General features: G+C 30.6%; 2 protein-coding genes and 1 long non-coding RNA gene across 9 annotated transcripts; 1 reads left to right on the top strand and 2 right to left on the bottom strand.

Moving 5' to 3' along the window:
- Nucleotides 1-46,893: 46,893 nt before the first annotated feature.
- On the bottom strand, nucleotides 46,894-51,243 carry LOC147815935 (uncharacterized). The gene is made up of 3 exons (XR_015431466.1): nucleotides 50,392-51,243; nucleotides 47,808-47,957; nucleotides 46,894-47,017 (listed from the first exon to the last, which is right to left on the bottom strand). It is a non-coding gene; the product is annotated as an uncharacterized LOC147815935 (long non-coding RNA).
- Nucleotides 51,244-52,616: 1,373 nt separating this feature from the next.
- Nucleotides 52,617-93,289, top strand: Ars2 (arsenic resistance protein 2). 7 transcript variants are annotated; one of them, XM_087157807.1, is made up of 19 exons: nucleotides 52,617-52,815; nucleotides 55,252-55,378; nucleotides 58,031-58,147; nucleotides 59,621-59,758; nucleotides 60,628-60,801; nucleotides 66,142-66,311; nucleotides 67,660-67,765; nucleotides 68,186-68,222; nucleotides 69,281-69,389; nucleotides 73,051-73,260; nucleotides 74,699-74,826; nucleotides 76,857-76,997; nucleotides 77,135-77,329; nucleotides 82,206-82,370; nucleotides 84,703-85,119; nucleotides 86,175-86,373; nucleotides 88,542-88,611; nucleotides 91,813-91,865; nucleotides 93,122-93,289. In XM_087157807.1, the coding sequence occupies exons 2-18, from the start codon at nucleotides 55,257-55,259 to the stop codon at nucleotides 91,838-91,840; spliced, it is 2,526 nt and encodes an 841-aa protein (XP_087013933.1). In that variant the 5' UTR covers nucleotides 52,617-52,815; nucleotides 55,252-55,256; the 3' UTR covers nucleotides 91,841-91,865; nucleotides 93,122-93,289. The 7 variants fall into 7 exon arrangements, with proteins under 7 accessions (XP_087013933.1, XP_087013934.1, XP_087013931.1 ...); XM_087157808.1 differs by lacking the exon at nucleotides 93,122-93,289 and adding an exon at nucleotides 92,157-92,323; XM_087157805.1 differs by lacking the exon at nucleotides 91,813-91,865.
- A 9,280-nt stretch (nucleotides 93,290-102,569) lies between these two features.
- On the bottom strand, nucleotides 102,570-131,340 carry LOC107452906 (uncharacterized). The gene is made up of 5 exons (XM_016069531.4): nucleotides 130,002-131,340; nucleotides 107,869-108,595; nucleotides 106,797-107,017; nucleotides 105,482-105,964; nucleotides 102,570-103,817 (listed from the first exon to the last, which is right to left on the bottom strand). Exons 1-5 carry the CDS (start codon nucleotides 130,254-130,256, stop codon nucleotides 102,768-102,770), a joined length of 2,736 nt encoding a protein of 911 aa, XP_015925017.3. The 5' UTR covers nucleotides 130,257-131,340; the 3' UTR covers nucleotides 102,570-102,767.
- Nucleotides 131,341-144,179: the final 12,839 nt, after the last annotated feature.

The raw sequence follows: 144,179 nt of genomic DNA, 5'->3' as shown, positions 1-144,179 counted from the left end.
AAAAATTCCCTTTGGTACGATTGTTTAGCATATAAAAGTCTTATTTCTGGCAGAGTTTGAAAATTGTAAGTTAATATTAAAGGGAGTTACAAGAGAATAGTGTGCGTAGCTCCGGAGTCGAAATTTATCCGTTTTTCAGCTATTATTCCCTCTTTCCCAAAGAAAAATAATTATTTTTTATATATATCACACTTTATTCACGTTGAAATATCGAAAAATAAATTTTGAAAAATAAAATAAACTAAATAGAAAAAAAAGAAAAAAATTTAATGCGTCACTAGGACCGAACCCCTGACCACCGAGTCTACAAACTTCTTTACCCATATCGCTTACATCCACACCACGACTCACACGTTGCTTCCACGAATATATAGCTTAAAGAACTTCCTTCCGGTTAATTAACAAAATCTATTTTGGAACTTTTTGTGCCCCCTAATTAGTGTATAAAAATTCCCTTTGGTACGATTGTTTTGCATATAAAAGTCTTATTTCTGGCAGAGTTTGAAAATTATAAGTTAATATTAAAGGGAGTTACGGACTGAGTCGTGTGCGTAGCTCCGGAGTCGAAATTTATCCGTTTTTCAGCTATTATTCCCTCTCTCCCAAAGAAAAATAATTATTTTTATATATATCACACTTTATTCACGTTGAAATATCGAAAAATAAATTTTGAAAAATAAAATAAACTAAATAGAAAAAAAAGAAAAAAATTTAATGCGTCACTAGGACCGAACCCCTGACCACTGAGTCTACAAACTTCTTTACCTATATCGCTTACTTCCACACCAAGACTCACACGTTGCTTCCACGAATATATAGCTTAAAGACCTTCCTTCCGGTTAATTAACAAAATCTATTTTGCACTTTTTGTGCCCCCTAATTAGTGTATAAAAATAACCTTTGGTACGATTGTTTAGCATATAAAAGTCTTATTTATGGCAGAGTTTGAAAATTATAAGTTAATATTAAAGGGAGTTACAAGAGAATAGTGTGCGTAGCTCCGGAGTCGAAATTTATCCGTTTTTCAGCTATTATTCCCTCTTTCCCAAAGAAAAATAATTATTTTTTATATATATCACACTTTATTCACGTTGAAATATCGAAAAATAAATTTTGAAAAATAAAATAAACTAAATAGAAAAAAAAGAAAAAAATTTAATGCGTCACTAGGACCGAACCCCTGACCACCGAGTCTACAAACTTCTTTACCCATATCGCTTACATCCACACCACGACTCACACGTTGCTTCCACGAATATATAGCTTAAAGAACTTCCTTCCGGTTAATTAACAAAATCAATTTTGGAACTTTTTGTGCCCCCTAATTAGTGTATAAAAATTCCCTTTGGTACGATTGTTTTGCATATAAAAGTCTTATTTCTGGCAGAGTTTGAAAATTATAAGTTAATATTAAAGGGAGTTACGGACTGAGTCGTGTGCGTAGCTCCGGAGTCGAAATTTATCCGTTTTGCAGCTATTATTCCCTCTTTCCCAAAGAAAAGTAATTATTTTTATATATATCACACTTTATTCACGTTGAAATATCGAAAAATAAATTTTGAAAAATAAAATAAACTAAATAGAAAAAAAAGAAAAAAAACTTAATGCGTCACTCGAACCGAACCCCTGACCACCGAGTCTACACACTTCTTTACCCATATCGCTTACATCCACACCACGACTCACACGTTGCTTCCACGAATCTATAGCTTAAAGAACTTCCTTCCGGTTAATTAACAAAATCTATTTTGGCACTTTATGTGCCCCCTAATTAGTGTATAAAAATTCCCTTTGGTACGATTGTTTAGCATATAAAAGTCTTATTTCAGGCAGAGTTAGAAAATTATAAGTTAATATTAAAGGGAGGTACAAGAGAGTAGTGTGCGTAGCTCCGGAGTCGAAATTTATCCGTTTTTCAGCTATTATTCCCTCTTTCCCAAAGGAAAATAATTATTTTTATATATATCACACTTTATTCACGTTGAAATATCGAAAAATAAATTTTGAAAAATAAAATAAACTAAATAGAAAAAAAAGAAAAAAATTTAATGCGTCACTAGGACCGAACCCCTGACCACCGAGTCTACAAACTTCTTCACCCATATCGCTTACATCCACACCACGACTCACACGTTGCTTCCACGAATATATAGCTTAAAGAACTTCCTTCCGGTTAATTAACAAAATCTATTTTGGCACTTTATGTGCCCCCTAATTAGTGTATAAAAATTCCCTTTGGAACGATTGTTTAGCATATAAAAGTCTTATTTCTGGCAGAGTTTGAAAATTATAAGTTAATATTAAAGGGAGTTACGGACTGAGTCGTGTGCGTAGCTCCGGAGTCGAAATTTATCCGTTTTTCAGCTATTATTCCATCTCTCCCAAAGAAAAATAATTATTTTTATATATATCACACTTTATTCACGTTGAAATATCGAAAAATAAATTTTGAAAAATAAAATAAACTAAATAGAAAAAAAAGAAAAACATTTAATGCGTCACTAGGACCGAACCCCTGACCACTGAGTCTACAAACTTCTTTACCTATATCGCTTACATCCACACCAAGACTCACACGTTGCTTCCACGAATCTATAGCTTAAAGAACTTCCTTCCGGTTAATTAACAAAATCTATTTTGGCACTTTATGTGCCCCCTAATTAGTGTATAAAAATTCCCTTTGGTACGATTGTTTAGCATATAAAAGTCTTATTTCTGGCAGAGTTTGAAAATTATAAGTTAATATTAAAGGGAGTTACGAGTGAGTCGTGTGCGTAGCTCCGGAGTCGAAATTTATCCGATTTTCAGCTATTATTCCCTCTTTCCCAAAGAAAAATAATTATTTTTATATATATCACACTTTATTCACGTTGAAATATCGAAAAATAAATTTTGAAAAATAAAATAAACTAAATAGAAAAAAAAGAAAAAAATTTAATGCGTCACTAGGACCGAACCCCTGACCACCGAGTCTACAAACTTCTTTACCCATATCGCTTACATCCACACCACGACTCACACGTTGCTTCCACGAATATATAGCTTAAAGAACTTCCTTCCGGTTAATTAACAAAATCAATTTTGGAACTTTTTGTGCCCCCTAATTAGTGTATAAAAATTCCCTTTGGTACGACTGTTTTGCATATAAAAGTCTTATTTCTGGCAGAGTTTGAAAATTATAAGTTAATATTAAAGGGAGTTACGGACTGAGTCGTGTGCGTAGCTCCGGAGTCGAAATTTATCCGTTTTGCAGCTATTATTCCCTCTTTCCCAAAGAAAAGTAATTATTTTTATATATATCACACTTTATTCACGTTGAAATATCGAAAAATAAATTTTGAAAAATAAAATAAACTAAATAGAAAAAAAAGAAAAAAAACTTAATGCGTCACTCGAACCGAACCCCTGACCACCGAGTCTACACACTTCTTTACCCATATCGCTTACATCCACACCACGACTCACACGTTGCTTCCACGAATCTATAGCTTAAAGAACTTCCTTCCGGTTAATTAACAAAATCTATTTTGGCACTTTATGTGCCCCCTAATTAGTGTATAAAAATTCCCTTTGGTACGATTGTTTAGCATATAAAAGTCTTATTTCAGGCAGAGTTAGAAAATTATAAGTTAATATTAAAGGGAGGTACAAGAGAGTAGTGTGCGTAGCTCCGGAGTCGAAATTTATCCGTTTTTCAGCTATTATTCCCTCTTTCCCAAAGGAAAATAATTATTTTTATATATATCACACTTTATTCACGTTGAAATATCGAAAAATAAATTTTGAAAAATAAAATAAACTAAATAGAAAAAAAAGAAAAAAATTTAATGCGTCACTAGGACCGAACCCCTGACCACCGAGTCTACAAACTTCTTTACCCACATCGCTTACATCCACACCACGACTCACACGTTGCTTCCACGAATATATAGCTTAAAGAACTTCCTTCCGGTTAATTAACAAAATCTATTTTGGCACTTTATGTGCCCCCTAATTAGTGTATAAAAATTCCCTTTGGAACGATTGTTTAGCATATAAAAGTCTTATTTCTGGCAGAGTTTGAAAATTATAAGTTAATATTAAAGGGAGTTACGGACTGAGTCGTGTGCGTAGCTCCGGAGTCGAAATTTATCCGTTTTTCAGCTATTATTCCCTCTCTTCCAAAGAAAAATAATTATTTTTATATATATCACACTTTATTCACGTTGAAATATCGAAAAATAAATTTTGAAAAATAAAATAAACTAAATAGAAAAAAAAGAAAAAAATTTAATGCGTCACTAGGACCGAACCCCTGACCACTGAGTCTACAAACTTCTTTACCTATATCGCTTACATCCACACCAAGACTCACACGTTGCTTCCACGAATATATAGCTTAAAGACCTTCCTTCCGGTTAATTAACAAAATCTATTTTGCACTTTTTGTGCCCCCTAATTAGTGTATAAAAATTCCCTTTGGTACGATTGTTTAGCATATAAAAGTCTTATTTATGGCAGAGTTTGAAAATTATAAGTTAATATTAAAGGGAGTTACAAGAGAATAGTGTGCGTAGCTCCGGAGTCGAAATTTATCCGTTTTTCAGCTATTATTCCCTCTTTCCCAAAGAAAAATAATTATTTTTTATATATATCACACTTTATTCACGTTGAAATATCGAAAAATAAATTTTGAAAAATAAAATAAACTAAATAGAAAAAAAAGAAAAAAATTTAATGCGTCACTAGGACCGAACCCCTGACCACCGAGTCTACAAACTTCTTTACCCATATCGCTTACATCCACACCACGACTCACACGTTGCTTCGACGAATATATAGCTTAAAGAACTTCCTTCCGGTTAATTAACAAAATCACTTTTGGAACTTTTTGTGCCCCCTAATTAGTGTATAAAAATTCCCTTTGGTACGACTGTTTTGCATATAAAAGTCTTATTTCTGGCAGAGTTTGAAAATTATAAGTTAATATTAAAGGGAGTTACGGACTGAGTCGTGTGCGTAGCTCCGGAGTCGAAATTTATCCGTTTTGCAGCTATTATTCCCTCTTTCCCAAAGAAAAGTAATTATTTTTATATATATCACACTTTATTCACGTTGAAATATCGAAAAATAAATTTTGAAAAATAAAATAAACTAAATAGAAAAAAAAGAAAAAAACTTAATGCGTCACTCGAACCGAACCCCTGACCACCGAGTCTACAAACTTCTTTACCTATATCGCTTACATCCACACCAAGACTCACACGTTGCTTCCACGAATATATAGCTTAAAGACCTTCCTTCCGGTTAATTAACAAAATCTATTTTGCACTTTTTGTGCCCCCTAATTAGTGTATAAAAATTCCCTTTGGTACGATTGTTTAGCATATAAAAGTCTTATTTCTGGCAGAGTTTGAAAATTGTAAGTTAATATTAAAGGGAGTTACAAGAGAATAGTGTGCGTAGCTCCGGAGTCGAAATTTATCCGTTTTTCAGCTATTATTCCCTCTTTCCCAAAGAAAAATAATTATTTTTTATATATATCACACTTTATTCACGTTGAAATATCGAAAAATAAATTTTGAAAAATAAAATAAACTAAATAGAAAAAAAAGAAAAAAATTTAATGCGTCACTAGGACCGAACCCCTGACCACCGAGTCTACAAACTTCTTTACCCATATCGCTTACATCCACACCACGACTCACACGTTGCTTCCACGAATATATAGCTTAAAGAACTTCCTTCCGGTTAATTAACAAAATCTATTTTGGAACTTTTTGTGCCCCCTAATTAGTGTATAAAAATTCCCTTTGGTACGATTGTTTTGCATATAAAAGTCTTATTTCTGGCAGAGTTTGAAAATTATAAGTTAATATTAAAGGGAGTTACGGACTGAGTCGTGTGCGTAGCTCCGGAGTCGAAATTTATCCGTTTTTCAGCTATTATTCCCTCTCTCCCAAAGAAAAATAATTATTTTTATATATATCACACTTTATTCACGTTGAAATATCGAAAAATAAATTTTGAAAAATAAAATAAACTAAATAGAAAAAAAAGAAAAAAATTTAATGCGTCACTAGGACCGAACCCCTGACCACTGAGTCTACAAACTTCTTTACCTATATCGCTTACTTCCACACCAAGACTCACACGTTGCTTCCACGAATATATAGCTTAAAGACCTTCCTTCCGGTTAATTAACAAAATCTATTTTGCACTTTTTGTGCCCCCTAATTAGTGTATAAAAATTCCCTTTGGTACGATTGTTTAGCATATAAAAGTCTTATTTATGGCAGAGTTTGAAAATTATAAGTTAATATTAAAGGGAGTTACAAGAGAATAGTGTGCGTAGCTCCGGAGTCGAAATTTATCCGTTTTTCAGCTATTATTCCCTCTTTCCCAAAGAAAAATAATTATTTTTTATATATATCACACTTTATTCACGTTGAAATATCGAAAAATAAATTTTGAAAAATAAAATAAACTAAATAGAAAAAAAAGAAAAAAATTTAATGCGTCACTAGGACCGAACCCCTGACCACCGAGTCTACAAACTTCTTTACCCATATCGCTTACATCCACACCACGACTCACACGTTGCTTCCACGAATATATAGCTTAAAGAACTTCCTTCCGGTTAATTAACAAAATCAATTTTGGAACTTTTTGTGCCCCCTAATTAGTGTATAAAAATTCCCTTTGGTACGATTGTTTTGCATATAAAAGTCTTATTTCTGGCAGAGTTTGAAAATTATAAGTTAATATTAAAGGGAGTTACGGACTGAGTCGTGTGCGTAGCTCCGGAGTCGAAATTTATCCGTTTTGCAGCTATTATTCCCTCTTTCCCAAAGAAAAGTAATTATTTTTATATATATCACACTTTATTCACGTTGAAATATCGAAAAATAAATTTTGAAAAATAAAATAAACTAAATAGAAAAAAAAGAAAAAAAACTTAATGCGTCACTCGAACCGAACCCCTGACCACCGAGTCTACACACTTCTTTACCCATATCGCTTACATCCACACCACGACTCACACGTTGCTTCCACGAATCTATAGCTTAAAGAACTTCCTTCCGGTTAATTAACAAAATCTATTTTGGCACTTTATGTGCCCCCTAATTAGTGTATAAAAATTCCCTTTGGTACGATTGTTTAGCATATAAAAGTCTTATTTCAGGCAGAGTTAGAAAATTATAAGTTAATATTAAAGGGAGGTACAAGAGAGTAGTGTGCGTAGCTCCGGAGTCGAAATTTATCCGTTTTTCAGCTATTATTCCCTCTTTCCCAAAGGAAAATAATTATTTTTATATATTTCACACTTTATTCACGTTGAAATATCGAAAAATAAATTTTGAAAAATAAAATAAACTAAATAGAAAAAAAAGAAAAAAATTTAATGCGTCACTAGGACCGAACCCCTGACCACCGAGTCTACAAACTTCTTCACCCATATCGCTTACATCCACACCACGACTCACACGTTGCTTCCACGAATATATAGCTTAAAGAACTTCCTTCCGGTTAAATAACAAAATCTATTTTGGCACTTTATGTGCCCCCTAATTAGTGTATAAAAATTCCCTTTGGAACGATTGTTTAGCATATAAAAGTCTTATTTCTGGCAGAGTTTGAAAATTATAAGTTAATATTAAAGGGAGTTACGGACTGAGTCGTGTGCGTAGCTCCGGAGTCGAAATTTATCCGTTTTTCAGCTATTATTCCATCTCTCCCAAAGAAAAATAATTATTTTTATATATATCACACTATATTCACGTTGAAATATCGAAAAATAAATTTTGAAAAATAAAATAAACTAAATAGAAAAAAAAGAAAAACATTTAATGCGTCACTAGGACCGAACCCCTGACCACTGAGTCTACAAACTTCTTTACCTATATCGCTTACATCCACACCAAGACTCACACGTTGCTTCTACGAATCTATAGCTTAAAGAACTTCCTTCCGGTTAATTAACAAAATCTATTTTGGCACTTTATGTGCCCCCTAATTAGTGTATAAAAATTCCCTTTGGTACGATTGTTTAGCATATAAAAGTCTTATTTCTGGCAGAGTTTGAAAATTATAAGTTAATATTAAAGGGAGTTACGAGTGAGTCGTGTGCGTAGCTCCGGAGTCGAAATTTATCCGATTTTCAGCTATTATTCCCTCTTTCCCAAAGAAAAATAATTATTTTTATATATATCACACTTTATTCACGTTGAAATATCGAAAAATAAATTTTGAAAAATAAAATAAACTAAATAGAAAAAAAAGAAAAAAATTTAATGCGTCACTAGGACCGAACCCCTGACCACCGAGTCTACAAACTTCTTTACCCATATCGCTTACATCCACACCACGACTCACACGTTGCTTCCACGAATATATAGCTTAAAGAACTTCCTTCCGGTTAATTAACAAAATCAATTTTGGAACTTTTTGTGCCCCCTAATTAGTGTATAAAAATTCCCTTTGGTACGACTGTTTTGCATATAAAAGTCTTATTTCTGGCAGAGTTTGAAAATTATAAGTTAATATTAAAGGGAGTTACGGACTGAGTCGTGTGCGTAGCTCCGGAGTCGAAATTTATCCGTTTTGCAGCTATTATTCCCTCTTTCCCAAAGAAAAGTAATTATTTTTATATATATCACACTTTATTCACGTTGAAATATCGAAAAATAAATTTTGAAAAATAAAATAAACTAAATAGAAAAAAAAGAAAAAAAACTTAATGCGTCACTCGAACCGAACCCCTGACCACCGAGTCTACACACTTCTTTACCCATATCGCTTACATCCACACCACGACTCACACGTTGCTTCCACGAATCTATAGCTTAAAGAACTTCCTTCCGGTTAATTAACAAAATCTATTTTGGCACTTTATGTGCCCCCTAATTAGTGTATAAAAATTCCCTTTGGTACGATTGTTTAGCATATAAAAGTCTTATTTCAGGCAGAGTTAGAAAATTATAAGTTAATATTAAAGGGAGGTACAAGAGAGTAGTGTGCGTAGCTCCGGAGTCGAAATTTATCCGTTTTTCAGCTATTATTCCCTCTTTCCCAAAGGAAAATAAATATTTTTATATATATCACACTTTATTCACGTTGAAATATCGAAAAATAAATTTTGAAAAATAAAATAAACTAAATAGAAAAAAAAGAAAAAAATTTAATGCGTCACTAGGACCGAACCCCTGACCACCGAGTCTACAAACTTCTTTACCCATATCGCTTACATCCACACCACGACTCACACGTTGCTTCCACGAATATATAGCTTAAAGAACTTCCTTCCGGTTAATTAACAAAATCTATTTTGGCACTTTATGTGCCCCCTAATTAGTGTATAAAAATTCCCTTTGGAACGATTGTTTAGCATATAAAAGTCTTATTTCTGGCAGAGTTTGAAAATTATAAGTTAATATTAAAGGGAGTTACGGACTGAGTCGTGTGCGTAGCTCCGGAGTCGAAATTTATCCGTTTTTCAGCTATTATTCCATCTCTCCCAAAGAAAAATAATTATTTTTATATATATCACACTTTATTCACGTTGAAATATCGAAAAATAAATTTTGAAAAATAAAATAAACTAAATAGAAAAAAAAGAAAAACATTTAATGCGTCACTAGGACCGAACCCCTGACCACTGAGTCTACAAACTTCTTTACCTATATCGCTTACATCCACACCAAGACTCACACGTTGCTTCCACGAATCTATAGCTTAAAGAACTTCCTTCCGGTTAATTAACAAAATCTATTTTGGCACTTTATGTGCCCCCTAATTAGTGTATAAAAATTCCCTTTGGTACGATTGTTTAGCATATAAAAGTCTTATTTCTGGCAGAGTTTGAAAATTATAAGTTAATATTAAAGGGAGTTACGAGTGAGTCGTGTGCGTAGCTCCGGAGTCGAAATTTATCCGATTTTCAGCTATTATTCCCTCTTTCCCAAAGAAAAATAATTATTTTTATATATATCACACTTTATTCACGTTGAAATATCGAAAAATAAACTTCGAAAAATAAAATAAACTAAATAGAAAAAAAGAAAAAAATTTAATGCGTCACTAGGACCGAAGCCCTGACCACCGAGTCTACAAACTTCTTTACCCATATCGCTTACATCCACACCACGACTCACACGTTGCTTCCACGAATATATAGCTTAAAGAACTTCCTTCCGGTTAATTAACAAAATCTATTTTGGCACTTTTTGTGCCCCCTAATTAGTGTATAAAAATTCCCTTTGGTACGATTGTTTTGCATATAAAAGTCTTATTTCTGGCAGAGTTAGAAAATTATAAGTTATATTAAAGGGAGTTACGGACTGAGTCGTGTGCGTAGCTCCGGAGTCGGAATTTATCCGTTTTGCAGCTATTATTCCCTCTTTCCCAAAGAAAAATAATTATTTTTATATATATCACACTTTATTCACGTTGAAATATCGAAAAATAAACTTTGAAAAATAAAATAAACTAAATAGAAAAAAAAGAAAAAAACTTAATTCGTCACTCGAACCGAACCCCTAACCACCGAGTCTACAAACTTCTTTACCCATATCGCTTACATCCACACCACGACTCACACGTTGCTTCCACGAATATATAGCTTAAATAACTTCCTTCCGGTTAATTAACAAAATCTATTTTGGCACTTTATGTGCCCCCTAATTAGTGTATAAAAATTCCCTTTGGTACGATTGTTTAGCATATAAAAGTCTTATTTCTGGCAGAGTTTGAAAATTATAAGTTAATATTAAAGGGAGTTACAAGAGAGTAGTGTGCGTAGCTCCGGTGTCGAAATTGATCCGTTTTTCAGCTATTATTCCCTCTTTCCCAAAGAAAAATAATTATTTTTATATATATCTCACTTTATTCACGTTGAAATATCGAAAAATTAATTTTGAAAAATAAAATAAACTAAATAGAAAAAAAAGAAAAAAATTTAATGCGTCACTAGGACCGAACCCCTGACCACCGAGTCTACAAACTTCTTTACCCATATCGCTTACATCCACACCACGACTCACACGTTGCTTCCACGAATATATAGCTTAAAGAACTTCCTTCCGGTTAATTAACAAAATCTATTTTGGCACTTTTTGTGCCCCCTAATTAGTGTATAAAAATTCCCTTTGGTACGATTGTTTTGCATATAAAAGTCTTATTTCTGGCAGAGTTTTAAAATTTTAAGTTAATATTAAAGGGAGTTACGGACTGAGTCGTGTGCGTAGTTCCGGAGTCGAAATTTATCCGTTTTTCAGCTATTATTCCCTCTATCCCAAAGAAAAAAAAATTATTTTTATATATATCACACTTTATTCACGTTGAAATATCGAAAAATAAAATAAACTAAATAGAAAAAAAATAAAAAAACTTAATGCGTCACTCGGACCGAACCCCTGACCACCGAGTCTACAAACTTCTTTACCCATATCGCTTACATCCACACCACGACTCACACGTTGCTTCCACGAATATATAGCTTAAAGAACTTCCTTCCGGTTAATTAACAAAATCTATTCTGGCACTTTATGTGCCCCCTAATTAGTGTATAAAAATTCCCTTTGGTACGATTGTTTAGCATATAAAAGTCTTATTTCAGGCAGAGTTTGAAAATTATAAGTTAATATTAAAGGGAGTTACAAGAGAGTAGTGTGCGTAGCTCCGGAGTCGAAATTTATCCGTTTTTCAGCTATTATTCCCTCTTTCCCAAAGAAAAATAATTATTTTTATATATATCACACTTTATTCACGTTGAAATATCGAAAAATAAATTTTGAAAAATAAAATAAACTAAATAGAAAAAAAAGAAAAAAATTTAATGCGTCACTAGGACCAAACCCCTGACCACCGAGTCTACTAACTTCTTTACCCATATCGCTTACATCCACACCACGACTCACAAGTTGCTTCCACGAATATATGGCTTAAAGAACTTCCGTCCGGTTAATTAACAAAATCTATTTTGGCACTTTTTGTGCCCCCTAATTAGTGTATAAAAATTCCCTTTGGTACGATTGTTTAGCATATAAAAGTCTTATTTCTGGCAGAGTTTGAAAATTATAAGTTAATATTAAAGGGAGTTACAAGAGAGTAGTGTGCGTAGCTCCGGAGTCGAAATTTATCCGTTTTTCAGCTATTATTCCCTCTTTCCCAAAGAAAAATAATTATTTTTATATATATCACACTTTATTCACGTTGAAATATCGAAAAATAAATTTTGAAAAATAAAATAAACTAAAAAGAAAAAATTTAATGCGTGACTAGGACCGAACCCCTGACCACCGAGTCTACAAACTTCTTTGCCCATATCGCTCACATCCACACCACGACTCACACGTTGCTTCCACGAATCTATAGCTTAAAGAACTTCCTTCCGGTTAATTTACAAAATCTATTTTGGCACTTTATGTGCCCCCTAATTAGTGTATAAAAATTCCCTTTGGTACGATTGTTTAGCATATAAAAGTCTTATTTCTGGCAGAGTTTGAAAATTATAAGTTAATATTAAAGGGAGTTACAAGAGAGTAGTGTGCGTAGCTCCGGAGTCGAAATTTATCCGTTTTTCAGCTTTTATTCCCTCTTTCCCAAAGAAAAATAATTATTTTTATATATATCACACTTTATTCACGTTGAAATATCGCAAAATAAATTTTGAAAAATAAAATAAACTAAATAGAAAAAAAAGAAAAAAATTTAATGCGTCTCTCGGACCGAACCCCTGACCACCGAGTCTACAAACTTCTTTACCCATATCGCTTACATCCACACCACGACTCACACGTTGCTTCCACGAATGCTTAAAGACCTTCCTTCCGGTTAATTAGCAAAATCCATTTTGGCACTTTTTCTGCCCCCTAATTAGTGTATAAAAATTCCCTTTGGTATGATTGTTTAGCATATAAAAGTCTTATTTCTGGCAGAGTTTGAAAATTATAAGTTAATATTAAAGGGAGTTACAAGAGAGTAGTGTGCGTAGCTCCGGAGTCGAAATTTATCCGTTTTTCAGCTATTATTCCCTCTCTCCAAAAGAAAAATAATTATTTTTATATATATCACACTTTATTCACGTTGAAATATCGAAAAATAAATTTTGAAAAATAAAATAAACTACATAGAAAAAAAAGAAAAAAAATGCAATGCGTGACTAGGACCGAACCCCTGACCACCAAGTCTACAAACTTCTTTACCCATATCGCTTACATCCACACCACGACTCACACGTTGCATCCACGAATATATAGCTTAAAGAACTTCCTTCCAGTTAATTAACAAAATCTATTTTGGCACTTTATGTGCCCCCTAATTAGTGTATGAAAATTCCCTTTGGTACGATTGTTTAGCATATAAAAGTCTTATTTCTGGCAGAGTTTGAAAATTATAAGTTAATATTAAAGGGAGTTACGGACTGAGTCGTGTGCGTAGCTCCGGAGTCGAAATTTATCCGTTTTGCAGCTATTATTCCCTCTTTCCCAAAGAAAAATAATTATTTTTATATATATCACACTTTATTCACGTTGAAATATCGAAAAATAAATTTTGAAAAATAAAATAAACTAAATGGAAAAAAAAGAAAAAATTTAATGCGTGACTAGGACCGAACCCCTGACCACCGAGTCTACATACTTCTTTACCCATATCGCTTACATCCACACCACGACTCACACGTTGCTTCCACGAATATATACCTTAAAGACCTTCCTTCCGGTTAATTAACAAAATCTATTTTGGCACTTTATGTGCCCCCTAATTAGTGTATAAAAATTCCCTTAGGTACGATTGTTTAGCATATAAAAGTCTTATTTCTGGCAGAGTTTGAAAATTATAAGTTAATATTAAAGGGAGTTACGAGTGAGACGTGTGCGAAGCTCCGGAGTCGAAATTTATCCGTTTTTCAGCTATTATTCCCTCTTTCCCAAAGAAAAATAATTATTTTTATATATATCACACTTTATTCCCGTTGAAATATCGAAAAATAAATTTTGAAAAATAAAATAAACTAAATAGAAAAAAAAGAAAAAATTTAATGCGTGACTAGGACCGAACCCCTGACCACCGAGTCTACAAACTTCTTTGCCCATATCGCTCACATCCACACCACGACTCACACGTTGCTTCCACGAATCTATAGCTTAAAGAACTTCCTTCCGGTTAATTTACAAAATCTATTTTGGCACTTTATGTGCCCCCTAATTAGTGTATAAAAATTCCCTTTGGTACGATTGTTTAGCATATAAAAGTCTTATTTCTGGCAGAGTTTGAAAATTATAAGTTAATATTAAAGGGAGTTACAAGAGAGTAGTGTGCGTAGCTCCGGAGTCGAAATTTATCCGTTTTTCAGCTTTTATTCCCTCTTTCCCAAAGAAAAATAATTATTTTTATATATATCACACTTTATTCACGTTGAAATATCGAAAAATAAATTTTGAAAAATAAAATAAACTAAATAGAAAAAAAAGAAAAAAATTTAATGCGTCTCTCGGACCGAACCCCTGACCACCGAGTCTACAAACTTCTTTACCCATATCGCTTACATCCACACCACGACTCACACGTTGCTTCCACGAATATATACCTTAAAGACCTTCCTTCCGGTTAATTAACAAAATCCATTTTGGCACTTTTTCTGCCCCCTAATTAGTGTATAAAAATTCCCTTTGGTACGATTGTTTAGCATATAAAAGTCTTATTTCTGGCAGAGTTTGAAAATTATAAGTTAATATTAAAGGGAGTTACAAGAGAGTAGTGTGCGTAGCTCCGGAGTCGAAATTTATCCGTTTTTCAGCTTTTATTCCCTCTTTCCCAAAGAAAAATAATTATTTTTATATATATCACACTTTATTCACGTTGAAATATCGAAAAATAAATTTTGAAAAATAAAATAAACTAAATAGAAAAAAAAGAAAAAAATTTAATGCGTCTCTCGGACCGAACCCCTGACCACCGAGTCTACAAACTTCTTTACCCATATCGCTTACATCCACACCACGACTCACACGTTGCTTCCACGAATATATACCTTAAAGACCTTCCTTCCGGTTAATTAACAAAATCCATTTTGGCACTTTTTCTGCCCCCTAATTAGTGTATAAAAATTCCCTTTGGTACGATTGTTTAGCATATAAAAGTCTTATTTCTGGCAGAGTTTGAAAATTATAAGTTAATATTAAAGGGAGTTACAAGAGAGTAGTGTGCGTAGCTCCGGAGTCGAAATTTATCCGTTTTTCAGCTTTTATTCCCTCTTTCCCAAAGAAAAATAATTATTTTTATATATATCACACTTTATTCACGTTGAAATATCGAAAAATAAATTTTGAAAAATAAAATAAACTAAATAGAAAAAAAAGAAAAAAATTTAATGCGTCTCTCGGACCGAACCCCTGACCACCGAGTCTACAAACTTCTTTACCCATATCGCTTACATCCACACCACGACTCACGTTGCTTACACGAATATATACCTTAAAGACCTTCCTTCCGGTTAATTAACAAAATCCATTTTGGCACTTTTTCTGCCCCCTAATTAGTGTATAAAAATTCCCTTTGGTACGATTGTTTAGCATATAAAAGTCTTATTTCTGGCAGAGTTTGAAAATTATAAGTTAATATTAAAGGGAGTTACGGACTGAGTCGTGTGCGTAGCTCCGGAGACGAAATTTATCCGTTTTTCAGCTATTATTCCCTCTCTCCAAAAGAAAAATAATTATTTTTATATATATCACACTTTATTCACGTTGAAATATCGAAAAATAAATTTTGAAAAATAAAATAAACTACATAGAAAAAAAAGAAAAAAAATGCAATGCGTGACTAGGACCGAACCCCTGACCACCAAGTCTACAAACTTCTTTACCCATATCGCTTACATCCACACCACGACTCACACGTTGCTTCCACGAATATATAGCTTAAAGAACTTCCTTCCAGTTAATTAACAAAATCTATTTTGGCACTTTATGTGCCCCCTAATTAGTGTATGAAAATTCCCTTTGGTACGATTGTTTAGCATATAAAAGTCTTATTTCTGGCAGAGTTTGAAAATTATAAGTTAATATTAAAGGGAGTTACGGACTGAGTCGTGTGCGTAGCTCCGGAGTCGAAATTTATCCGTTTTGCAGCTATTATTCCCTCTTTCCCAAAGAAAAATAATTATTTTTATGTATATCACACTTTATTCACGTTGAAATATCGAAAAATAAATTTTGAAAAATAAAATAAACTAAATGGAAAAAAAAGAAAAAATTTAATGCGTGACTAGGACCGAACCCCTGACCACCGAGTCTACAAACTTCTTTACCCATATCGCTTACATCCACACCACGACTCACACGTTGCTTCCACGAATCTATAGCTTAAAGAACTTCCTTCCGGTTAATTAACAAAATCTATTTTGGCACTTTATGTGCCCCCTAATTAGTGTATAAAAATTCCCTTTGGTACGATTGTTTAGCATATAAAAGTCTTATTTCTGGCAGAGTTTGAAAATTATAAGTTAATATTAAAGTGAGTTACGGACTGAGTCGTGTGCGTAGCACCGGAGTCGAAATTTATCCGTTTTTCAGCTATTATTCCCTCTTTCCCAAAGAAAAATGATTATTTTTATATATATCACACTTTATTCACGTTGAAATATCGAAAAATAAATTTTGTAAAATAAAATAAACTAAATAGAAAAAGAAAGAAAAAAATTTAATGCGTGACTAGGACCGAACCCCTGAACACCGAGTCTACAAACTTCTTTACACATATCGCTTACATCCACACCACGACTCACACGTTGCTTCCACGAATATATAGCTTAAAGAACTTCCTTCCGCTTAATTAACAAAATCTATTTCGGCACTTTATGTGCCCCCTAATTAGTGTATAAAAATTCCCTTTGGTACGATTGTTTAGTATATAAAAGTCTTATTTCTGGCAGAGTTTGAAAATTATAAGTTAATATTAAAGGGAGTTACGAGTGAGTCGTGTGCGTAGCTCCGGAGTCGAAATTTATCCGATTTTCAGCTATTATTCCCTCTTTCCCAAAGAAAAATAATTATTTTTATATATATCACACTTTATTCACGTTGAAATATCGAAAAATAAATTTTGAAAAATAAAATAAACTAAATAGAAAAAAAAGAAAAAAATTTAATGCGTGACTAGGACCGAACCCCTGACCACCGAGTCTACAAACTTCTTTACCCATATCGCTTACATCCACACCACGACTCACAGGTTGCCTCCACGAATATATAGCTTAAAGAACTTCCTTCCGGTTAATTAACAAAATCTATTTTGGCAATTTATGTGCCCCCTAAATAGTGTATAAAAATTCCCTTTGGTACGATTGTTTAGCATATAAAAGTCTTACTTCTGGCAGAGTTTGAAAATTATAAGTTAATATTAAAGGGAGTTACGAGTGAGTCGTGTGCGTAGCTCCGGAGTCGAAATTTATCCGTTTTTCAGCTATTATTCCCTCTTTCCCAAAGAAAAATAATTATATTTATATATATCACACTTTATTCACGTTGAAATATCGAAAAATAAATTTTGAAAAATAAAATAAACTAAATAGAAAAAAAAGAAAAAAATTTAATGCTTCACTAGGAACGAACCCCTGACCACCGAGTCTACAAACTTCTTTACCCATATCGCTTACATCCACACCTCGACTCACTCGTTGCTTCCACGAATATATAGCTTAAAGAACTTCCTTCCGGTTAATTAACAAAATCTATTTTGGCACTTTATGTGCCCCCTAATTAGTGTATAAAAATTCCCTTTGGTACGATTGTTTAGCATATAAAAGTCTTATTTCTGGCAGAGTTTGAAAATTATAAGTTAATATTAAAGGGAGTTACGGACTGAGTCGTGTGCGTAGCTCCGGAGTCGAAATTTATCCGTTTTTCAGCTATTATTCCCTCTCTCCAAAAGAAAAATAATTATTTTTATATATATCACACTTTATTCACGTTGAAATATCGAAAAATAAATTTTGAAAAATAAAATAAACTACATAGAAAAAAAAGAAAAAAAATGCAATGCGTGACTAGGACCGAACCCCTGACCACCAAGTCTACAAACTTCTTTACCCATATCGCTTACATCCACACCACGACTCACACGTTGCATCCACGAATATATAGCTTAAAGAACTTCTTTCCAGTTAATTAACAAAATCTATTTTGGCACTTTATGTGCCCCCTAATTAGTGTATGAAAATTCCCTTTGGTACGATTGTTTAGCATATAAAAGTCTTATTTCTGGCAGAGTTTGAAAATTATAAGTTAATATTAAAGGGAGTTACGGACTGAGTCGTGTGCGTAGCTCCGGAGTCGAAATTTATCCGTTTTGCAGCTATTATTCCCTCTTTCCCAAAGAAAAATAATTATTTTTATGTATATCACACTTTATTCACGTTGAAATATCGAAAAATAAATTTTGAAAAATAAAATAAACTAAATGGAAAAAAAAGAAAAAATTTAATGCGTGACTAGGACCGAACCCCTGACCACCGAGTTTACATACTTCTTTACCCATATCGCTTACATCCACACCACGACTCACACGTTGCTTCCACGAATATATACCTTAAAGACCTTCCTTCCGGTTAATTAACAAAATCTATTTTGGCACTTTATGTGCCCCCTAATTAGTGTATAAAAATTCCCTTTGGTACGATTGTTTAGCATATAAAAGTCTTATTTCTGGCAGAGTTTGAAAATTATAAGTTAATATTAAAGGGAGTTACAAGAGAGTAGTGTGCGTAGCTCCGGAGTCGAAATTTATCCGTTTTTCAGCTTTTATTCCCTCTTTCCCAAAGAAAAATAATTATTTTTATATATATCACACTTTATTCACGTTGAAATATCGAAAAATAAATTTTGAAAAATAAAATAAACTAAATAGAAAAAAAAGAAAAAAATTTAATGCGTCTCTCGGACCGAACCCCTGACCACCGAGTCTACAAACTTCTTTACCCATATCGCTTACATCCACACCACGACTCACACGTTGCTTCCACGAATATATACCTTAAAGACCTTCCTTCCGGTTAATTAACAAAATCCATTTTGGCACTTTTTCTGCCCCCTAATTAGTGTATAAAAATTCCCTTTGGTACGATTGTTTAGCATATAAAAGTCTTATTTCTGGCAGAGTTTGAAAATTATAAGTTAATATTAAAGGGAGTTACAAGAGAGTAGTGTGCGTAGCTCCGGAGTCGAAATTTATCCGTTTTTCAGCTTTTATTCCCTCTTTCCCAAAGAAAAATAATTATTTTTATATATATCACACTTTATTCACGTTGAAATATCGAAAAATAAATTTTGAAAAATAAAATAAACTAAATAGAAAAAAAAGAAAAAAATTTAATGCGTCTCTCGGACCGAACCCCTGACCACCGAGTCTACAAACTTCTTTACCCATATCGCTTACATCCACACCACGACTCACACGTTGCTTCCACGAATATATACCTTAAAGACCTTCCTTCCGGTTAATTAACAAAATCCATTTTGGCACTTTTTCTGCCCCCTAATTAGTGTATAAAAATTCCCTTTGGTACGATTGTTTAGCATATAAAAGTCTTATTTCTGGCAGAGTTTGAAAATTATAAGTTAATATTAAAGGGAGTTACAAGAGAGTAGTGTGCGTAGCTCCGGAGTCGAAATTTATCCGTTTTTCAGCTTTTATTCCCTCTTTCCCAAAGAAAAATAATTATTTTTATATATATCACACTTTATTCACGTTGAAATATCGAAAAATAAATTTTGAAAAATAAAATAAACTAAATAGAAAAAAAAGAAAAAAATTTAATGCGTCTCTCGGACCGAACCCCTGACCACCGAGTCTACAAACTTCTTTACCCATATCGCTTACATCCACACCACGACTCACACGTTGCTTCCACGAATATATACCTTAAAGACCTTCCTTCCGGTTAATTAACAAAATCCATTTTGGCACTTTTTCTGCCCCCTAATTAGTGTATAAAAATTCCCTTTGGTACGATTGTTTAGCATATAAAAGTCTTATTTCTGGCAGAGTTTGAAAATTATAAGTTAATATTAAAGGGAGTTACGGACTGAGTCGTGTGCGTAGCTCCGGAGACGAAATTTATCCGTTTTTCAGCTATTATTCCCTCTCTCCAAAAGAAAAATAATTATTTTTATATATATCACACTTTATTCACGTTGAAATATCGAAAAATAAATTTTGAAAAATAAAATAAACTACATAGAAAAAAAAGAAAAAAAATGCAATGCGTGACTAGGACCGAACCCCTGACCACCAAGTCTACAAACTTCTTTACCCATATCGCTTACATCCACACCACGACTCACACGTTGCTTCCACGAATATATAGCTTAAAGAACTTCCTTCCAGTTAATTAACAAAATCTATTTTGGCACTTTATGTGCCCCCTAATTAGTGTATGAAAATTCCCTTTGGTACGATTGTTTAGCATATAAAAGTCTTATTTCTGGCAGAGTTTGAAAATTATAAGTTAATATTAAAGGGAGTTACGGACTGAGTCGTGTGCGTAGCTCCGGAGTCGAAATTTATCCGTTTTGCAGCTATTATTCCCTCTTTCCCAAAGAAAAATAATTATTTTTATGTATATCACACTTTATTCACGTTGAAATATCGAAAAATAAATTTTGAAAAATAAAATAAACTAAATGGAAAAAAAAGAAAAAATTTAATGCGTGACTAGGACCGAACCCCTGACCACCGAGTCTACAAACTTCTTTACCCATATCGCTTACATCCACACCACGACTCACACGTTGCTTCCACGAATCTATAGCTTAAAGAACTTCCTTCCGGTTAATTAACAAAATCTATTTTGGCACTTTATGTGCCCCCTAATTAGTGTATAAAAATTCCCTTTGGTACGATTGTTTAGCATATAAAAGTCTTATTTCTGGCAGAGTTTGAAAATTATAAGTTAATATTAAAGTGAGTTACGGACTGAGTCGTGTGCGTAGCACCGGAGTCGAAATTTATCCGTTTTTCAGCTATTATTCCCTCTTTCCCAAAGAAAAATGATTATTTTTATATATATCACACTTTATTCACGTTGAAATATCGAAAAATAAATTTTGTAAAATAAAATAAACTAAATAGAAAAAGAAAGAAAAAAATTTAATGCGTGACTAGGACCGAACCCCTGACCACCGAGTCTACAAACTTCTTTACACATATCGCTTACATCCACACCACGACTCACACGTTGCTTCCACGAATATATAGCTTAAAGAACTTCCTTCCGCTTAATTAACAAAATCTATTTCGGCACTTTATGTGCCCCCTAATTAGTGTATAAAAATTCCCTTTGGTACGATTGTTTAGTATATAAAAGTCTTATTTCTGGCAGAGTTTGAAAATTATAAGTTAATATTAAAGGGAGTTACGAGTGAGTCGTGTGCGTAGCTCCGGAGTCGAAATTTATCCGATTTTCAGCTATTATTCCCTCTTTCCCAAAGAAAAATAATTATTTTTATATATATCACACTTTATTCACGTTGAAATATCGAAAAATAAATTTTGAAAAATAAAATAAACTAAATAGAAAAAAAAGAAAAAAATTTAATGCGTGACTAGGACCGAACCCCTGACCACCGAGTCTACAAACTTCTTTACCCATATCGCTTACATCCACACCACGACTCACAGGTTGCCTCCACGAATATATAGCTTAAAGAACTTCCTTCCGGTTAATTAACAAAATCTATTTTGGCAATTTATGTGCCCCCTAAATAGTGTATAAAAATTCCCTTTGGTACGATTGTTTAGCATATAAAGTCTTACTTCTGGCAGAGTTTGAAAATTATAAGTTAATATTAAAGGGAGTTACGAGTGAGTCGTGTGCGTAGCTCCGGAGTCGAAATTTATCCGTTTTTCAGCTATTATTCCCTCTTTCCCAAAGAAAAATAATTATATTTATATATATCACACTTTATTCACGTTGAAATATCGAAAAATAAATTTTGAAAAATAAAATAAACTACATAGAAAAAAAAGAAAAAAAATGCAATGCGTGACTAGGACCGAACCCCTGACCACCAAGTCTACAAACTTCTTTACCCATATCGCTTACATCCACACCACGACTCACACGTTGCATCCACGAATATATAGCTTAAAGAACTTCCTTCCAGTTAATTAACAAAATCTATTTTGGCACTTTATGTGCCCCCTAATTAGTGTATGAAAATTCCCTTTGGTACGATTGTTTAGCATATAAAAGTCTTATTTCTGGCAGAGTTTGAAAATTATAAGTTAATATTAAAGGGAGTTACGGACTGAGTCGTGTGCGTAGCTCCGGAGTCGAAATTTATCCGTTTTGCAGCTATTATTCCCTCTTTCCCAAAGAAAAATAATTATTTTTATGTATATCACACTTTATTCACGTTGAAATATCGAAAAATAAATTTTGAAAAATAAAATAAACTAAATGGAAAAAAAAGAAAAAATTTAATGCGTGACTAGGACCGAACCCCTGACCACCGAGTTTACATACTTCTTTACCCATATCGCTTACATCCACACCACGACTCACACGTTGCTTCCACGAATATATACCTTAAAGACCTTCCTTCCGGTTAATTAACAAAATCTATTTTGGCACTTTATGTGCCCCCTAATTAGTGTATAAAAATTCCCTTAGGTACGATTGTTTAGCATATAAAAGTCTTATTTCTGGCAGAGTTTGAAGATTATAAGTTAACATTAAAGGGAGTTACGAGTGAGTCGTGTGCGAAGCTCCGGAGTCGAAATTTATCCGTTTTTCAGCTATTATTCCCTCTTTCCCAAAGAAAAATAATTATTTTTATATATATCACACTTTATTCCCGTTGAAATATCGAAAAATAAATTTTGAAAAATAAAATAAACTAAATAGAAAAAAAAGAAAAAATTTAATGCGTGACTAGGACCGAACCCCTGACCACCGAGTCTACAAACTTCTTTGCCCATATCGCTCACATCCACACCACGACTCACACGTTGCTTCCACGAATCTATAGCTTAAAGAACTTCCTTCCGGTTAATTTACAAAATCTATTTTGGCACTTTATGTGCCCCCTAATTAGTGTATAAAAATTCCCTTTGGTACGATTGTTTAGCATATAAAAGTCTTATTTCTGGCAGAGTTTGAAAATTATAAGTTAATATTAAAGGGAGTTACAAGAGAGTAGTGTGCGTAGCTCCGGAGTCGAAATTTATCCGTTTTTCAGCTTTTATTCCCTCTTTCCCAAAGAAAAATAATTATTTTTATATATATCACACTTTATTCACGTTGAAATATCGAAAAATAAATTTTGAAAAATAAAATAAACTAAATAGAAAAAAAAGAAAAAAATTTAATGCGTCTCTCGGACCGAACCCCTGACCACCGAGTCTACAAACTTCTTTACCCATATCGCTTACATCCACACCACGACTCACACGTTGCTTCCACGAATATATACCTTAAAGACCTTCCTTCCGGCTAATTAACAAAATCCATTTTGGCACTTTTTCTGCCCCCTAATTAGTGTATAAAAATTCCCTTTGGTACGATTGTTTAGCATATAAAAGTCTTATTTCTGGCAGAGTTTGAAAATTATAAGTTAATATTAAAGGGAGTTACAAGAGAGTAGTGTGCGTAGCTCCGGAGTCGAAATTTATCCGTTTTTCAGCTTTTATTCCCTCTTTCCCAAAGAAAAATAATTATTTTTATATATATCACACTTTATTCACGTTGAAATATCGAAAAATAAATTTTGAAAAATAAAATAAACTAAATAGAAAAAAAAGAAAAAAATTTAATGCGTCTCTCGGACCGAACCCCTGACCACCGAGTCTACAAACTTCTTTACCCATATCGCTTACATCCACACCACGACTCACACGTTGCTTCCACGAATATATACCTTAAAGACCTTCCTTCCGGTTAATTAACAAAATCCATTTTGGCACTTTTTCTGCCCCCTAATTAGTGTATAAAAATTCCCTTTGGTACGATTGTTTAGCATATAAAAGTCTTATTTCTGGCAGAGTTTGAAAATTATAAGTTAATATTAAAGGGAGTTACGGACTGAGTCGTGTGCGTAGCTCCGGAGACGAAATTTATCCGTTTTTCAGCTATTATTCCCTCTCTCCAAAAGAAAAATAATTATTTTTATATATATCACACTTTATTCACGTTGAAATATCGAAAAATAAATTTTGAAAAATAAAATAAACTACATAGAAAAAAAAGAAAAAAAATGCAATGCGTGACTAGGACCGAACCCCTGACCACCAAGTCTACAAACTTCTTTACCCATATCGCTTACATCCACACCACGACTCACACGTTGCTTCCACGAATATATAGCTTAAAGAACTTCCTTCCAGTTAATTAACAAAATCTATTTTGGCACTTTATGTGCCCCCTAATTAGTGTATGAAAATTCCCTTTGGTACGATTGTTTAGCATATAAAAGTCTTATTTCTGGCAGAGTTTGAAAATTATAAGTTAATATTAAAGGGAGTTACGGACTGAGTCGTGTGCGTAGCTCCGGAGTCGAAATTTATCCGTTTTGCAGCTATTATTCCCTCTTTCCCAAAGAGAAATAATTATTTTTATGTATATCACACTTTATTCACGTTGAAATATCGAAAAATAAATTTTGAAAAATAAAATAAACTAAATGGAAAAAAAAGAAAAAATTTAATGCGTGACTAGGACCGAACCCCTGACCACAGAGTCTACAAACTTCTTTACCCATATCGCTTACATCCACACCACGACTCACACGTTGCTTCCACGAATCTATAGCTTAAAGAACTTCCTTCCGGTTAATTAACAAAATCTATTTTGGCACTTTATGTGCCCCCTAATTAGTGTATAAAAATTCCCTTTGGTACTATTGTTTAGCATATAAAAGTCTTATTTCTGGCAGAGTTTGAAAATTATAAGTTAATATTAAAGTGAGTTACGGACTGAGTCGTGTGCGTAGCACCGGAGTCGAAATTTATCCGTTTTTCAGCTATTATTCCCTCTTTCCCAAAGAAAAATAATTATTTTTATATATATCACACTTTATTCACGTTGAAATATCGAAAAATAAATTTTGTAAAATAAAATAAACTAAATAGAAAAAGAAAGAAAAAAATTTATTGCGTGACTAGGACCGAACCCCTGACCACCGAGTCTACAAACTTCTTTACACATATCGCTTACATCCACACCACGACTCACACGTTGCTTCCACGAATATATAGCTTAAAGAACTTCCTTCCGGTTAATTAACAAAATCTATTTTGGAACTTTATGTGCCCCCTAATTAGTGTATAAAAATTCCCTTTGGTACGATTGTTTAGTATATAAAAGTCTTATTTCTGGCAGAGTTTGAAAATTATAAGTTAATATTAAAGGGAGTTACGAGTGAGTCGTGTGCGTAGCTCCGGAGTCGAAATTTATCCGATTTTCAGCTATTATTCCCTCTTTCCCAAAGAAAAATAATTATTTTTATATATATCACACTTTATTCACGTTGAAATATCGAAAAATAAATTTTGAAAAATAAAATAAACTAAATAGAAAAAAAAGAAAAAAATTTAATGCTTCACTAGGAACGAACCCCTGACCACCGAGTCTACAAACTTCTTTACCCATATCGCTTACATCCACACCTCGACTCACTCGTTGCTTCCACGAATATATAGCTTAAAGAACTTCCTTCCGGTTAATTAACAAAATCTATTTTGGCACTTTATGTGCCCCCTAATTAGTGTATAAAAATTCCCTTTGGTACGATTGTTTAGCATATAAAAGTCTTATTTCTGGCAGAGTTTGAAAATTATAAGTTAATATTAAAGGGAGTTACGGACTGAGTCGTGTGCGTAGCTCCGGAGTCGAAATTTATCCGTTTTTCAGCTATTATTCCCTCTCTCCCAAAGAAAAATAATTATTTTTATATATATCACACTTTATTCGCGTTGAAATATCGAAAAATAAATTTTGAAAAATAAAATAAACTAAATAGAAAAAAAAGAAAAAAATTTAATGCGTCACTAGGACCGAACCCCTGACCACCGAGTCTACAAACTTCTTTACCCATATCGCTTACATCCACACCACGACTCACACGTTGCTTCCACGAATATATAGCTTAAAGAACTTCCTTCCGGTTAATTAACAAAATCTATTTTGACACTTTTTGTGCCCCCTAATTAGTGTATAAAAATTCCCTTTGGTACGATTGTTTTGCATATAAAAGTCTTATTTCTGGCAAAGTTTTAAAATTATAAGATAATATTAAAGGGAGTTACGGACTGAGTCGTGTGCGTAGTTCCGGAGTCGAAATTTATCCGTTTTTCAGCTATTATTCCCTCTTTCCCAAAGAAAAATAATTATTTTTATATATATCACACTTTATTCACGTTGAAATATCGAAAAATAAATTTTGAAAAATAAAATAAACTAAATAGAAAAAAAAGAAAAAAATTTAATGCGTGACTAGGACCGAACCCCTGACCACCGAGTCTACAAACTTCTTTACCCATATCGCTTACATCCACACCACGATTCACATGTTGCTTCCACGAATATATAGCTTAAAGAACTTCCTTCCGGTTAATTAACAAAATCTATTTTGGCACTTTATGTGCCCCCTAATAAGTGTATAAAAATTCCCTTTGGTACGATTGTTTAGCATATAAAAGTCTAATTTCTGGCAGAGTTTGAAAATTATAAATTAATATTAAAGGGAGTTACGAGTGAGTCGTGTGCGTAGCTCCGGAGTCGAAATTTATCCGTTTTTCAGCTATTATTCCCTCTTTCCCAAAGAAAAATAATTATTTTTATATATATCACACTTTATTCACGTTGAAATATCGAAAAATAAATTTTGAAAAATAGAATAAACTAAATAGAAAAAAAAGAAAAAAATTTAATGCGTGACTAGGACCGAACCCCTGACCAACGAGTCTACAAACTTCTTTACCCATATCGCTTACATCCACACCACGACTCACACGTTGCTTCCACGAATATATAGCTTAAAGAACTTCCTTCCGGTTAATTAACAAAATCTATTTTGGCAATTTATGTGCCCCCTAATTAGTGTATAAAAATTCCCTTTGGTACGATTGTTTAGCATATAAAAGTCTTACTTCTGGCAGAGTTTGAAAATTATAAGTTAATATTAAAGGGAGTTACGAGTGAGTCGTGTGCGTAGCTCCGGAGTCGAAATTTATCCGTTTTTCAGCTATTATTCCCTCTTTCCCAAAGAAAAATAATTATATTTATATATATCACACTTTATTCACGTTGAAATATCGAAAAATAAATTTTGAAAAATAAAATAAACTAAATAGAAAAAAAAGAAAAAAATTTAATGCTTCACTAGGACCGAACCCCTGACCACCGAGTCTACAAACTTCTTTACCCATATCGCTTACATCCACACCTCGACTCACACGTTGCTTCCACGAATATATAGCTTAAAGAACTTCCTTCCGGTTAATTAACAAAATCTATTTTGGCACTTTATGTGCCCCCTAATTAGTGTATAAAAATTCCCTTTGGTACGATTGTTTAGCATATAAAAGTCTTATTTCTGGCAGAGTTTGAAAATTATAAGTTAATATTAAAGGGAGTTACGGACTGAGTCGTGTGCGTAGCTCCGGAGTCGAAATTTATCCGTTTTTCAGCTATTATTCCCTCTCTCCCAAAGAAAAATAATTATTTTTATATATATATCACACTTTATTCACGTTGAAATATCGAAAAATAAATTTTGAAAAATAAAATAAACTGAATAGAAAAAAAAGAAAAAAATTTAATGCGTCACTAGGACCGAACCCCTGACCACCGAGTCTACAAACTTCTTTGCCCATATCGCTTACATCCACACCACGACTCACACGTTTCTTCCACGAATATATAGCTTAAAGAACTTCCTTCCGGTTAATTAACAAAATCTATTTTGGCACTTTTTGTGCCCCCTAATTAGTGTATAAAAATTCCCTTTGGTACGATTGTTTTGCATATAAAAGTCTTATTTCGGGCAGAGTTTTAAAATTATAAGTTAATATTAAAGGGAGTTACGGACTGAGTCGTGTACGTAGTTCCGGAGTCGAAATTTATCCGTTTTTCAGCTATTATTCCCTCTTTCCCAAAGAAAAATAATTATTTTTATATATATCACACTTTATTCACGTTGAAATATCGATAAAAAAATTTTGAAAAATAAAATAAAATAAATAGAAAAAAAAGAAAAAAATTTAATGCGTGACTAGGACCGAACCCCTGACCACCGAGTCTACAAACTTCTTTACCCATATCGCTTACATCCACACCACGACTCACATTTTGCTTCCACGAATATATAGCTTAAAGAACTCCCTTCCGGTTAATTAACAAAATCTATTTTGGCACTTTTTGTGCCCCCTAATTAGTGTATAAAAATTCCCTTTGGTACGATTGTTTAGCATATAAAAGTCTTATTTCTGGCAGAGTTTGAAAATTATAAGTTAATATTAAAGGGAGTTACGGACTGAGTCGTGTGCGTAGCTCCGGAGTCGAAATTTATCCGTTTTTCAGCTAATATTCCCTCTCTCCCAAAGAAAAATAATTATTTTTAAATATATCACACTTTATTCACGTTGAAATATCGAAAAATAAATTTTGAAAAATAAAATAAACTAAATAGAAAAAAAAAGAAAAAAATTTAATGCGTCACTAGGACCGAACCCCTGACCACCGAGTCTACAAACTTCTTTACCCATATCGCTTACATCCACACCACAACTCACACGTTACTTCCACGAATATATAGCTTAAAGAACTTCCTTCCGGTTAATTAACAAAATCTATTTTGGCACTTTTGGTGCCCCCTAATTAGTGTATAAAAATTCCCTTTGGTACGATTGTTTAGCATATAAAAGTCTTATTTCTGGCAGAGTTTGAAAATTATAAGTTAATATTAAAGGGAGTTACGGACTGAGTCGTGTGCGTAGCTCCGGAGTCGAAATTTATCCGTTTTTCAGCTAATATTCCCTCTCTCCCAAAGAAAAATAATTATTTTTAAATATATCACACTTTATTCACGTTGAAATATCGAAAAATAAATTTTGAAAAATAAAATAAACTAAATAGAAAAAAAAGAAAAAAATTTAATGCGTCAGTAGGACCGAACCCCTGACCACCGAGTCTACAAACTTCTTTACCCATATCGCTTACATCCACACCACAACTCACACGTTGCTTCCACGAATATATAGCTTAAAGAACTTCCTTCCGGTTAATTAACAAAATCTATTTTGGCACTTTTGTTGCCCCCTAATTAGTGTATAAAAATTCCCTTTGGTACGATTGTTTTGCATATAAAAGTCTTATTTCTGGCAGAGTTTTAAAATTATAAGTTAATATTAAAGGGAGTTACGGACTGAGTCGTGTGAGTAGTTCCGGAGTCGAAATTTATCCGTTTTTCAGCTATTATTCCCTCTTTCCCAAAGAAAAATAATTATTTTTATATATATCACACTTTATTCACGTTGAAATATCGAAAAATAAATTTTGAAAAATAAAATAAACTAAATAGAAAAAAAAGAAAAAAATTTAATGCGTGACTAGGACCGAACCCCTGACCACCGAGTCTACAAACTTCTTTACCCATATCGCTTACATCCACACCACGACTCACAGGTTGCCTCCACGAATATATAGCTTAAAGAACTTCCTTCCGGTTAATTAACAAAATCTATTTTGGCAATTTATGTGCCCCCTAAATAGTGTATAAAAATTCCCTTTGGTACGATTGTTTAGCATATAAAGTCTTACTTCTGGCAGAGTTTGAAAATTATAAGTTAATATTAAAGGGAGTTACGAGTGAGTCGTGTGCGTAGCTCCGGAGTCGAAATTTATCCGTTTTTCAGCTATTATTCCCTCTTTCCCAAAGAAAAATAATTATATTTATATATATCACACTTTATTCACGTTGAAATATCGAAAAATAAATTTTGAAAAATAAAATGAACTACATAGAAAAAAAAGAAAAAAAATGCAATGCGTGACTAGGACCGAACCCCTGACCACCAAGTCTACAAACTTCTTTACCCATATCGCTTACATCCACACCACGACTCACACGTTGCATCCACGAATATATAGCTTAAAGAACTTCCTTCCAGTTAATTAACAAAATCTATTTTGGCACTTTATGTGCCCCCTAATTAGTGTATGAAAATTCCCTTTGGTACGATTGTTTAGCATATAAAAGTCTTATTTCTGGCAGAGTTTGAAAATTATAAGTTAATATTAAAGGGAGTTACGGACTGAGTCGTGTGCGTAGCTCCGGAGTCGAAATTTATCCGTTTTGCAGCTATTATTCCCTCTTTCCCAAAGAAAAATAATTATTTTTATGTATATCACACTTTATTCACGTTGAAATATCGAAAAATAAATTTTGAAAAATAAAATAAACTAAATGGAAAAAAAAGAAAAAATTTAATGCGTGACTAGGACCGAACCCCTGACCACCGAGTTTACATACTTCTTTACCCATATCGCTTACATCCACACCACGACTCACACGTTGCTTCCACGAATATATACCTTAAAGACCTTCCTTCCGGTTAATTAACAAAATCTATTTTGGCACTTTATGTGCCCCCTAATTAGTGTATAAAAATTCCCTTAGGTACGATTGTTTAGCATATAAAAGTCTTATTTCTGGCAGAGTTTGAAGATTATAAGTTAACATTAAAGGGAGTTACGAGTGAGTCGTGTGCGAAGCTCCGGAGTCGAAATTTATCCGTTTTTCAGCTATTATTCCCTCTTTCCCAAAGAAAAATAATTATTTTTATATATATCACACTTTATTCCCGTTGAAATATCGAAAAATAAATTTTGAAAAATAAAATAAACTAAATAGAAAAAAAAGAAAAAATTTAATGCGTGACTAGGACCGAACCCCTGACCACCGAGTCTACAAACTTCTTTGCCCATATCGCTCACATCCACACCACGACTCACACGTTGCTTCCACGAATCTATAGCTTAAAGAACTTCCTTCCGGTTAATTTACAAAATCTATTTTGGCACTTTATGTGCCCCCTAATTAGTGTATAAAAATTCCCTTTGGTACGATTGTTTAGCATATAAAAGTCTTATTTCTGGCAGAGTTTGAAAATTATAAGTTAATATTAAAGGGAGTTACAAGAGAGTAGTGTGCGTAGCTCCGGAGTCGAAATTTATCCGTTTTTCAGCTTTTATTCCCTCTTTCCCAAAGAAAAATAATTATTTTTATATATATCACACTTTATTCACGTTGAAATATCGAAAAATAAATTTTGAAAAATAAAATAAACTAAATAGAAAAAAAAGAAAAAAATTTAATGCGTCTCTCGGACCGAACCCCTGACCACCGAGTCTACAAACTTCTTTACCCATATCGCTTACATCCACACCACGACTCACACGTTGCTTCCACGAATATATACCTTAAAGACCTTCCTTCCGGCTAATTAACAAAATCCATTTTGGCACTTTTTCTGCCCCCTAATTAGTGTATAAAAATTCCCTTTGGTACGATTGTTTAGCATATAAAAGTCTTATTTCTGGCAGAGTTTGAAAATTATAAGTTAATATTAAAGGGAGTTACAAGAGAGTAGTGTGCGTAGCTCCGGAGTCGAAATTTATCCGTTTTTCAGCTTTTATTCCCTCTTTCCCAAAGAAAAATAATTATTTTTATATATATCACACTTTATTCACGTTGAAATATCGAAAAATAAATTTTGAAAAATAAAATAAACTAAATAGAAAAAAAAGAAAAAAACTTAATGCGTCTCTCGGACCGAACCCCTGACCACCGAGTCTACAAACTTCTTTACCCATATCGCTTACATCCACACCACGACTCACACGTTGCTTCCACGAATATATACCTTAAAGACCTTCCTTCCGGTTAATTAACAAAATCCATTTTGGCACTTTTTCTGCCCCCTAATTAGTGTATAAAAATTCCCTTTGGTACGATTGTTTAGCATATAAAAGTCTTATTTCTGGCAGAGTTTGAAAATTATAAGTTAATATTAAAGGGAGTTACGGACTGAGTCGTGTGCGTAGCTCCGGAGACGAAATTTATCCGTTTTTCAGCTATTATTCCCTCTCTCCAAAAGAAAAATAATTATTTTTATATATATCACACTTTATTCACGTTGAAATATCGAAAAATAAATTTTGAAAAATAAAATAAACTACATAGAAAAAAAAGAAAAAAAATGCAATGCGTGACTAGGACCGAACCCCTGACCACCAAGTCTTCAAACTTCTTTACCCATATCGCTTACATCCACACCACGACTCACACGTTGCTTCCACGAATATATAGCTTAAAGAACTTCCTTCCAGTTAATTAACAAAATCTATTTTGGCACTTTATGTGCCCCCTAATTAGTGTATGAAAATTCCCTTTGGTACGATTGTTTAGCATATAAAAGTCTTATTTCTGGCAGAGTTTGAAAATTATAAGTTAATATTAAAGGGAGTTACGGACTGAGTCGTGTGCGTAGCTCCGGAGTCGAAATTTATCCGTTTTGCAGCTATTATTCCCTCTTTCCCAAAGAGAAATAATTATTTTTATGTATATCACACTTTATTCACGTTGAAATATCGAAAAATAAATTTTGAAAAATAAAATAAACTAAATGGAAAAAAAAGAAAAAATTTAATGCGTGACTAGGACCGAACCCCTGACCACAGAGTCTACAAACTTCTTTACCCATATCGCTTACATCCACACCACGACTCACACGTTGCTTCCACGAATCTATAGCTTAAAGAACTTCCTTCCGGTTAATTAACAAAATCTATTTTGGCACTTTATGTGCCCCCTAATTAGTGTATAAAAATTCCCTTTGGTACGATTGTTTAGCATATAAAAGTCTTATTTCTGGCAGAGTTTGAAAATTATAAGTTAATATTAAAGTGAGTTACGGACTGAGTCGTGTGCGTAGCACCGGAGTCGAAATTTATCCGTTTTTCAGCTATTATTCCCTCTTTCCCAAAGAAAAATAATTATTTTTATATATATCACACTTTATTCACGTTGAAATATCGAAAAATAAATTTTGTAAAATAAAATAAACTAAATAGAAAAAGAAAGAAAAAAATTTAATGCGTGACTAGGACCGAACCCCTGACCACCGAGTCTACAAACTTCTTTACACATATCGCTTACATCCACACCACGACTCACACGTTGCTTCCACGAATATATAGCTTAAAGAACTTCCTTCCGGTTAATTAACAAAATCTATTTTGGCACTTTATGTGCCCCCTAATTAGTGTATAAAAATTCCCTTTGGTACGATTGTTTAGTATATAAAAGTCTTATTTCTGGCAGAGTTTGAAAATTATAAGTTAATATTAAAGGGAGTTACGAGTGAGTCGTGTGCGTAGCTCCGGAGTCGAAATTTATCCGATTTTCAGCTATTATTCCCTCTTTCCCAAAGAAAAATAATTATTTTTATATATATCACACTTTATTCACGTTGAAATATCGAAAAATAAATTTTGAAAAATAAAATAAACTAAATAGAAAAAAAAGAAAAAAATTTAATGCTTCACTAGGAACGAACCCCTGACCACCGAGTCTACAAACTTCTTTACCCATATCGCTTACATCCACACCTCGACTCACTCGTTGCTTCCACGAATATATAGCTTAAAGAACTTCCTTCCGGTTAATTAACAAAATCTATTTTGGCACTTTATGTGCCCCCTAATTAGTGTATAAAAATTCCCTTTGGTACGATTGTTTAGCATATAAAAGTCTTATTTCTGGCAGAGTTTGAAAATTATAAGTTAATATTAAAGGGAGTTACGGACTGAGTCGTGTGCGTAGCTCCGGAGTCGAAATTTATCCGTTTTTCAGCTATTATTCCCTCTCTCCCAAAGAAAAATAATTATTTTTATATATATCACACTTTATTCGCGTTGAAATATCGAAAAATAAATTTTGAAAAATAAAATAAACTAAATAGAAAAAAAAGAAAAAAATTTAATGCGTCACTAGGACCGAACCCCTGACCACCGAGTCTACAAACTTCTTTACCCATATCGCTTACATCCACACCACGACTCACACGTTGCTTCCACGAATATACAGCTTAAAGAACTTCCTTCCGGTTAATTAACAAAATCTATTTTGACACTTTTTGTGCCCCCTAATTAGTGTATAAAAATTCCCTTTGGTACGATTGTTTTGCATATAAAAGTCTTATTTCTGGCAAAGTTTTAAAATTATAAGATAATATTAAAGGGAGTTACGGACTGAGTCGTGTGCGTAGTTCCGGAGTCGAAATTTATCCGTTTTTCAGCTATTATTCCCTCTTTCCCAAAGAAAAATAATTATTTTTATATATATCACACTTTATTCACGTTGAAATATCGAAAAATAAATTTTGAAAAATAAAATAAACTAAATAGAAAAAAAAGAAAAAAATTTAATGCGTGACTAGGACCGAACCCCTGACCACCGAGTCTACAAACTTCTTTACCCATATCGCTTACATCCACACCACGATTCACATGTTGCTTCCACGAATATATAGCTTAAAGAACTTCCTTCCGGTTAATTAACAAAATCTATTTTGGCACTTTATGTGCCCCCTAATAAGTGTATAAAAATTACCTTTGGTACGATTGTTTAGCATATAAAAGTCTAATTTCTGGCAGAGTTTGAAAATTATAAATTAATATTAAAGGGAGTTACGAGTGAGTCGTGTGCGTAGCTCCGGAGTCGAAATTTATCCGTTTTTCAGCTATTATTCCCTCTTTCCCAAAGAAAAATAATTATTTTTATATATATCACACTTTATTCACGTTGAAATATCGAAAAATAAATTTTGAAAAATAGAATAAACTAAATAGAAAAAAAAGAAAAAAATTTAATGCGTGACTAGGACCGAACCCCTGACCACCGAGTCTACAAACTTCTTTACCCATATCGCTTACATCCACACCACGACTCACACGTTGCTTCCACGAATATATAGCTTAAAGAACTTCCTTCCGGTTAATTAACAAAATCTATTTTGGCACTTTATGTGCCCCCTAATTAGTGTATAAAAATTCCCTTTGGTACGATTGTTTAGCATATAAAAGTCTTACTTCTGGCAGAGTTTGAAAATTATAAGTTAATATTAAAGGGAGTTACGAGTGAGTCGTGTGCGTAGCTCCGGAGTCGAAATTTATCCGTTTTTCAGCTATTATTCCCTCTTTCCCAAAGAAAAATAATTATTTTTATATATATCACACTTTATTCACGTTGAAATATCGAAAAATAAATTTTGAAAAATAGAATAAACTAAATAGAAAAAAAAGAAAAAAATTTAATGCGTGACTAGGACCGAACCCCTGACCAACGAGTCTACAAACTTCTTTACCCATATCGCTTACATCCACACCACGACTCACACGTTGCTTCCACGAATATATAGCTTAAAGAACTTCCTTCCGGTTAATTAACAAAATCTATTTTGGCAATTTATGTGCCCCCTAATTAGTGTATAAAAATTCCCTTTGGTACGATTGTTTAGCATATAAAAGTCTTACTTCTGGCAGAGTTTGAAAATTATAAGTTAATATTAAAGGGAGTTACGAGTGAGTCGTGTGCGTAGCTCCGGAGTCGAAATTTATCCGTTTTTCAGCTATTATTCCCTCTTTCCCAAAGAAAAATAATTATATTTATATATATCACACTTTATTCACGTTGAAATATCGAAAAATAAATTTTGAAAAATAAAATAAACTAAATAGAAAAAAAAGAAAAAAATTTAATGCTTCACTAGGACCGAACCCCTGACCACCGAGTCTACAAACTTCTTTACCCATATCGCTTACATCCACACCTCGACTCACACGTTGCTTCCACGAATATATAGCTTAAAGAACTTCCTTCCGGTTAATTAACAAAATCTATTTTGGCACTTTATGTGCCCCCTAATTAGTGTATAAAAATTCCCTTTGGTACGATTGTTTAGCATATAAAAGTCTTATTTCTGGCAGAGTTTGAAAATTATAAGTTAATATTAAAGGGAGTTACGGACTGAGTCGTGTGCGTAGCTCCGGAGTCGAAATTTATCCGTTTTTCAGCTATTATTCCCTCTCTCCCAAAGAAAAATAATTATTTTTATATATATATCACACTTTATTCACGTTGAAATATCGAAAAATAAATTTTGAAAAATAAAATAAACTGAATAGAAAAAAAAGAAAAAAATTTAATGCGTCACTAGGACCGAACCCCTGACCACCGAGTCTACAAACTTCTTTGCCCATATCGCTTACATCCACACCACGACTCACACGTTTCTTCCACGAATATATAGCTTAAAGAACTTCCTTCCGGTTAATTAACAAAATCTATTTTGGCACTTTTTGTGCCCCCTAATTAGTGTATAAAAATTCCCTTTGGTACGATTGTTTTGCATATAAAAGTCTTATTTCGGGCAGAGTTTTAAAATTATAAGTTAATATTAAAGGGAGTTACGGACTGAGTCGTGTACGTAGTTCCGGAGTCGAAATTTATCCGTTTTTCAGCTATTATTCCCTCTTTCCCAAAGAAAAATAATTATTTTTATATATATCACACTTTATTCACGTTGAAATATCGATAAAAAAATTTTGAAAAATAAAATAAAATAAATAGAAAAAAAAGAAAAAAATTTAATGCGTGACTAGGACCGAACCCCTGACCACCGAGTCTACAAACTTCTTTACCCATATCGCTTACATCCACACCACGACTCACATTTTGCTTCCACGAATATATAGCTTAAAGAACTCCCTTCCGGTTAATTAACAAAATCTATTTTGGCACTTTTTGTGCCCCCTAATTAGTGTATAAAAATTCCCTTTGGTACGATTGTTTAGCATATAAAAGTCTTATTTCTGGCAGAGTTTGAAAATTATAAGTTAATATTAAAGGGAGTTACGGACTGAGTCGTGTGCGTAGCTCCGGAGTCGAAATTTATCCGTTTTTCAGCTAATATTCCCTCTCTCCCAAAGAAAAATAATTATTTTTAAATATATCACACTTTATTCACGTTGAAATATCGAAAAATAAATTTTGAAAAATAAAATAAACTAAATAGAAAAAAAAAGAAAAAAATTTAATGCGTCACTAGGACCGAACCCCTGACCACCGAGTCTACAAACTTCTTTACCCATATCGCTTACATCCACACCACAACTCACACGTTGCTTCCACGAATATATAGCTTAAAGAACTTCCTTCCGGTTAATTAACAAAATCTATTTTGGCACTTTTGGTGCCCCCTAATTAGTGTATAAAAATTCCCTTTGGTACGATTGTTTAGCATATAAAAGTCTTATTTCTGGCAGAGTTTGAAAATTATAAGTTAATATTAAAGGGAGTTACGGACTGAGTCGTGTGCGTAGCTCCGGAGTCGAAATTTATCCGTTTTTCAGCTAATATTCCCTCTCTCCCAAAGAAAAATAATTATTTTTAAATATATCACACTTTATTCACGTTGAAATATCGAAAAATAAATTTTGAAAAATAAAATAAACTAAATAGAAAAAAAAGAAAAAAATTTAATGCGTCAGTAGGACCGAACCCCTGACCACCGAGTCTACAAACTTCTTTACCCATATCGCTTACATCCACACCACAACTCACACGTTGCTTCCACGAATATATAGCTTAAAGAACTTCCTTCCGGTTAATTAACAAAATCTATTTTGGCACTTTTGTTGCCCCCTAATTAGTGTATAAAAATTCCCTTTGGTACGATTGTTTTGCATATAAAAGTCTTATTTCTGGCAGAGTTTTAAAATTATAAGTTAATATTAAAGGGAGTTACGGACTGAGTCGTGTGAGTAGTTCCGGAGTCGAAATTTATCCGTTTTTCAGCTATTATTCCCTCTTTCCCAAAGAAAAATAATTATTTTTATATATATCACACTTTATTCACGTTGAAATATCGAAAAAAAAATTTTGAAAAATAAAATAAACTAAATAGAAAGAAAAAGAAAAAAATTTAATGCGTGACTGGGACCGAACCCCTGACCACCGAGTCTACAAACTTCTTTACCCATATCGCTTACATCCACACCACGATTCTCACGTTGCTTCCACGAATATATAGCTTAAAGAACTTCCTTCCGGTTAATTAACAAAATCTATTTTGGCACTTTATGTGCCCCCTAATTAGTGTATAAAAATTCCCTTTGGTACGATTGTTTAGCATATAAAAGTCTTACTTCTGGCAGAGTTTGAAAATTATAAGTTAATATTAAAGGGAGTTACGAGTGAGTCGTGTGCGTAGCTCCGGAGTCGAAATTTATCCGTTTTTCAGATATTATTCCCTCTTTCCCAAAGAAAAATAATTATTTTTATATATATCACACTTTATTCACGTTGAAATATCGAAAAATAAATTTTGAAAAATAAAATAAACTAAATAGAAAAAAAAGAAAAAAATTTAATGCGTGACTAGGACCGAACCCCTGACCACCGAGTCTACAAACTTCTTTACCCATATCGCTTACATCCACACCACGACTCACACGTTGCTTCCACGAATATATAGCTTAAAGAACTTCCTTCCGGTTAATTAACAAAATCTATTTTGGCACTTTATGTGCCCCCTAATTAGTGTATAAAAATTCCCTTTGGTACGATTGTTTAGCATATAAAAGTCTTATTTCTGGCAGAGTTTGAAAATTATAAGTTAATATTAAAGGGAGTTACGGACTGAGTCGTGTGCGTAGCTCCGGAGTCAAAATTTATCCGTTTTTCAGCTATTATTCCCTCTCTCCCAAGGAAAAATAATTATTTTTATATATATCACACTTTATTCACGTTGAAATATCGAAAAATAAATTTTGAAAAATAAAATAAACTAAATAGAAAAAAAAGAAAAAAATTTAATGCGTCACTAGGACCGAACCCCTGACCACCGAGTTTACAAACTTCTTTACCCATATCGCTTACATCCACACCACAACTCACACGTTGCTTCCACGAATATATAGCTTAAAGAACTTCCTTCCGGTTAATTAACAAAATCTATTTTGGCACTTTTTGTGCCCCCTAATTAGTGTATAAAAATTCCCTTTGGTACGATTGTTTTGCATATAAAAGTCTTATTTCTGGCAGAGTTTTAAAATTATAAGTTAATATTAAAGGGAGTTACGGACTGAGTCGTGTGAGTAGTTCCGGAGTCGAAATTTATCCGTTTTTCAGCTATTATTCCCTCTTTCCCAAAGAAAAATAATTATTTTTATATATATCACACTTTATTCACGTTGAAATATCGAAAAATAAATTTTGAAAAATAAAATAAACTAAATAGAAAGAAAAAGAAAAAAATTTAATGCGTGACTAGGACCGAACCCCTGACCACCGAGTCTACAAACTTCTTTACCCATATCGCTTACATCCACACCACGACTCTCACGTTGCTTCCACGAATATATAGCTTAAAGAACTTCCTTCCGGTTAATTAACAAAATCTATTTTGGCACTTTATGTGCCCCCTAATTAGTGTATAAAAATTCCCTTTGGTACGATTGTTTAGCATATAAAAGTCTTACTTCTGGCAGAGTTTTAAAATTATAAGTTAATATTAAAGGGAGTTACGAGTGAGTCGTGTGCGTAGCTCCGGAGTCGAAATTCTTCCGTTTTTCAGCTATTATTCCCTCTTTCCCAAAGAAAAATAATTATATTTATATATATCACACTTTATTGACGTTGAAATATCGAAAAATAAATTTTGAAAAATAAAATAAACTAAATAGAAAAAAAAGAAAAAAATTTGATGCTTCACTAGGACCGAACCCCTGACCACCGAGTCTACAAACTTCTTTACCCATATCGCTTACATCCACACCACGACTCACACGTTGCTTCCACGAATATATAGCTTAAAGAACTTCCTTCCGGTTAATTAACAAAATCTATTTTGGCACTTTATGTGCCCCCTAATTAGTGTATAAAAATTCCCTTTGGTACGATTGTTTAGCATATAAAAGTCTTATTTCTGGCAGAGTTTGAAAATTATAAGTTAATATTAAAGGGAGTTACGAGTGAGTTGTGTGAGTAGCTCCGGAGTCGAAATTTATCCGTTTTTCAGCTATTATTCCCTCTTTCCCAAAGAAAAATAATTATTTTTATACATATCACACTTTATTCACGTTGAAATATCGAAAAATAAATTTTGAAAGATAAAATAAACTAAATAGAAAAAAAATAAATTTTTTTATCCGTGACTTGGACCGAACCCCTGACCACCGAGTCTAAAAACTTCTTTACGCATATCGCTTACACCCGCACCACGACTCACACTTTGCTTCCACGAATATATAGCTTAAAGAACTTCCTTCCGGTTAATTAACAAAATCTATTTTGGCACTTTATGAGCCCCCTAATTAGTGTATAAAACTTCCCTTTGGTACTATTGTTCAGCATATAAAAGTCTTATTTCTGGCAGAGTTTAAAAATTATAAGTTAATATTAAAGGGAGTTACGAGTGAGTTGTGTGAGTAGCTCCGGAGTCGAAATTTATCCGTTTTTCAGCTATTATTCCCTCTTTCCCAAAGAAAAATAATTATTTTTATATATATCACACTTTTTTCACGTTGAAATATCGAAAAATAAATTTTAAAAAATAAATTAAAGTAAATAGAAAAGAAATTGCAAATTAATCCGTGACTAGGACCGAATCCCTGACCACCGAGACTACAAACTTCCTTACCCATGGAGCTAACAACCACCCCACGACTCACACGTTGCTTCCCCGAATATATAGCTTAACATTATTTTATTGCGTTTTATCATTGAGGGGTCACCGTTCTCTTCACAAGTGAAAAACTTTTCAGCTCCCGCGAATTGGAAAATAAAAATTTTTGAATATGAAGTTATAAGCATTTTAGTCTCATATTAAGTCGTTGATCATTTTTGTTTTGATGCTCTTCTGAGACCTTTCTTTCAAATAATTGAAAATATATTTTATAGCTACTGCATTTTTTTGTTGCTAATTTTAGTAAAAATAACTCATAGGAAGGTAGGTAGGTACTTTATTGACGTCGCATTAGAGCTACACAATGGGCTATTGGCGACGGTCTGGGAAACATTCCTGAGGATGATCCGAAGACATACCGTTGCAATTTTGATCCTCTGCAGAGGGGATGGCTCCCCTGCTTTGGTAGGCCGACGACCTGCGCACAAAGTCGAACACTTTATGGTAGAATAGCTTAACGCGGACCGATACGGCGCATCCTCGGTCCCTTCGCTGGCTGATCAAAGTGGTTACCCACTCGCACACTGACAGCAGCCAGTGATGCTTAACATCGGAGTTCTATCGTAAGTAAATAATTTAAGTGTTTTTGCGTAAAAATAATTTCAGCGGAATCATTTTGAAATTTAAATTAAATTCTTAATTAAATATTTTTCTTATATTTTATTTAAGAAATTTTTTGACAAATTTTATCAGAGCTGCGGTAGATAGAGCGTTCACCTCTCAATGATATGCCCTAGTTTGGAAATCCAGAGGTGCTGCGTGATTCGAATTCCGGTCCCGACTCGCACCGAACACAGTGCACTCGTAGGATATCCTCAGTGATAGATGGATCAAGGGTTAGTATACCTTAGCCTTCGGGCTAACGGTGAGATATTTTCGTGGTTTTCCTCTCACTATAACGCAAATGCGAATTAGTTTCATCAAAAAGACCTCCGCGAAAGCTAGTTCGTCCCAATGCTTGATCTATGATTTCTCTTATCTTCTGGGCTGGGTTCAAAACTACAAGGCTACGTAGTTGAACATAGATAGTCGTAAACTTAGAATTGCGTCTACTGCTCAATGCCGGCAATATAATAAAAATGTTATTAGGTAGACCTGCAATCCACCGCCTGATTTTTTCTTATTAGTACTACTATGAGTGAAATATTTTTAAAAATCTAATCACATGTACTTTATGAGGTAACAAAAAATGTGAGGTAAAGTATATTTGAAAAACTCCCTTTGAATTATCACGTATAGTTTTAGTTTTCTAGTAACAAATTTCTAAATTTGAAAAATAGTATATTTAATTAAGATAAAGAATAAATCCTTCTTCCAAATTTTCCGAAAATCCATAACATCTTTTAATCACCCACAATCTTATTAGGTCCCTGCAGAAGGGCTTCACCGCCTACTGCAATAACCCCCCCCCCCTGTCGGGAAACTATGACATACAAAAAAAGAGAGGAATTGAAAGGCCATTATAAAAAGAAACAATACAATTTTTTCAACAATCTGACTGGTTTGGATGTTTTTCATCTTACCTTCCAATATCCATTTATCATTGAGGGGTGAGTAGCCAGATTTTTCAGCAAAAAATAAGCACCGTTTAAGTATTTTTCACGCACTCAACAGATATTTTTAATCACTTTCCAAAAAAAAAAAAAAAATCATAATTAGGATCTATGGAGTAATAAAAATTATTTCTTTATATCTTTTAAAGTTCTTTTTATAAACATAAAACCAACAAAATTCAAAAACATCATTTTCAAGGACTCTACATAAGACTAATAGTAACCGACCTACCCCCGAAGGAGTTTTCGGATAAGGGTTTCACCCGTTGTCACGTGAACTAAACACTACAAATTACAGTAAAGTAAAATCAAAACCAAAAAGATTGATACACATAGGAAAAAATCACGAAATCGAAAAGATCAAACAGATAAAAATGAAACAGAATCCTCAAAAAAAGTCAAAAGCGCTTAAAACACCTAAAATTAACCAGCAATAAAAGTGTCAAAAATACAGGTAAAAACGCATAAAAAGTTAGGTCAGGTAAAACAACAAATGGTAAAAATACGAGAAATCTCTTTAAAAACATATAAAACAAAAATAAGCTTAATAAAATAAGACTTTACATAAGCATGATAAAGTAACTAGTTTCTGATAAATTTTGCAGAGAAAATTATGAAAATCATGCATTTTTTGTAATTTAGAACAACAATCGATACGGCAATGAAAAAATCTCCTTTTAAAAGATAGAAAATCAAGCACTTTTTACAAACCCCGGATTAAAAAAAGCACCTTTAAGGGCTTTTAAATAACGTAAATAAAAAATAAGCACTTTTTAAAAACGCTATACGCACCCTGGAGAAAACGTAGCGATTGACCATTGATTTAACATTTCGATGCTGTTTTGTTTCTACCTATGGGGGGTGCCTCTAAATGATGTCACACGTGGAGGGGAGGAAGAGGGTTCGTGAAATTGTGACAGTTTCTAACAAAAAGGAAGGGTAGTATAATAAAGTTTGCTTTAAAAAAAAACATTTAAAGCAATAAATTTAAGCACTTTATTTTTTATCAAAATAAGTTTATAAATAAAATATATTATTGTTATAATCACAAACGTTATTGTTACACACAGTTGTTTAAAAATAAAATAGGAAACACAATCTCTAAAATAATTCTTTATATATTTTGAGAGCTACAAATATATTTTTATGTAGTAAGTGACAAGAGGAGGTAGGGGTGAGTGTGACATTTGGATATGGATGGTGAGTGTGACATTTTGTGATAAAAGGGTGGCTGAAAAGTACTTGGGAAAAAAATGTGTGAGACATCATTTATGAATGATCTCCTAACCTAAATATTAATTTGTGACCCACAAGATGCATATTTTTTTACATCATATTTATCAAAAATTCTGAAATTGAGCACACATTTTAGAATTATAGAGGGAAAAAAAATGAGTTATAGGAAAGGATTATTCTAGGATTATAGGATGAAAAAAATTCATTGAGAAGGCCATTTTTTTCCCACACTATCTAATTTATTTACTGCATTAACAAAGTCTGAAACTTCATCTAAGAATGAAATTATTTAAACTTTGTAGCTTTTAATTCACAGATTAAATTTTTCAAATATTGAAGGTTATTCAGAACAGAATACCACGATTTTAAAATGGCAGCTTTCTTAACTTGTTAAGCGTATTTGAAATTCTTATGGGCAGCGTTTTTAAAAAGAAAAAAACAGAATTATTCATATTTTGTTACAGTTATATCTTGAAATTATAAATATATTTGAAAAACTCTTCTTTACAAAGTCGCTATTTTGTTTAACTCGTTGACCGATTTAAAATTCCAACACATGCTATTTAAAATTTATAAGCTTAGAATTACAAAATACACTCAAAAGATTAAATTTATAATGTGACAATCCTAAAAATATATCAATTTTAACTCAGTTTTAAATTTCACTCAATATCACTAAATTTTAAACTAAAGGTTAAAACTAAGGAGAAGAATCAAAGGATGAACCTAACTTAGTTTGGCAATCTGCCAGGTGTTGCATAAGGGGGATAAGAACGAAAATTATTTTGTCTTTTAGGGAATTAATTCTATTGTCATTTTAATTTAACTGTCAAAATACTCACGGGTGAAAAAGAAAAAGAATGCTGAATTTCTATTAAAATCATTTTGCCAAATATATATATATGTAAAAAAAACTTTAAAATGCAATAAACAAAAAAAGTACGCTACATTAGAAACATGCATAAGTTAAACAATCAGTTAAATTTTATGAATTTATCTGTAAATCAAACCACGTTTAATCTTTTCGAAAGCTTATTTCATCTAAAGCGTGACGTCAATAAACTACTATGAAAATATGTATATAGTAAGGTTCTTTATAGTTATAGTTTTTTCCCCTCCCGATTTTAAAATGGTAATTGTGTTCTCCCTAATAACCTGTAATGTTACGTAATTTATCTTCAGTGGTAGATGGATCATGGGATGGAGTCAGGCTAACCATGGGACATTTTCGTGGTTTTCCTCCCCATGTAACGCAGATACGAAGTAGTTCTATCAAAAAGTTCTCCACGGAAGCAAATTTCTCCCATTACTGTATTCAAGAGTTTCCCTGTCTTCTGGATTGAGTTCTAAATTACAAGGCTAAGGAGTTGAACATTGATGGACGTAAACTCAAATTTGGGTCTGATGTTCAACGACGGCTATAAAGTATAAAATAACCTGCAATGAGCTTTGGGGGCTCAAGGGATAGAGTATTCGCCTTCCAATGAGGTTGAACTGGGTGCGAATCCTAGAGATGGCTGGTGGATACGAATACCGCACCCGGTTCGCACCGACCACAATGCTGATGTAAAAATATCCTTAGTGGTAGACGTATCATAGGTTTGAGTTCCCTTGCTGTCAGGCAAACCGTGGTCAGACACCACTTGTGCAATACATCTGAGCAGTCTTAAGAATCTCTATAAGTTGGTGTTGCTAAGTCTCGAATGTTGGAGCTCCAGTCAATATGTCATCCATGTATAGGTCATCCCTTATGAAAAAATCGAGGTATAAATGAGGTATAAACAAGGTATATTTTAAAGGTATAAAGGAGGTTGTTATTTAAAGACGTCGTTGAGGTTGAAAAGGGTGCAAATGAATACCTCAAAACCAACCTCAAATATACCTTAATATATACCTCCAGAGGTATATATGTTTCAACTTGAGGTGTTTAATTTTACATCTGGGGAGAGGTAGATATTTACTACTTTAAAGTGTTTCATTTTCAACCTTAGGTTATTACTTATCAGCTTGAAGTATATTTATTTACACTTGTGGAAGTATTTATTCAACAACCTAAAGTGTGTCATTTTACACTTCAGGTTATTATAAATCAACCTCAGGTGTATTTTGTTCCACTTCAGGTAATTATTTTTTAACCTCAGGTATCTAATTTTATGCTTGTAGAGATATATATTTTTCAACGTATGGTGTGTCATTTTACACTTCAGGTTATTTCAAATCAACCTCAGGTGTATTTTGTTCGACCTTAGGTTATTACTTATCAGCTTGAAATATATTTTTTTACACTTGCGGAAGTATTTATTCAACAACCTAAGGTGTGTCATTTTACACTTCAGGTTATTATAAATCAACCTCAGGTGTATGTTGTTCGACCTCAGGTAATTATTTTTCAACCTCAGGTATCTAATTTTATGCTTGTAGAGGTATATATTTTTCAACCTGAGGCATGTCATTTTACTCTTCAGGTTATTTCAAATCTACCTCAGGTGTAATTTTTGATAGTTGGAAAGGTGATTTTTTACTAACGTAAGGTGTATTATTTTTCACCTCAAATATAGGTTTTTATGCTTGTAAAGGAAATTTTTTTAATCAAACTAAAATATGCCATTTTTCCCTTCAGGTTATATTTTTTTATGCTAATGCTGGTAATTAAATATAATTAAAATATTTCTCCTTAGACTGCTAATTTTTAACCTAAAATATATATCTTTTCACTTGTAGAGGTATTTATCACTCTGATGGAGTTTTTAATGTTACACATTAGGTGGTAATTACTTATTAACTTTTTACGGTCTGTCTTAATTTTCACTGCTAATCCTGATGCTAAGAAACTATTTTCTAAACACATAGGCGGAATACGGATGAATCTTTCTTTCGAAAGAATTTTCGACTGATTTCCATGTATTGTGTGAAGAAAAGTAAAATGCAATGCAAAGAATATATCTTCCTTTAATTTTGAAATACAACCCATTGGAATGTATTCTTCCTCACACAATTCAGAATAGGAATTTTCACTTAACGCCTTTAATTTATAGTTTGTGAACCTTGTGCTAATTTGCAATTAAATAGTTCATAAAATTTATTAATCTTGAATTAACATGTAGAGTTGAATAATGTTAAGAATGCTGACTCATAAACCTTAAAAGAACATTTCAAATGTTTCTGTAATTTTAATAATTTCAATTAAACTATCGTGAAAAGAGGATACATTTGCTTCAGAAAAATGTGGGAACTCATTTATATAGAACAGATGTTAAAGGCGCTAATTTTTTGTAAAAGCGAAATAACAGCAAGTTTAAATAATTTAGCCAGCTTACAAATAAAAACTTTTATTAACAAAAAAAAATTAATTTTTCGTTCAAGAAATCAAAATTCTTGACAATTACTCTGCTTCTTCTGCAAGTTTGCTGTGCTTACGTTATTTGGAGCATTGGAACCTATAAATAAAAAATTTGAATTAGCGAGAGTCATATTTACATTGATAATGACAAATTTTAAAAGATTAGAATAATATTTTAAAGCTTATTTCGTTGCATAAATCACCTTTTATTATTATTTCTATTCAATTTTGAATAAATAAATGGTTTTTTTAGTAACAGCAGATGAATAAGAATAATAATAATGACCTGCAAAACTCTCCTCCCAGTATATTTCAATTCTTTATTTTGACTGTTTAAACATATCACTTAAAAAGCTAATTTTTCTATAAGATGCATATAAAAACTGCTGTAGAAATAACACGCTTATTGAAATTCTTAATTTTCAAATAATTCAACCGACCATTTTTAATTATGGATTGTTATGCTGATATTTAAATTTTTTTCTCAGCAAATTTTGAATAAATTCAATTACACTGGCCTGCTTGTTTAAATTTTTAGTCCAATTTCGCAAAAGAAATTGTACTAAAACCAATTCTCAATGCTGCTGATTCCGAAAATAATTGTCTATCACGTAAGGTTTTTAAAAACAAAAGGTCATTTTCAACCTTTTATTTAATGTGATCAAGAATCAATCATCTTTTAATAAAAGAATGTAGAACATCAATGTTTTGTGTTTTTCATGCCCCATCGAAATAAAAGCAACATTAAGTTTATATGTTTACTTGCCTGAGAGAATAATTTAAGATAATGCTATAAAATAATGTTTTCAAAAATCAAAGATCATGCAAACTTTATCAGTAATTTTTTAGGTGAAAAGATTTCATTGAATCAAAGGAGAATAATTTACTTGTCTTTTTTCTTTTTGGTGTATATTTAGAGTTACTCCCAGGGGAAGGCTCTCCAGTTACTAGTCTCCACTTCCTCCTAGCTGCAGAGCACGTATTATTGACAGCCTTATTCAAACCTTGAAATTCTGGATGCCATTTACGGAGCAGCTCTGTAAAAGTTGCATGTTCAAGTTGAGTAAAATCAAGTTATATAAAAGTTGCATAGCAAGTTTCATTTGGAAATTTTCAGATGAGATTTTTTTTTAAGAAATTGAAGGAAATTGAAATATATATTTATATAACTTTGATAAGTTACTAATGTTGACAACAAAAATCCAGAGTCAATAATACTTTTAAACTTTTTTAACTACAATATAGGCAGATTAAGTATAGGTTCACCAAAATGATTTTAATATTTAATTGAAATAATAAAATTATTTTTTTGGAATAGCTGTCTCAGTAAATTTGTTTTATACAATATTCTTTGTGGATTAAAGATAAAAACTATTTTATTAGAGCACACTATTTATACGAAAAGTTTTCATGTTCTTTTAGTCTCTTTACGAGTCTTATTAAAAATAAATTGAAAATCATTCCAAAATATTAAACTGCATCATGTTGATCTAGAATAATATTCAAGATTTTGCCTTAGCGGACTAAAAACTAAAATAAAACTAAACACAGTGGCGCGACAGCCCATGGAGGGTCAAGGTCTACTGTGCCCATTTCAGTTTTCTTGACCTTGGGCTCTGGGATGCAGGAGCAGATGTTCCGGTTAGGTGGTCAGCCGAACGCGGAACCCCCAGTGTTTAGTTCCCATCATTTATCGACCCACTGAAGGGATGAAAGGCTGAGTCAACCTTGCCCGGCCCAAGGATCGAACCCAGGACCTGTGGCACGGAAGAGCGGGGCGTTGCCTTAGTGGACTAAACGGACAAAAAGTTTGAATTTTGCATGAGAATTTTTAAAGTGGATGCCAGTTTTCCTTCACCTATAGTTGCCTTTTTGCTAACTAACTTCAGATATTATTTAATAGGTGATACACATACAAATACTTTTAAGATACTCAACTAAACCAAGCTTATGTATAAAAGGGCAAGTAAACTTAAACTAGGCTGCATTAATTTCTTCGTAAAAATTTTAGTAACTTGTACTTGTCAGAATTCAATATGCTGTTGCTGGAATTATTATGGTGTTATTGAAGAAATGATTTCTGGTGAAAAGATGCGTTCTCTTAATCTTAATTTTAATGTTGAACTAAGCCATATTACACAAGTAACTAATTCTGGCAACTTTAACTTAATTCCTGTGACAAATATATCTTCTGTTTGTATTTCCATCCAGTGCGATGACACTGGAAAAATTTATTTTGCTAATGTGGTGAACAATCTAGAATTCGAATAACTTTTTTCTCTCTAGAGGCAATGTATATGTAAGTTCAGTAATCCCCGCTTATATATAATGTAATCGCTGTTAATATCAATCACTTATTATTACCGAAATTATTCGGTTCTGATTTTTTTTTCATTGATATTATAGTTTTCTGTGATCCTTACATAATTTAATGTTATTAGAATTTAATTTTCAAAATTCTTTATTTATTAGCGTTATATTTTTATTTACTCTGCACATTTAAAAATAAAAAAAATTCTTTTCTTTCTCTGCGATAATGTTAGAATTTCCAATTTCTCATCATTTCTGGAGTTTAAAAACAAAATATTTTTCAGATTTTGAAAATTTATGAAGTTTTCTTTATTAATTTGTGAGGGGGTTAAAAAATTAGTTCACTAAAATTAGCTTGAATCTTATCTCATATTACATATATTTTTATTAAAAAAAATTTCAGATTTTATTAGGAATTCTCATATATTTTTTTATGAAATTTGTTGATTTGATATGGTAAACTTGTTTCCTACCTTAGAATCACCTGTTAATAGTAAACATTAATTTAAAAAAATGAATATTTACTTCGAAAAACAGGATTGTTTTTTTTCTTCATGTTTGTAAATATATATTTTTATGAAAATGCAACTTTTGAAGAAATATTAAAATTTTTGTGTGATGTATTTACCCTGATTGCAATTTTTATTGTATATGTTTATTTTATTAGTTAAATATGTATGTTAGATTTTTGTTGAAGGCAACAAATATGCATTTCGTTCCTTACAATAGTATTATTTATTTGTTTTATTACCTGCAATATATAAAAACTGTTAACTTTCAATTTTCAGTGATTTATTTATAAGAGAAATTATGAACCTTTTACTCAATCAGCTTGCATACTGCTACGTTAAAACATATACATTTAAGCAAAACAAAAAGAATAGTTATATTTGAATAAATTACAAACAATAAAATATACTGTGCGTAACCTGCTGTAACGATTCACCAGTAACGTTACCCTAAACAGCGACGAGAAATATTTAGATTGATCTGTCTTATTGCTAAGCCTACAACAATAGCCTCAAAGAATATCCTCCGACTTAAATAATGTAAGATCAGGACGCGTCTTTAAAACAAAAATAATGAAATTTAAGTTTGAAAATTGAAGCATATTTGATTAAAAGTGACAAAGCTAAATTAATAAATGTCGAGCACACTTACCGAATTTTAAAGAAACTTTCGATTGTAAACACACACGCCATTTGCCGGCTAGCACGGAACTCTGGGAAGTGAGCTAGTTGATATGAAGTGTACTTTAAACAACCTTAAAACAACCTTAGGTATAAATAAAATGACTTCATACATCTCAATAAAGACCTCACTCTCTTTAGTTGAAAAAAATTATATTTTTTATACCTCGTAAATACCTCTTTTGTTACAAGTGTAAAAAAAACAACCTGGTGAACCTTAAAAACTGCCTCATGATTCTGGTTGATATGAAGTGAATTTTAAACAACCTCAAAATAAGCTTAGGTATAAATAAAAGGACTTCATATACCTCAATAAATATCTCACTCTCGTTAGTTGAAATAAGGTCAATTTTTTTATACCTCAAAAATACCTCTTTTATTACAAGTATCAGAAAATCAACTTGATATACCTTAAAAATCACCTTATCAGTCTGGTTGATTTGAAGTGAATTTAAAACAACCTCAAAATAAGCTTAGGTATAAATAAAATGACTTCATATACCTCAATAAATATCTCACTCTTTTTAGTTGAAATAAGGTAAAAAATTTTACACCTCAAAAATACCTCTTTTGTTACAAATGTAAGAAAATAAACCTGGTATACCTTAAAAATCACCTTATCAGTCTGGATGATTTGAAGTGAATTTTAAACAACCTCAAAACAAGCTGAAGTATATATAAATCAACCTCGTACACCTTAATTACAACCTTTACGAGGTATAATTTTTATTTCTGTTTTCTCTGCAACCTTAAATATACCTCAAATATACCTCAAAACAACCTTAATACCTCAAAAATACCTCAAATCAACCTTAAATATACCTTAAATTTTCATAAGGGATTACACAAAACTGATGCGGCTAATGGAAAATTTTTACCCTCGTGGATGGAAATTCGCTTAAGAGTTCTCATTGCTAAATATGGGGCACTAACAGTTCCGTATGTGACGGTGTTTAGCTGCTCCTGTTTCCACAAATTTCTTTTTAATTTTCTGTGATTCTCTTCAATGTCAATAAGCCGGTGCATACGACGAATGTCTGCCGTGAACGCACTTTCCAAATCTCACTAGCGACGAAAAAATATCATCCTGAATGACTCCACTATTGTATCGAATGGAGCTGAGAGAATTTCGATCAGGTAGTTAAGGTCGATGCATTGAATACTATTCGTAGTTTTGTTGTGCTCTTTTGAGCCTTATAAATGTCATAATGGGGCATATAATACGAAACTTTGGGTTCATTACTCTGGCCTACTTCAGTCATATGTCCTCATTCTTCATATTCATTCAAAAAGTCTCAATACAATTTTAGGTAGTTTTGGTCACGAGACAAACGAATCCACAGCGATTCAAGTATCTTAAGAGCTATGTACCTCGAATCTCACAAAAACTGACCAATGCTTCCGAAATGGTATGGAAACTATTTTTTCGTCTTACGCGTTAACACGTAATGTTCTTCGCATATAGAATTTTTCTTACTTTTAGGTAATTCATTTCCTATCTCATCGATCTTCCAAAATTTTCTCAAATTCGAATTTAATTCATCTGTACCTCATATTAAAACGCTATAACTAGAATTAAGTTAATCGAATCTGGAGACACTAATTTAATATTTGCTTTCTTTCGTTTTCTTTGAAAAAGGTTTTCGCTTAATATTTCTGCTAACCTAATCATGACAGCAAACAAAAATGTAGAAAATAAGGTTTATAATTTGCTTGTTTTTAACCTAAATAACAATATTTTTTAAAAAAGATTTAAAAATCATTTAGTTTTCCTTTAAGGAGGAAAGGTTGGAAATTGAAATATTTTTACGTCATTGAAAAAAGGTTTTTACTGCAAATCTTTTCGTGACAATGAAAATAAAGTTAAAACACAAGGTTGTCGTAAGGTTACACGCTTTCTGAGATTGTTTTTGCAATGAACTACCGTTAAATGTAGTTGAGGAATTTTCATTTTCTTAATTTAAGAAAATATATTTTAAAAGTTCCATTCTCTTTTCTTTTAGAACTAAGTTTGATGTAGTTTTCAATTCCATATTATTTCCAAACTTAAAAGATTTTAATCTATATGAAAATCAAGAAAGACCACCAGAATAAGTATGCCAAGGGTGAAAGCATGCGATGTGTTGCCATAGGTAGACAGTTCTGCTCTACGCCATCTGTAGTCCATTTCGATAATCATCAATCCTACTTGTGACCAGGAAAGTTTGAATATCTACGTGGCAACAGCTTGATTTTTATTTCCCCGGTGAATTGCTGCCATTTTTTTTCTCGTCATTTGTCGTCATTTACTAATGTTATTGTAGAATGTGTCATTAATCTGTAGTGTAAAAGTTTCGTTTAGTTTTTTAAAACAAATTAAAACTATATTTAATGCCTTTATATTAGAAATGCACTGGTATGTTATTTTATAGATATAAAAGAACAAATGTATTAATTAACAATAGATTCACTTTGCAATATTTTCCCCCATCGCTGTGTTTATTTACGGATCAGCGATTTCTTTCATTTAATTAATTACTCTCATGTCTAAATGTTTATTGAATAAAATAAATTGCGAGAAATTATAGTTTTCATTTCATTATAGTTTTCTTGCATGTGTGACGTGAGGGGAAATATTTGTCTCCATATATGCCTTTAACCTGTCACATGCAATTAATATTTTGTTTTTGGATGTTTACCGTACTTAAAATTCTTAGTGTGTTTACGATCTCATAATATTTTGTCATTAAATACTTTTAAGTTTGTCTCACATGAGCGATTTCAAGATATTTTAAATCAAGCTCGAGAAGTATGCAATCCTAATATATTAAACAAATTTTATGCAACGTTATTTCTAGCTCTTGACAATAAAAATTAATATCTAATTCTCAGTAAAATGTAAAATTTTTATCACTTGAAAGTGTATGGACAAGTAAATCATTTAAATGTGTGAATCACAATTTTATTAATCTATGCTTTTTTTTTATTTTTAGGTTGTACATAAAGCTTGATTATAAACTTATTTGAATATGTTAGAAAATAGTCTTTAAATTATTGTTAATAAATGATTAAAGCAGTGTAGTAAATCTGATTTATTTTTAAATAAATGTCCTTTACTAATAATAATTACAAATTTAACTTCAGTTTTTTATTAATATTTTGATACTTTAAATTATTTTGTTATGCTTAATATTAATTTTTTTACATGCAACGTATTTGATGCAATTCTGATACGTAAAGTATCCCATTGCATGGTTGATATTCTAATGCAGGTAAAATTAATAAATTAATTCGTGTTTAAAATGATTTATAAGTTGAATATTTTTCAAAAACAAAAGTATTTTGAAAAAGAAATATTTGTTTTGTAAATGTTTTCTTGTTGAGGTTTAAATTTATTAACCCTAATAGTAAGTATAAGTGTTTTGTAATATATTTTATGTGTGAGAATAAGACAAAACCGAAATATTGATGATGAAATTTATGCAACCGATCAGGAAAAATCAGGTTTCGATAATTCTCTTATAAGGTTAGGAATTTTTTTTCTAATTGTTTGTGTTGGGATATTTTCATATCATTTATACTACAATCGTTTTCTTTTACAATCAAATAAATTTTTTTAAAAGGGTTATCCCAGTGGTGAGACAAGAGTCATTAAAGGGTTATTAGTGGTTGCCACATAGCAACTAAATTAAATAAAGTAGGCACCACAATAATTATGATTAATTCTCCATCAAAACGTTTATTTTTAATAGTTTTGTTTATTTTAGAATTAAATGCTTGACAAGTTGTAGGGTAATGAATATCCTGTAGGAAATCTTTATACAGGCTAAATTTAAGTGCAATAAAATTCAATCCATGCCTTTTTTTCAATATATTTAAATGTGTTTTATTTTTCATTATCATCTAATGCATTATTTAATGAATTATTTTGTCCTCTTTTATTTATAGTCTGTTTTAACAATTTTTTAGATGTGGCAAATTTTGTTTTATATCGGGAGAATTAAGTAGAATTAATTATTTATATAAAGAAACTCCTTAGGCTAATGTTAGATTTTGTTCCTTTTTCCTTTGTTGAAAGATGAAATGATAAAAAATATTTGTCTTTAGCTCATCCGTGCAAAATGATATCAAAGTGGAAAAGAGAATGACAAAACTAGTAAATAAATTACAAAAAATTATATTTCCTAATAAAAAGTTTAACAATAAATTTAAAATAGCATGTGGCAATGATTAAAGGATAAGATTTATTTAAAAAAGTAGAAATTGAAAAAGGCAAAGGTGTGCGATATCAGTCCTCGTGAAACTGTTAAACCATAAAGTGCTGAACTTCGTACACGCAGGTCGTCAAGCGACCAAAGTAGAGGACCCAGTCCCTCCTCAGAGGATCAGAAGTGTGATGGTATGTCCTCAGGGATGTTTCTCATACTGTCACCAATTGCCCATTGTGTAGCTTTAGTGCTACGTTAATTAAATAACTACCTACTTATAGTATTTTATATTTTGTGACATTATTTTAGTAAATTTTATAATATTTTACAATTTATCTTACTATTAATTAACTAAGAAAAATATTTTTTTATGAAGATTTAGATTCAAATTAATTATTAACCTACTTATAATGCAGAAAGTGGTCACATCCGATAAGTTTCCAGGTCATACCCTTTACGAGTTATATCCTTCAAATTAGACCTATTCTGTGATTTTTTTATTATTATTTTTTTTATAGTTTCGTAAGCAAATACCGAAAAGTCACCAAGACTCGGCAACTATTTTGTTGTAGATTATATTAAAACTGTCCTGTTTGTGACTATCCTGTGATAGTATTTCTAATTGTTGATTATTTTTACTATAGCAGCCATGGGAGATAGTGATGAAGAATATGACAGGCGACGTGCTCGCGACAAATTTCGTCGAGAACGAAGTGATTATCAAGATAGAGGGCGAGAAGAACGAGGTCGAAGGGATGATTGGTCAGAAAGGTATTTATTTTTGCGTTCTAATTAGTATATTATTTGCTTGCTCTGTATCAAGAATTATGACTAGCACATAAATGGTAATTTGCAATTAACAGAACAATGCTTTATATACTGTATGCTATAGTTTACAAATTTATTTTTTAATATTGTCATATTTTTTTTATAATCAGATTTTTATTAAAAAAGTTGTTTGTTGAGAAATTACTGAAGGAGAAAGTATATAAACTTCCAATTGAGCCAGTTTTAAAAATAAAAAAAAATATTAAAATACCTTTTTTGTATATAAAACAATTTATATAATAAACAGTCTTTTGTTGTAACCATTCTGTTTTCTATTTGGATACAAGCACTTATACTTATATTTATTATTTGAGTTTATAAGTAATGAAGAAAAACTTACTCTATTAAGAGAAATTTAAGATTTTTTTTTTTTTTGTTGTTGATCTAAATTCATTATTGATTTGTAATCAATGTAATAAAATTTTTGAGCTGTGAATTGTTTTAATAATGATCTAAATTAATGTTTTTTGCAATACATTATCATTATTGGAAATAGTTTTTACACTCATTTGTTAAGCTCTAAAACTTGCATAAGGTTTTGGAAATTTATATCCTGGCAAGCAGGGTTGGCAGGTTTTTGACATGTGACAGTTTAAACCGTCACGTCAAAAACCTCACTGTCGAAAATGTCAAAAACCTATATTCATATGTGAAATTTAATTAATACATAAAATTTATATATTTTTTAAAGGATAGTGTTTCTAAATATATTCTAGAAAAAATAAATTTTAAATTTTGAAGAAACACTTATATTTTGAATAGTAACCAAAATCTTGTACTTTTGAAAACTCACATCTTTTGTAATATTGTGTATATTCATTTTCATGTGTTATTGAAAATCTGCAGTGATATTATTAAGATATTTATTTATAACCAAATTTAGTGTATAGTATAGATTATACACTAAAAATTAGACATTTTTAAAGATAAACATTAGCAGTTTTGTACATTAGACATCTTCTTTTAAAGAAAAATCTTTTTAATATTCTTTTAAATCTTCTTAATAATCTTTTTAACATAAAACAATACAAATTTAAGTGCTTTCTGTTAAATACACAGAGTAGTTAGTGTCGATTTACAGTATATTCAGCCTATTTATTTACTATGCTGAAAATTTAGTTTATCCAAATACTTGTGAATTTCATTTTGCTGAATACGATATAGTTTTGTTGAATATATAATATTCAGCTGTTGAATAATTACTTCTTGCTTTCAAGATATGCATTATTTGTATTCTTAATACAAGTGGAGAAAAAAAATTAAGAGATAAAAATTGTTTTAAAATGATAAGTGTAATAATTATAAATGAATATAATAAACAATATGAATTATAGTTATCATTATTCATAAATATAACTACTTTTAAATTCAAATTAACATACTGGATAATAAAGATATTCGGTACATTAAAAAAAAAAATTTATACACTCGTATCAAGTTTGTATTTATACAACATAACTTGTAAGTTCCTTATAAATATTAGTTATATGTTCCTTATATGTCAAAAATGCATAATAATAAACTTTTAATTTTCTTAAGTATCAAAAAGAAGAAAAAATTTTTTTTAAATATAAATATTTAAAAAATTTTTGTGCAAAATTTTTCTGCACATGCATTTGAATATAAATTTCTGAGATTTTAAATCTGTTATTTTACCTTAATTTTAATTAAAAAATATTTTAAAACCTGCTGATTACGTATAGTATAATTAAATTTCAATATAATGCATGGCAAGTGTTGGTAGTTTTGAAGTTTATATAATTTCTTGGCAAACTTCAGTTTTTGACATTTTTGACGGTTTAAACCAGTATTATACCCTTGTCATGTCAAAAACCACTTTTTGACGTCAAAAACCCAACCCTGCTGGCAAGCAAATGGAACATTGAAGCTAGAGTACTTTATTCTGAATCACAAGCTTTGTACTGCTGATTTGTTTTAATTAGTCAGGTTGCATGTCAATTTTTTCGTTTATCGATTAAGAAGGTTTTTATATTTTTTGTTTCTGTTTTACTATAGTGCAGCAATTTAACCGAGTGTTTTTGATAGATTTTATTCCTTTATTGACAATTATATCCTGTAAAGTTATAAAGATAACCCTAAACATAGAAAACTGTGATTTTCAATGATAAAGTTATGTTTTGAGGGTTAAGTGGGAAAGTTAATCTAGGATTATTAGTGGTTAAATCTTTTATTCAAAATTTATGAATGATTTTATGTCTTGGCTTCTGTCTAGTTTTGGCAATTACGAGGGTTTCTTGTTTTGCCGATTAAGTGGGTTTCTCTTAGATTTTATTCTTTTTTCATCACTTTTTCTTGCTAAAAGGATCATGGACAATAAGCATTTTCTTTCTCCCTAAAATTTTATTATGACTAAGTGCCCCTAAATTTAAGTTCTGATGTATTAAACAAAATTACATGTTTTAATACCCTCTATAAGTCATGTGTTTTACTAGTATGTTAAATTCATTCAGTCAAGTTGTTTTTACTTAATAAATTTAAGTATTGTTAATAATGACTTTCGTTATTTTTAGTTTGAATGGTCTTAATATGGTGTCATAATTTACTCTTATAATTTTTGTTTTTCTGTTTAATTAGGGAAGGTAGAGGTAGCAGAAGAGAATACAGAGATTATGATCCACGTAACAGGCGGGATCGGTACAGTCCAGCTCGTCATGAAATAAGTCCACCTATGAAACGAATGAGGCGAGACTGGTAAGTAGAAAAAATTACAAAAAGAAAAGGCACAAGTTTATGACAGGGTTACAAAAAATTCTAGAATTCCAATATTTTCCCGGAGATATTTTTTTTTTTTTTTTTTTTTTTTTTTTTTTTTTTTTTTTTTGCTATTGTAAGACTTGTTTTTTTGCAAAGACGAATTGGAAGAATTGAAACTAGGTTATTTTATACTGAACCACAGGTTTTAGTGCTTCAGCTTTTTTAAATTATATTCAAACAAGTCAATTTTGTCTTTTCTTTTTTTTCATACTACAGCAGTTTAATAAGGCGTTTCTGATAAATTATTTTTGTATTATCACTTTTTCTTTACATTTATTTAGATAACTGGTAACATAAAAAATTGGTTTTCAGTGATAAATTTTTATTTTTTTATAAAAACTAATAATTTATTTTTCTATTTTTCTTTTGCATTTTTTTAATAACTTTTCTTTTTATTGGTGTTTTTATTATTGCACAGCATTTTTAAAAAGAACATTTCTAGCAATTTTTTTCTATAAGTATAGCAAGGTCAGAAATTTAAATTGAGATTTAGAGCATAAAAAATTTATCTTTTTTAAAAATAAATTTTCTTTCAATCGATGTCTTTAATGCAACACAGCGATTTTTACGAACATTTAAATGAGACTTCATACTTTTTTCTTCACTTTTTCTTGAAATATGGTAATTGGAAGAATAAGATGTTTCTTTTCGTTTGAGGATTAAGATGTTTTTATTTATTTTCATTTTTTTGTTCTGTTCATTATGTGTGTTAAACATAAATATTACATGTTATCAACTATAAACTTAGCATACATTACAATTTTTAAACTTAAAGCATTACATTATTTATCTTTGCACCCAGCATGATAATTTTTCATATAATATTGTCCATAATATTACAATGATTTACTTAGAAAATCATCAGATACGCATGACTGTCAGCTCTTGGATTTTCCAGTAGGCTACTGGATTTTCCCACTTTCTACTGGTACAATAAAAATTCTCCTATTTTAGAAAATTCTCTATAATTGAGTGAGTTTTTGAAAAAAGTCCTTTTTAGACTAAAATTTTTTTCAGAATTTATTGTTTGCTTGACTATTTAAATAAATATTACAAATACATAATTAAATGAAACTCACAGTATTCAGTTTCTTTTCAGAACTCCCTTTTTAAATTATAAAGTCTTTTAACTATCAATAATAATTTACTTGTCTACTACTATTTAAAATGATGAGTTAACATAATAAGAAAAGAGTTTCAAATTCATTTAATGCCAAATATAAATGGAAAATATTGCAGAATTAGTGTAATAAAGTTTTTATATTTTGATGACAATAAAAATTCCCTATATGCAACAGTTGGCATGAAATTTATAGTGTTTCATAAAATCTATTGGATTTTTTCCCTATCCATGTTGGCATCTATGGCTAGGTAGATGAGAGAAGTGACTTTTTTGCATTTGTATTTCAGGGAAGATCGAGGTGGTGGCTATGGAAATAACTTTGAAGGAAATTTCCCTGGTGGTGGCATGATGGGAGGTGGAGGAATGCATGGTAGTGGTTGGGGTATGCATGTTGGTGGTGGAGGAAATCAAATGAATCCCCAAAGGTTTGTCTCTTTCTTCCAGCATCACTACCAATTTGTCTAAGTTGTTGTACTTAGAATAGAAAATTTGTATGACGAAAACACAACTGGTTTATTTGCTCTATTTCTTTATTGCCAAGAGAGTATAGCAGGGTTCGCCAAGTGGGCCCACCTTGAAAAAACCCACTTGGAAGGATTAGTGGGTTTTTTCAGCAGAAACATTTTTTTTTAAATTAAAACTTAGTGATGCACTATAATTTATTGTGCAGCATAAATTTATCTAATGGAGTAGCAAGATTTATATGACTAAGTTTTAAATATTTGTAAAGTAAAAGAAACTCAAATCTATAATTTTATAGTACTAATAATTAGTTTTTTTAAGCCAATGAAATGGATATTTTTTATTACCTTTCTAACTGTTTAGTTTCTTGAGTCATTTGAAAAATGAAGGAAGCTACCTTTACCCGGTTTGATTGTGAAATGATTGATTAAACCTTTTAAAAGTGATTCTGACCTTAATGTGAGAACAGTGTTTTGACTTTTTCTGGTACTTTTTTTTTACAAAAATCAGATCAGTAGTAAAATTTATGCAAGTCACTAATTTAAAGATATGTATGATAATTAAATATTTTATTATTAGTAAATATATAATCAGTTACTGATTCAGTAATTAAGTTTGGTGTAATTTTGCTTACAAGAACAAAATTCATTTGTGGTGGTTGCCTTGTTAATTATACTTTGTTATTATAGTATTATATCTGAGCAATAGAATATTATGTTTTTTTTTTTTTTTTTAAATTTTATAATTATCTATTATGTTTTCTAAATTTTATAATTAAGTTTGAACTAGATAAATCTGGGACTGTAAAAATTTGCAAATGATTTTTTTACAGGGATGTCGATGCAGGGATCACTCAACCTCCGATGATGACTTTTAAGCAATTCCTCTCTTCACAAGATGATGGGATTGATGATCAGGAAGCTGTGAAAAAATACAATGAATACAAATTGGAGTTCAAAAGACAACAAATCAACGAATTTTTCATGAATCATAAAGATGAAGAATGGTGTGTTTGAGCTATTCATTTCGTTTTCTTTTTTTCTTCTGTTAAGACCTGTAATTATGCCTATTTTCTTAAAAACAAAGGAAGCATTAATGCGTACAGTAAAATAATTTTTTTTTTTTCAGTTTTTTTAGTTTTTTTTTTTTTTTTTTTTTTTTAGAAATTTTGTTATTTATGAGTAACTAAATTTCTACAAAATGAATTTGAAAAGCACTGTTAATTATTGATTCCAAAGATATTAGTTATTTTTTCCCCAACTGTTTAGAAAAAGTCAAGGAAATACAATCCATGGGGTTGGGATTTTGTGTACTTCTCATTAGGCTATCTTTGGGTATATATTTTTTAAAGAATTCTCCATATTTAATTAAATTTAGATGGGTAATCGAAATTAACCAATTTTTAAAATGCGATATCTTAAATTTGTTATTGAAAGTATTTTCATATTAATTGAAATTGGTGTTAGAATGAATAATAATTTATTCTGGCAGCTACATGTCTTGTTTCACATGGGCTACCTAAATATGTACTCTTAGTTTATTATCTAATTTTTTTAAAAATATATTTTGCATCGATGAAATCTGCATAGTCAAGACAGTTCTAAATTTTAATTTAAAAGTCATAAAAATTTTTTAAAAAAATTATTAATTTTGTTTACTAAGGTTTTGGTTGAATTAGGATTTTTTTTTATTGCTTTCATTTTTAAAGAAAAGCTGATGTTATGGGTAATACTAATAAAAAGTTTTATCTGCCTTAATAAATTTTTTGTCGGTCTTAGGTCAAAACAAATTTAGCTAGCTTTCATTTTCTATTTTCTGGTTGAATTAATGTCTTAGATCAAGTTTCAGTTAAGCTTTAATTCTCTTCACAAACAATATATACATATTTATAAGCAAAAAATAGAGCCCTTGTTTGTGAAATGTTTGCCAAACTCAGACTGTTAGGGTGGAGTTATACAACTTTTAAAACTATTGTGGAATAGTGAGTGTATGATCAGGGCTCCCAAATGGTCCTTTTATCCCTTCAAATTCTTTTTTTTTTTTATTAAGTAAAGTTGATTTTTGTCCTGTTTTCAATAGTTTGATCCTCTAGGTCCTCTTTTGATTGATTTGAGGTGCGACAACCTCTTTCCTTATCATTCAGGTCCTTTGAAAGCTAATCATGTTGAGGGTAGTTTACATTGCACTGTTGTATTTATAGATCGTAACCACTGTTATTGAACCTGGGAATCAACACTAATCAAGATTTTAAACATATGTTTAGGGAAGTAAATGACAGCAAAGCTTAATTACTTCAAAATTTTCGTATTTCTTTTATTCCGTAAAAAGCCTACCAAAAGAGCAGTTTCTGAAATCAGTGTTATTTAAAAATAAGTTACCAAGTTGAGAAACTTATTGCTGCATTTCTATCTCTTAGGATCTTGTATCTAAATTATTCCTGTTCAGCTGCTTTTTTGGTATTTATGTAAAGATCGCTGACCAAATAATTTACTGTGGTATCTGAATATTAATATTTCTCCCGTAACTCCTTTTTAATTACAAATGATCCACTGTTTACTTTTTCTGTTGTTAAAACATGTTGGAAGCCCTCGATGGTATGTCTCTGGTCCATAGTTTGCGATCAAAATAGGCACTTATATGATTGAAGTCCAGATTCACTAAAGTTTTAATAAATATAGAACTTTAAAATGCATGGTTATATATATTTTTTTTTAAGAATTGACTTTGTTTTATTGATACGACCAGAACCATTTTTTAAGGATAAAAAAAGTTTTTCTTTTTAATCTATAATTTTTTTAAATAATTTTCTTAGTAGAAAGTGTAGAGCTATGCTTCCTATTAATCTTACTATTTACATAATGGGATTATGAGATATTAATTTTATTTTTGCATCTGAAAATTAGATTGTGATCAGAGTTGCTTAAATTATACAAATTTGTTTGTTATATTTATGATAAAACTTATAAAAAATTATTTGAAGAGAAATAAACTTGCTAATTGCATTTTATTTTCAATATCTTTGTGCAAGGCATGTTAGCAATTTTATTGTCTTTTCTAGTGTTGTAAAACACCAGCTCCATGGAGGCTTTTTAATATTATAAAAGGAGTCATAACTTTTAGTAAAAGATAAGTAGTGCTTTTAGTAGGTTAGTACAGTAGTCCCTAGTCCCTCACTATATTGTGCATGTTAGTGAAGGAAAATTTAAAAAAACATGAATTAACAACAAAATTTTATTATTATTATCTAAGTAACTGTTGCAAAATAACAAAAATTACTCTTTTATTTTTAATGAAAGATGAATTTAAAGTGATCCTATCCATACTTATGAAATAGTGAACTATGGACCATGTATCGTAGTTTGAGAAGAATTCTAATACAGTATGGGACCCCTAATCCGATAGGACTCGAAATTCGCCATTTAATCCGATCTATTGGTTTTTATGAAATTAACAGTATAATTTGAATTATCGTAATGTTTGGGGGCTATATTGGAATTTCCGAAATTCGGCATATTCCAAACTACGGATTTTAGTTGCCAGATTTGGAGTCCTATACTGTAATTTTAATTCTAATGAATTCTTAAAACAAATTCTCATTTTTTTCTTTCTAGAAACTGAAAAGTTTTTTCGTGTTTTTAAAATTATTATATATAAAAGAAATTTTAGGCATGTACGAGGATGTTGGAATTTATTTTCAATATTATTAAGAAAGGGGAAAAGGGCCACAAATCTAAAATGCTTTATATAGCAAGGGACTATTGTATTGATATTTTTATTAATAGACTCCTTGTTGCAATATATTACTTTGCCTCTTTTGTGCTGGAACAAACAATGTGTTAATATTTTTTCCTTCACACAGTGAGCATGTTGACTCTGCCTCGAAACAAAAGATGTTTTCATCTCTCCTCTACTTTCACGATATGAACTGTCTAAATCATTCTTTTACTCGTGATGTTGATTTTGTTGTGTAGTGAATTGAATGAAATGAAAGTTGTATCATTGTGATTATGCGAAAATAAAAAGAGAATTTTAAATCGCTCTAAAAGTTATGATTAGGTTTAACCCCCGTAACGAGGGGTCGCGTTCAGAATTTTTACTCCTGCTCTTCGAGGAAGATCTATGTAAGTCAGATGTTTGAATTCTTGGTAAAGTTTTAATTACTGTTATACATTTTTTTATTCTTTTCATTTTTGTGTGCTGCTTTGTTATCTATGTCTTTGTGTAACTATAGTATAAGTTAATGAATTTGATAAAGTTTAAGTTTCCGCCTAAGAGAAATATGTATTTTGTAGTTAAACTAAAAATACACTATGCATATTAAGATTTGTATTTTTAATCGTAAAAGATTTTTAATAGTTTTTTGGCATGTAATTAATGAATTTGGGCTCATTTTTAAAAAAGAAAAATTTTATACGATAAAAATACTTATTAATAGTAATGCTATGAAAGCAGGCAAAATAACGACATATAACGACTCTAGCGACATAAACAGACCTATCAAGTAAAATGTTATCCAAGATACTCTTACTTTAATATTTATAATTTAATCAATGCAGTGACTGCAAGCAAAATATCTGATAAATAATATCTAGCCTAATAGTGTAAATTATAATAGAAATGCTGCATATTATCAAGCAATGTATGTTTTTTAAAAAAAATTTTAAATCAGTTGCAAAGTTAACTTGTACTGAAGAATACAAGTAGCAAAACCAGGATTTGTTCTAGCATTTTTTTAAGACAGAACCACAATACATTTTGCGATGCAATAAATGCATTATCATTATTAGGGCATATTCCATCGAATTCATTGCTGAATGGTTAATAAATTAATATTGTGCATTTAATTTGACGCAATTTGAAGAAGGAAATTAAAAATGTTTGCAGAAAATTAAAAATTGATGCAGTTGTAGCTGAAATAACTATTGTATTGCAAGTTGCCATATCGATTGTCATTCTAAATTACAAAAAATGCATGATTTTCACAATTTTATTTAACTTGAAGACACATTTCTAAATTTGTAAAATTAATATCTGGTATAAAATATCAATATTTCAAAAATACTTGTGGAATTGTTCGGGGGGGGGGGATAATTATCTGTCACAAAACCGTAAAATGATTGAATGCAACAGAAGTGAGTAATAACATAGTATTAAATTTGAAATTTAAAAAAAAAAAATAATAGTGTGATAACAGCAGCTATTAAATCCTGAAAATTGATCGGAACCATAGCAAATTGAGCGCACTATTAACTGTTATAATTAACTGTCACAAAACCGTAAAATGATTGAATGCAACAGAAGTGAGTAATAACATAGTATTAAATTTGAAATTTAAAAAAAAAAAAAAAAAAAAATAGTGTGATAACAGCAGCTATTAAATCCTGAAAATTGATCGGAACCATAGCAAATTGAGCGCACTATTAACTGTTATAATTAACTGTCACAAAACCGTAAAATGATTGAATGCAACAGAAGTGAGTAATAACATAGTATTAAATTTAAAATTTTAAAAAAAAAAATATAGTGTGATAACAGCAGCTATTAAGTCCTGAAAATTGATCGGAACCATAGCAAATTGAGCGCATCACAAAGTGATGATTTAAATTCACGTGTCGTTATAACATTGTTTTTAAAATATCAGAGTTTGAAGAACCGCATGAAAAAGGGCTGTAAAAACGAAAAGCAACTCCCGATATAATGATCAAAAACAGTCTTAGATTAAAAATGTAATTGTTGTAGATCAAGAGCAAAAGGAAAGTATTACTGCAGTTATCATAATAATGAAACTGCAGTAATACCATAAAGAGATGATGAAAAAAAAGATAAATAATAGTTCAACAAAACATTTTAAAAAAATTATGTTAGTTTACGACTGAGTCTTAATGAATGATGCATGTCAGGAAGTAATAATTCAAAATTACTGAGTGGCTACTGCAACTTTTAAGAAAATATCAAAATTTTGAAAAGCCGCATTCGATAAGACACAAAAAGGATACAAGAACTAGATTTAGTTTGCAAGATATCAGGTTTTTGAAAGTTTTGCTACTGATATTTTTCTCTTAACTAGCATTTTCTTTTTTTTTAATTAGGTATATACTAGTCTACCAAATCTCCCTTCTATAACGTTACAAAAGGGCCGGTTAGAATATTATAAATGGTTTATATAATACGCTGTTTGATTTTGATATAACGCTGTAATTTCCTTTCATAGGCATAGTTTGCTAAGCAAGCCCATTTATCGGGAATAGTAAAAAGAAAATTTTAAAAAGATTTCGAGGCTAGTCTTTTTTTATTGTATTAATATTAACCATTTCTTATTTTAAAAAATGTTTCTCTGAAATTTTAGGTTTAAACTAAAACATCATCCAGAAGAAAGCCAAAAAAGGAAAGCTGAACTCCATATTGCTTTAAAACGCAGGCTTGATGTCTTCATGGAATTATTTGAGAAAGGTCTAGTGGAGAATGTTAGTGTAGATCAGGAGAAAACTGACCAGATAGTGAAATTTTTGGATGCAGGTAAATTGACTCCTTGAGGTTTACCATCAGGCAAATGCTATCTTATAATCCCTACATTTGAGGGTTAACCCATGGTGCATAGCATTTTTAAAAAAGTAGTTAAAGGTACTTATTTCCGTTTTTTAAAAACCCTTAAAGGAGCTTTTTTTCATTGGTTGTTTTTAAAAAGTGCTTAATTTTCTCTTTTCAAAAATGAGGTTTTTTTTTCTTTACCCTGTCAATTTTTACCATGTATAATGAAAGAGCATGCTTTTCACATTGTTCTATCAACATTTTCACAATTTATTCAACCAATTGTTTTACATGTTTGATGAAATACTTGCGAGTTCATGTGCAACTCTGCTGCATTTTTCAAGATATTCTCAATTTTAAGCTTCATTTTCCACCCTCTGATATTGAACTGACAAATCTCTTAATCATTTTATACTGGCTAATATTATCAAGGAAAAAGTTTTTTGTCAGAAACTAGTTATTTTTATCATGATCATGTTAAGTCTTTGAAAGTTATTTTGTTAATGTACATAGTGCTTAAAAATATTTTTTGGGTGCTTTAAAAGTACTTAAGAGGTGATTATTTTTTCCACCCTCTGATATTCACCCTATATCCTTAATTTAGAGCGCTAATTTAGCTATATTGAATTATTTTTTAAATACATATCAAAATTATTACCGAAAAAGTTAATTTACATTAAAAATGACTGAAAAATTTCATTTCTGTTTTATTAGTTTTAGAAATAAAATATTTTTGTTAAAGTCATTTACTTGAACCACTAATTTTTGCTGCTGAAACAGCAAAATTTTTGCATTAACTGACATACCTTTTATGTAAAAAATAAAAGTTTTAAATGGTTCAATCATTTGTATAAATGTTATATTAATGTTAAGCAATAAGAATGTGCCCAAAGTATATGAAAATATTTCATTTGAAATGTTTACATGTCTAAATATCCCCCCCCCCCCCCCAGTATAATTTATTAGCATACAAATCTATCAAGTTTTTACCAAGAAATGTTCTTAAATAAAGATAATTCAGTTGTATCATGGTCATAACAAAATTTGACAAACTAAATAAAAGAGAAATGAATACATTTTTTTCTTCTTTTCATTATATTGTGGATTTTTATTTTTGGTACAACGGCAGACATTACAGTCTTGTGCTAGTTGTAAAAAATAAAAAACGTGATTTCTTCCATTTTTTTTGTTGAAAGATTTCAATATAAAAAGAAAATTATATCCTACATATATACTTACTGTGTGTATATGTTATGTAAATTTTTTTTAATGTCATAAGAATGTTTTTTTTTTTTTAAATGATCTTATTTGAATAACAATTGTTTTTATATTTTAGTTGTTATCAAGTTGGAAGGAGGAAACGATTTTGATTTGACAGTCCTTGATGCTCCTTATGAAGAAGAAAAAACGAAAGAGACTAATAGTAATCAACCATTCACAGGGTATATTGATTGATTGATTAATTATTTGCTATCCCCCAATGATATTATAATTTGTGTATGTGTGTTAGCAGCATTACTGCTAAGACCCCAGAGGATTTTCAGTGCAGTAATATTTTAAATCAGTACAGTTAATCAGTACAGCTTTTTAAACAAATTTTTCTATGTTAGAGGTGGCTGTATTCCTATAAATAGAAAATTTAGAAAATGTTACTTTCAACCCCTGCAATGAAATAATAGTAGTATAAAAAGGGGGGAATCTTTATGGCTTAAAAGCAATAAAGAACATGGGAGGGGAGATCTTTAAGACATAAGAATTAAATGTTTGAGGTGAATTATAGGCAAGAAATTTGTAATTTTAGCTTGGTTGTATATTGGTTAATTGATTTTTCAATTATCTGATTTTCTAATTTTCCCTTGTAGTTCTGAAAAGAAAGATGATGTGGACATGGATGAAAAGGTAATTAATATTTCTTCCTTTAATTAAACTTAACTGGTTCAGATTTTTAAGGCTAGACTAACAATAAATTACCACTCTGAAAATTATATAATTGTTAGCTAGTACAATAGATTTTCCAATATGAGATGATAGTTTTAATTTTATGCACCCGTTTCCCACTTTTTTTTTGCCAATATTTCTGAGAAAAATGTGCTGTTTAACAACTTGTTCACAGTATTTAAAAGCGTTAAGCATGAATGGGGTGAAATATGACACAATGTAAAGGAATGCAGATTATTTGAAGTCCCTACACCTGCAAGCTTAAGGCTGAAAATGAAATTTGAGTCCACTATATTATAAAAAAATTGAGTCGACTGTAACCAAACTACTAATTTCTCTGCTGTTCTTTATAAGCGTTTTAAATAACATTGTTAAATACGTAACATGTACGAAAATAATATACTTATTTAAAATGGTCAAGTTTATATTATCTGAATAGCAAGTAAATCTGATTGCCATAAGTAAAAAATATATACATATTATTACTTCTAATAAGCATTGACTACTTGCTACAGTTTTTTGGCAAATAGCATGAGATAAAAATTTATTTATTTTCAGTTATCAGTTACATTTTCATGCAGAAATAATAAGAAATTAAAAAGAAACCTCATCTCTTATACTCTGATCGTTAATAATCATTAAATGGCAAGGTTATGTAATTAGTTTTTTTCTGTTTTATTTGAAAGTTTGAAACCAATTTGAACAGTTTTAATTGAAAATTTCATTATTTTCAAATTCCTTTTTTAACATAATTATTATTCTAGTAAAACTTAGTGCAAATTTTTAAAGTTCTTCCGCTTCCTTCTTTAGTTGACTTATGTTCCTGCTTATTGCTATTGTAAATGTGGTTTTTTCATTTTAAAATGTTTTAGTGCAAAATTAAAATTTCGTGGGAATAAGTTTAAATGACTGGCAAAATGTATCAATATGTTTATATGTATAAAGAATAATTCTTATTAAGTTAACCACTATAGTTTATTTTATTATTCAATTGAATTAATTTTTTTTTTTGATCTTAGGTGGATGAACCTAAAAAGTCCAAGAAAAAAAGAAAACATTCCCACAGTTCCCAGTCTGGGGAGGACAGCTCGTCAGGATCTGAATCGGAGGTGGAATCCCTACCCCCAGGTTTGTTTATTGTTTTTCTATCTTCTTAACTCATGATGCCCGGCAGTAGACTGATCGTAAAGACACAATTCTGAATGAAACGCCAAAGTCAAGCATCACTGGGTGCGTTCAGGTAGCGGTTGGGTGACAACTTACTTAATAGTATTGTATCTTTTATTTAAAAATAATAATGGAAACGTAAACAACCACCATGTTGCAATAGAGATTCAAAAAAACTTATATGTATTTCATCCAACAACAAAAACATATCATAAAAACAATTTCAACAATTACTTTCAAAGTACAGTCAAACCCCGCTATAGTGAACTCCCGGATATAGTGAAGGAAATGTTCGGTTCCGTGCCTTGCTATACATGTATAATGTTATTTTTTGTGGATATAGTGAACCCAAAAAATGAAGAAGTTGGATATAATGAACTTTTGTCTGTCTTCGACTGATTTTTTTCTTAATTTTTTTTGTAATAATTTTGAAATTTCTACTTCAAAATAAATACATATACTGATTTTTTCAACAATCTATAGGTGTAAGGTGTCAGTAGGATCAATATGCATTTTCTGTCGGGGGTAATGAATAATTATTCATTATTGGCAAAGGGTTGGACACTAATCTGTGTTGATAAGGCAGGGTTCCCACGGTCCTTGAAAGTCCTTGAATTTTTTTTGTGCTAAATTTAGGTCCTTGAAAGTACTTGAAAAACGTCTTAGGTCCTTGAAAAACTTGATAGGTCCTTGAATTTGTCCAATACTACCGGCGGCCCTTTTTATAAAACACCCGCGGATCTTTCTCGTTCTTTCTGTTTTGTTTCCGAGCTCACTCACGTGGTTTTTAACGCCACCGTTTCTAACCGGGCCTAGTGTCTTGGTGTCTGCCAAGCGCGCGGAGCACGGCAGACAATCAATGCGTTAGGGGCGAGACTCCACTTCATCTTCTGTCGCATATGCTTAGATCTTCTTTTTTCTTATCGAAACTGGAATGCTCTCGAATTTCGTAACAATATGTACCTTGTAGTTTTCAATAAATTTGCCGTTTTACCATCCGCACTTGTCCTTACGTTTGCGTCATTTCAAAACTTTATTGTGAAGCGTATTCGCAAAGGCACGGCTTTGTATTTGTGTTGTGTAGTTTTTACTAGTTATGCCTGGGAAGTGCTATTTTAATCCCCAATGGATGGATAATCAAGCTTATAAAGTATGGATTTTATCGATGCCCGAAAAGAAGTTCAGAGCCAAGTGCCGATTATGCATGAAGGAGATCGATATCGCGAAAATGGAAGAATCTGCTCTGAAATCACACATGAAAGAAAGGTAAAACAAAAAAGCAGTCTCATGCCTTGAGTTCTCTTTTTCCAAAGACATCAACGTCTAATTCATCTGGTGTAAATACTCCTTCAACATCGTGTGCCCCATGTGAAACAGAAACTTTAGTGGCCGAGGTAACATTGTCTTCTTATCTGGTCAAAAGGAATGTGCTTGATGCTGAAATTCTCTGGAGTCTGAAGTGCATCACTAGTAATTATTCATGTAACTCCTGTGAAGGGATTAGTAAATTGTTCTCGAAAATGTTTGCTGATAGCTGTATAGCGAGACAATTTTTTTGTAGTGCCACAAAGTGAGACTATTTGGGCTCCTTTGGATTGGCACTATACTTCAAAGGGATTCTTATAAATGAGCTGAAGAATGTTGATTGCTACACTGTACTCTTTGATGAGACGTTAAATCAGTCTCTACAATCTAAGCAGATGGACATTATGGTAAGGAATTGATAATAAAGTTTGCACTAAGTATCTTACCTCCCAATTTATGGGTCATGGAACTGCAGAAAATATTTTGTCCTCTTTTTACAAATGCATGGATGATGGTTAAAAGCTCTCTAAAATACTTCAATTATCCATGGATGGACCCTATGTCAATTGGAAATTCTATTAGAAGCTTCAGTGTGAATTAAAAGAGAAATACTCCTACCAAGTCATATTCATTGGCAGTTGTGGATTACACATAACGAATAATGCTTTTAAACATGGTGAAAATGGGATATGTTCCTTCTAATTTTTATTTTCAGAAATAATTGTTGCTGCATAACATTTAGAGAAGGTTGTGTAAATTATGGATGAATAATTTCAGAAACGATGTTTAATAGAGGAGAGGAGGGGGTTATGGAATAGTCATGGAATATGGAATACCTAAGATTTAGCTCTGTCCTTCATGCAGCCTTCACATGGAAATACACAGGATTAAAGGATTTCACCATTAACACCTCGTTACCATTAGTTACAGATTGTGCTGAAAATGATTTTGTGAATTAATATGTAAAACCAGTAGGGTTGTTTTTGAAAAAATATAAATTTTAGTCCATAATACATATACTCTCTTCTCTCTATATAGGCAAAGCATTTAGGTATTATATTTGAAATTAATTATTGCCACAACAAGCATTGTTGCTTCTAGTAAAATAGAAGAGAATAATTTTTAAAATTGGTCTTAGATTAAGGTCCTTGAAAATTTTGTTGAGGTCCTTGAAAAGTCCTGGAAAGTCCTTGAATTTCAATCTCATCATAGAGTGGGAACCCTGTAAGGCCTTCATTTCAACTCCTTTTTGCTCTCAGTTCAGTTTAAAAAAGCCTGCAACGAAGTTTTTCACATTTAACTATGGCGAGCAGTAAACGTAAAACATTCTCTATTGATGATAAAGTGGACATAATCAGAAAAATTTAAAATGGATGTTATCAGGCTGATATTTGCAGGGAATATAAACTATCCAAATCTATAGTTTGAAAAATAACAGTAATAAAAAATAACACAATTTTTGCTACTACATAATATTTTTCAGTCATTTATTTGAATGATGAGTAATCAAAGGAAGGAGTTTGGGAATCATTAGTTAAATTGCCTGCATTACGGATATAGTGAACACCCGGTTATAGTGAACCGAAAATTCAGTCCCTTCTTTCCATAAAAATGTGCATGAAATATAATCTGTAACATTCATTTCCAAAAAGAAAATATATATATATATTTATGCAGTTCACATGAAGATGAAAAGAGTGACATCATTCAAGACATAAAATGATTAAAAATTCATTCTTTTTTATTTTTATTTTTTTAAAGCTAGATAGGTGATAACAGATATTTCGAATGTCAACTGGAGATTCTGAACACATTTCAATGTTACCTAAAATAGCAAGAAATGTATTAAATTTTTAAACTAATACTGCATATCCTGTTGTATAAGTAGACTGCTGAAAAATTTATGAAGTTAAGTTTCACTGGTTGCTTTCAGTTAGCGGGTGGGTGGCCACTTTGATCAGCCTGCTTGGGGACCGAGGGTGTGCAGTATCGGTCCTCATTAAACTGTTTTACCTTAAAGTGCTCCACTTTGCACTCATGTTGTCAGGCTACCGAAGTAGGGTTATCCTCTGGGATGGTTGTCTCCCAGACCGTCACCAATAGCCTATTGTGCAACTCTAGTGCGACGTAAATAAAGTACCTACCTACAGGTAAAACAAATTTAAAGTTCATGAAACAAAGTCTAAATGATGTCTTGCTGGTACCAATATTTCTATGCTATATTGTCAAGTTCCATAAAAGATTGATCAGTTTATAGATTTGAGACACCCTCTTTAATTTGACAAAATGTTAACTCTTTATGGTTTATATTTGTTAGAAGAAAGTAGGGATGACAATGAAGAGTTGACTGAGAACGGCATCAAAGAAGAACCAGTGTCTCCAAGGCCGGCATCTAGATCTGCTTCTGAGAAGGACAAAGATGATAGTTTAGACAAGTCTGATATTGTTGACAAAGAAGCTTTTCCAGACAGTGAAAAAGTTGAGACTGCAGAACCGGGGGGAGAAGAAGACGCAGATAAAGCAACAGGTATTGTGGTTTGGCAAGTCCCCTATTTAAAATTCTTTTAAGATTTTGAATGATGTCTCAATATTACATTAATTAATTGACAGGGAAGAAAATTTATGTGTATTTAATGTAAACATTTATCGTTATCTTTGTCTTGCTAAGCGGGATGTAATGCACGTAAGATGTTAAAAAGCAAACGAAAATATTTTATTGGATTAGATTATTCTCCCCCAAAGTTTCTCTAAGATGGGGGGCAGGAATTCTAGAGTCGACAAGAATTATGCAAACGTGCATATATATATTAATTATAATTAACTGTAAGGAAGGCAATTAAATATTTTAGAAACCTTCTTCTGCAAAAATAAATCACGATCCCCCCATTAAAAATTTTTAACTCCCTGTGATTTTCTCTGATATTTGCTTTCATTTTCTTGTTAAATGTAATAATCTTGATTTAGGATTTAGCTCAAATAAGGGACTTTTTGTGCAGATTTGACAGCAATAATGCTGTTGGTCACGAAATTATGGAGCCTTAATCTCCAAGACCCCCACAATGGGCTGTTGCAGAAATGCTTTACTTATAGGATGACTTAGCATGAAACAGAACACGTCTTTAATTCTTTTTATGAATTTTTGAGTTTATTATTGCTCAAGAATCTTTTGTCTTCCTGTAATCAAAACCGGGGTAGTTTTTTTTCCCCCAACTTTTTCTTTACCAGAACTTTAACTCTTATTCGAGTTTTTTCCCTGTTAAGAATATTTTAAAAGTCAAGTTATTCATGTGCCTTATGTAAGCTTATATTTCTCTTTCAGTAAAATATATACAACCATAAGCACCATTAGGCGCTTACTTTATATTTATATTCAGACTCAGACAGACTTAATATTTAAACAAACCCAGGGTTGTTTTTCCAGGATTCATTTGACCCTTTTGACCCGACTTGCAGCATTAAAATTTCAAGTATAAAAAGCAGTTCATGCTGACATATTAAAATAAGTATACTATGAGTTTAAAGTTTTCCCAGAAATCTCCTGAGACAATATGTCCCAATTGTCTTGAATATTGTGAAAATACCTATATATTGCATGGGAATAAATAATGAAAATAATATAAATGCATCAAATTATTCATTCTGCAAAATTGGGATCTGCTTATCCATTAGGGATTAAAGTTCAATTTTAGGAGGGATGTATCCTATTTCGGTCGAAAGGCTTCGGGGAGAAGCCATAATTTGGGAACTTATATTCAAATAGAAACTTTTATTTTAAAATGTACATTTTCTGCATTTTTAATCTTGTAGTTATTCAAGTGGTAAACAACTGTTCTTTCCAATTCTTTTTTAAGCTCTATTTATTTTAAACTATAATTTAATTATAATATTATTTAATATTTAATTATAAAAGAGTATAATAGTTGAACTCTGGAATAAATCTTGTTTAATATTTCATGATTTTTTAGATGCTGAAAAGGCTGAAGGAGAAGTGGATGAGGAATCATCTGAACCAAAACCAAGAGCACTTCATAAAACTCATTCTATTTTTCTACGTTATTTAGCCCCATCTATCACAAAACAAGAAGTAGAAGCAGTAAGTATAAACCTGTGTAACCATTTAAAAAGCAAAGAAAGAAATGTATGTCGAATTCCAAGTAGAAGTGGATTGATAATCAATATTGTTTTCTTGCTATGAGAGTTAATTTATTATTATTTTTTAATTATAATCTTAATAGTTAAAATGATAATATTCTTAACGTGTGTAACATATTTTTTCTTCAAAATTCCTCGGGGGGGGGGGGGAATTTAAACTGCATTTGAGTTGTTAAAATCTGGACTTTTTAGTATACTTTTAAAGGTTCTGCCAAAATTTCATTTTCAAATATGTCTCTTTAATTTAAGGTATAAGTAAGGTATTAATATTTATAGCATTATTTCTTTCACGTGACTAGTCTTTGAATAGAAACTGATGCTTTAGTTTATCAACTATAATTTTCTTCTGAAAACTAAAGACAAGAGATTCTACACATTAAAAGTTTTAAAAAAAAATGTTTTTAGATACATTAGCTTTTTCAATAATTATTATAATACAGTCGTATCCCACTTTAGCTCTTTCAATAATTATTATAATACAGTCATATTCCACTTTATTGAATTCCTAGACACCGAAGCTATGCAACCGAAAGTTTGTTATATTGATATTAGGAACATTAATCAAAACGTTTTAATTTTTCGCATTTAAAAAAATTTATTTAATTACACTTTTGATCTATTTGTACTCTACAGGTAGAAAATAACAAATCAATATTTTGAAAACTCACTAAAACAATTAAATTGAAAGAAACAATGGATTATTTATTATAACTTACCTATCAGAAATTACATAATCGGCAATTTTTTTTTTCTGTTTAAATGATTTAGAATCGATAGAATTTATAAACTTCTCCAAATTGCGCACATTTTCAAACAACTGAGCTGGAGATCACTATTTTGGAAAGCCACATGTATTTTTACTTCTTCAAACAGGGGTGAAAGTTTTCCGTCTTTTTTAAAGAACCACAAGACGGAACGAAAGGGAATATTAATATTAAATAAATTCTAAGTTCTTTTTTTTTTTTTTTTAATTTGATGCAATTCAGTGGGAAAAGTCCCAATCGCCCGATTAATTCTTTCTTTTCCCCAGTTCCGTAAGTAGCTTAACGTCAGAGGAGAGAACTGGTTTCCTCACCTTTCTGTTTAAAGTTGATCAGTAAGTTCCACACTTGCATGAATAAATTTCCTTTTTTATTTTTCTTTAGAAAAAAAAATTGCTATTGGTTTTGTTTATACTCCTGAACGATATAATAAATATTGAATTTTTATAAGCCTTATTCGTATTTTGTGTATTTTAATTTTTATTGAAAAGTTCACAATTTTTATGAAAAAAATTCATATATAATTTTTTGTTTACTTAAAATTATTGGGCGAGACATGCCCACTTCTGATTTTGATATTTTCAGTCTTGACAATTTTTGAAACCTTCACCCCTGTCTTCAAACATGAATGGGTTGGGGTTTAGTCTTTTCAGGGTTCGGAGTCATTCGTCTCTTTCGACATGTCCCTTTCATATCTGAAACTTTTTATTTTGAAGATGCAGAAATATTTGTATTCTGAGATCATTGTGTACTTTTGAAGAATGGAAAAGTGTTTTGATCATGAGAAAAATCTAGAATTTTTGCTTACTTTCACCTTTGTTAAATCGGATTACGAATTTTGTTATGTCAGTATTTTTAATTCATTGTTTGTTTTTATGGAGATTCATTTGAGGATTCAGAAAATATTTGTTACATTAAAATTTTTTGCTTTTACAGGATTTACTGTATTTTTAAAGCTTTTCATCATTAATATCATAATTGAAATTAGTGTTTTACAATTTTTTTAAAATTGCCTTTAAATTAAGTAATAATATAGTAATTTTCACTTTTGAAGCATAAGAAGGTGAGTTTTGTTATTGTAAAATTTAAGTTGAGACATTTGTTCAAAAGTTTTAAAACTGGAATATAATAACAAAGTTGAATCTATTAAAATTCAATTTACATAAGTAGTATTTGATTGGGTGTTGCAATAAATTTTTTTATATTTTAGATGTGTAAAAGATTTCCAGGATTTCTTCGGGTGGCCATAGCTGATCCACAAACAGAACGAAGGTTCGTGCGAAGAGCTTGGGTTACTTTCGAAAGATCGGTCAATATTAAGGAGATATGTTGGAAACTTAATGGAATTAGGGTAACTAGGATTAGTCTTTCTATATTTATGCAAAATTGATCTGTTTCTTATAAATTTATAGAATTTTTTTTCTTTCTTCCATACCTAAAACTGTTATGTTTTCAATCTGTATCTAAGATTAAAATTTTTTCTTTTAGCTTCGCGACAGTGAGCTTGGTGCGATTGTGAATAGAGATCTGAGCAGACGTATTCGATCTGTCAATGGAATATCGTCACATAAGCAGGTTGTTCGTGCTGATATAAAGTTAGCAGCGAGAATTATACAAAATTTAGATAAACAGAAGAAATTGTGGGAAGACGAGGAAATAAAGAAGGAAGAATTGGATGAAAGGGTAATTATTTCTCCTATCTTCCTACTGTTGCTATTTAACTACCTTTTTTTCTCACTCCTTTTTCTAAAATGAATTAGTTTTAAAAATGTAATGTATTTTTTATAACTATCTGAAAAAAACCTAGTATCTAATAAATTGTTGCTCTTTTAAAATTACATTTAAAAAATTCTGATTTCCTCTTGTTACTTAAATAGGCAAGTAAGGAATGAAATAAAAATTTCATGCAGTATTTAATGCACATATAGCTGTTAAATTTACTTAACTGAGAGTTTTCTTTTTAAAAAAAAAAATAGGAATATAACGTAAATTGATTCCTTGAGAACATAGAATTGTTAGGGAATTTTTTATATTGGAAAAATCAGATTGATTTTCTTAATTGTAATTGTTTTACCATCCGTTACTCCCACCTTTTTTTTTAGATGAATATTGATCGTCAAACAGTTGGAATATCGTCAACTTGGCAATACTTTGCTTGCATTAAAATTTGATCCAGTATAACCCTGTTAAACTAGAATGTAGAATGTCACGTGAAACTCCCATGTTTGTTAAATGAATTTAAAAACCTTTAACCGTTTTGGAGACTGTGGGACTATGTAGTTTAAGAAAGACATGTTGTGGTGCTGGTGGTGGAAGAAGGGGTTAGGATGTTTACTGCTGTTTATAAAAGTATGTTTTTTTTCTCCCAGTCCCTGAGCTGAATCCATTTATCATTCTAGTTTGTTTTTATGCTTTGAGTTGTTTTTTTTTTTTTTAATTTTTTCTATTTTTTCTCTATTTATTTCTTTTTTTTTATTTCTAAAAATTAGTTCATTATAATTTAATAATAAATTTTATCCTGCACTCTTTTTCTAAAGGCTTTTGTTCACCCCATCCAATGAAATTGTTGAATTATTTTTTCCCAGCTAAACCAACCAATCACTCATTTTCTTACAATCGCTAATATCAATGTTTGTTGGCTAATCGTTACAAGTGCAGACGTGCCAACTCTCCCGCATTTTGCGGGAGTCTCCCGAATTTTGAGTTATTCTCCCGCCCTCCGGAGTTGATTTGAAAAACTCCCGAATTTTACTGCGATCGACGGCCAAACTCAAAATTACCTAATTTTTCCGCGAAAGTAAGTTTTTCTTTCAGCTTGAATTCCATCCCCTCTTATCAAACTACCATCTGCCTGAAGCGTAGCTGAACATGCTTTATTTTCCCCCCTCTTCAACGTTACCTCTTAACACTCCTATTTCACCCGCCCCCTTACACTGGGGGCGGGTGAAATCTTCCTCTTCTTTCGTGTGGAGTTGAATGCAATGACGTCACATGTCGTTATCGAGTGACGTCCGTTCAGGAGTGGGGAAACTCGTACTCTCGATAGTTGGAATTGATATTGTATCTTGCTGTTTTTATAGTTTTTAATGCGTATTTTTCCACGGTTGGCAACAAGCTCGTAAACTAGCAACGTGATATCAATTATTCGTTTAGTCTTCGTATATTTAAAAAAAAAAATTTTTTTTTTTCAAGGATGTCTTAAGTCGAAACGGAAGTATGGATCAATTTCAACAAATCATGTACCAATGACTTAAGCAAGACTTAATAGCGGAGAGCTAAGTCTGCAACTCTTTTTTTCATGCATACTGTAGAGAACCATTTATCTGGTATCCAGATAATCCGGAAAAAAATTTGCTCGGTTCTCCCGCCATTTTGAACTAAAACGATATGAAAAAAAAAGCAGAAACTGGACTAATCCTTGAAGTTGAGTAGAGGAAAATGTGAGGAAGGGAAGAATTTTTTTTCCCCGTTTACCCAGAGAAACGTCATTTCTTCCGCGACCTTGAAGATTTTAGATCTTTATTCTCTTTTAGGTCGTTAAGCTCAAAGGAGTGGCATGATGATTTCGTTTGCTGTTTGATTTACGAGGGGGTGGGGAAAATGCATTGCACATGCATATCAGTGAACAGAAGATGAAAGAGAAAATATATTTATCTATTTGACATCGATTAATGAAAATAAAATGTTTTTCTTTTGAAGTGCGGTATCATTCGCAAGTTTTTCTTGATGTGGAATCACACCTACTTTAATTAAAAATCGCGTTTTTATAAAAATAAAAAAAGGAGAATTGTTTATTAATTTAAGCATACAATTATTTTATGAAGCAGATTGCAGTTTCGTTTTTCTGATTCCACTTTCTTTTTTTTCTTTTTCATGATAAATTTTGCACTCAATAAAATTATTTGTATTACCAAATTTTTTCATTAGTTTTTTTTTTAAAGTCCGTTGATCTTGCCTTGTTCTAGGTTTTAATATTTATGCTAGTGCCGTTTTTTAACTATCGTTTCGGTTCGATAATTTTCAAGTGTTTTTATTTAGATTAATAGGTTTTCCTTTTATTTTCGCCCCCCCCCCCCCCCCATGAAATATATTGCGTTATTTAATCATTGATTTTGTTTATTAGTTGATTTAGGAATCGTAATTATTTTTTAAACTTGTTTTTCTTGTCTAAACTTGCAAATTTTTTTATTCTTTTAAATTTTATTTTACTACAATTTTTTTCCTTTTTAGATTTAGGAGTGCTTTTCTTTTTTCTCTTACTTTAAAATGTGTTTAAATTTTTTCCTTGTAATTTGGGTTTGATAAAACATCGATTAACGACACTTTTTTGTCGATCCAGGAAACCGGGAAATTAAGACATCCGGGATAGCGATGGTCCTGAGCATCCCGGATAATTGGTTCTTTATTGTACAGACATTAGTATTTTTATACATTAGTATTGAATTGGTTTTTTAAAATAAAATAGTTATTCAATTTGTTTATTTTTTAGAAGTTTTTGTGCATTTTTATTACAGTGTCAAGGGTTTTTGAATAATGTTTTATTAAGGAAATGGTATTTATTTAAAGAGTATCTACTTAATATAGTTTTGTGTTGCTAAATCTGTGTTTAATTATTTTATTTCCATTTAATATTTTTAAACAATTATTGCTCTATTAGTGTGTAAAATTTCTTGCATTCTTATATTTAATAAATTTTTTACTTAAAATTCCTTAGAAGTGCTAAATGTTGCATACCATGCACCTTTTTTTACCCCTCCTGAAATCTCCTGAATTCTTGTTAGGGAAACTCCTGAATGTTAATTTTGCTAGGTTGGCACGTCTGCAAGTGTTGCATTGATGCTTAGATTCTTAATTTAATTTTAACTTTTTATAAAAAAAATTTTTTAACAAAAATAGATCTTCCAACTATATGTTAACATTTAATTATACTGTTTTGTCCCCTGGACTGGTAGACTGAAGTAGACCAGTTTCGCCTGGTCTACTTCTTTAATTAAAATTCTCCTAGTTTTTGTACATTTTATAAAATTCCCTAAAATTGAGCCCTGCGGCAGAATCGTGGCGACATTGTTGCAGAATGTTACTGAGTTCTTGCAGAAAGATTTTTCCTTCGGTATGTAAAAAACTTTGATTTTCTCTTCTGCAGAGATTTTCGAAAGATTTTTTCTTTTCAGAATTCAAAAGGTACTTTTCTCGAGCATTGGAGTGGACATAAAATGCTTGTGATTTTTCTGTTCTCATTTGAGAATAATGAAAAATAGTAATGAAGTAAAAAGTTTAGGTTTTCTTTTCTACAGAAATTTTAGTTCTACTTTTTTATGCAATTATTACTGTTGATTTTCGCATAGCTTCTAAAATCAAATATTTTTAATACTGTATTATTTATTACAACCACTGAATCTCAAAATAAAAACATGCATTTAATAATCCCTTTTTAAAGAGTCTGATTTTCGTTAATTATCGATCGATCTTTTTTTTTTCTTTGGTAGTTACTGCTATGAATTTCGCGGTGATTTTTAATGGGATGATGAAAAATACAAAAAAAATTGTCTTTTCCCCTTGCAAAATGTAAGAATATCAACATAATATTAGAATTAAAAAAATATATTACACATTCAATGAAAAGGTTTTTTTTTTCTTTGAAGTTGACGTTTCTGTTACTTTAAATTGGTAACATGTACATTTGTAATTTTTAAAAGTGTCTTCCAGAAAGATAGAAAGATATTAGTATTAAATTAGAGAGGTGTGTCGCAGATTATTGCTTGCTTGAATATTTAAATAAGTATTACTAATACATGATGAAGCTAGCCTCATTTACAGAGATTAGTTCAAAACTTTTTTTATTTAGAACTGTCTTTTTTAATTAATTTTAAAGAAATCTTTTAAGTATCTTTGATTAATTAAATGCCTGTTAACATTCGAAATTATGAGTAAACAGACTTCATACATTTCAAGTATGTTTAATGTCAATCATAACTGGAAAATATTGCAGTTTTTGCTATTTTGATGACTATAAAAATCTAAAATTCCCTATGTTTGAAACATTTTGTACATCTTGCTACAACTACAGTAGGGAACCGATTATCCGGAACGATCGAGACCATCGCTATTCCGGATAACTGATTTTTCCGGTTTTCTGAATCGCTACAAAAAGCTGTTTTTTTATTGTTAAACCCAACTAAAAATAGAAAAATATTTAGAAATAATCTTAAAAACAAGAAGAAAAAACGATGAAGTAATACACTAATGATTATTTCTAAAATGATGGTAAGGTAAACATCTTTCAAAAAAGAAAGAAAAATCCTAAAATCTTATGAGGAAAAAAAAATTTTTTTTTTTTTTAAATAGCGGGAAAATTTATCGAATTTCATTCCGGTTTTTTGGTTTTCTGTTTCCGGATAACGGGTTCTGTACTGTATCATGAAATTCATATTATTTCGTAATATCTACTGGGACTTTTCCTGTTCATGCTGGCAGCTATACTTCTAATTCTGTAAGAAAGATAGTGGGTGTGCTTCAAGGTTGCTACATGCTTAAAATAATTCTTATTTCATATATTTAGGGTGTTCTGCTTTCATCTAAAAATCCTCTTCTGAAAAATATCACTGACTATTTGATTGAAGAAGCCAGCGCAGAGGAAGAAGAGCTTCTTGGCATGGCTGAGAATGAAGCTCGGGATGGCGAAGAAGGAGGGTGCACTCTTGAGAGAGATGAATCCTTGATCAAGGTTTTTTATTTTTTTAATAAGTTTCGATTTTGTATTTTTAGAAAAAATTATTTAAATTTAAGTGTTAATAAAAAGAAATCAGTGTATAATGAATGTAATTCAATGTCATCTGATATTTCCCCATTGTTGAATCAAATGATATTTCGAAAAGGAAAAAACAAATTTTTTAATTTAAAATTTAAGTTACCTTTATAAATTCTTTTTCTGTTCAAATTTATTCCATGGTATTGAATTATGACTTGTAGTATTGTATAAACTATAGTTTGATACTAAATTCGGGCACCTGTGATTACCCAAATTTTAAATAATTGATATCAATCAATAATTGTATCAATAAATAGCCATGATATTCATATTCCTGATTTTTTTTATTATTATTTTCCCCTGATTTTAATTTTTTTTTAAATCGTTCATGTCGTAAGGTTGTTAAATACCTCATTACTGTAAATTTTTTATTATAAATGTTTGAAAGCTTACCTTTGATTGATAATGATTGAGGTTGAGTACTATCAAATTAGATGTTTCAGTGTGGATTATCAGGTGATTATTCACTGATTAGTTTACAAAAGTTTTGTTTTGTCAATCAAGCTATTTTCAATTTTGCTATCCGAGTCTTTCGTGTTTTATCAGTAGTTTTTTATCTGATTGTTTAATCTTATTTTATATATTGTTATAAATTCTTTTTTTCTTCTGTAGTTTGATGCTAAATTCAGACTCCTATGATTACCCGAACTTTGAATAATTGATATCAATCGATAATTGCATCAATAAATAGACATGATATTTTTCGTATTCCTGATTTTTCTTTTTTATCACTTTTTTCTGTTTTTATATATATTTTTTTTTTTTAATCTTTTATCCATTTTATGTTGTAAGGTTGTTAAAAACCTCATTACCTAAATTTTATATTTTAAACGGCTGAAAGCTAACCATCGATTGATAATAATTGAGGGTGAGTACTGGCAAATTAGATGTTTCAGTGTATCAGGGGATCATTCACTGAATAGTTTACATAAGTTCTGTTTTGTTAATCAAGCTATTTTCAGTTTTGCTATCTCAGTGTTTCACGTTATTTTGGTAGTTTTTTATGTGATAGTGTAATTTTATTTCATAAATAAAATTTAATCTTATTTCATGAATGAAACTTATCCAGCATTTGTTTTCGACATTTGCTATTTGTTATTAGTAAACTAGGGCTAACAGCAATCTTCTTGTCTAAATGACTTACTATAAATTATTAACCAATGTCGCTCACTCAATCGTCTTAGCAGTTTTTCAAAAAAAAAAATTTTATTATTATTTTACTTAATTTGTCACCTTTTTTAAAAAATTGACTGACCCGCCGAAAAAAAATTATCACCATTTCTCTTGAAATTATAATAGGCGATACCAGCACTATTAAAAACTTCTACAACTTCCTGGCAAAATTGATAAAGAAATACAGTATAGGACCCCAAATTCGGTACTCACGGGACCGACAAAATTCCGTATTTCTGAATTTTGGATCTCTTTCGGAAATTCCAATATGGCTCCCATATATTACGATAATTCAATTATCCTCTTAATTTCAGAAAATTAATTAATTCCGATAAATTTAGTTAAGTTTTGATCGTAGATTATGATGGGATGACTTTGAAACTACTCCATCTTAAGAAATTTTATTAATTAAAATAATAATCTATGTAATAGAAATAACAACATATATTTTTTATAAGCTAACAACTAATAACAATTTAAAAAAAAGCTGACAACTAATAACGATTTTAAAAAAAGCTATCAATTAAAAAAAAAAAACAAATTAACAGCTAATAACTAATAAAAAAAAACAAGAGTATAATTTACATTGAATAAAAAGAGCCACAAAGGAAATAGGATTCATTTTGTAGTTTCAATGTCCACTGGGTGTGGTCAATTTATGGTCAAATGTGAGAGGGACAAACCAGTAGAGCACTTGCACAGCTGTCAAGATTGATTGATCAGTTTCTCCAAACTCGCATTTCTTTATTTTATTCATTGGAAGTGCAAGTGTTTTTACTTTTCCCTTTCACTTTAATTTAAACTGCTATAGGAACAGATGTTTCCTTTGACACAGATTTATTTTTTTCATGTTTTATTTATTTTTAAGAGATAAAATAAAGTTACTTACTTCAACAGAATAAAACTCCAAATAAATCGAGAATATAACTGATTTTTTTTTCTCTTATCAAAATTTCTTTTAGAAAAAAAAAACATTTTAAGTGCTGAATTTCTGGATGCGGGATTAGGAGCCCCATACTGTATAACAATTTTGGTGCAGTATATTTTTGTTAATGAATCTGTTTTTATGCACTAGGTGTTGGACAAGCTCCTTCTGTATCTGAGAGTGGTTCATTCGGTGGATTACTACAACAGCAGCGAATATCCCAGTGAAGACGAGATGCCCAACCGTTGCGGCATAATGCACGCCCGTGGTTCTCCTCCATCCAGTAAGGTTACGCAGCAAGAGATCAATGACTATATTTCACACTTTGAGATGAAGAGTCAGGTGTTCTTGCAAAATCCAACCCAGCTAGATGAAGAAGAATGTGTGAAACTTGGCAAGAGGGATCCAGACACTGAAGTGGAGAAATTCATACAGGCAAACACTCAAGAACTGGCCAAGGACAAGTGGCTGTGTCCTTTGTCAGGGAAAAAGTTCAAGGGTCCAGAGTTTGTCAGGAAACACATTTACAACAAACATGCTGAGAAGATAGAAGACGTTAAAAAAGAGGTATGAACTTAGAAAGAATTATACTCAAGATTGTACATAAATGATTGTTTTTTTGTTTTTCTTTAATTGGGATTTTTGTTCCCATTTTTTCTCTTTGTCTTAAAGTGTTTTTGATAAGACATCTGTTTTAATATTTTATGGATAATTTTTTTTACAGAAAATATTTCTAGCATTAAAATCTTAAGTTTTGATTATTTCTCAATAAGGACTAAAATTATTTCGTTATAAAAACATTTGAATGTTTCTTTTAAAAAAAAAAAAATTGCTACTCAGCCAAATCACTTTCTTCATCTCTAATATGTATGTGTGCAGTGTAAGTATCTCAAAAAATTAACATTATTTTGGCAATTATTTTATGCATTTGGAAACTGAGGCGATTATTTATTATGTCTTAACACAGTGACGGTCCTTTAAATGAAATTTATCTACATTATACTGAAATTTATCTTCATTATTAAGTGTGCTTATTTTATGAAACAAATAATGTAAATATCTACTGATTTTAAATACTGTTTTAACTTAAATGTGGGTTGTCACGCTTGATGTTACACCCTCTTTGTCGAAATTTCAATTTCCGTCCCATCATTTATGAATGGACCGTGATGTCAGGAAAAATGGTATTAATTTCTGCAAATTATCTTTAGATAATTCTGATAATTTTCATGTTTTGTTGCTGGATATAGTTTTGATACGAAACTTTTAATATTTTTAAATGATCTTCCAGGCGTTAAATATAATTCTGTTCTTGGATCAGCTTATATTAATAATGATGGAGTTAATCTTTCTTAGAATTTGAATTAATTAATTAGATTGTGGTTTCTGAATGGCAAGTTATTATTTAATAATACAATAAATGTTTTATTTCTGATAGTTTTTGTTCCTTTTACTTTTTAAATTGCTAAAAGCTGTTTAATTTTTCTGAGTAACGTATTAAAACTTGCAAATAATTTTTCCAAAAAGTAAAATATTCCATAACTGATTTTTGATTTATAAATGATTTTTATGATTTTTGATTTATATGACTAAGTTTCACTTTCGTTATCTGTCTATTTCAGGTTGAGTATTTCAATAATTATTTGATGGATCCTAAAAGAGCTCAACTACCTGAGCACCCATCGAATAAAAGCGCTGGAAGTGGACCTCGTAACGACAATTTACACAACATGGGTGGTGGACCACCATTCCATGGAGGACCCTTCCCTCCACCTATGCCTCCTTTTGGATTTCCTCCAAGAGGACCTAATCCTAATTTTGGTAATTTAAATGTTTCCATTTTACAGTGTTCGTAAAAGTTCTTTTTAATTTTACACGATAAAGTACATTAATATTTTTCTATAATCTCTGGCAAACAGTTGTTCTTTGCGATTGTTGAGGCTGAAAACTGTTAAAATATTTAGCGATCTTGATATATTTTCATAGCTGCCAACTGTTCCGATTAAATCTTATTTGTTGGGACAGGGTGCGTAGCGTTTGTAAAAAGTACTTAAAGGTGCTTTTTTTTGGATATCGTTTTTAAAAGCTTTTAAAGGTGCTTTTTTCAGCTGGCGTTTTTAAAAAGTGCTTTTTTCCGAATAATTTATTTTTCTTCCCTTCAGTGATATCTGGTGGATCCCATGCATTTCACAAAAAATGGGGAGTTTGCTACGTAATCATTCACGCGGACTTCATGTCGTACCCACGTTATGACTTGCGCATGCGCGCACACTTGAAACCGAAACCCGAGTGCTCCAATTCGGATAGAAAATATCAGATCCTTATGAAATGTTTTTCTTTTTAATTTATTTTAATTTTGTTCTTGTTTATTTTATTTTACTTCTAACACCTTTTTTGACGTAGGGGGTAAGGGTACTTTTGTTCTGAGTTCAGGGTCAAGTTGAATTCACTCGGTGATGTGGGAAAGTACTGATTGTTTCGATTTACGCCCGTTTCTTTTTGGTTTTTTTTTAACGCTAAAACTGTTTATAAAAAGTTTTTGTTTTTCAATAATATTGATTGAATATAAATTTTTTGAGTGCTTGAAAACTTTTGTAAAGTGCTTGAAAAGTTTTTAAAAAGTGCTTATTTTTGATTCAAAGATTTGGCTACGCACCCTGTGGGATTTTTTATCTCAGCAAATACGATTTTACGTGAAAATGTTCCGACTTTTCGGTGTTCTAGTACCTTCACTCCTCACAGTGATTTCTTTCAACCCAGGGTGGATCTAAAAACTAGAAGCAGGGCGTGAGATTTTCCCCACAAACATCGCAGAATTTTGAGATCATTGGTTCGCTTTGCTCCGTAAATCGAAATTTTATGATCCCATGAAATCTTGAAACTTTTGCTAAATCCCATTGATGAGAAGTTTACATACATGTGATTCTTTCACCAATGTGATTCTTTTGGTTTAGCAGGCTTTCGCCATTTTGTTTTTGAAACTGCGCCGGAATCTGCTGATATTGCATTTCTTAATCACGCAATTTAAAAATCATATTCCTGTACATGCACATTAAAAATCCAATATCGTGTTTTATACTGACACACTTTTAAAACCCAATATCGTATTTCTTATTCACTTGTTAGTAATATAAACATCAATTTTCATATTTCTATGTAATTGAGAAACTACATTTTGTGATGCATAGGGAAGGGGAACATTTTTCTTTTCCTTTCTACATTATTTTTCGAGGAAAGAAAAAAAAAAAAAAATTCTGCAAATTTTTTTTTTTACGCATTTGAGAGGAAGGAAATAATCATGATTTTTCGATTCTTACTTGAGAGTTTTTTTTTAAAAAAAAAAACAGTAATGACTGACTTCAGCTAGAAATTCGAATTAATATAAAATAAAAAATACAGATATTACGAAAGTTTAAAAAATTATTCGCTCTAGAAATGATGTTCTTTCTTAAATTTTTTTATCTTTAAAGAATCCTATTCGCTTGATTCGTGATCTTCATTTTGGGAGTTTCTGCACAGATTTTACAATTTTTAATTCATGTACGAATTTTAATTTGTTTAATTTATTTGCGAATTTAAATTTATGTAATGATTTACAAAATTCGAAAGAGGAGATAATTAGTTCATCTTTCCGCTTACAAAACGCTAGAATATCGCTTGTAATGTTGAAATTTTAAATATATAACTTTTACAATTAAAATTTTTATGCATTTTTATTCTATACTTTCTTCAGTAAGCACAACGTTTCTGTTACTTTAAATTAGCAATTGTTATAATTAAAAGTATCTTAAAGCAAAATATTGGTGCTAGCGAAGTTTGTCGCAGAAAGCCCGAAAAAATTCTGCTACAGTGGTACGAGGTGGGGGGAAATTAAGAAACATGCAGAAAAAAAGTTGTATATTCTTGTTGCTATCTATCTGTATGTAACTGTTATTGATAACTGTGTAAAATAATATTTTCACATTTAAAAAAAAAAATCTTATATCTAGGTTATGGACAAAATTATGGAAGAAATCCTGATATGTATAGAAATAATTTTGGAAAAAGAAATTTTAATCGGTAAGCATACACTTTTTCATGTTCAAATTCTATTATATATTCAGTTCGGTAATTTATTATTTTTTTTCATCCCTTCAATTTTTAACTAAAATTCTAAGGATTAAAGGTTTTCATAAAATTCACAGTTATTTATGAATTCTAGCTCCTAAAAATAGATTGGAAAAAATGATTTGGTACTAAAAAAGTGGACAAGCAAATTTATTAAGATTTGAAATATGTTTTTTGACACAAAATTTTTTGATATAATTTACCTAGTTTCAATAAAATAAGTTGATTGTTCTATAAGGTTCATTATTAGTTGTTATTCAGGACCATAATTTGTTTTGCAGGGAATAGTCCTCAAAAATTTAATACAGAATAAGTTGGTTTATGTAAAATGTTTTTCTGTTATGAATTACTAACTAATGATATTTGACTATGACTTGCAGGTTATATTACAGAAACACGGACATGCTTATAATGCCGCTATTTTCTGTTTTTTTTTTTTTTTTTTTTTTAAATAAATACTCGGTTAAAAAGTTATCTGTTGTATACTGTCCAAAATATATCAAATCCGTTGATTTTGTCTTGTGCTATCTATGTAAATGTGGCATATTGACGTTCATTCACTAATTTTTTAATGGTTGAATTTGCTCTTCAAGTCTTTTTTTCATGGCAGATTATTTTTCTTTGTTATATATTTTTAATTGAATTGTTATGTTATAGATTTTTCTAATAGCTATGATTTCTCAAAATTTTTAAAAATCCATTTATCAAATTGCAATTCTTACAGATGCTCTTTATAAATCACATTTTACAATCTTGGCCAGGTTTAAATTAATTAGTCGTATTTTGTACTTGTAATGTTATGTCAATGAATTTCAATTTTACAGCCATACGTCAATTTTTTTTTGTGCTGTACTCATTTCTAAAGATTTCTATTTACAAGTACGATTTGCGCACAGATCATTTTTACTGCAATGATCTTTCGTTTTATCTTTTCCCTTGGGCATGCATGTAGCTTCTCTTTTACGCTGCCAGCGACTAACAAAAACGAACGAATTTTTGCAGAATGATTTAAAAATTAAATCATAAAATATGAGCTCAGTTATAATTTTTTTCCAAATTGTTGACAGCAAGCTGAGTCAAAAAAATATAATAGGATCTGCTTACTTTTTCTTACACAAAATTGGCATGTTTGTTAGGTGAATATTCATTGTTTGGTTCTGAAAAACTGATTTTAATTTAAATCATCTGAATCAGGGTTGCCAGTCCACAGGGAAAACCTGAAAAATACAGGGAATTTATATCTAAGTTTTTTCAGCCATTATAATTAGTATAGATAGCCCAATACAGCTTATTTAAGAGCACAATGATTGTGTGTTTCTTCTTAATATCTTGTGTAACGGGGAAAACAGGAAATTTTTTTCCTTCCAGATTTGAGTAGCAACTCTGTAAATGGAAATTCATGCCATCTAAATGAATATTTTTGAAAGTTTTTTCATGGTTTAAAATAACTTTTGGGTGACTGCTGCCAATAAAGAATTTACAATCACATTTTTTTTCTTCATACTTTTGGTAAGGTTTGCATCTATAATGATATTACATTAGACCATCCATGAAAACTTAACATAAGATAATCAGTCTTTTGGTGACTAAGAAAAGATTATTAAGTTCCACTAAGGCCAAACATATTCATTCTTCATTTTTAACCCTGTCATAAGGTCTGAAGTCTATAATTGATTGTTATAGACTTTATGAATGATGTAAATGTAGCTTATGAATCACTAATTGCAATTCCTAATAATATATTGCCATAACATTGTTTCGAATTTGTGATTATGAATGCAAAGACAGGGCCAACATTGCCAGAAGATTCTAGAAAATTAGAAAAATTTTGCAAGGGGAAAAAATATCATTAAACTTGTACTAAATATGCACTAGAAAACATAGATATGGTTAAATTCAATAAAAGTGCTGAAGCTATTATGAAATTATTCTCATTTATGCGAGAAACATAAGCATTCATCGCTTAACGCATTTTTGTACTTTGAAAATGATCTTTCATCATCAAAGCTTTGTGTTGGTACTTAGGAAAGTTTCGTATAATGCTCCGGCTTATTTCTGAAACTATCATTTCTCCTCCCTAAACATGTAATGCATTGACCATTGCTTTCTAACCATCAAAATAAAATTTGTAGCTTCAAGAAAGCACTAGTTGCCATTAAAATGTAAGTTTTACAATAAAAAACAAAAATGAAAATTCCTATAAAATTTTCACAAAAATCGTAGTATTTTGGAAAATTAGTGTGGTTTAGAGATAGACTAATTATTTATAGAAATCAGCAGAAAAATTTGTACCCCGACAAACATGTAATCAAAATTATGATTCATATTAGCGCAAGTTAAATATCCAGCTTTGCTATCAAGATAAACGTTATCCAAGTACAAATTGCGCATTATTCTAGTTTACATTGATGCTAGCACAATTTAATTCAAATTCTTTCATCCTGAGAGTTGTAGCTGTTTACGAATTTAGACCGAAAGTAGTTTTAACTTGAACTGGATAGTTTTTTCTTTACATGACAAAAACTTTTGTAATACTGAGGTTTGTACTTTCAAGATTTGACCACATTACTAATAAAATAATTGTTTAGAGATTTCTACTTAGTTCTTAGTATATATTTAGCTGTATGCTTTATTTTTTCAGCTATTGCTTATCGTGTTTATTAAACATGATATTTATTAATAAATGTACCATTTGCAAATTCTTTTTCTCAATCAATCTTTACTTTCTCCTTTTCATTTTATTTTACAACTCTGTTACAGCTCTGTCTTGGTTTTTTAATCAGCTATGTACTTTTAACATTTTACATGTAAAATATTTTCATTCTTTTGAATTTAAAATTCTTACAAAAATTCACATAGATATTGCAGCAGGCTTTTAAGAGTAAACTGTTTGAATTTTGTTTATTGTTTAAAAACGATAAAATTGGACGAAATGAAATATTTTAAAAGACTGATAGATTTGAGTGACCTTAAATTAGGGCAATTGTTGAAATCGTTTCATTTGATAGTTTTCTTGGTTTAAAAGAAACTACACATTAAATTTTGATGTATACTCTTGTTGAAACGAATACATAGTTTATTTCTGCAAAGTTTAAATGTTTGTTATTATCTGAACTGACGTTTTAATTTCCATATAAGGAATTTTTCCCGTAGGTTTCCTTACGACAATGCTCGCTTTTGAGTTCATGATTGGCCGAGAATAAAATGTATGTAAGCTAACTTCTGGTACAATTTAATATTTGAATCTAAGTTGCTTTCATAAAAGTGTTTTTATATTTTTATGAATTCCAGATAAAAGAATTTTATAATATATACAGATTAAATTTTTTCCCTACATGCCAATTTAATGTCGTCAATAAGTTTTTTTTTATTATTATTATTTTTCAAAATCTATCAGGCCATTACAAAAAAATTTTAAAAACAAAAATAAAATTCTTTTTTTCTGTCTTATGCGAACTTAATCTTTGCGAACAGTTTCTTTCCTTCGTCTCTTGCAGCCCACGACTGGACCCAAGGGAACTTGTTGGCTACCACGATGTGGACGCACCTCAGGATCTGGACTATTTTTAAAAATTTCTCTGTGAATGCTTTTCCATAATAGTGTCTCTTATGGATTTCAAGCAACCTATGCAATATTTTACTCTATACATATATATATATATATATATATATATATATATATATATATATATATATCGCTGCCAACCGTTCTGGTTTAATCTAAAATCCTCCTGATGTTTGTATATTTTTTAAAATTGGGAATATGTCAGAGAAATTCCAAATCAATAGTTTTTTTACCCAATGTGTTTTGAAACAAATTATTAACTCCTTTAAAAGAAATTTTTTTTTTAATGATTTGTAGTTTAAAATTTTCCTTTTTAATTCTTTTGTATTTTAAATTCTGCTTCAAAATATATTAATTTTTTATTATGATAATTTTTCGGCTACATATTATTCAATAACAAGTTACAAGGCAAATGTCCAAAATAAATTTAATATTTATTATTCAAGTATATCAAACAATCAAAAAATATTGCTGACATTATAAATTTATAGCAGCCTTGTATTTGATTTCCCTTTATTGATTTAAAAGAAAAATATGGAAGTTTCTTAATCAATGAACTATGCAATATTTTTATTTAATAGTGCATTTTTATATCTATCTTTTTTTTATGTTTGTGGTTATGCATACATTTTTATTTACAATAAGTTATGCGATTGTGCATATTTTATGGTTATGACTATTTTCAATTATTCATAAATAATTACTTTTATACAACTTTTGTGTGTTCATGCCTCTGATAACCTTTTTGATGGTGTATATAAAATGAATTTTTAATTTTTAAGTTATTGATTTTTAGAGTGATTTTTTTCCATACCCTGTTGTTGTATCTATCATATGTTTACTGTAATTATATCCTATTTCTTCCAAATATTGTGTCTTAATTGTTTCCATTTGCAGAAGAAGTCCTCGTTCTGATTCAAGAAAAATGATAAATTACAGAGACCTAGATGCCCCTGATGATTTGGACGTCTTTTAGTTGTGTATTATATTTTAGTTTCATTTATTTGCTATTTCATGTCAGCACTATCAAATACCATTGTTGTCATTAAATTTTTTTATATTTAAGATGCGTTTATTTTTGTCTTAATTTTATTTTTCACTGAAACTACTATGTATTTTTCTGAAACGGGTGTATTTTTCAAGATTTTTTTTTTAATCAATAAAAGCCTCTCCTTATACATAGTGCGCAGCATTTTAAAAAAGTGCTTAAAGGTGCTTATTTTCAAATTTGGTATTTTAAAAGCCCTTCAAGGTGCTTTTTCCATTGTGTGTTTTTAAAAGTGCTTTTTGAAAATGAATTATTTTTTCATCGCCATGTATTATGCGAAAGAGTGCTTTTCACATTGTTCTATTCAACGTTTTCACAATTCATTCAGCCACAATCCATTTTGGCTTACCGTCTGTCCATAGCCTATGACAGACGGTAAGCCAAAATGGTTAGTTTCATCCAATCATTTTACATGTTTGATGCAATACTTGCGAGTTTGCGTGTGCTTCTACTGAACTGGGTTTGGTTAAATTATTACACTCTCTTGTGCAATTCTACTGCATTTCTCAATTTCATTCTTCATTTTCCACCCTCTGATAGAAAAAAATCTCTTGATAATTTTTTAATGGCTCATATAATCAAGAAAAAAGTTCTTTGTCAGAAACTAGTTATTTTATCATGATCACGTATAGTCTTTGAAAATTATTTTGCCAATGTATATAGTGCTTTAAAATATTTTTTGAGTGCTTAAAAGGTTCTTTTTTTTTTTTTCTTGAAAGATTTGGCTACGCATCCCTGTTACATGAAAGGCAAAATTTTAGGATGGAAATCAAAAATATTTTCTCATCTGGGATTAAAGAAAAAAAATGTAGGAAGATTTATTGATTTTCAAATAAAAATAAATAATAATTACCTGTTCAGTACTAAAGATTTCTTTAATCTCCCAAACTTAAAGCATGCCTCAAAAATGTCTCCGATTCTTTTATTTGAAAAAAGGCTTATTGGCGTCTTTGAACCCAATGGCAAAGTCTTGGTCTTTCATCCTTCAGGCATACACTACCCTAAAAAATTGCTTCAATTAATGCTAGTGTGAGTAGATTCATACCAGGATTAATTGAAGATTTAGTGGTCCAAAAACTAACTTTACAATTGCATGAACATGTTAACATCCTTATGCAACTGAAATGCGCTTCCTCAATTCGAGCTTGTTCAAGAATGACTATCGGCATGACATTAGATTATTATCGGAGTAAAAGGGTTGCCTGTCGAAGAAACTTATCTGTTTCTGTAGGGGTATTTTATCTGCTGTATTTTTTCTCTGCCAGTGAAAAAATTAATGCATGTTTTCTCAACCATGAGCAGGAGAGAGTGTTCCCCAAACCATAACTCTAGGTGTCTCTACGACGAAGACAAGTCGGTAGCAGGCGCTCACCTCGCCCTTTAACCAATATACGGCTTTTAATGGCATCACAGACTTTCATCAAATTACACAGTAGATCTCCACTTGACTAAACACCATTCGCGTCATAAACGGCAATTGTTTAGATTGAGTGGAATGCAAGCTTCATGACGTCTCAATCGGAGCTGTACATGGAAGTAGCCGATTTTTAACAGTTCGTTCTGTCACTGCAGTGCAACTCAAATTTCAGATGTAGTACTGTGGGCCACAGTCGTACGTCATACACAGTGGTCTGCCCCCAAGAGTAGTACCGTCAGAACCTGGTCTTCTTGAACCAGTACCTTCCCTTGATTGCTGCTGACAATCGTGCACAGTTCCGTGAAGTCTTCAATAAAGGTAAATTTCTCTTAATACTTGATCTAGAAGTTCCCTTTATCTTCTGAATTACAAGGCTACAGAGTTGAATCGTAAACCCAGAGCTTGGGCCGGCTATAAAATAAAATCATGCATAGTAGCCGTGGTGGCTCAGGGGATAGAGCTTTCGCCTTCCAATGAGGTGAACCGATTCTCAGCGATGGTTGGTCTATATGAATTCCGCACTGACCACAAAGCTGGTGGAAGATATCCTCAGTTTTAGGCGGATCATAGGTTAGAATCCCCTTGCCATCAGGCTAACCGTGGGAGGTTTTCTTCTCTGTGTAATGCAAACGTAGTTTAGTTTCATCGGGTTCAAAATTCAAGTAGTCAAAGGCCCAAAATTGGGTCCACTGTAGAACACGTTTTAAAAGCAATCCTGATTTGCATGTCCGTAGTGGCGCTACTGACCAACACCTAGAAGAAAGAAGGCCTTAGCAAGGCGCGGAATTTGAATAGACAATGAATTATGTCGTACAATAATAGCTGGCAAAAAAATTGAAATAGCAGGGATGCGATTTTTTTCGCGTTTGTCTCACGATATCCCGCTTTTTCTGAAAATTCAGTCGTTGAAATAAAATAATTATTTATTTCCGGTTTTCTCAGATAAAGAGAAAATTCAAACTACGTAGTTGCCAACCCTTCGGCCTTTTTACTTATTTTAGCTATTTTCACGCTCAGAAAATTTTACCCGCTGCTCCTGTTTGCTGGCGTGAAAGCAAACAGATCAAAAAAATAGTGGAAATATTTATTTGCTCATTCAATTAATCTTGTAAATTTTTATATATTATGACTAAAGTATTGTTTAGTATCCTCAAGCCTTTTAGAAATCCCAAACCCAGAATCTGCTAATATCTCGATTCTTATTCACGCGATTTTAGTATCGTACATTGCGATTATTTATTTAAAAATCCAATTGTAATGCATTTTTAAATTCTCGATTTTATTATCAAACAGCGATTTTCGTATTTACCTAATTTAAAAGTTGCGATTTAAATTTCTTAGATAGCGATTCTTATTTACTAGATTTAAAAATCAAATATCGCGATATGTATTTAAGTGTTTTTAAAATCCAATGTCGTGATTCCTTCATACGGTTGTAATATCAAACATCGATTTTCGTATTTATACGCGATCTAAAAATTAAACATAGGGATTTGAATTCACGCGATTTAAAAATTATGCATCGTGATTCGTATTTACGCGATTTAAAAATTACGCATCACTATTTGTATTTTCGAAATCCAATATAGAGTTTCATATTCACACGATTTAAAAGCCACATATCGGGTTTCATATTCTCTCAACTTAAAATCAAATATTGCAATACTTATTCATACGATTTTAAAATTATGCAATTTAAAAGTCGCACTTTTTTTTTTGGATATCATAGCTTCGACAAATTATATATACGAGTATATCTACATTCTTGGATTTCCTCTTTTTTACTTTCTGATTACTGATATACGCGATTTACAATTTCCTTGTCGTAAAATGACATTAAAAATTAATTCTATCTAATAGTAGCCAAATTAAAAAAGGGGGCATAGATATCACATTGATTAAATAATACTTCGGAGGAAAAAAAAGTGCTGGTACGAGCGAAATAAATGTCTCGATAACGAGTTTTAACCTAAGTTACGAAATTTAAATTATTGATTCACGGAAATCCGCGAATCAACGGTCTTGAGATTCTCAGAGTTCCGCGAATTAGCAGAAGAATCGCATGCCTGATAAATCTAAAATTTATTATATAAATTTTGTTTTGGTGCAAAATTTTAAGAAATATATCGGGAAGTGTTGGACAAATTTTCCACTAAGTTGCTACGGATTAGCCCAATCTCGCCTTTTCCCAACTGTTCAATATACTGGCGTGGGGGAAAAAAAGAGCAAAATTTGGCGAAATCATGGTAACGGAGAAGAGAGTAGGGAAATCGCGTAACCTTGAACCACCCAGTCTATTTACAAAGAGTGTAGCACAGATAAATAGATGGAAACCTACATTTAGGCTATAAAACTCATCGAGTCATCTGCAAAAACAGTTAGAAGGCTAACAATGCACTCTTTTACTTGGCCACCAGGATCCCCATATAGGAGGTCGTAAAAGATCACGTGCCTTCGGGCTCAATGACCATGAAGTGTTTTGAAAGCATGTATCACAGCTGTGTTGCACTAAGTTCGGCAAGAATTACATTTTGGACTCTGTATGCCTGCTGTATAACAAAAATAACGAAATTTTGAGGGGAGTACATTTATAACTTGTTCATATACAGTCAAACCCCGCTACAGCGAACCTTCAAGGGACCGAAATTTAGGTTCAATATAACCGTACTGCAAACAATTTTAAATAATTTTTCCGAACTGTTCCCTTTTATTACACATTATTTAAATAAATGTCAAAGAAATACAAAAATGATTAAAAATCAATACATAGTAACAAAATATGAGTTAACTTTTATTTTTATCTTCGTCTTGCGCACAAAAAATTTAGGGATGGAAAACTGAGATAGAAGAAGCAAACAAGAAAGAATGCTTATGGCTACATTCCACTCAATAGAAGGTTTTAAAAATCGGAATGTATGTTTTATGTAAAAATTTCAAAATTACCAAAAAATGAAGAAAAAATCAGTCGAAGAAAGTTATAATACCCACTTTCCTTTCTTTTGGGTTCACTATATCCACAAAAAATAATATATATGTATAGTAAGGCACGGGAGCGAACATTTCGTTCACTATATCCGGGAGTTCACTTGACTGTATTACATTCATCATATACATTTATTTTGACTCCCCCATTATATTGTATTTGCTAAAATAAAAAATTATGAGTCACGAATTTGAAACTTTTGGATCTTAAATAAAAGGAAGCAATTTTTAGAAATTATTTTATTACATTATAATCATATACAAGGCAGTCTCAAATATATCTCCAGTAAAGGGCTTATATTGCACGAGTGTGCCATCATATAACTTCATAAAACTTCAAAGTACAGCTGTCATATAATATTGTTATAAAATCTATAAAATCATCAGCAGTTCAAAAAGTGTTCTAAAAATCTAGAAAGCAATATATACATACATATGAACTTTTAAAAATCTAACATTATAATGGTTATATTTACATGAACAGCAAAGATTATGTACATTATGTTTTTTCATTTCTTTTTTTCAGTTAAAATAAACCCTTTAATATAATTAATAATGCAAAGATAAATTGGACTTGTTAACTTTAATGGTATTTAATTTTTCTCACTAATGGGTGATTTTTAATTATCAAATCGTACATGGACAAAGATAACGAAAATATAAGTTAGTAGTTTTAAGTTAAAAATAAGTTTGTGATAACGGAAAAATAAGTAATAAATTTGCTTTAAATACATAAATATCGTAAGGTTAAATCAATCTCACAAAAAATATTAAAATAAATTTCAAATCATAATTACAAAGAGGTATAATATAATACCAAAAATTAAAAACTACTTATGACCAGGGCGCTAGTCAGTGTGGGAAAAATTTGCTCAGCTTGGACGCTGGTTAGTTACAGGTAAAAAAAAAAAAACTTTGATCTCGTGCAAATTATTTAGGCAAATAAGTATCATTCATTATGTAAGCAAAGATGTTGTTTAAATGAATATAATAACAACTACTTAAAACCAATATTTGCTGAATTATAACAGTGGTTTCCAACTGGCGACCCGCCAAGCCATTTTCTGAGGCCCACGAACTAAAATATATTAGATGTCATTTTTTGCGGACAATTTTCGTAAAAAACCTATATGGGTTTAAAATACTCTTCTTTCGTTTAAAAAAAAACCCTAATTTCTACGTTTCTGGGAAATTTAACAAACCAAACAGGCAAAAAAATTATTTCTCAGGTTTTGCATCTAAGAAAATATTTATTCAAATACAAAAATAATCGTGTATGTTGCTTAAAAATCTACGTCAAATTTTAATTTGTAATTCAATACGTTTGCTTTGCACAACTTGATAAAAATCTGACAGTAATTTTTAATGTTTCTTCAAACATAAAAGAGTCCTAGATAAAATTTTGATAAAGTTGCGGCCGCCATTTGACTGGAGTTTTTAATTGCGGCCTCCAGCCTCATGTAAGTTGGAAACCCCTGACTTATAAAGAAGAACATAGAAAGTGGTTCAATAAAAATCGAGCTCTCATCTATAAGTACAGAGAAAAAAGTGCTATAATAATAAAAATAATCAATGGAAATCTGTATCAATTGCCACTTTGGTATTGTACAGTTGTAATATTTAGTACAGATTTATTATATTTTTTTATTGTTTCATAAACATTTTCAACTAGTTAAAAAACATAACATTAAATGTTTAACTTCAATTTAATTCGCACAATTTTTATAAATTAATTTTATTTTATTTAAACTCTGGGATATTACGTAACTACATCAAAGACAATTCTTTTGGAAAAACACCCAATACTCTTTCCTACCCAGTAAACGTTTATTTTTTAATTTAGTTTTAACCATTATCAGTAGAGAAAAAAAAGAGTGCCTTTTAACATTTACTCATCAGTCACACTTGCAATTAGAAAAGTAGCTTAGAACTTGTTTGGGCCAAATTGAGAATCAGTTTCGATCTCAGAAAAGCCAATAAGCTTGTTAAAATTGATAGACACTTAAAGCATTAAACAGAACTTTAATTAACTAAATGTGACATTCATTTTATTATTACTAAGCCGATACACCATTAATTATAGAATTTTCTTACAAAATAAATACGTGATATCATTAAGATTTAAAAAATAAATAAAAAATAGTCTAAAATAAAGAGTATAATGTGCTTTATTTCTGCTACATTAAAACATTTTTTGTTCTGCAAAATTTCATACATTTCAACATAGGGAAGATTTCAAAAAAAGTTTTATTAAAAAGTTTTTTAAAAAAAAAGTATATTAAAAAGTTTTGGTCTACAACTTATTAGAAAGCATTCACGATTATTAGCTTAAAAATTGCAGAATAATTTGAGAAAAATATTCAAAAAATATGTGAAATTATAATAGCTGTAGTAATAAGAGGGAAAAAAAAGGCTGGTAAACCAAGTCCCTTCTTAATCAATTTTGAAAAAAATATAATCCACAAAAATATGGGTTTTATTGGATTTTTTTCAAACAAAACAAATAAACCTACCAGAGTTTTATTTTTTGGAGGGTTAAGCAGGTGGGTACACATTCCTGTTCTTTTTAAATGCCTATTAAATTCAAAGATAAAGTTGAAGAAAGGCAAAGGTTTAGTATGGTATAATGTAAAGTATTTCCATTTTGATTAATATCATGAAAAGGTTATCAGTTAATTAAGTATCAGGACAAATTAAGTATCAAAAAAAGGTCCCACAATTAATGCAACATTGCTGTCTACATTGGGTTTTGAAAATTCTTGTTGCCAGAGTTAGCGATTGCAAAATGAAAATAGTAATTTATCCGTGTCGAAAGAAAAGAAATATTTTTCTAACTTTGAATTCTAAAAATTGAGATTCGGCCTCATCTATAATGTTGCATGGACATGTACAGCACTTAATAAAATTTCCAGACACATTTTATCTTAATGAAAAAAATATGCTCTTTTTCAATTAAGAAGCTGTCTGGCGTAAAATCATGAGTGTTTCTGACATCTACTTTTTTTTTGGGGGGGGGGGAGAAATTGAACAGTTACACCAGCCTGAACACCAGCTAAATTTCAAGGAAAATTGAGATAATATTTTATATTAAATGGGCATGGGAACATTTCATTTCAACTAAAATGTGAAATTTTTACAACACATAATTGTAATAGATGTTAGAATTATATAACTCAAATCTCAGTAACTGATTACTGTTACCAACAATTTTAAGACTGGTCATTTTCCAGGTATGTTATAGGAATATTCAAGGTTTCTGTGAAAAAAATTACATTTTTTCCTGATTTTTGGAGTTAAATTAAAATTCCCTGACAATTCCAGGTTTTCCCTGTTCTCCCTGACTCTTGGGAGCCCTGTTTTCATTTATTAATTTAGCTAAATTTAAATGAAAGATGGTTCAAAAAAATTTATTTTATTTGTCTAAAATATTGAGGAACTTTAAGAGATTTTTAGGTAAGAATAAGTCCTTATGTCTACTATGATCATGTAATAAACAAGCTTTTTATTTTTCTTAGAACTGGCCAGTACTCAATGATAGAAGTGTTTTGTAGAAGTGCACATTTTGCTCTTGTATTGAGAAAAAAAATTGTGCTTGAACCCTTTTAAAATTGAATATAAAATAAATCGGGTGTCACAAGTTTTCAAAAACTGTTTATAACAAAAATTTGTTTTAGTTACATTTTAAAATTTTATGTAAAAAATGTATGTTTGTGACCTTTTAAATATAATATATATAAAAAAAAAATGTTTTTGCATCTTTCTTAAAATTGTGTATCAAACAATTGGGTTAGTGACCTCTTTAAAAATTGTGTATATAAAAAAAAAATCATTTAATATGGAACAGCTTAATATGTTGAAAGAGATATACTTTTAATATCAACATAATAAATTGACATTAAACAGTTCAATACAAAAGAAAAAGGAGGAATGTTGTGATATTTTTAGGGATGGGAGAAAAAGTTCATTAAAGAACACACACACACAAAAAAAAAAAAAGAAAATATACAAACATTTAAAATAACAAAATTGATAAACTATATACACTTTATGACGGAAATGAATAAAGCAGCAAAATTATACATTTTAAAATATATTTGAAAGTTGATTTAACTCTATGCTTAAATCTTATTCATTAAGGAAAAAAAAAAATTCGAAAATGCATTTATTTATGCATATAATCACTCGTTTTTTCATAAAAATAATTCTTTCTCATCAGTTTATATTAAAAGCATAAATTAGTTGTTTTGAACCTATAATTCTTAAGGATTAATATAAATTGCTCAAATAAAATGAAAATATAAAACAAAAGTATCACCTTATTGTTTTAAGAAAAAAAATTCTTAAAGGAATTTTTATATATAAAATACATATAAACAATTTTTGATATTATAAAGAATTCTTCAAGAAAATCAATTAAAAACCCTGATTTATCAGGAAAATATCAAATTTCCCTCTCAATATACAACTCGGGAATTTCAGTGATTTTGTTCCATTATACAAATATTGCAATTTGCTGTAATAAAAAAAGCCGACTGTTTGACAAAACATAACCTATCCACTTGATTCAAGGTGCAAAATTTATTTTATTCCAATAATAATATTTCCAAATAATTAAAATACGTTCAACGTAATATACATATTTCAATCATCCTCATCATTTAAACCAAAAATTATTCAAATAATTTTAAGCTTGAAGTTCAAATTTACATAAATCATGTAGAAGAAATATTAAATTAAATATTAAAAATAAAATAAAAATTGGAGATAAAATATGTTTTGATCATTTACAAATTTATACTATGAAATGGTTCTTGCAAAAAAAATATATATGTATACATATTAAAAAATATTAATAAATATATTTAAAAAAAAAACTTAATCTAAGTTTTTTTCAAAAAAAAAATTTAAAACTCAATTTTATACATTTAAAAAAATCAGCAATGAAAATTGACACTGAAATGAAACATATATATGGATAGAAAAAAAAATCAAGTAATTAAAGTAATCAAATAAGCATCCTGGGACAGGTGTTATTCCATATTCAAAACTTATATTTAAAAAATATAAGTATTGCACAAACTTTTTTAAGGTTGTTCTCAAACAATGTCAGAGAAATCAAATAAATCTGGTACATTATCAAAAAGATCTAAATTAATATGCCCACTATTATTCCTGTTAACAATGTCTTTTGGTCCACTGTACGTTGCCATTGGACTAGTCGGAGTTCCGTCGTTTCTCATTACATCCTTAGGTCCAGAATACTGCCCCATTTGACAAAGTGGAGAAATCGTTCCATCATTCCTGATCATTTCTTTAGGTCCGACATACGATCCTAGGGGACTCATGGGAGAAAGTGTTCGATTGGGGGACATGGAATTGCTCGTAACACTCATGGAAGAATGCTGATCTAAGTAGGCCATCGTGGGACTCCGCTGACACTGAGAGATGTTCATTCTTTGACGCATCAAGATGGCATTGTTGGGCACACTGTCAGGTCTTATAAGACGGTTATTGGCTAATTGATTTCCAGACATCGGAATCTGATTTCTAGGCACTGGTATTTGATTTCTGGGTCCTGGCGGCCGATTTCCAACAGCCGAGATTTGATTTCCAGTAACAGGCATTTGATTACCTGTTACAGGCATTTGGATTCCAGGAGCTCTATATTGATTATACAGAGGAGATAGGGGTGGTCCTGTTGACTGCAAACTGTAATTATTAAAATTTGTCAAATTTGTTCGGAATCTATTTTGCACGGGTATAGATTGGGGTAAACTCCTCATATTTGGCCTCCAATTATGGGTCGCAGAGGCGAGAGCTGTGCCGTCGGACGATATGGTAACATTAGGGGGACGCTGCACTTTACCGAATTTGGTATTTTTGTTTGATTGGTTATACATAGGCTGCAGTAAATTATTTGACTGTTCGACGTGCTGCCCGGATATTAAACTGTGATGGGCTTTGTACTCTGGGGGTGGTTTGGTAATAGTTGGAGAAAACTGCGTTGTGTAAGTGAGGGATTGTGACACGGGTAGTGACTGAGACAACGAAGGGTTGGTTTGTTGCGGCTGAGAGTAATTATTAAAAACGTTTGAATGTGGTTGCATCTTGTCTAACTGTTGCTGCTTGAATTCTTCAGCTTGGGACTATAAGTAAAAAAAAGAAATGAGTTAATACATTGATGTAGTAAAATATAATGTAGTAAATATATTTTTAAATATCCCAATATATTTCAAACTATATGGAAAATTCGAATCGTGCATTTGAGTATTAACTTTTTATGGCAGTAATATAGCAAAACTCTATCGATTTTTTGGCTGCTATTGCTGCTGATTTCTCCATAGTTTTTAAATCTAGTGCTTTTTATTTGATATTATTTATGACAACAATCTAATCTCGAAACACACATTTGAGTTAACATTTTTTGAGAAGTCCAATTCATTGTATTTCGTCAACAATCTTTTTTTCGGCAATTACTATTATGACATTTTTTTGCAAAAAGATTAGCTGAATGTTGTAAAAGTTTTCTTTCAGAAACATGTTTTTTTCATATGGAGTTAATAATTTTGAATTCTTCTTTTTTTTAAATATTATTATTGTGATGATTACTTCCAAAATGCGAAGGAAAAATGAGTGCGTTTCAACCCCTAACAAAATGCAAAACATAATTCGCCCATAATATTAAAATTAAAAATAATCAAATGCTTCATTAAAAAATTTTAATGTAATTTTTTTTGTAAACACAGCACTTCTGTTATTTTAAATTAGTAACCAGAAATGTTTGTTATTATTAAAAGTATCTTGCAGAAAGATATTAGTGCTAGATATACGTGCTTTTGTCGTCGATAACTTGAAAAAATTATGCCACAGGGTTTATAATTACAAGTATATAAATTTAACGTGAACCGAGGTAAAATAAATGTTTTGAAGTTGTCACTTAAAATGTTTTTGAAATGAGAAAATTTGAAAACACTCAGTGGCTTATGTACAAAATTGTGTAGATACTTAGGGCAAATTCCTCATCTATAAATAACACTGAAAAAATTTATATTAATAAAAATGTTAATTTGTATTTTAAATTCATTTCTATGTAAATTTATGGAGGAATTATTTTAAGGTAATTTTTTTTTTAAATGAAGAGAAAATTCAAATTTCATTAATTATAACTTTTTTTTTTTGCAAACCTTATTAAATATTATGAATTATGAAATATTTTATATATAATATATGAAATATTTTATATATTGTAATATTTTATAATATTATGAAATATTTTCTTTGAACCAAGTGTAATTTGGTAATAAAAGCAATTGTTACAGATTTAAAATATTATCGTCGTTAGTCTTTGATTGGATGTTCTCATTTGGCTGGATGTTTCAGACAGTTGCTCTTTTCGCATGCATGGTTTCACAATCAACCATCCATAGTTGGGATGATGTAAAACAAAACACAAATTAATACTTTAATGATTTAACAGTGTGCACAGCTAAATTTTTCAACAAAAAATAAGCACCTTTTAAGCACTTTTCAAGCGCTCAAAAATATTTTTAAGCACTTTTAGATTGGGGTTGAATTAATTGTGAAAACGTCGAATGGAACAATAGAACCAGTGTCTTTTTACATAATACGTGGCGAAAATCAACAGAGTAAAGGAAAAATTAAGCACTTTTTAAAAATACCCAATGAAAAAAGTACCTTTAAGGGCTTTTAAAAACGCTATGCACCCTCTTTAAAGAAAAAGATTTCCGACAGAGGAACAAAATGTAATCATAGCTGGAAAAAAGAAGTTATAGATAAAAATTAAACTAACCATGTGAATTTGTTGAGGCTGCTGTGGAAACTGAAATCTTAGATCTGAATTATTTTGGATTTGCCTGTTTCCTCCTCCTATAGGACTGTGTGGCACATACTGATTACTATTTATGGAATTGAGAGGTCTAACTTGAGCGTTCTCAGAATAATGGCTGAGCAGTCTTGTGGTGCCATAAGGAGGCGGCTCCTCCACTTGTTGTTGCTGTTGTTGGTTCTCTGGCATTCTTTGCTTACTCATATCAAACCTATTATTGGGGCTAGACTGCTCACAGTTGGAAGGTAAAGTTCCAAAGAATTCCTCCGAGAGACGATCCAACGTGTAGGCGCTTGAAGTGGAATTGTTAGCTCCTTCACTGCTTTGGTTAACAGTATTTGTTCCATTCAAAAAGTTTGATGAGTTCTGGGATTGGTTGGCGAAAGGATTATCTTTACTAAAGGATGGTCTGTTGACTAAGGATGGATTAAATACTTGTTGCTGCTGCTGTAAAAAAATAAAATAAAGAAATAAATAAAAAAAAATATGAAACCTCTTGTTATGTACACTTATACAAAACAGATGCTTTTCATTGTAGAAAATTTTTAAATTACAGTGAATCTTCTATGAAAACACCATTATGTGCCTTCTCCACAAAGTGGACACTCCCGTAACCAGATGCGGTCTGTCATTCATGCCTCTAAACATTATTTTCAAATTAAAGACCACTTTTTCTAAGCTTAAAAAAAAGAATTAAAGTTTCAACTTAAAAAAATGCCTCTTTCCACCCTTCTTAAAATATAGATGTAAAATTTTTTTTAAGATTGTTTGAGTACAAATTTCGATGTCTAATCTTTAAATCGTGCAAATATGAATTGAGATGTGCAATTTTAAATCAAATGAAAGTAATTTTAAATTGCATTTACATTGGCAAGAAAATAAAAAATAATTCTTTTTTTTCCTCCAGGAATCTGAAAAACAAAAAAAACCTTCTTTGAAAAAAAATGAAATTTCCTTTCTGTTAAATTGAAAAAAGAAAATAAGCTCCAAAAACTTCTACTTTACTTAAATTAAAATTTAATTAATATTTTTACATTATTTGTTTGAATCAAGTATAATGAAGTATGTAATTGACTAATGATGAACAATCATTAGTCAGTTATATACTTCATGCCTGATGATTTCTGCTATTTAAAAAATCAATACATACATAAAAAAATCAATACATATGATCGTTCATCATTAGTCAGTTACATACTTCATGCTTGTGAAATACTTCACATACTTCTATATATGAATGCATGACGATCTCTACTATTTAAAAAAAATCAATACATACTTGTAGGCTTTGATGTTGCTCTGCCAGTTGTTTGAGAGTGCGAGCAGCTAAACTTCCGGTTGGCTCAGCAGTCATTTTGTAATTAAAACGTATATTAGTGTTCATGTACGAAGGAGGTAGCCTTTGAGCCGGTTGATTGTAGAGAGAGGATGTTGGAATAGAAGGAGCAGACAGGGTGGAGATGGGAGTTTCATTGCTTCCAGGAAAATTTCTAAATAGACCTAAATATAATAAAAAGGAAATGCTCAATTACAAACAATTATATAACTAACACTCCTTAGTTATAATTCTGCAATCCCTCAATGCTAATTCCCAGGGACCATGGAACGGGGGGGGGGGGGCTTAAGCTCCGTCACATGTTATAAATGAAGGGATACAGCACCTAGTAATATTACAAATTTACAATACAAAAAAAGATAATTTTTTGGTATCCAAAGAAATTCTAAAAAAAAAAGTATATACAGAATTTCTAAAAAAAAATATCTCCATTTCAAGTGAGCTTTAACATTTCTTGGTGAAAACTGTACCAAATAATCGTCCCAAAGAGGAAATTTGATGTCAGAAGAAACTTTTTTCAGATTTTTGCACCAATTTATTTGTATTAATTACACTTTAATTACCTACATGTTAAACCAATTCATAAAATTAAACTTAATTATTAATATTAAAATAAGCTTTTTTAAAATAAGGTACTTACATCCCTGCCCTCGCTTTTGAAAAAAACCCAATTAAACATGAAAAACCCAGAAAAGCCCAATAAAACCCGGGTAGTGTTTTGCTGGAAAAACCCGGGTTTTTTGCAACCCTGGTTTTTTCCCTAAGGAAAACATTTCATTGGTAGGTGGTAAATGATTATGTCAAGAAGAAAGTTTTCTTAAAAATTTTAAAAAAATAAAAAATCATATTCAAACGGAGCTCAGTTTTTTTTTTTTTTTGTAATATTGAAAAATTTCTGATTTTAAAGTTTGCCCAAACAAAGGTACATCATTCTACGTAATCTAAACACAGTTTTTGAAACTAAACATTAGTACAGGTAGAAATTAAAAAGTGAAAAATTGTAATTGTTGCTCACTGGTTTGAATAGGTACTAATGGAACTTCATCTGATTGGAAAGTATTTGGAGAATCTTTCACTAAGTCCGTAATTTCTTTACCAACCATCTCTTGATCCTTCAAGCCACCATCATCAAAAAAGTCAGTCATCAAATCTGAATAATCAGGATTTTCTGTCATGTCTTTGATTAAATCGTGCAGGACTTCTGGTGGAAGCATATCTTCACCCGAATCGTCATTCACACCAATGCTAGGAAATGTGTCCGACAAAGAATCGCAAGAATTGCCGTTGGGGGTGACTGTCTTGAATTGGCACATGTCCGACGGATCGTTGTCCTTTTCCTGCTTGCACTCAACGATAGGATTGCTGCAGGAATTTCTACCGGATTGGGAGTTCTCGTCTTTGCTTATGCACACAGGTTTTTTGTCGGTTTGGTTGTTTTGTGGCAGTGAAACTTGAGCAGTAAGTGGAGAATTTAGGGGTTTTTGAACAGTCTGCTGATTGGTGAAATTGGGAACTATTTGCACCGAGAAACTAGAGAGTTTTGATGTTTGTTGGGATGATTGCTGCTGCTGAGACTGCAGAGATGCATTAAGGCAAGAAGTTTGCTGAGAGAGAACTAAATCAGGCTTCTTATCAGGCAAAGAATCAGTTCTAGCCATTTTGGAAGACTTTTCAGATTCTTCATTGCTAGATGCTTGAAGCTGGGGGAGTTGTTCTTCGGCAGCTCTTTTCACCGATTTGGCCTGCAAAAGAAAGAACATATTTTAATTAGCTTAAAAAAATTCAACGCTCTCAATATTCCTGTATCAAAAATGTAAAAAAAATTTTTTTTTAGTTATGCAAATCTCTAGAATAATTTAAGAATCAATAAAAAATAACAAAAAATTATTAACGCAGCTTAAATACGTATTTAATTAAAATTAACACAAAAATCTAACTGCCAAAAACTGAACTTACAATAATGATATATAGTAATTAATTGCAAAGAATGAGATAAGTTAGGGGTGCACAATCTGCGGTCCGCGGGAGCTTCTGAACACAATGAAAAGAATTTTTATTTATTTATTTACTTTTTGAAAATAAAATAATATAGAAAATTTTGAAGCTCACATTTGCGTCATAACTTTGTGATGTGTTCAATTCGCATACTCTATTGTAAATCTACGTTGTTTCACGATCTTTTTTTCAATGGTTATTGGTACAAAATTTCGTATGGTTTTAAAAAACCAAATATTTTTAATACTATATTACGTTACACGAATTTCGAATTTGAGTAATCACATTTTGACTCCTTTTATGTTTGCCAATTTTATTATAAATCCCAGCGACAATTCGATCACTTTTTTTTTGGGGGGGGGGGCATTTATAACAACCATTTCCTAGTGGTTTGTAAAATCCCGATACATTTATTACGATTACAAATCGCGCATTTAATTGATCACTTTTTCAAATGCTTTATTTATACCGATTTCATCGTAAACCTAAATAACTTTTTGATTTCTTTTTCTAAAAGCAGTCATTGCCACGCTTTTAAAAATCCCATATTTTACTATGATTTTATCATACTATGATATTATTTACGACACGGGAGTTTCAAATCGTACATTTAAATAACTACTTTCTGACGAGCTTCGTTTTCGCCAATTTCATCGTCAGTCCAAATTAATTTCCAATAATTTTTTCGGCAGACCTTGCGATGTATTCCCGAGTGGCTTTAAAAAATCTGATTTTTATAGCGACATGCAAATTTCAAATCACGCACTTAAATAATTACGTTATTGACGAGTTTTATTCGTGGTATTCACTTGATTTTAACTACGATGTTCTTTACAGCACGTGACTTTCAAATCGCCCATTTAAATAATCAGTTTTTGATACAATTTATCAGTGAATTCATTGTAAGTATAAGTTATTTTTCCTTCGTTTTTTGTGCAGTGAGCGCCATGCACTTACACGTGGTAGGTACTTAAATTCCACGATATTTCATACAATGCTATAGAAACATCAAAATTTAGAAAAGTGAAGGAAAACGCGAAATTTTAAACTACTTATTGTTTGTAATTTTGTTAATTTTTTATAGCTAATATGATTTTTTTTTAAATGAACCAAAAAAGAAAAAGTTACCGATTTAAAATTCATAAAACCTCTAATAATTCAAGAAATAGAAATATCTGAAGTATAATACCTAATGAATATTGAATCTTATTTTGTATTAAAATGGTTTTGTTTAAATTTTTGATTTTGGTTTAAGACTTAAAAATTTCCTTCGGTTAAAATATTTAATTCAAATTTATATTACTCATTAATATAAATATTACACTTTCATTTTATGAACATTACAGTTTTTTTGTTTGTTAATATCAGGGGTCTGTCCAGACATTTTGTGAAAGGTCCGTTTTTCGTGAAATTGTGAAAAAATTAATCACATTCTTTCAACCAGGGTCCGCTTTTAGGAATTTGTGCAAATCAGGGTTGGAGTTTTTGCCGGCAAAAAGGGGTTTTTGCCAGGACAGTGGCAAAAACCTGGTAAAAACCGGCAAAAACTGGTAAAAACCGGCAAAAACCAAATTATCTAAATTGCTGATTAAATATTATTACAAAATACTTGAAACAAATTTAAATCAATCATAAGGAATAATAACTTTGATACATTACATGAAAAAATTATTTTTAACATATTAATAATTAATATAATGGTAATAATTTTTAAAAGATTGAAAGTTTGTGATCTCTTTTCATTTTAGAATCCTAAAATAAATGTTTTTTTACAAATAAATAAATATTATTATTTGCATAATATTATTATTTATTATAAAAAATTATTATTTGTACAATAATTAACTACACATATTGATAGATATTTTATGTTTTAAATTATAGTTATATTAATTTAAAATAAGTTCATTTCACTGGAAAAAAAAGAATAATCACAAATTTTCCAATCAATAATGTTTTAAACTACTAAAATGATATATTATTACATTATCATTTAATTATGGAATAATAATTTTGTTAATTTTTTTGTAATTATTTATATTTATAGTATATATTTCAATTTTAGGAATAATTTTGTATCAAAAATGTGTTTTTGTCCTCTCATCTTGGAAAATATAGGTTTTTGCCACTTTTTGCCAATTTGATTGGCAAAAACCTGTTTTTGCCAGGACGGTTTTTACCGGTATTTACCATGGTTTTTTCCACCTGTGGCAAAATCTTGCCAACCCTGGTGCAAATAGGGTCCGTTATTGCAAAAAAAAAAAAAAAAAATTTCAATGAGTTTTTAAATTGTAAAGACATACAAGATTATGCTCAACACTGTAAAATTATAATTAAAAAAATTAAATTTTAAAAAATAACCAACAATTGCTGCTTCATAATTAGAGATGCAACATACAAATATTTGGTATTTAACCTATATTGCTGAACGCAAAATATTAATTTCGGACGAATATTTATTCGATTAACAAAATCATAATGAAGATAAACAAATTTGTGAAGGGTACGATTAAAAGAAAAATCATTTTGTGAAGTTAGGTCCGTTTTTAAGTTAAAATATTTTGTGAAGGGTCCGTTTTTATGAAAAGATATTTTGTGAAGGGTCCGTTAACGCAGTGTTCCCCAACCCCCGGTCCGTGGATCAAATGGTGCCGGGCCGCCCATTTCATTGAAACTTAATTTATACCCCAAATTAAAAATATCTGCGTTCCATTAAAATTTTATTTGTTTAAAAATAGGGCCCTCGAAGGTAGTGACATAAATTTTTGTAATGTATCATTGTCTCCAATTACCCCCAGATGGAAACGTCTCATTGCAAAGAAAAAAGCTTAGGGTTCTCATTGATTTAACGTTCTAGTAAGTTGAAATGCTAAATCACCTTATATTTATTTTTTGGTGCAACTGTATTTTGTTTGGAAGGCATGTTTAATTACAATTAAATTAAAATTAATAAATCAAAATGATCTAAAATATAAGAAATCAACACCCCCCCCCCCCAATGGGCCGCGGTAAAATTATCAAACGTTAACAGGTCCGCTGTGATAAAAAGGTTGGGGAACACTGCGTTAACGGACCCAAATTTCTTCTAAACAGACCCCTGAATATAGATATTTTTTCCCAATATTTATATGTTTTTTTTTTTTTTTTTTTTTTCAATAAAGCAATTATTGATAAAAATAGAAATTTTTTTTAAAAAAACAGTATGAATTTTTTCATTTTTGAATGAATTCTAATAATTTTATATTTTATTTTATAACCGTCGTTGAACAGCAGACTCAATTTAGGGTTTACGACTAGTTCAACTCCGTAACCTTGTAATTTTGAACCAATCCAGAAAGACAAGGGAACTACTGGATCAAGTATTAGGAGAAATTTGCTTTCTTCGAGGGCTTTTTGATTGAACTAACTCGCATTAGCGTTACACGGAGAGGAAAACCACGTAAACATTCCACGATTAAGGGACTCTAACTCATGATCCGACTACCACTGAGGATTAAAAAAATTGTTCTTTAATTTGAGTAAGAAAGAAACTTATTTTAAGACAATGATAGAGAAAAAATGAAAAGAAAAAAAAATTATCAAGAGAGTCTTCAGGGTTCTTGCTCAATTATTTCAAAAAAAAATTAGGACTTTTTTAGCACTTTTTTAGGACAAAAAAAAAAACTAGCACTTGATGTAAAGTAAAAATAACATACTTAATCTATACATGATATTAAAAATGTACAAATAAAGTGTTTAACGATTCATGAAGTAAAAATTACATAATTAATCTATACATGATGCAAATTGAGGCTTAATTTTGTCAATCTTTTTCCTCAATTTTCTTTTTTTGACTTAAGTAATTTAATATGTTTCTCATTTTTAGAACACACTTGCTTTTGTTTTCTTGGATTGATGCAAGCAACATTTTTTACAACAGAATAGTTTATTGGACATTTCTCCAGTAAAGTTTCTAACATTTTGGTCATAAACTTTCTGCAATCTTTCTTTATATTCATATGATCCCGATCAGAAATAACTTTTGAGGCCAACAGCTGCTTTAAAATTTGGTCACCTTTAAAACCTACACTGATTTTTGTCAGAGAGACACAATTCATCATAATTCATAGACATCACAAAAATTAAAATGGCACAGTTTCTCCAGAGAATTTAAGTTTTCTACAGATTCTGGCTTCAGAATGTTATATAATTGCACACTATGTAATACCAAATCCTGGATATCTGCAGCAAAAAATGGTAAAAGTGGCCGATCTGCTTGATACAGTTTCAAAAATGGTGAAACTAGCTCCGACACATTTAGGAAAAAGTTCAGCTTAACAAGAATTAATTTGTCTTTTATTGCTTCTTGTAAAGTTAAAAAGGATTTACATTTCACTTTTCTAAACTTGCCAACATTTTTCACATAAGATTTCAGATCATTCCAAAGCAATATTGCTCTTTCAGCTGCAGGTGCATTTTCTAGCCAACGGTGGTTACAAAATCTTAGTGGTAATTTGTTCTCAGTTGATTGATTAATAAAATCTCCCTTTTCTTGTGGGTGAATCTTTAAAAAGATAGAAGATTGAGCTCAGGTTGGAACCAATGAGCCATTCTGTTTCAGATTCACCTTTGTAGAATGCATTATTTAAAATATGAAGCTCACAACTTCCTATTGCATTGCATTGAACACCATGTTCTTTTAACAAATCTTCTTGAATATTATTATAAAACTTCCAATTGACAGCACGACCGTCCATAGAAATCTGCAATAATTTCTTCAGGTCTACATTTTTGACTGATGAATAAAAGCAGGCTAAAAGGTCATCTGCTGCAGAATGGCCCACAAAAGCTGATGTTAAGTATCGCGTCTCTACAATGTTCTTATCTGGGTTCCAAAAGTGGATATGTATATCCAACTGCTTCTGCTGTGTCGCTTTGTTCAAAGACTCATAAAAAAGCAATGTATAAAACTTGGCATTATCAATGCACTTCAGAAGTAGCATGCTAAAATGAAGAGCAAGTCCAAAATGACAGAGATATGCACACTTAGATTCACTGCAGGTGAAATGACGTGATATTGAACTGTCTGGAAACATTGTACTAAATAATTTTCCAGTGTCTTTGGAAGAATTGTAGGAGTAGTAGCTTTCTACAACTTTTAAAGCCCATAAAATCTCAGAAGAAAGAACTTCTTTCCCCAAAGCCCAAGAATCTTCTAAAAAGATGGAGGCAGCAGAAGAGCCGAAGGCAACAGAATTTAAGGATTTAGGGAAACCGATTTAAGGAATCCGACCGCTCAAAAAAAATTTCAAAATGCCAAAATAAAATATATTTAGAACTTTTTTAGCACTCAGAAGAAATTTTAGCACTTTTTAGGCCCTAAAAAAGTTAGGAAAATTTTAGCACTTTTTTAGGACATTTTAGGACAGCAAGAGCCCTGGTCTTAAATATTGTTTCAAGTTTTGCCGTCAATTTATGTAAATTTTTTTTTTTAATTATTCGTTTTAATCCTGTTCAATCTTGGAGCTGAGCTTATGGTAGTAGTACAGTTAATTAATACCATGAATAATAACCAGGGTTCGTGATATTTTTTGATTTATTTTTAAAAAGTAAAAAAAAAAAATATTTTTTGATTTAAATCGGATTTTTTTTAAAAATTCAAATACAGTGTAAGAACTTTGATTTATGATTAAAAAACTTTATAAATGTTCAATCAAAATTAAATTAATATTAAAACTATATTATAAGGATATTTTAGAAGCTCTAACTACCTAAAACAATTATTCATTATAATACATAGCTTTGAATGCATAGCAGCCCTTTTGAAACAAATGCATGATTGAAATTTAAAGACTAGATGAAATAGAGAATTTAAAGAATACTTTAACTATTAAAACTAAGTTTCAATTACCAAACCATAATTTTAATTTAAAATTGTGATATTTCCCCCCCCCCTTGATTTTTAAAAGGACAAAATAAATGTAACATATTATGTTAATAAATGTAGTCATTTATCAAAAAATAAATAAATATTAAAGCTATATAATTTTATATTAAAATATTCATTTTTAATCCTATATCAAAATAGATAAGTTAAACTAAAAACAAATCTATGTACTCAGTGAAATTTGTTTTTTCACTAAATTTCTTTATAGAAAATCTGATGATGTCAAAGATACTGTAAACAGGAGGGGGAAAAAAATACTTGAATGTTTACTTTAATCTGTACTTCTCTACTACAATCTCTAGAGTAAAAAGATTTTTAAAAATGTAATTTCAAATGTATTGGAATTTAACGCATACCAAGAAATACTATATTTCTAATATAGTTGATTTAAATCAATGATTTTTTTTTAAAAAAAGCATTTGATTTAAATCATGATTTAAATCGTGATTAAAATAAAGCTGATTTAAATCAACAAACCCTGATAATAACGTCTTTGGACAGACTTAACCATCAAGATAATTAGGGTAATATCAGTTCAATTATTTGGTTCTTCCAATTCTGGGAATGGAAGTTAAAAATTTACAACATTAACTAACGAAAAACTTACAAGTTTTTTTTTTTTTTTACTTTCATAGTTAGTTTTTGAAAAAAAAAATAGTTGTCAGATTGTAATATTTGTAACTAAAGAAACAAAATATGGAATAAAATATTATTACATAAAAGATACATTGTTCCATTAACATTTGGGAACTTACAAAAAATAATAACTTTTTATCAATGATTTATAGAGTATTTAACAATCTTGCTAGACGGATTAAATACGTCAAAATTCGGCTACTTTGTAGTCTTTACATGGCCAATATGATGATGAAGATGATATGAAAATTCACTAATATGTAAAAATGTTAGCAAAAATATGCAGATTTAAAAATAAATATAAAAATATTTTTAAAAAAAAAATTTAAAAAAAATGCAATTAGAATTTTTTTTATTTTTAAATTTTATTATTATTCCAGAAATTTGTTTCTCAAGATGACATATAATTATGTGTGGTATAAGGCATAATTTAATCACAATTCATTGAGCATTTACTTTTATTTTAATTCAGCCCAGAAGAAAAAAAAATATTTTCAGAATTTGCATAACTGCCAAAAGAGAACGAAGAAAGAAAAAAAAATCTCGTGTCGGTGCATTACGAAATAATATGTATTTAATGCAAATAATTATGCAACATAATTATGCCACGCATAAAAATTTCAAGGATTTCAAAATCAATGAACGAAAAATAAGTGACTTCACTAATAGTTAAAATTTAAATTTATTGTAATATTTTCCGATAGTATATTCACTGTAACATGAATTTTTGTTTTTCAACTTTAATTAAATATTAAAAGACATTAAATTCATTTAAGATATCTAATCAGAAATCCAATTTACATATGCAAAAAAGAGACAAAGAAGTAAATTAACTATTATAATATTAAATCAAATTGGAAAAGCGCCTAAAGCAGCTAAACCTAAAAACAGACACACATATTCTATTTTATTACTTTTTCCTACTTTAAAACTTGTTTGAATTTCTAAATTCATTTAAGATAATGTTATAACTGAAGTTTTAATAAAAATGACATGATTACAAAGATTCTACATTTTTAAACTTATTTCAAAACAGAAAATTTTCGGAAAAGAAAAAAAGTTTTGAAAGATTAAATTGAAATATTTATGATCAAAATAAATTACTTTTTCTTACAATTTAATTTAGATTCTGACTCAGTAATTTTTTTAATGCTAGTTTAAATTCTTATTTAAACAGTAATGCATAAAATGATAGTGATTTTTTTACGAAACTTTCCTAATGTTAGATAATTCTTCTAAGGTATATAAAAAACATAGTTTTTTTATTAAATCAGGAGAAACTGGGTTTTCATGCAGGTTGACACTTAATGAATATGAACTCATCTTTTCCTCAATGAAAAAACTACGATTTCGGAGAGAGAGACAATGATGTTCTATCTTTAATTTAATTCTATTTCTGTTTTCATCCCATGCTATACACGCATGTATTTTAATTTTAAATGATGAAACACTGTAAATTAGTGTTATTTAAGAATTGACCACTAGTTTTAAAAAAAGTGACTGTTGAAGAGTGAGGAAATAAATTTTACTCTGGGGAAAAATGGTACTAATTTTTTGTTGTCTTTAAAAAGAATCAAACGATCCTTAAGTAAATATTATATGAAAACGATCCACATATTCATTAAAAAATGAGAGTGTAAAATTGAATAGAGACATTTCATTAGTTTCTTCCGATGAGGCCAAAGTAGCGGTAGGGCATGACGTCAGCTCATCACGTGACACCTGATATGGGGAAGGGGGAAAGGAAGGGAAGTAACAGGGAGAGAAGGAAGAAGCTATCAAGCGTAACGCAAGAGAAGAGGGGGGAGATCGGACATCAGGATTCCAATTGGGCACCCCACCAGACTGGACTGGCACATTTTCCTTTGTAAAATTATTTCTCTTGGTGAATGAGACGTAGGAAAATATAAATAGTCTATATTATCAATCCAGTGTTAGTCTCAAACTATTCTGCGAATTTGAATTGGATGTTTGCGCGAACAAAAATTAGAAGTTGATTTTATTTTGCTAGCAATTTCGTATATATAAAAAAACTTATTAAGAAAAAAAAAAAAAAAAAACGGAAATACATAATAAATAAATAACAAGATTTTATTTATTTATTTTTATTTCGAATAATACTGTTAATGCTTTTTCAAAGAACATATTAACTGCGAAAATTTTTCATACAAAATAAATATAAATTTTTGTTATTTTAAAGCAGATTTATGAATATTTTTAGTGTCGATCATAATAATATGAGTTTAGTCTGTGCATGTGTCTCTTTCAGTAACGTTTGTTCTATTAGCCTGAAATTAGGATAACAGGTGAAAGGAGTAATTTCAGCCCAGATTCCTAAAAAAACGTTCAAAAATTTAAATCAAATCGTTCGGGAGTTGAAAAATGGAATTCTCTTATAGATTCAGAATTAGCAAACGATAAAAATATAGCTTTTTTTTTTTTAAGTATTTAAACGATACCACCGGTGATGGTTGCTAGCTTATAGCTCTCATTAATAAAAAAAAACTTATAGCAAGTTCTTTAATAATTAATTATTTTTTATTAATTATCGACTATGTCAACCTTCATCTAGGTACCTCAAGATAGAATCAAGTTAACATGTCTTATATACTAGTGATTTAGTACTTAATATTTGTAGTGGTAGTTCCAGAATTATACCTGTGGTAGAATTCGATGAACGAATACCACTAGTTGATTCATGCTGTTTATTTTTTTATATCAATTTCGCTCACCTAATGGACAACTAGAAAATTTTTTCATTCTGTGACTCAGCTAAGTTAACCAAGCTTAAAGCCAAAAAAGTAAATATTTCCCTTCTAGTCTCATCTTTGCTGTGAATATAAACAAAAACCGTGCGATAACTGACGAAGATTTCCTCAAACATACATAAAGCATAGCTCGTTGCGTAATAGAATTGGCTCTTTCCTGACTTCGGAGATCTCAATGTGAGGAAAATAGTTTTATTGAAAATGAAATAGTTAAGAGACTCCGCCCATTTTTAGTTGTACATTCGTTTAAGAGAAGTGATAAAAATCTCCACACTATTATTGAAGCCAACGTTGCAATTTTGGTAAGAGGTACTTTTGGTGTTATAGTACTTGGTTCAGTTTAAATATAGATACAGTGGAATGAGACTTATACAAGCCCTCGAAAGTAATAAAAGTACCAGAAATAATCATTTGATTGTGGTTAAGTAGATCTCGTGACAATCATGAGTAGCCCGCTAGCAACAGCATTATGCGAAATGCTTTTATTTTGATGGGATGAACACAGAAAACATGTTTTCTTAATCTAATAATGTAAAGCCACCGGGAAGGTTTTAAAAAAAAATGGAATTCTTTAAGTTTTAATTATTGTGTTGGTACATGCCCTTTACTTCTGAGCATAATTTCGTAGCGTTGTTTAGTACATATTTATTGATTACTTTCTTTTTTATTCACCCTGTAAGAAAAAAGCGTATTCAGGTAGTTCTTATTAAATAAAATAAAAGAACAAAAAATAAGGTTGCTAAGGACAAATTGTGTGTTCAAAAAACGTGTTATTTTTATTTATGAATACTTTTTGCAAACTTAATAACTCAACAGGTCAAAAATCTTTCAAACAAAATACCGGGGAATAATCTTAAAAATAAATCACGAACTATTGAGAAATCAAAGAAACTATTTAAGATACCCTACTATTTTCTGATTCAAGTACAAAATGCATTATTTCTTCACAGCTACTAAACCAAATTGACTAATTTTAATAAGTCTAAAAGAAAAGGAGAAAAAAAAAACGATAAATTTTACAACTATTCTAAAAGTTGAAGGGATGAAATAAGGGAAACCGTATTTAATTTATCACTTTTAAAGTAAGAAATATACCACAAAAAATGATCATTCTAATGAGGGAAAATACTTTAAAAAGCAATACCTGACGATAATGATGCAGAAGACGATAAATAGTGAGAGAACTTCATGATTGTTTTTGTAAAAAAAGAAACCATAGCACTTGTGTTTACGGTTTACTTCTCAGAAAGAAGATTTCATTGAAATGGTTTGAACAATAGAATAAAGAATTGTATGTAAACAACCTCTTGGCAAAAATAAACACTTTTTAAAATAGATTATTATCGGTTAGCCAGGATTTAAATAAAGTGATGAATATACTATTTCAGAGTAGATTCCCAGTATTATAAAGATGTCAACACTAAAAAATTATTTTAGCCGACATTACAAATTGAGGCAGCGCCTGTCAGCAGAGCGCACAACTAAGAATCTACAACACAATGTCTGCTAATTTAATATTTTTTATATGGGAAGCTTGTATCTTTTTTTTATATATATTAAAATATTTACTTAGATGATGAGCACAGCTAGCAGCATGGTATCAAACAAAATCACGCTATATCATTTTCATCATAATTTCTTTTTAATGGACATATTAATGGGAAAATAAAGGTAAGAAACATAACAAGAACTGTTTCTCACCTTTATTTATCCATTTTCGCTGGCATCTGCACGTTTTATATTTCAGATCACTTTGTTTCTCCTCACTAACGCCTGGCAAGTGGGAGCTTATAGTTTGTCTAAAGTAAGAGCTCCCCTATTGTGTTAGTCCTAGAGTGAAAAGAAATTACCCTCCCTAAAATGCGCTATTCTTGTTTCCATAGCAGCAGACGGCCTCAGATTTAGTGGCGGGGGGAGTTCTTAAAGCAGACAAACTATATTTTTGACTGCTTAAAACATGTCGACTGCTCTTTTCAAATTGTATACTTTTGAAGCGAATGAAGTTTTTAATTAACTAATGAATAAAACCTTAATCAAGACCTTTCGTTTTAGACTAGCATCAATATTTAACATATGAGATCATTAAAACACAAAACTACACATCCAAATTCTGCAATAAGAAATATTGCAAACACTTCATTTTTTTTTTTTTTTTTTTTTTAATTTTGTAATGAATGGGCTTTACTAGGGCTGGAACATTGTGAAATATGGATGCTATTTCAGCATCAGCTATAACGATAGATTTAAAAGTATTTTACGACATTTCGTGAGTAATATGCTGTATAAAATTTTTTGAATATTGATGCTTTCGAGTAAAATAATATCGTAAGTATTGCAGATACTAATAATTAGATATAATCGCGAGGTTGACAAATTAATTTGAGTAACAGAAGTATATTAATTAAATCCGAAAAATATTACATTATCACTTATCGAAACCTCAGACAAAATAGAACGGTATTAAAATTCCATTCTCGCCTAAATTTTACCTCTGAAAATCTTGAAATTCTCTATTGAAGATGATTTAATTAATGCACAGCACCAAGTATTTTTTAGAATTTCACTATAATATTTAGAAGAAGAAAAAAAATTAAATATCGCCTACAGAGACAGTTTTCAGTAGAAAGTATGCTATGGGCAAAAATTACACACACCTGTAGAGGTAATTTTGCCCAACGTCGTTGCTGTTTCAGAAAATTTTTGCAGTGAAAGATTCCCAATCTAATTACGTGCAAACTATTGAACAAAAAGAAAAATGTAATTTTGCATATTTAAATGTTAAAGGGACAACCTGATATGAAAATGTTATAGATGGTGGTCATTAGTTTTTTTTTTTTTTTTTTTTTAGTTAAATAGTGACAAAATTGCAATTTTTATTTATTTATTTTTACGAGCCACGTAATTATATAATTTAGCGAAAATTGCAAACAGGAGAATTATGATTTATTTGCAGCTTTGTACGCTCTCGTTCGAAAACAAACAAGGTCGAACCCAAGAGGTCGTGGGTTCGATCCTCGCCGGCCTAAGACTCCCCGTGTAGTAAATGGTGACTAAAGCACGTTAAATATGTCGAGTCTCAAAGTCCTCCATGTACCCATAACAAAACAATACCTCTGGGGATACTGACCCAGGAGTTCCCTTGTCTTCTGGATTGGCTCAAAATTACAAGGCTAAGGGTTGAACATTAGTAGTCGTAAATCCAAATTGAGTCGGCTGTTCTACGACGGTTATAAAATAAAAAGACATTATACTTTGTTTGAATTATAAATGAATTCAGGAGCAATTTAATAGTTATCAGTAATTTAATAGCAGTAGCCGGGATAGCCTGGTTGGTAGGATACTGTGCTCATGTTCAAGAGGTCGTGGGTTCGATCCCCACCGGTCTAAGACTTACCGTGTAGCAAATGGTGACTGATGCACGTTAAATCTGTCGAGTCACAAAATCCTCCACGTTCCCATAACAAATCATACCTCTGGGGGTACTGATCCAAGAGATCCCTTGTCTTTTGGATTGGTTCAAAATTACAAGGCTACAGAGTTGAACATTATTAGTCGGAAAACCAAAATTGGGTCGACTGTTCAACGATGGTTATGAAACTTAATAGCAGCGAAAGTTTTAAAATCTCATAACTCAAAAGCTATTGAACCATGGGAGAAAAAATGAAATTTTGCATATTTAAACATTAACGGGGCATTCTGATATGAAACTGTTATAGATAAGGGTCATTAGTTTTTGAATTAAATAGTGTCTAATTTTTTTCTTTTGTGAGCCATAATTATTTGGATTTCGATTTTATTACTTTAAAAAAACTTTTGCTCTAGAAATATGAAAAACTTTAATAACGGCGATACTTTCACTCGCATTTCTAGTTTAGTTTCTTTTAAGAGAGAAGGAAAAAAAACTAGATTGATATAAAAACCGAACTATGAAGATAAGAAGGGAGATAAAGAAGGTATAACAAGAATGTTGTGCACTATTGAATCATGAGTTATCTCTAAAATGACATCCAGAGAAAATTGTTTACACAAAAAAATTTCATTGCTATCAGTAGGATGAAAATATTTAGAATATAACAATTAAATAACATAAATACATGTCAATTATTTAAAATTTAAGCATGCCATGAGGGACTAAACTTTAAAAAAAAATTATAAATCGTGCATAAATGCACACTAATTTAAATTTATTCAACACCATATTAAGAATTGTGTTCTCTTTGTATTATAAAGCAAGAGAACACAATACAAATATCTCTTTTGTCGCTAATCATGCAAGCTGTCACACATCAAATTAGTTAACAAATTACAAAAAAGAAAAGAAAAGGAGAATTAAAGAACTGTTGACATAATTTAAAGATTAAAATTTTTTTTAATCATTGATTCAAATTGATATAAAAGAAACACATTGATTTAAAGTGAAGATATTCTCTTTAAGAACGAATTCATTGGCATTGAATTTTTTATGCATGGAAAAAGTGCTTAAATTATTATTTGATGTTTAAAAAATAGACTAATAAATATTAAAATAATAATAAGAGACCAAATGAGGTTAAAAGTAGCTGAAACTTCAGCTAAAATTGACCAATACAATAGTTTAACGATAACTAATAAATGAGGGTTAAATTTTAAAAAAAAATTTATATAGGTCAAAAAGTAAAACTTTTCTACTTTTAGATTACAGTTTTTATAATTAGCTATCCTTATTTTCTTATAAAAATATATATATGCACACAACTTATATTATCTTTCTAGATAAATGCATGCACTTATATTTAGAAAGTTTTTTTTCTTCTTTTTTCAATTTACATTTTTTTTACTGAATATTCTGTTTAAAAATTTCAAAAGTAAGAAAAAATAATACTTGATGTAATATTATTCAAAAATGATTACTTGGCTAAAAAGTTTTCAATAAGTAAAATTTTTAAAGCAATTTGTTTTTTTTTTCGGGGGGGGGGGGGAAGGGGGGACAATATATTTATTTTTTATGAAATTTTTGAAATTAATTTTGTTTTCACTTAATTTTTTTCTTTAAAACTGAGCTATAACATTTATATATGAAAGTTTTATTTTTAAAAATAAAACTTTAACATGCTTTCAAGCTTTGAAATTGAGAAAAGTTATATAAAAAAGAGAAACAGTTATATGTCTCTTAATGTATTTATTCGTATAAGAAAATCCTATGCAAAATACTGTAAAGCTATCAAATGTAAAATGAAAAACCGAGCTATAACATTTATATATGAAAGTTTTATTTTTAAAAATAAAACTTTAACATGATTTCAAGCTTTAAAATTGATTACCACTTAATTTTTTAAAATAAATTTAATGAAATTGAGCATTGATTTGAAAATGAAAATTCGGTAATTTGTGAATAAAAATTTATTTTATTGCATAAACTATAATTAACTTATGATAGGTATGTAAAAATACAAATTGTATTGAAATATTTATTAATAAATATCTTTATGTAAGAATTGCTCTCAGTACACAATGTTCATCCAGATAGCATTTTTTTAAATAAAAATCAGTATGATGTAAAGTTTCTTTTTATATAATTATAGAATAAAGTTCTACTTCACTTTTTCATGTAAAACATTGAAAGAAGCGCCAATATCAATATAATTAGAAATTTCTTTAATTCATTTTTCTTTCCTTTTTCATTTTATTTTCACTTATTCAAAATTGATTTATCAAATCACTGGGAAATAATGCTATTATTTAAACAAGATAGCAATCATAAACTGTTTAAAATTTTAATTTAATGTTTGATATTTCTTCATGTTTAATGCTTTCACTGTGGATATTACTTAAATCCCTTTAGTATTTAATTTCTTTATGTTTCATACTTAAATTTCTTTATGTTTAATGTTTTTTATTATTAATGTTTGATATTTCACTCTGGAATAAACTTGTTATCACAGGTTAATAAATAATGAAGTTGTTCTGCAAGAATAACTTAGAATAATGTTTCCTGATTATAGAAGTGGGTATTTATAAATGGGTGTTTACTTTTGTCTAACTAGATAGCAATTATAAACTGTTTAAAATTTTAATTTAATGTTTGATATTTCTTTATAAAAAAATGCTTCGCACATTTCTTCCATTTGAGTTGGAAGAAACCTATTTCATTCCGGGCTTTTTCTTTACTATGGAATAAACTTGCTATTGCTGGTTAATAAATAATGAAGTTGTTCTGGAAGAATAATTTAGAATAATGTTTCCTGATTATAGATGTGGGTGTTTATAAATGGATATTTACTTCTGTCTTAGGAAAATACCCAAAATCCTGGTTTTTATAATTTGTTGTTCTTTTTAAAGCATATAACGAAGATTTGTCTTACTTATAGTTCTGGCTTATAGTTCTTACTTATAGTTCTTCAATTTTCAAAAATAAACAGTAAAGCTTAAAATACATAAATTCCAGAAAAAAAAATTTAAACAAATTATTAAACACCCAGTAGAGGAGCTACATTATCGCATTACAAAGTAATGTAAAAAGGTTGCATTGTGTTATACACAAAGTAGACACTATGTTAAGTGATTTAAATGAAGGTTGGGTGCTTTTCAAGAAATTCCAAGACTATGGCTCATGACATAGATTTTTTCCAAAACTATGGCATAAACTGGATGAAATGGAAGAAATGAATAAAAGCAGGCAATGAGTTTAAAATTTCTTAAATTGTTCCTTTCTATAAATTTAATATAAGTAATAAAACTAAAACCAGAAATGTCATATCTAAATTTAAAAAACTAACAAACTAAACAACTATTTTATTTAAAATAAATTAGTTTTTTTTTTAATGCAAGTTTAAAATTATTTGCTATTTTGCTTAAATAGTTTTTTTTTCTTTCTGCATCTTATTAAAAATAAAAAATATAACTTTTTTAAAGTCAATATTTTAGAGAAATTTTAAAATTTCATTTTCAACACAGAAAATACTAAACTATGCAATTTAATTTTTATATTAATGAATTATTTTGAAAACTATGAGCAAAACACTATTCAACCTTTAGACTACAAGACAATTTAACAAGAAGTAGTTATTGTTAAAAAATAATCATATATTTAAGTTAAATTTATTAAGATCTTGTATAACTGTCATCAATTCTATACAGCACTTGTCATGGGGACACCTCCTGTTGCAGGTGACCTTCCTTCTTCGATTACGCCTAGTGATTATATGTCACTAAGATATGCTTTTCATAAGCCTTTCAATGTCTATTTTACTTCTAGAGATGAATGGCTCAAATCTCCTAGGTGGCTTATGGGCAATAGTCACCGATAGATCTAGGATTGATCTTAAATCAGGGACAGGTATTTGTTCCTATGTTGATACCAAACTTCACTTTCCTCTTAGTAGTTACGCCACTGTTTTTCAGGCTGAAGTCTATGCTATAATCTTTTGTTGCAGGGTGTGCACTATCTAAATAAACCTATTTACATCTGCTCTGAGAGTCAGGCTGCTCTTCTATCACTAACAAGGTGTAAATTCACCTCTTCTTTAGTGAAGGAGTGCTTCTCAGTCCTTTGTGACCTTTCTACTCGTAATAATGTATACCTACACTGGGTATATTGGTACTCCTGGTAATGAGCTGGCTGAAGAATCAGCACAGGTTGGCTCCAGTAAAATTTTCTGTAGCCCTGAACCAGCTTTGAGGATTTCGCCTGCATAGTTCAGGGCATCTTTTTTCAAGCTCTATTGAGAAATTACAAATGAGCATGATGGTCAAAGGCAAACTAAGGAGTCAAATCGTGACTGTCCTGGTGTACATTAAAGAGCTTCTTAAACTTAACAGGAATAGCTCGAGGAAGATCATTGGTCTTCTCACTGGTCACTGCACCCTCAGGAGACACATCTACAACATGGGCATTACACCCAATCACGGCTCTTGAAAATCTTTGTTTTTTAATTAATTATTAATAAATATATAAAAACTGAAAAATTTACAACCAATTTAAATTAACACATTAAACATATTGTGCAAATATCATTGCAGCACAGCTATATATGGATCCGAGAAGGACAAAACTTTTGTAAGATAAATTATCTAAAATAAATTACTTAAAATCTAAAGAAAAAAATTTGAATTTAAAAATTATCTCAGTTTAGATCTAGTTTTGAAATAACAAATGTTGAGAATCATGAATAGAAATGTGAACTGCAGGATGATTAAACCATAGCCACTCTCAAATAAAAAATTATACAATGCTTCCAATTATTTACATGTTTAAGCGACAGAATTTTTTTTCTTGGTAATTAACTATATAATTATTGCATGAAAAAAAGAGAAAAAAAAATCTTTGACTTTTCCAGGAATATAAGGTGAATTTCAATGAAAATTTATATCCATGCGTTAAGGAGACTAAAAAACTTTTCATCAGAAACCTTTGATTTTTTTATATTTCAAACGCCAAATATTAGTAGATTTTGTGAGTAAAAGATATCATTGAATAAGGATTGGAACATGGTAGTTTGACAAAAATGTCAATTTTTACAACAAATAACAGGGTGCATAGCCAGATTTTTCAACAAAAAATAAGCACCTTTTAAGTACTATTTAAGCACTCAAAAATATTTTTAATCACTTTCCAAATTAAAAAAAAAATCATAATTAGGGTCTGTACAGTAACAAATTTTTTTTCTATCATTCAAGTTTTTAATTTATAAATATCAATAAAATTGAAAAACATTTTCGAAAACCTGACATAATCATGACAAAATAACTAGTTTCTGATAAAACTGTGAAAAACACGCATTTTTTGTACTTTACAACGACAATCAACAACTCCGAACAAAAAAAGCACCTTTAAGGGCTTTTAAAAAAATGTAAATTAAAAATAAACACCTTCAAGCACTTTTCAAAAATGCTATGCACCTTAAATAATTAGAATAGATGTTACGGTACTTTTCCAGGTATGATATAGGAATTTTGTTTCGGCAATTACTTATAATTTTATCAGTCTTTTGTGTATGGTGTTTAAATTTTTATAGGATTAAATACGACGTTTAAATTTAGAAGTTGATTTATAATTTTTTAAGGTGTCCGATTTTTGACAATTGACGTCGTTTCCGGCAATTTCTACTTGTTTTTCTTTACTCTGATAATTTTAATATGGTGTTATCGTGAAAAGCGGAATTTTTGATTAATGGAGTCACTTTTTGACATTATCAATTTCGATTGATTCTATCGTAAATCCACATTGTTTATGGATAGCTTTCTCTACAACTATTTGCTGATTCTTGACTATTTTCTGGTACGTTTTTTTTCCTTCTAATTCCGATGTAATTGATACGATGTATTGGCTAACGAATTTCATATTTTAGTAATAACTTTCTTCTCATGCGTTTGAATCATGATGATTCCATCGCTTTTTTAGCAATTACTTATCGTTTTTTCATTCACTTTGATATCGTTTTTTGAAATCCTGACAAGTTTGATAAGTTATAATTACGACATGCAACATATGAGAATTACGTTCATTTTAAAACTAATTTATACAATGTGCAAATTTAACTAAGGAATCATTTTTAATTTAAACTTTATCTTTAAAATAGATAAGATTTTTTAATCATAAATTTAAAAACTTTTAATATTTTAGGCGTCTTAAAGGTTATGCAAATATTTGTGAACAATGCCCTTTTTTGTGATAGGTGCCCCTGCTCCTTTTTAGGGGTAAATAGTGCCCTGCCCTTTTCAACATCTAGAATGTACACTAATAAGTACTTGCAATACGCAACATCGTCAACCATTATCATCGAAATTGTTCAAATTTAAATATTTTATCTCATATTTTTATAAGTTATATTTGTATTTTATCTAATTCTTTCTAATGCTCTCGGGGAGCATTCTAATTCTTTCTAATGCTCTAATTTATCTAATGCTCTCGCTCTCGGGGATGCCTGTAACTCCTAGAGAGAGCGTCCCCAGGTGGCGGATCTGGGAATGCCTCATTTGGTTTACCACAGGGTGGTTCTGCGGACTAAAAGGCAGAAGTCCGACCTTTTCGGAGGCAATGTCACCCCTCTTCTATGAATAGTGCAATAGACCGTGTTACTGCGTCCGGGGTAGCCGACGCACCAGGAGCTGATGTCCGGGCACTTGGCGAGAAGTTTGCGACGAGGACACTCAATATCTTACAAATCTTGTTATCAAGATTTTTGGAGGACTCTAATCTTTGCACTAGCACTGTATGCATACACAAGATAACAACATCTAATTCTTTATAATAAATCATTACGTAAAAACAAATTTGGAAGATACCAAAGTGACTTCGGGGCAAAGTTAGCTCAAATGGTCGTCATAATACACAAATAACTAATATTATTGTGATAGCTGAAAATTTTTATTTGGATAAAAAAAAATATTGTGATAGATTTTTAAATAATCGATATTTTTTAGAAATACAGTCGAACCTCATTAACGAGAAATTGCTCAGTGTGAAATACCACTCAACATGAAACAAATAATTGGTCCCGTGAGTCAGCAATCAATTATTATTGTGTATTACATGTTAAGCATGAAATTTTCATGCTGATTATTACTTAACATGAAAGGAAACTAGACACAACACAGATTCATAAGCATGTGAATTAAGTGCCAATTATTTATTTTGAACAATCGTAACCACCCATGTTAGAAGTAGCAGATGGGCAAATAAATCGGGGGTCTGTCCAGGTCGAATTTACTACCGTTTAGCGCAGTGTTTTCAGTACAGCGCGAGAATCTCGCTTATTTTTTACTTTTCTCACATTAAAAAATGATAAAAAATGATAATGATTAACGTGAGAAGATCGCACACCCTATTAATCAATTTCAAAGAGTGCGAATCTCGCGAATTTTGGAAAAATTTCGGCTTCTGCCATTTTGAATAGAATCCGTTTAACTTCTCTTTCTTGATCTTTCATTATTTTCAACATCGATGCTTGTTATCCAGCTTCCCTATTTACTAGTATTGTTTCGAACAGGTGCGAACAGCAAAACACAATAACTTTTTGAGATCTCGCCCTATTTTTGAGAAAGGGTGAGAAATTCTCTCTCATTTTTTTCTGTAATGAAAACACTGGTTTAGCGGTACCTTCACAAATTCAACTTTAGGAAAAACGGCAGTTTCACAAATTCAATTTTAGGAAAAACGGTAGTTTCACAAAATACTTTTTCTTAAAATTTTATTTTTGTATCCCTTAAGAAATGATAAAACCATATTTTTGAGTTGATTTTTTAATATAATTTTTCACAAATTTGTCTTAATTTTCACAAAATAGGTACCTCTCAGAAAAACCTAGACAGACCCCTGTAAATAAAATAGTTAAATAAAGTTATTAAAATGTTTAAGCTTAATTTAATTTTTGGTACATAATAGTATTGTTTAGATACATAAATCTACAGGGGTCTGTCAAGGTTTTTCTGAGAGGTACCTATTTTGTGAAAATTTAGACACAATTTGTGAAAATTAAAAATTATATTAAAAAATCAACACAGAAATATGGTAAAAATATGGATTTATCATTTATACAATAATAATAATAAAAAGTATTTTGTGAAACTGCCGTTTTTCCTAAAGTTGAATTTGTGAAAATAAACGGTAGTAAATTTGGCCTAGCCAGACCCCTGATCTAATACATAATATGTATTAATAATACATAATAAATTGTCTTCATAATGTATAAATCTGGTTAACAAAAATAATTATGATAGCTAATACTATCAGGTTAAATTAAATTTTGTAACTTGTAGGTTACGGTGACCAATATATGTGCTGGTGACAACCCGAGAAAACATGGTTTCTATACATTGTTAGTAGCAAAATCAAATAATACTTACCATAGGTGTTTTGTTGCTATCTGATATGGAGTCTTTGTATGAACGATGATGATCACTTTTGTTTTTAGCTTTTTTGGCTTTAGATTCCAGAAACCTTTGTCTGAGCAATAAAGTCTCTTGTCTCTCTGTTTCCCGACTGTCATTGGCATTTTGTTCGTATTTAGGAAAACGATCACTGTGAACAGTACGATAAATTTCAAATCGACGTTTTAAACGCTCAACTGTCTCTCTCTTGGGAGGCAAAACATCTCCCATAATTTTGAAATTAAAAAAATTGAACCTTTCTCCAGATTGTTTTTCATACAGTGATGCTTTTCAAGCTGTTCACTAGACTACAATCTTCATTACACATTTTTCAGATCTTGGACGGAATTAATTCAATATTTTTTTTTTTTTATAAAGTAACTTTCAAAGCTGTTTTTCTTGAATTAAAGAAGGTTATGTTTCATAACACAATAACAATGTAGTAATTAAATCTATTCATGTTATAGTGGTTTGGCACATTTTAAGTGAAAATTTTTTGAAAAGATTTCACTACGGAGAAAAAAAATAAACACAACATTCAAAGAAAAAACAACAAATACACGTGCTATGGTAAATTTCCCATTTAATCGATGGTGCTTTCAGACACAAGTCAACGTCCCATAAGCTTCTAATGACCAATCTGAACCATTATTTCCAATCTGTCACATTCACAGTAATTCTTTTCTTAAGATCACAGGAAACAAATATAGAATAAAATTCACGTACTAAACAAAATTTCATGGTAAATTTAGATTGTACCACATCATAAAACACAAAGCATCTCCACGTCCTAGTTAAAATTTTTATGTTGTTTATTTGGGTTTCATCGTATTTTCTGCGCATGCGTTGTTACTGTAGGAGCACTATGGATTAATTTTGAATACATTCAAACAGAAATATAATAAGCAATTTTCGAATAATACTTCAAAGAAACAAATTATTCTCTTTGTTAGATCAGGTCGACATTACAGAGATTCGTACTTTTTTTTTTCCAATGAGCAATCAATTCATTGAAAGATGTTTGCAAGAAATACTGACAGTGAAAGCGTAATCTATCAGTATTTGTGACGTCATTAAAAGCCGCCAAAAGAGATTCTATTTGGAAGGAAATAAAGAAATCAAGAGCAGGGCTTAATAATTACAATTACATAAAAATTTCTTGATTTCAAAAAGAATTTGTATCGTGTAACTAGAAAGTTTTTAAAACAAATTCCTTACGTTCTTTAGACGATAAATGCGCCAACATTGGCAACAAGTGACATACTTTGATTAGCTCTTAAGAGAAACACATTATTAAAGATACCACCTGATAAACATCGCCAAATTTAATCGCCAAGATTACTTTACAATTGAATCCAGCAAGGGTATGAACTGATTTATGAAGAAAGACCGGCGCTGAGCAATTTGGCGCCTGAAGCTAGAGATAAACGACACCTGGGAAGTTTGAAACGAGGGGAAAAATGAACCTATGAATGTTTGGAAGAATGAGAATTAAGGGGATTTGCTTTATGTTATTAATAATTTCAATCATGGAACAGACGCAAGATTTATCGCATTTTTTATTTCCATCAAATTTTTTAAATTGAAAAGTTTCTTTTAAAAAAAAATTTTTTTAAATTTAGTTTTTTTTTTTTTTTTTTTTTTTTTTTTTTTTTTTTTAATTTATCATCTTTGAGAAAATCACGTAAACGTAACTAAAACAAAATTTTAGCGAGAGACATTTTCCGTAAATAGTTGGAAAAAAAATGTTTTTACTTACAGTTAAAATTTAAAAAAAAAACTATAGAAAATTGCAAGTTAAAATTGTTAATAATTTTAAAAAATAAAAAGGTTTAAATTTTTTTTAAAACTAATCTAAAAGTTATCGAAACATATTTCATATAATTTGTTTCAGAGATATAAATAATTAATAAAAACTTTAAAATAATGAAAACCCTTAAAGAAATAATGCAAATTTTTAAACTAATAATGCAAAATAATACAAATAAACATAATTATAAAAAAATAATTTCTTAAGCTATTCCAATTTCTTTAAATTATCTGTAAACATTTTCTGAATGTATAAAGTTAATCAACAATAGTCCATTCTACATTAAAATATTCATTTCATAAATTAAGTTGCACGCACTTAAGTTAAGCAGCGCACTTTCACAAAATAAGCAAGCCTTTTTCGACGGATGTTGTGGGCCCCTAATTTGTCTATAATTATTTCCTTCCATACGGTAGTATAGTATCTTATAATGCAGGGGTTTCCAACTGGCGGCCCGGGGGCCGCATCCGGCCCGCGAAGCCGTTTTGTGTGGCCCGCGAACTAAACTATATTAGTTGTCATTTTTTTGCGGACAATTTTCGTAACGAATCAATATTTATTTCTCAGGTTTTGCACCCAGAAAAATATTTATTCAAATGCAAAAATAATCGTGTATGTAGCTCTATTTTATTTCATTTTTTTTTTTTTTTTGTATTTTGTGAATATAATTTAGCATGTGCGTATCAGAAATTTTCTCATAGAAATTATCCGATTTAACTTTTTGCAACCACTCACTCATTTTGGACGAAAAAATTTACACACACATTTGTAAATTTTAATTGTAAATATCTATTCTCTGGTGGTTGCAGCAGACATATCTCAATTTTCTCATTGAATAATTTGCGTGCTACTATGTAAGTTTTAATACCAACCTTTTTAAAGTTTTGTATTTTTACAATTAGATATCTGTTGCACAATATTTGTTTAATACATAGGTGCACATTAAAGTTATTGTAGCCCGAATTTTTATTATTTATTTAATATTTTTAAAAATATTATTAATAGCTAATAAATCTGACAGTAATATTTAATGTTCTTTCAAACATAAAAAAGTCCTTCATAAAATTTTGATAAAGTTGTGGCCCGCCATTTGATTTATATTTTTAATTGTGGCCCGCGGCCTCATGTAAGTTGGAAACCCCTGTTATAATGTAAAACCTAACTGAGTTTGAATATTATATGTTAATATTAAGGGTAGTTACGGGGCACTTAGAAATATATACATCGATACTTAAATACTGTGCCACATTGTGGGGCCAGCTAATTTGTCTATAATTATTTCCTTCCAGTGGCGTAATACACCCCTGCGCCGGGGGGGGGGGGGAGCGAGGTTTGAGGGAGCACGATGCATGATCCAGAAATAATACACTATATTATGTTATAGGGGTGCACATCCTACAGCCTGTCAGCAATTGACGTGCGGTCCGCGGTAGCACTTGAAGATAATAAAAAGAACAATTGTAATTTTTTTAGAGGGATGGGGATTTGCGCATTTAAGTTTTTATGGCGCAAAATCTAAATCAATGTAGTTTTTCAATCGTTTTTTCCCCCCTAAAAAAAATCAATATTTTTAATACAATGGTAACACAAAACACGAAATTGAATGTAGGTTTTCAAATTGTTTACTGCTTTTGAACTTCGGTTCCAGTTTTTTGTTGCTTAAAAAGTCGTTTTAAGATTTAACAATCATAAAATCTAGAATAATTTACAAATTATATTATTCCAAAATAAAAAATATACCGAACAGAATGTTGTACCTTGGTTTTAGCTATAATGTGTTTTGTTTTATTTTAAATCATTTTTGACTCCATAAAATTTCTTAAATTAAAATATTCATTTCGAATTTATGTTGCTCAGTAAAATATTTATCTATGTTTTATCTTTCCATTTCAGAACATTACAGATAATTTATTTTAACTTTTTTGTTAAATGGTGTGATAAGAAAACTATTATTTTTCCCCCATTTTTATATTTTCCCATTTTTAATCAAAAAGAAATATATTAATTTTTCAAAATATCAGTTTAGTTAATTCAGTTTTTAATAAATATTTGCAATATTTTAATAAATATAATTTTTGCAGAATAAAAAATGGGCTAATAGGGGGTATGGTCCCCTCTTATACAGGCCTTGTAGCGTGATTTCATACTTGGAATAAGGTAGTTTATCATTTCCTGGGGCAATTGGCATGAATTGTCCTGTGAGGTGACAATTTCATATCATCCGACTCCGACGAGTGTTACTTACGATGTATTACAATTGTTGAATGGTTATTTGTTTTGCATTGCATTAATGTATGTAGTAGGGAAGAGTGGGGTCAATTGTATCAGGGTACGATTGTAACAGAGCAAAAATTTCGAGTGTCGGGTTCTAGATTTGGTTCCTAGGTGGCGCACAAGGTGTATTTAATAAATCTACATGTAAACCCCTGATGGCAACCATTTTTATGTACTTTTAAAAGAGTTACATCACAAAAGATACTTTCACGATACGTAAGTACTTTTTTTGGTATTAGAATATTATATTGTAACAAAGTAATTTTGTTTAAACAAATAAAAATTATTAGCCGAATATGTAAGTGGACACCTTAATTAACATTTCAATAAAATAAAAAAAAGATTAGTTTTGCTAATTAACTAGCATTGTTTTTAACAAATGAAGCTAAAATGGCGTCTTGGGGACAATTGTAACAATAAGTAACGGGACGATTGTAACAGCTGAAAATAAATAATCTTATGTTTACAAACCATTACCTAACTCTTTAAGAACCACCAATAGTTTTCTATATCATTTATATTATGTTGCATGTGCATTATTTTATTTGTCACCTTTCACAGCATAAATTAAAATTTTTAATCCCTTAAAGTTAAAAGTTTAACCCTTTAGGTCTCTGCTCATTATTATTTTTACTCCTAAAATATCACTACTATTTTGATCAATAAAAAAATATATCACAACTATGATACTATGTATAATTAACTATGTTTTAGTTGAATTTATGAACTGTTGCAATTGACCCCGTAAGTGAGGACAATTGTAACAGGTGCACGACTGCCAAAAATTGTTAATAACTAATATAATAATATTTAAAATTAGGTATTTATTTTTTTTCTAGTAGAAGATAGTTTACTTTACTCGTCTGTCAATTAGTACTAATAATATATTGAATATTTTGTTAGTTAAAAATAGTTAAGTAAAAAATTTTACAATTGACCCCACTCTCCCCTACATATCAAATTTCATTAAAATCGGTCCAGTAGTTCTGGAGATAATCGACCAGGTCTGCAAATTCTCTTAAATTCTTACACCAGTGTATTAAAGGTTAAGTTTTTAAGCTTGAAGCTCCAATTTTTATCTGTGTAAAAATACATTTCAAAATGCTATTTTAGTACACGTATAGTTTGTCTAAAATAAGAACTCCCCCAGACATTCGTCTGAACCTGTGGCGGTGACTATGGTAACGAGGCATGACTATTTCAAGTAGGGATGCGGGGTTACTGTTTCGGAGTTGTTTCGGCTTGGGTCGGTAAGAGAAAGTGAATCCCTATCTTCGGTCTATTGTGTTCCTCCTAGAGCAGTGTTTCTTTACCTTTTTGATATAATGGACCCCTTTTAAAATTTTTTTAAGAAGTCACGGACCACCCCCCTGTGAAAAAAAATATTTGCAAAAAACATCAATTATTAGCAAACATTTAATTTTATTATTTTAGTAGTATACAAAAATTTTAAAATTAAAATTTTTAATGTGAAGGTTGCTGCTGCTTTTCCTTAATTAATAAATTTAATTGAGGGATGGTTTTCGACAAAGCAACGTGTATATCATGTTCAACATTCAATCGATTTCGATGTTATATTTTTATTGTCACAAGTGTGGAAAATTCCGCTTCGCAAAGATACACTGTAGCAAACGGAATTATAGCTGCCATAGTTCGATTTACAAGCAATGGGTAGGCTTCCAAACGTTTTAAAAATTAGGAGTAGTCAGCGGACCCCCAAAATATAACTCATGGACCCCTTAGGGGTTCATGAACCACAGGTTAAGAAACCCTGTCCTAGAGTGAAGCTACCCTCCCTAAAATCCGCCGTTCTTGTTTCCATAGCACCAGACGGCCTCAGACTTTGTGGCGAGAGGAGTTCTTAGCTTAGACAAACTATAGCTTTATGTCAAACAACTATTAGTCCACTCCAAATTGAAAGCTTTGAACATACATTGTCCATCATTTTGTCCAAATATTAACCAATAATCTTAACACATATATTTGTACAACTTTTATCTAAATTACATCCAGGGCCGGATTTACGTATAAGCTAAATAAGCTATAGCTTGGGGCCCCGAGATGTCAAGGGCCCCCAGAACTAACTTTTTCCTTCTTTTTTTAAAGTTTTATTCGGAGCTGGAGCCCTCTGAAGCCTAAAATAATATTTTTTTCTTTACATTGGCGAACGCTTTTTAAAATCTAATAGAAGTGTTTACAAACATAAAATAATTGTTACTCTTCACTTTTTTAACCAAAAGAGCAATAAAAAGGCCTTTTGACTGATGAAACAATCCTGTAGCTTTCGTAGCTACCAGTGATGGGAGTAGTCCATGAATCCTAAAAAGCGGTACTCCATGGAGTAGTCAAATAGCCACCTCAATTTACACTGTGGGAAATGTTTTCAGCTTCTTTAAATTGCTGTGGGCTCATTTGTCCACAGAAACACCCTTTTGTCTGATTTCTGGGCAAAAAATTTCTAGGGCTGTGGGAGAATCTTGTTTAGGGTCACTCTGTTTCGGGATTTCTGTTGTGTCTCATTGTCGTTAAAGAGCTTCTCGTTTAATTTTAACTTTTCTTTTTTGCAAAAATATATTTTTTCCAATTTATTACAAAAGCTTTTTTTCCTTTTAATTATCCTAAATGTTTTAACTAGCTTAATTGTTTAATTTACTTAATTATTGTAATTGATTTTAATTTGTTATTTTCCAAATTAATCGTACATGAATCCGTGAACTCCTTTCTTTATTTATTTAAATGGTGGGCCACTATTCAATTCCCTCTTTGACAGGCCTACCCGCCAAAATTCCTGATTTGGTTTATTTTGGATGAAATTGAGATAACAGATGTGGTTTTACTTTAATTTTACTTACTGCTAATAGACAGAAGCAACATGTGATATTGCTTGATAGAGCATTGAAATCAAGTGATCATCAGCTAAACAAATGTTTAAATATATATGTAAAAAATATTGTTCGAACCTCCTGTCTGACCAAATTTTCCATGTATCCCCGAAATATGAATTATGTTTAATTTGTAAAATATGATACTTCGTACACAAAATTCATTTATTTAGATAGCTTATGATTTTATTGTTTATTGATCATACTTGTTTCTATTTTTAACTCCCTGATTTTTGTTGTTATTATGTGTTTAAAGTTAATATGGCATCTAAATTTTTTAATTTATAAGAATTTCAAATTTTTAAAGCAAAGTACAAATAACTTCTTAAAATTGTAAATTGAAACTATTTATTAAATTTTGGCAGATTTGTTTTTATTTTAAATCTGGTGCATTTAATTTAATAAAATAAAAACAAATAAAAAATAAGTTTAAAAAATATAAATAAATGACTAGATAAAATATAAAACTGTGTTGTCAATGAAAAGGAACATATCTTTTAAACAATTTCAGCATTAATAAATTATTTAAAAATAAACAAGGTAAATTTTGTCCCATCATTTGATCAAGAGACTATTTAATATCTGTTTCTAAAAAACAGTAGGTCGCGTGTGGTTGTGTGGATGATGTAAGTAAAAGAGGCATACAAAAAAAGCCAATTTAACTTCAGTTAATGCCGTCGATATTATAATTTTAATTTCCTCGCAAAAATGTAGTAAAAAAGTTATACAAATTAATTGTCGCAAACAAATTAATATCAGGTAAGAACGAATCAAAAATGATATCGAAATATGCTGAATCACTAATGAGACAGGCGGGATGAAAGACATCGAAACCAATTTGATTAAATAGTAAAACTAGAAAGTGTTTCAAAAATCCGGACATGTATCAGGCTTCAATTTTTTTCACTGCCACAAAATTTATCAGGGACAATTCGTTAGATTTCAATACGGGTTATGTTTTTTCTTTAATTAAATATTATTAAACATTAACTAATATTTGTCTTTCAAAGCTTTTCATTCTGTAATAACGAATGTCAAGCATTTAAAGTAAGCAGTTCAAGAATGTCAAGTATCCAAATAACTTCATTTATTAAATTTAAAAAAAATAATAATAATAAATAAATATCCGCAAGGCAGGTGTGTATATTTGGGGCTGATGATTATGAAATCTAACACAAAACTGTGAGATCGCGGGTTCTATTCCAGCTGATGACAGTTTTTAATTATTATTTCTTAATGCTGAAAAATGTATTTCTTATTTTTTTTAAAGTATGCATGTTAAAAACTAATAATTTAGCAAGTATTTAAAAAACTAGAAAGCTACACCCCCTGTTCATTTTGCACACTAACTCTCATGGTTGCTTCTGATTAATCATTGCAGATTAAGAGGAAAAACGGTTTATTTCCATCTTTTTATTCTACAAAAATTACGATTGAATTTCTATTTACATTTTGAAGATGACTAAAATTTGGCAAATCAATAAAATTGGTACCTCCTGAAGACTTATTACCCAGTGAAGATGGACTCAAGGGCACTGAGTTCGAATCCCAGTGTTGACTGGTCGATACGAATTCTACACCCGGCTTACACCAGCCGCTGTGCCGAAGTAAAATATCCTCAGTGGTAGACGGATCATAGGTTAGAGTCCCCTTGTTGTCAGACTGACAGTGGAAAGCTTTTGTGGTTTTCCTCATCATGTAACTTAAATGCTGGTCAGTTCTATCATAACGTCCCCCTCCAAGACAAAAATTTCTTCCAATACTTGATCCTGGAGTTCCCTTGTGTTCTGAATTGAGTTAAAAATTAGAAGTCTAATAAGTTGAACATTAGTAGTCGTAAACTCGAAATTGGGTTGGCTGTTCAATGACTATTATAAAATAAACTAATAATTTGGCCGGGCTAGCCTGGTTGGTAGGGCGTTGAACTCGTGTGTGAGAATGGGATTTCGAATCCAGCCGGCCGAAGAATACCCATGTATTAAACGGTGACTGGTGCATGTTAAATCTGCCGTGGTCACAAAGTCTCTTCTTCTCACAAAAAATCAATACCTCTGGGTACTGATCCAATTCTCTTGTCTTCTGGATTGAGTTCAAAATTATAAGGTGATTATTCAATATTATACGGAGTTAAACATTTGTAGTCGTAAACTCAAAATTAAGTTGGTTGTTCAACGGCGGTTATAAAAAAAATAAAACTAATAATCAAATTGTATTTTCTTATGTTCTTTCTAACACCTTGCTCATTTTTGACACACCTTCATAATTTCATGTTTCTAAGTCATAGAGCAGCAAAGCGAAATGTAGCGCTAAAAAAAAAAAAAAAAAAAAAAAAAAAATTTAGAAAAAAAAAATTCGCAAAAAAAATATATCATTTAAAATTTCAAATAACATATATTCAGAATTTCAAGAAAAAAAACTCTGTTAAACATATAATGGTTCCTCTAACATGCCAAATCTTTACTCTGTGCTTATGATGTTCTTAAAAAGAGTTTCTGTTTTTTTCCTCGTTCAAAAAATATGTGCAATAATAGGAAGGCTTTACATTATAGTCCCATCACATTCAATATATTTAACAATCAAGCAATATTATCAAATTTTTAATAATATAATGTTAATATTCAGCAATAAAAAATACGACAGTTTACTTTAGGTGTACAGAAATAGAATTGAACTTAAAAGGGCCCCATCATTTTCAGTAGCTTAGGGCCCCGCCAAGCTTAAATCCGGCCCTGATTACATCGTTTCAAAATTATAGACAAATTAAAGGGCACAATTAGATTTCTTCGTATTTAGATCTTTAAACGATGACTAGTCATTAGAATCATGATCAAGCATAATACGTATAAAGTGAGCCTTTCTGACTGTAGCTGCTCAAGATCGCACAGAACGAGATCTCAACTCGGTACTCTAGTATTAGTACGTAAATCCTCGGAGTTCGCGGGCTCTAAATCGAAACTATAACTACGAAAACTTGCTACCACCACACAAATTTACGTGATCCGTAGCAACCCTGTTAAAAGAATAGCTGACATTTAAAGCCTCATTAAAAAAAAGACAATTTTAAAATATATGTAATAAATGATTTGTGCACATTGCGAATTTATTTAGATACATTCAGAGACGAACTGGCCCACTAGGATACCGGGACTTATCCCGATGTGTCCTTTCAACTGGTGCCCTACGACTTGATTATTTTCTGTTGAAATAAATTTTCAGCTAGCAATAGTCATGCTTCGGTAGAACCTCACTGGTTATGATACTGCCTGAACCATCCCCTCAGCAGAAGACCAAAATTGCAATGGCATGTCTTCCGATCATCCTCAGGGATGTTTCCCAGACCGTCGCCAATAGCCCAATGTGTCACTTCAGTGAGACGTAAATAAAGTACCTACTTTGAAATAAATTTTAAAAAGAGACTAAATAATTGACATTAATTTTGCTTTGAATCTTCTTTTTAGGGAATAAATTATAAATGAATAATTTATAATAAAATTTTATTTTAACGTTCACCCTTTTCCCATTGTTTACTCTTCTCAAAGGAAAATAGTCTTTTTTTCTTTCCTTTTGTCCCATTTGAGGGCAATGAGGGAACAAAGAGGTCGTAGGTCACAGCATAACCGCATGTAAGTTCTTAGAATCGAACAACCACCCCACCTGCTTGATTAATTTTTTTCCCATCAGAAACAAAATATTCGGAAAGATCCTTTTGTTATTAATATGAAGAAGAAAAAAAACTTTCTTTCAAGGGAGCTGAAGCATTTCCTTGATAAAACGTGAGGTTCAAATCATCCCCTTACTCATCTTTCGTCGAGGTGATATATAGTTTGTCTACGGTAAGAACTCCCCCCGCCACAAAGTTTGCTGCTATGGAAACAAGAATAGTTCATTTCAGGGAGGTTAGCTCCTTTTCACTCTAGGGCTAACACAAAAGACCGAAGAAAAATATTCCCTTTCTCTCGCCGATCACTACTTGAAATAGTTATACCTCGTTACCATAGTCACCGCCACGGGTCCAGACGAATGGTTACGGGAGTTCTTACTTTAGACAAACTATACGTTCCTTTGCTTGCCGATGGAAAAATACTTAAATTCAAATGTCACTCTATTTTACCATTATTGCTTCAGGAAAAGTTGTTTTACTCCTTTCTAAGCTTTTGATTTTCATATGTCTACATGGTCTTTTGTCCGAAAGAAACTTTCCTATTTCCTTTCTGTGGAAATTTCTTTAGAATTGTTAATAAAAAACTACAGAGAAGTTTCTTATCTTCCAACTCGAGACTTCAAATGAAATCACAAGGAGGGTCAGACTTTTTGGTCATTCTCTAAGGAGTTTTGCTTCAGCCATGTAGTCCCTCTTTTGGTGAGTTAAGAAAATGCTTTTTTCTATATGTCAAATGTTATAATCCATGTATGTATTATTTATTTAACTTCTATATTGTGTTATGTATAAAAGACGAATTATTTGAGTCTTATAATTGAAGAAGTTCGCTTTAAACTTGTTTAAGACAATATCACTCAATTTTATTTCAAGGGTAGAATTTTTTAACGGATGGTCAGGTTATTGGTCAATAAGATATTTAAAATTTTCAGTTTCTCCTAATTTTTTAAAGATAATTAAAGTAACTATATAATCTGCTTTAAAATTACCGTTGTCTACTTTACTTTTAGACTTCATGCTAATAAATCTATTCACTTCAAAAATTTAAATATTTTTAGGAACTGATATATATTAGTCTAATGTATAAACAGTTTATAATCGTCATTAAAGAGGTCAAGTGGCAAAATGACAGTCGCTTTAATATTTTCTTACTATTGATTATCTGTTGGCTGAAATGAAACAATGTTCGCCTGCCCATGTGATCGCCGTACACGGAGGTTTAAAACGTGAACGCTTTTAAATTATTGTTATGCGAGTCACAGAATAAGTTCAAATTATTTGTGTTTTATTAATGAAAAAAGTGGTTGGCCACCAAAACCATTTTAAATAGACTAGAATTTTCTAATTTTGAACAAATTCTACAGATTACAATAAAAATGAATTAACTATGTAATTAGACAACAAAAGTATTCTTTTTCTAATAGTTGATTTAGAGCAGTGCTTATTGAAAAATTACCGCCAATTATTCCGAGAGTTTAAGGCTAAAAAAAAAAAGACTTTATTTAATATATAAGATTTCTAACTTATATTTCTTTAAGTAAAAAATATAAAGTTTTTCACTAAGTTTTAGTGAATCAGCATAATCGTAAGAAAATAAAATCTTTATATTGTCCGCTGGAAATATGTAGCAAATATAATAATAAACTAATTACATTTTATAAGAAATGCTCGCCAATCTTAGAACTACTTAAAGAGTTGATCTGGGGCAACTTGCCTGTAGACTAGTAAAAAAATCAAGATGTTGGAGTAGCATTAGTTCGTATACAAAAAATACTACTTTGCAATTTAATTGTTTGAAAAGTAATTAGAAATATTAGCAAATTAAGACAGATTGTTCCCCTTCAGATCATGGACGAAAATTCTATTGTTAATAATTTTTGCTTAATTAAATAAAGGAATACGCCTCCTGTTCGCTTTCCAACCTTTTCTTTTTTTAAATAGAGAAAGAAAATTGCTAAAAAAATGCTAGAAGAAAAGAAAATCAGGAGATTCAGCAGCTATGCAATATAATAGTTCCAAAAGTTATTAGAAATTTAAGCTAAGTAAGACGTATTGGTCATTTTCAGTTTACCCGCAAAATATACCAATTTAAGCAGTTGGCTGTTTATTTCCGATTGTTTTCGTTCGCTTATTGTTGAATACCCCAGTTTCTTGGAGAATATAAAAAAGCATTGATCACTTAAATCACAAATATTTGATTATTTCCTGGCATTTCTTAAATCACTGACGAGAAAAGCATAGAATTTGAAGGCTAAACGAACAAATTCGTAAAAAGTGCTTTAGAATAAAAAACTATTTCATGTAAACATGAATTAAAGGTTCTCAATATCTCCTCATATTTAACCAAGCCAATTTTTTAATCAAAACCATTCTGAATATTGGTGAAAATTAAGTTCTCCAGTTAAGTTTGGGCCCATATCCAAGAGGTCGTGGGTTCGATCCTCGCCAGCCGAAGAATCCCCGTGTAGTAAATGGTGACTGGTGCACGTTAAATCTGTCGAGTCTCAAAGTCCTCCAAGTTCCCACAACAAATCAATACCTCTGGGGGGTACTGATCCAGGAGTTTCCTTGTCTTCAAAATTACAAGGCTACGGAGTTGAACATTAGTAGTCGTAAACCCATGAAATTGGGTCGGCTGTTCAACGACGGTTATAAAAAAATAAAATAAAAAGTAGTGTCTTCGATAAGTAGTGAGTTTGTAGTCGCTACGTTAAAAAAAAGTAGTTGTAGTTAACTACAAAGAAAATGTAGTTTTTTCGACCACTGGAATCTTCTAGAAGAAATGTTTTTCCAAAAGTTTGTTTTCAAATTTTTAACTTTTAATTTCTAATTGGATGCTTTTTTAAGTGTAATTATTTATTTTTCGAAACACTTTTGTTAGAATGTTGAATTCTGAAAAAAAAAGTTTCTAGAATAATGAAATTTTAATGACATTGCTTATACCTTCCTCCCCACCAGCAAAAATAAGTAAATCACAATCCTCTCTCTTTGTTAGTTCCTTATATAATATTTCATTGTTTACGCTTTTTATAACCAGCCAAATTAATGAAAGGTTTTCACAACATACAGAGCCGGATTATACCTTTCATAGGCCCTAGGCATAGCCGTTTTTGGGCCCTCAAAATTTTCTTGCATATTTTTTTTTTTACATTTTTATTAATATGGATTTCAATTTACGAATTTGTTCATCGAACTTTATCAGCAATACCGACAAGTGTAATGCATAAAGTAAGAGAAATAAGAAAGGTACTCCTAACTTTAAAGAGAAAAAAAAAATGGTAGAAATATAACATTTAAAAGAATAAAAAAATTTATAAGTTTAGACAAGAAAAACAAGTTTAAAAAATACAAAATTCTCATTTTTATTTTTTAAAAATAATTACAATTCCTAAATTAACTTATATAAACAAAACCAATGATTAAATAACGCAATATATTTCATACCTAATTAAACGGGGGGAAACAATAAAATAAAAGGAAAACTTATTAATCTAAATCAAAACACTTGAAAATTATCGAACCGAAACGAT

Source organism: Parasteatoda tepidariorum, chromosome 2 (assembly GCF_982258835.1).
Source record: "Parasteatoda tepidariorum strain Cologne lab strain chromosome 2, Ptep-v5.0, whole genome shotgun sequence".
NCBI classification, from domain to species: Eukaryota; Metazoa; Arthropoda; class Arachnida; order Araneae; family Theridiidae; genus Parasteatoda; species Parasteatoda tepidariorum.
The sequence above is the reverse complement of the archived record's forward strand: the minus strand, read 5'-3'. Positions and strand labels throughout refer to the sequence as shown.

Coding starts and splice junctions, on each gene's coding strand:
- Ars2 (XM_087157805.1), top strand. CDS start 55,257: ATGGGAGATAGTGATGAAGAATATGACAGGCGACGTGCTCGCGACAAA. Junction 60,802..66,141: donor AATCATAAAGATGAAGAATG/GTGTGTTTGAGC, acceptor CTGAAATTTTAG/GTTTAAACTAAAACATCATC. Junction 86,374..88,541: donor AGGACCTAATCCTAATTTTG/GTAATTTAAATG, acceptor TCTTATATCTAG/GTTATGGACAAAATTATGGA.
- LOC107452906 (XM_016069531.4), bottom strand. CDS start 130,256: ATGGGAGATGTTTTGCCTCCCAAGAGAGAGACAGTTGAGCGTTTAAAA. Junction 105,965..106,796: donor AGCAACATCAAAGCCTACAA/GTATGTATTGAT, acceptor ATTTTTTTACAG/CAGCAGCAACAAGTATTTAA. Junction 103,818..105,481: donor AGCCTCAACAAATTCACATG/GTTAGTTTAATT, acceptor TTTTACTTATAG/TCCCAAGCTGAAGAATTCAA.